Raw genomic sequence first — 144,179 nt, forward strand, 5'->3', positions numbered from 1 at the left:
TAACTCTGTTACTGATAGACTTCGTGGCTGTAGCAACACTATCTATGTTTCAGTGATCTTTTGCACTCTAGTGTCATACCCGACTTTGGTTTGCTATAGTTTAATTCTCCTTGAAGGAAAAAGAATTTCCAATTAATCCAAGGAGGATTGAGCTATAGTAAATTGTGATTTGCAAATATGGGCTGATTTAATTTGAGCAGCTGATACAGCTATCACCTTCCAGCTTCCTTCCTTGCTCCTTTCCTGGAGGTTGGGTCCCTGCCACAGGACAGCTGAATTTGGCATGTGGAGCTGCTCGGGAGCACCAGAGTTCACTGCCTTGCATACTGGATTAGATGGATGCTCATGTAGGGTTGCCTGAAGACACAGAGTTCAAAACTTCTGTGGCTTGAAAGTGGATTCCTGTGCTGTTCACCTGCCTACAAAGTCAGAGGTGGCCACCTCCAGGAATGGGATGGAGAAGTAGGAGCAGGAGAAGTAACTTTCTTCTATCTAACTGAGCAGGCTGGCTCACCAACAGGCAATCCCTTCTAAACTGAAATGCTTTGGCATTTTGTGTACTCTAACCAACTCATCTTCAAATAATATGCATCTCCTCCTGCTCAATTTTTACAGTGGAATACTTCGTAGATCTGAGGAGCTGACAAGTGTCTTCACTATGAGAGTGATCTATTGAGCATGTCAGAGGTGGCTAGTGCACTAGAACTTTGACACCCTGCTTCCCCTGGGATAATGTCATTGTTGCAGCTTCCCATCATGTCTTAGAACTGTCAGTTCTCTTTTTTGTGTAGGTCAGCCTGTCACTGAGAAGATGGGGAACAGCAGGGGCAGCTAAATATATCCAGGAGATGGCAAACATCTCCTTAAGATTTAGAAACTTCTGTTTGTGATTTGTGGAAGAAAAGAATGAGGTCATGAACATGGCAAAAGAGAGGAAGAAAAATGTTTAAGAAAAGAACGGAAGAAAGAATAGACTTAGAGAAGGCAGAAATGCAAAGAGGGTAGAGGAACACTTAAGAGGTAAAGCTCATGCTCACACTAGGCAAAACATCTATAGTGTCCCAAAGATGTAGTATTTCTGGAAACATGCTGTAGTTGGGCAGTGCTTTCATATGACTTTACTTCATATAAAACTGTTAAAGTGTCCTAGATTCACAAAATTCATGGATGCTGCCAGAACCACAGATAGCTACGTCAGTCTCATTTTTCCCCTGCTATCTTTATGCATGCTGTATCTGAAGACAGAATTTTGCTCTTTGGGCACTGCCTGACCGTGTCAACAGCAGGTTTTGTTTAGTTTTTTGGTGAATGTGCCTGACTGAACATGATTCACATGTTTTCTTAGTGACAGTATGGGCTGCAAGGGACATGGCCGTTTTTCCAAACTTGCTGTGATTCAGTGGAATTCAGGCATTTTCATATTGAACATCTGTTGGGGATCTGACTTGGGGAGGATCCATGTGTTTTCTCAATGAATATGAACTAAGCTGGCAAGGGTCTCTGCATTTCCTTCTTGCTTCTATGCTTGTAATTATCACAGTGTATAAATATACAGAGACTTTCTCAGAATGTGCCTAAGAGGATCTGACAAGACCTAAGCTTTGCTCTGCCCCGTTTCTCTGTGTAAGCAGGCAAGTCAGATACAGTGGATGTGATCTCATGTGTTCCCCTTCCTGTCCATGCAACTACACATATGGAGTAGGACTTCTAAACTTTCTTTAGAACCTAGTTCTCTCTCTTAACCCAGATATGTGGTATTATGTAGGTTTCAAAAATGTTGGGAAAAAATCCTCTTCATCTTCTCCTCACTTGCAGTGAGTTTGCTCCCTCCTTAGAGTGCTCTGGCAGTGCACTTGGGTAGTTCTTCCATAACTTGGAAAAGAGGCAAATAGTAGAACAGCTGCCCTGTCAAGTGCCCCTTCATAGAAGAGGACTAAGCTACAGTAAGTCCTGCTACTCACTGTCTTTGCCCTGATTTTACTTGTGTGTCCTGGTATGAATTTACTTTTCTCTAAACAGCTGTTAAATCTTGCCTGAAAGCTAAAGTTAAGTTTGTAAAGGATCAGTGGGAACAGCAAGAGACGAGTAACCACTAAAGTATTGTACTTGGCTTTCATGGATAGATGGATGGCTGGTACTTAGCATTTATATGACACTGTGTATTCTTGGTGTAATTGAAAAACACTTATTCTTAGACCATTCTGAGATAGATACTGGAGTCAGGAATAGTGGTAAAGGAAAGAAGTTCCAGTCTTGCTGAAACTGATAGAAGTTTCTACTTAAAGCTTTACTTCTGGTAAATGCTTCCCTGCCATGCTGAGTTGCTATTTACTGACCCAGTGCAAGGATAACAAGCAAGCCTTTTAATGGAAAATGAGGACCAGAATATTAAGGCAAGACAAATCCTTGCTGAATTGTGCAAACTCGTTTATCCTCGCAGATTTCTGTTTCATTTAAATTCCTGTCCTTCACGAGCCATGCCTCTGCATCTAGAGGCAGCCCGTGCGCTAGTCATGCTTTGTCCCACCAGCAGGAAGCCAGCTGATTCCCCGAGTAATCAATTTCGGCGAAGGCTTCTCCGGATCCTGGCCGGCACCGGAGCAGCGCCACACCGTCCCGACCCATCCCGACACGTCCGTGCGCGGGGGACACGGCCGCCCCCCCCGGGCTCTGGGTGGGTGGGCGGGCGGCGGCCCCCGGGGCTGCGGGGGCGCGGCGGGGCGGGGACTGCGCGGGGCGGCGGTGGCGGGAGCCGCTCTCCCGCCTCCTCGCACACGCTCGTCCTTCCCATCCCCGGCGGCGGCGTTCCGAGTCGCTCCCGCGGCGGCGAGGCGGAGGCACCTGCGTGTGGCGAGCAGCAGGGCGCGGGCTGCCCGCGATGCCGGCTTAGCGGCCAAGCATGGCGCGGCGGCTGCGGGCGGGCAGGTGCCGGGCCGGGCAGGGCGGCGCTCCCCCGACGGGACGGGCGCTGGCGCTGCTGCTGCCGCTGTGGCTGTGCGCGGCGGGCGGCGGCGCGGCGCCGGTGTATAACCTCAGCCTGGCAGTGGACGAGGGGCTGCCGGCCGAGACGCTGGTGGGTGACATCCGCGCGGGACTGCCGCCGGGCTCGGACCCTCCCGGGGGCTTCCTGCTGTCGGAGGGGAGCGGCGAGTCGGCGGTGCTGGCGGACTTCCACGTCCAGCCGGAGACGGGCATCATCCGCACGGCGCGGCGGCTGGACCGGGAGCGGCGGGCGCGCTACAGCTTCGCGGCGGCCACGCTGCGCGGCGAGGTGGTGCAGGTGGAGATCGCTGTCACCGACGTGAACGACCACCCGCCGCGCTTCCCGAAGGACAGTCTGCAGCTCAACATCTCCGAGCTCAGCCCGCCCGGCATCGCTTTCCGCCTGCCGGCTGCCCGCGACCCCGACGCGGGCGGCTTCGGCACGCAGGGCTACGCGCTGCTGGAGGAGGGCGGCGCGGCGGGGGAGCCGCCGCTGTTCCAGCTGCGCTATGTGCGGCCGGAGCCGCTGGAGCTGGTGCTGCTGCGGCGGCTGGACCGCGAACGGGCGGACGTCCACCGGCTGGTGGTGGAGGCGTGGGACGGCGGCAGCCCGCGGCGACGCGGCCGCCTGCGGGTGTCGGTGCGGGTGCTGGACGAGAACGACAACGCGCCCGCCTTCAGCCGCGGCGAGTACCGGGCGCGGCTGCGGGAGGACGCGCCGCCGGGCACCGCCGTCTGCCGCCTGCGGGCCACCGACCCCGACCTGGGTGCCAACGGCGAGGTGCGGTACGCCATCAATCGCCGGCAGAGCGACCCCGACGGCTACTTTGCGGTGGAGGAGCGCAGCGGCGTCCTGCGCCTCCGCCGCCCGCTGGACCGCGAGGCGCGGGCCCTGCACCGCCTGGTCGTGGAGGCGCGGGACGGCGGCGCCCAGCCCGAGGTCTCCAGCGTCCTCGTCTCCGTGGCCGTGCTGGACGTGAACGACAACCGGCCCTCCATCCGTCTGCTCTACCTCACCGAGACCGGCGGCCCGCGGGTCTCCGAAGGGGCGCGGCCCGGCGACTACGTGGCCCGAGTCTCCGTCTCGGACGCCGACGAGGGCGGCGACGAGGAGGGCGCGGAGGGCGACGGCGGCGGCATCGTGCTGGCCCTGCTGGGCGGCGACGGCGCCTTCGCCTTGCGGACGGCCGGGGCCGGCGTCTTCTTCCTCTGCGTGGCGGGGCCGCTGGACCGCGAGAGCCGCGACCTGTACGAGCTGCGGCTGGTGGCCACGGACGGCGGCACGCCGCCGCTCTCCGCGGAGGCGCCGCTGCTGCTGCGCGTCGCCGACCTCAACGACGAGACGCCCGCGTTCCCGCAGCCCCACTACCGCGCCGCCGTCTCGGAGGCCGCCTCCCCCGGCACCGCCGTGCTCCGCCTCAGCGCCTCGGACGCCGACGAGCCGGGCTCGCCCAACGCCGAGGTGCGGTACGCGCTGGAGGGCGACGCGGCCGCCCTGGCCCTGCTGCGCATCGACGCGCGGAGCGGCGCCGTCAGCACCCGCGCGCGCCTGGACCGGGAGCGGCAGGCGGCGCTGGAGCTGCGCGTGGTGGCGCGGGACGGCGGCGTCCCGCCGCGCGCCGCCGCGTGCCGCCTCAGCGTGCGCGTGGAGGACGCCAACGACAACGAGCCGCGCTTCGAGCGCGCCGTGTACCGAGCGCGCATGCCCGAGCACGCCGCGCGCGGCCGCCGCCTCCTCCAGGTGAGCCCCGCACGGCCCCGCTCGGCCCGGCACGGCCCGGCCCCACACGGCCCCGCTCGGCCCGGCACGGCCCGGCCTCTGGGGCCGCTGCCCTGGAACGCCGCCGCGCTCCAGCACTTCCGCGGGAAGCAGGGAGCGCGGCAGGTGGAGCGCGGCTAATCAGCGCGGCCCTCGTACCGCCAGTGTCACAAGCGTTCTGAGGAACGCGTTCCTTGTCCCGTAACACTTGCAGCGTGGGTAATGAGCACAGCTCAGGTCTTCAGAGGGAGTCAAGTGTCAGCTCTGGTTAAACCTCAGAGGGAGTTAAACCAGCTGGGATACTTCTGAGGACTTGAGATGGTGTTCAGAGAGCCGGTAGGACCCGTCCCGAAGGCAGCATGACCCAAACTGAGCCAGAGAGAAGGGCAGCCAGTGTAACACACGGTTAACATACACTTCAGGGTCTTTGTGATGGTTCCTGAGCTTTCTGATAACGATGTGAATCAACTCACCCTGCCTTTGAAGAAACTGATTAGTTCTAATAGAGAAAAAAGTTCTACTTGTTCATAAAAACCCCTTTTTAGTCTGTGCAGGTGAAGTTGAAGGGAGGCTTTGGAGAGCCAAAATTGACAGAGAGCCCTTTTGCTTTTAGCTTGGGAAAGCATTGCAGAATGTATACCTTTGAAATGAACAAAGCCTTTTCCATCAGAAGAAAATTCACAGCAGTTGGGCCTGTGAATGCTTCTGAGTTTGTGCAGAGCTTACATGAATTTGGGAAAAACCATTACTTAAAGAGGAAACCTAGGGAGAACTGCAATGTGTTTCCTCAGTACATTTGATGAAAAATCAATCTGTCTTTATCTTCAGGTTGTCTTTATCTTCAATCTGTCTTTATCTTCGGGTGGCCTACTAAATTATTTTTTTTTTTTTCAAGTCAGGAGTCATTGGTGATATTTTGAGTCCGACAATAGCTGATTGGAACAAAAGGCGTTTCCTTCTCTATATAATTTTTTCTCTTTTTTCCAAATTGTACTCGGAGCTCAAAAAGGGCACAGTTTTTACAGCCCTAATACAATTTAATCTATAAAACCTTGGGCAGGTTGAGCTTATGGAGCTTTTCATTTGGTATCCCAAGCCAGAAAGAAAATCCCATCACTGCCCTTTCTTTTTCTTTCAACACCATGGAGGAAAAAAAAAGATAAAAAACCCAAACCCTAAAAAGACCCCAGAACATCGTGCACCGCTGGTCCCAGAAAAGCCCAGGAGAAGAATAACGATATAATTTTAGGAGCTGGCGGTGTCCCGGTGCGGTGCGGGGCGTGCGGCAGCCCCGGCCCCGCCGCGGGCGTCCGTGGTGCTGAAAGGCGGCGGGGCCGCCGGGAGCGCTGCCGCAGCCCCACACCGGGCCCGGCTGGCGGACAGCGGCTGTTCGCTTCTGACTGGAGCGGGTAGAAGCCTCCCGAAGGGTTCCTGAGTGTTTCAAAGCGAATAACTTGTAATTGTGATTTTACTATTTTTTTTTTAATGTTTTGGTGCATTAATAGCGCAGATTTTCTAGGGCTGCACCTGTCATGCACTGTGATGTCATGGGCGTGGATATCACTCATGGTGCACTGAATTTCGCAAGTGTCACCATGCTGCCATAATCCTGTTTAGAGAGTAGAAAGAAATAGTCATGTCTTGGTGATGATTGAACCAGGAGTAATAAAGCCAAACATGAATGAGAAGGAGGCATGAGAGGCATGCACAGGAAGAATAGCAGGTGAGTATGCTATGGCCTGCCAGGAGAGGAAGCTGGTTCTACTTGCAGCTTAATCCAGGATCATTGTAGTGATGTCCAAGTTTAATTCTACATTGTGTAGTGGGCTTAAACTTTAAACATGTCCACCTTCTACAATAATCCTTGTACCTTTTCCCCCAGGAAAGGAAATCTTCTGCTCAAAGATTGTGAGCATGAAGCAGGCAGCTTCATTTATGTTGCTCCAGGAGTTGGAGTGAGTGATGAGAATGTAGAAAATAGTTTTTGGTTTGGCCAAAGCTGTTTTTCAGGGTCTGTGGTATGAGTCAGCTCCAGGTGGGCTCATGAACTTCAGAGCTAGCATGAGAAGGAGGTAACCATGGTAGTGTTATTGCTGCTCCTGGAGAATAGGAAAAAAACCAAGATATTGAAGGAGGCTACTCATGTCACATCTGCCTCTGTTCCACAGCCTGAGAGGTGGTGATGAACATTTGTTTTATATTTGAGTCACAATCATGATACCTGGAAGTCTTCTAAACCCTCTAGTCTTTTCCCTCTGCAAGCAGAGGGCATTACTGAAGTAGTCACGTTCATCAGTAATCAGTAATCAGTAGTCACGTTCATCAGTAACCTTTGTTTGGGGACCAGCTGGTGACAAAGCTCTGCCTCGTACACTGTTTGTCTAGAGCCTTCTGCCTTAGTGCTTTGCTGTGCCTCTGCCCAGCCATTAAATAGCTGCACAACTTGTTCCCATATGTTCTTGGCTGCATGTGGATAATGGGGGATTTCTTTCCTTCTGGGAAATCTTGAACTCCTATGGTGATCATTCAAGTTATCTCCATTTCCCCCCTACTCTCCACAGATGTAGCCCATAATAGGGGCTAGTCCTGTGAAAAGGATCAACTTGCATATAAGTCTGTATTAGTGGTTCCTCCTAGTCTGTAGGAATTTACCAATTAGAAGAATTAACCATCTACTTAAAAGACATATTTTTCAACCACTTCTGGAAGTACTGCTTTGTTCTGGGCATGTGTCTGGGCTTTTTCTTGTGAACAAAAGACTCAACCTTCCAATGCAGATTGACGAGTAAGGGAGAATCTGAATCCTGAAAAATAAATGGAATTTGTTGCCATTAATTAATATATTGCATATAAAATATCGCATCCTCAGGGTAGATAATGCAGGGTGAGATCAGAAATCTGAGCAGAGAAATGGGAAAATGTTAAATGAAGAAAAGGGAAAATCAGTGGGAAAATAGTGGGTTATCAGACTTTAGAAAGTAGAGCAGATGTATGCAGTGAAAGACCTAAGTAGAATTTTGAAGTCATTAACAGCATTTGTTTAACTTTGGCCTATTTTTGATACCGAATTTCTGGTTTGTTACCAGTTGTTATAGACACACCTTTGTTAAAATTTAAGCACTACTGGTGGCATGCCTAAAAAAAAGGTACAAGAAGGTAAAAGTGAACACAACCAGAAATAAATTGTAGATCAAGGCAATTTGCAGTAACTAAAAGGGAAGCAGCAGAAGCACTCTTTGTGTCTTGTGATGTCTGCAGACATTTTAGTAATGCTTTGATTTTTGCAGATATATCAACATCCTGGTTTCTTCATGTAGAGGTACTGCATGTTAATTTTGAGTGGCCACTGGCCTTAATCAGTTATTATGATGATCTTTCAGCATAATAAGAATCTATTTTCCTGAAGATCTTCAGCATGACCCAGAAATGGAATAAGATGGAGGAACGAGTGAGAACTCATTGGGCGCTCTCCTGTCTTTCTTACTGTACCTTCTCAAAGACCAGTGTGATCACAAATGTCCATCGACTGTTGAGTGATGGTGGTGATTATGTCCTATTTCTGCACTCTTTGGTGTGAGCTTGACAATTTTAGGTAGATTTAGCATCTGATGATGTGTAACTCTTTGATAACTGCACCTCTGTGGCCTAAGGGTAAGGGGGTGTGACAAAATGTCTCTCTTCTGAGCCATTTACTTATCCTGAATTAAGAAATAAAGCTTTGTCATAGACCTGCCTTGATAACAGAGGTTTAATTCTGGTTACACATTTTATTTTCAAGCTCTTTTTGGTGATTGCAATGCTTCTCAATACTCATTGTTAAGGTTCTCTTTAGCACAATGTATCTCGTAATTATATTGTATTGCCAGATTTGTCAGGATTTCCTGTCTTCTAGCTGAAGTAGAGTATTGAAAGGTAATATTCTTTCTTTCTCTTTCTGTCTCTGAGCAGGCTGCAACATTATCTGAATTAGGAGAAATCAGCACATCATGTTGGCATCAATTTGCCTGGTGTTTTTTACCTAGATGGGACAGAAACACCACATTCTCTTTCTTATCCTCCATGGACTCCTACATAAAAGAGTATTTCCCTTACTGGCTTCTGCAAAGCTTAACAGTTTGGTGATGCTGACAGCTGTCAGTTCAACTCAAATTTTGAACTTAATGAAGGTGTTTGTTTTGAGTTATATAGCACAGTACATTCTGTATATGTTTGGAGCTTGTAGGTTAAACTTGCTTCCACTGCCAGAGTGTGCTACAGCTTGTAGTGTATAAATGTGGGATGGTCATTCTCTTACAGTGCACGTGCATTCTTATGAAAAGTCTAACAAGTTATGTACCTGTAATTGCATATTGAAGAGAACATTGTCATGAATTAGTAACAGCCATGTCAGTAGCTTTTTAGTTAATTTATTTTCTTTTATGGTGTATTAGAAAATTCATGTTTATTGGCTTTAGAGTCATCGCTGAAAGAGCAGAGGAAGAGAAAAAACATATGTTATCTGGCAAATGATAGAGAATCACATGCATTCCAGTGTTATGAGAACTTGTACTTTTCTGATCCATTAAGGAGGCTGTTTCAACTTACTGGGTAGTTTCTCTATTCCTTTTATTTAAAAATAATAGATTTTCTGATGCTGAGATTGTGGGAGGTTTGTAAATACAATGACATCAAAGAAAGATTTTGTTTGAAGGTCTTAAAGCTAATCTAGGTATGCCAGGAATTATGGAATAATAAATCAGTGAGACTTTAGAAAATACTATTTAAAGGTATAATATATGTAAGAAGGATGCATGTGGTTTGAGGATTTTTAAGTGCTTAGTATATTTGAGAGTTGTTATTTGTACTTTCTTGAAATACACATTTCCAAGAGCTACTTGCAGAAAGAGAGAATTCTAAAAAGACAGTATAACATGCATCTTCTCTAATTTTTCTCTACCTTCTGCAAAATTAAAAAGAAAACTAAGAGGACAAAAAGGAATGGAGGATATGTCCCTGCTTTGAGGGATGGAGACTTAGAGATCGTAATCTGTCATTGAGACACTAAGCAGGTAGCACCAGCATTGGCTGCAGACCACATTTTTCTTCCTTTTCTTTCCCTGAATGTTGAAACAAGGAGCTAAAAGGGCAGTCCTTTCCCTCTTGGTTTTGGTTCTGGATCATTTAAGCCCCACTGCAATTACCAAAAGCAGAAATGAAGCCAGCAAAGAAGGTTCATGCAAATTCTAAAGAGTTATGAAATACAACTCATCCCTGTTAGAGGTAAGCCAGAAAGAAGCTAAAGATGTCATGCCATGAATTCCTCTGCTTCTTGAGTTCTCCAGGTCCTATTTTCACTGTATTCAATTTAAAGTCAGCTGCAAAAAAGACAGATTTTTTTTGTTGACTTGAAATGCTACTGTGTTTTAAGACTAATGCAGTGGACAACAGAGAGACCAAACCCCAGACTAAACTACAGCAACAGCAAAGAAATTTGTCATCTAATCTGTAACTATAACACGAAACTATTTACTTGTTCATCCAATTTCTATTCTTATACTGAATCTGAAAGCAGTTAACATGTCATTATTTATCGGTTAGATGTGTAATTTTGTAGCAATTATTTATTTCTAAATTCACAACAAGTATCCCTTTGCACTCTAGAAGCTGTTCAGTAGATTCTCAGTATAGTGTCATAGCTTTGTGGATATAAAATCGGTTTTTGTAGCTATGCACAGCTTTTTGTGATCTGTTAATATGTAGCTTTAGGAAGTGTGTGTGGTCTGGGCTCGAAGATAAATAGATGTTTCTTTGAATCTGTGCAGCGGTAGTAGATGGCCATGCTGAGTTGATTGCAGGAAGGAAGAAAAAAAAATCAACCCCCAAAATACATAATTTTAATCATTAGGTAACTTCAGGTGAATTGGAACTCTCCAAATACTTTTGCTTAAGAATTCTCTTATGGTGGCCTTTTAGCATTTTAAAAATAGAAAAACTGTTCCATTTAATAATTTGTAAGAATGAGACTCTGCTCCTTGATGCAATCCTTATCTGACATCGAATGGGTGCTTTGTAGATTTAAGAAGCTCTGGTCCTGGGAAATTGGTATTGGAAGCCTTTCACTTTGCTTCTCTTAGTTTGTGGTTACTCTTAAATGTGGCAAGTGTTAAATTTTCAGTGTCTAACACCTGCAAAAAAACAGTTCTCCAAAGGTAATTTCCCCCCATCTATGTAATAAATCTACAGCTGTTTGCTACTTTAATCCATGATTTTGAGAACATATGAAATATTGAAACATCAAAAACACATTGACACAGAAACATTTGGCTTTTATTTGAGAATTAAAAATTATGTTAAAGTTTAAGAACAAAAACTTCTAAAAAGTTGTGGCAGTAAATTACCTTTTTTTCCCAGTTCTCAGGAAAATCTTTTAATTGATGTCAGCAAACTGGGTCTGGAAAGAGGGAAGTTTTGAAAGTTTATGTAAGTCCAAAATTTTCTGCATACTTCAGTCTATAGCTGTGATAGAATGCGAGCATATCTAATATTCTTGTTGGATAAATTAGATGTGTCCCTAACTATGGAAAAGGAGTAATGATATTAAAAAGTCTTAATCATAGACTTTATATTGCAGAGAGCTGTGTATTAAAATACTAGCTAATAGCCTACTCAGAGCTCCCGTGGCAAAGACAGAGTTCTTGAATACCTTTGGCTGTTAAATTTTTAGATTTTTATGCAGCGTAATGAATAACATTTCTGTTAAGCGTCCAGCAAGAGTTCATTTATAGCCACTCACTTTCTGGAGTAATGGTCCTGAACTACTTTTTTAGATGGAAGTCATCCCAATTCAGAAATGGATGGATTTTGCTGGCGTTCACTTTTATACAAAGAATTGGCATCAGCAGTTGTCTTATAGTACACTAGAGCAAATTATTAAAAATCTGTAAATGGATGGATATGGTTGGTTCTGTCAATTTATCAAATATTAATGGCATTTTATCATCCTCACAGATTTTCATGAATTGCTGGGTGAGCAGAATGCTCAGTCTTTCCTGGAAGGCTTTAAAGCATTGGGAAACAGATGAGTTAGGAATCCCTAAATTCCACCTTACTATGCAAGCATATTGACATGCAGCAGGATGAGCCTTTTAATTTTACTTCATGGCTCATTTCATTCCTGAAAACAAACTTCTAGTTGCATGCTGAAAAAAAATCAATGATTTCCAGAGTCTGCATTTTTCTTTTAAATTTGTCTGAGCAATCTGTACTCCACATTGAGTGTCAAACTATTGTGAACACTTCTGTAGTGAGGAATGGGGCTCTCTGTCCAGCTGATTGTTCAAATCCTGCTGCAGGTGTGAACAGCATGGAAGCAGAGATATCAGCTAACAAAACTCTTGGGGTAAAATATCACACTGCTCATTTGGGGCAGGTGATATATGCAGCAGTCATTATATGTATTGTATCAGACCAAAAAATTTCCCATCTAGCCCCATATCCTTCTTGTTTTAGAAGCTAAAAGCATACACCCTGGATGAGTGCAAGAGCAGGGCAAACGTGACATTTTCCCTCATGGATTCTTGGTGTTTGACCATTTTCAGTCTCAGGACATCCCAGGCAAGGTAGTTTGTGCACATTTGTAACCCTGAATGGATTTTTTTCATTTTAATTTTAATGAAATTACCTAGTCCTCACGTCAGCATTTCCCAAGTATCATTGACCCTAACATGTGGTGGTGGTGGATGTGTCAATCAGCTGCCTACTCCAGGAGAAAGCACCTTTTGCTCTCAACCTAGAGACAAAGAGGATGTTGGTCCAGCTCCTTTTGATTTCACATCTGCTGTATCACCTCTCCATTCATTTCCAGTACTCCTTTGTGTTAGCTGAAAAAAATAAAAAGCATCTGGCCAGCAGCTACTCTTTAACACCAAATGCTGAAACGTGCCACTGGTGAAAATATAAAATTAAGTGTTGTTTATAAAGGAAATGTAGCAGAAGAAAGTTCACATGTTACAGAATTCATAGAAGATAGTGCCTTGCTCAGTCTATGAGAAAAGCATACTAATCTGGGTAAAAAGGCACTTCTTTCAGGAGGAGAAATGGATTTTTAAAATGATGCTCATAAATCACAGTTCATTCAATCAGTTCTAAGCTCTTTGAGACAAGTATATAAGAAGCTGTACAAAATCATTAATTTCATTGGCACTTAGGTGAAATAATTCTTCTCAGAATATTGAATTGCAAGGGATTTCTGTCATGCCTGAAGAGTGGTGATATATTTAGCATTGCGAAAGAAGATGTGCAGCAACTTCTCACCTCTTTGTACTGAGCTACTCTCCTATATAAACTTGTGTATATAATTTTATATTATATTTAAATAATCTGCAGGTGATTAAATAGCGGTATTCTTTCTATCACATGGTTGGCCAAATGTAGTAACTGTAAGGATTTACAGGAACTACTAGTGCACTCTAATGCAGAAGGGATCTTTGTAAGGACCTGTGTGCTGGCTGGATATGCTCGGATATAAAATCTCTGCTGACTCCTCTGAATACTTGTTAAGTGTTTTTAGGGTGGAGGCAGGAAATATGTACCAAAGTAGGTGAGTTACTGGTTGTGTTGTGTATGAAGTCAAATCATATTCCTCAGTTAATCCTATTTAAATGAAATAGGATAAAGAAAGGTTTAACTGGGCTTTCTTTAAGTGGGTGGACTTGACAGTACAACCTAAGCTTCATTGTAGCATCTGACAGGGAGAGTTAGCAGAACATTGTTTTAAGGGACGGACAATGCTTATGTTGCAATCCTTTTTTGTGCCTATTTCCTCACTTCCACAAGCTTCCCATTGATAACTTGGGTTACTCTGGATGGGTCAAATCTATGGACTTTGAAATGCTTTGAAGTGCTTTGTTTAGAAGTGGGTTTTCATTCTATTACTGAAAGTATGTTAGAGATGCAGCTCTAGGTTCTCTCTCTTCCTGTTCTCTGAACTAAATGAAAACAAGCATTACATTTATGCCAGACTTTATTAGTTCCATTTCCTGGGGAAACAATTTAAAATAAAAAATCAGGGTAGTTGTGCCTATGTAGTTATGCTCACAGGCTGCACTGCTTTCAGCATAAACTGTTGCAGTACTAACATTATTGGCTGTAATAAAAGCAAATGTACTAACTTCCAGCCCTGACAGATGTCTCAATCTCCTGCACTGACCTTGTGTAAAGTGTTTATGTCTCCCCTTCCCCCTCCTTGTCCCCAGCTACTTCCTTCGTGCAGCGAATTAGGTTGTCATGCCTATGTCTGCTCCACTTCCACTGACTTGTGCCTACATCTGGTACTAGGAAAGGGGCAACAGGAAGGGCAGTTTTTAGCTAATGTCTGGCTAAACAGATGTGAGACAAACAACTTGTGTATGCTCTTTTTTCAACAGTTATAAACAAACACATATGGTTTAATGCAGTGTCCAAGGAACTGGATGTATCTTACCAATCAAAGAAACTGTGGAGATGACTGCATTCTGCTTCTGGTGCATTACCTTCTACATGACCTTTTGTTTTCAGTTGCATAAACCCCCAATGAATAGAATTTTATCCTACACATTCAGTTTTTCCTGCTTTGAATTTTGAGCTCATGTCCAGACATACCAGAGAAATGATTTACAAAAGCCTTTTCTTCCATGTGTCCTTCTGTATTGTGGCATTAATATTAAACCTATCATTTGCATGAAACTGTTTTCTCATAGGCTGTCACAGATATATTGATAGCTTAATCTCTGCTTCTTTACACCAGTAAGGTCACATATTAAACACTGCATAGATACATAGACACCTAATTATTTTTACTTAAGGTTATTTCATTAATCATTGGATAGGCTATTGCATTTTTATTAATTAGGTAATTTTATAGATACATTTCAGTTTGGTACTTTGATCACTAAGATGCATAATTGACATTTCTGTAGGATTAATGTGTGTTTACATGGACATGGACTCAATAAAGCATGTCTGTTATTCTCTTCTGAAAAGATTGTCTTAGGATGCTCCCAAATGGAAGAGAATAATCTCTAGGAGAGAGGGATTATCCCTCTGTTAATATTTAAGCCATGCATGGGACCATAAGTGCATGTGGTATAGACAGGGTTTTTGGTGTACCACTGGAAAATACATTCATCTACATACATGTATCAATCAGGGTTTAGAATTTAGAATTTGCAGTTAAATTCAGGGGAAGGGAAGCAGTGACCTTAAAGCACCAACTCAGCACTTGCTCAGTATAGTACACAAAACACTCAAAACCTGTTTTGTGTACTGTACTGCTGCTGCTGCTCATGAAGACATGCAAGAGAACCTGATTTACAGCATTTTGAGAAAATAAATCACTTTGGATGTTTTGGAGCATACTGTGCTTACACTTGTGGCTATTCCAGTGAAGCTCTGGGGTAGCTGTTCAGCACCAGTAGTACCAAGGGTCACTTGGTGTTTGGAGCCCCATCAGGATCTAGTCTCCAGCTCATGGTGCAAAAGAAGGATGGGGCAAAAATTACTCGAATTGAACATGGTCTATTGAATCAGACCACAAGGTTTGGTAATGATGGGTTTTAAAATAGACAAAACATGGTGTTTCCTGCCTCTGGCTTGTGCTTGTGTAGGTCTATAGTAAGACTATACAACAACATCACTCCAGCTGGTGGCTGGACAAGTTGAGAGACAGTGGGGAGAACTGGGAGCATCTTTTCAAAAAACTTCAGTTGTTCAAACATACAGGGAGCTCAGGAACATATTCTGCAATGAAATCAGCCACAGCTTGTCCTTTGGGGGGATTTTCAGGTTTTCTGCATTTTTAAAATCCCAGTTAGTTTAATGTGTATCTGTGGGTTTCTGAGAGGAAGAGAATGCTGTGTGCATGCCCTGTAGGAGCAAGGGGATGAAACAAACTAATACTAAACAAACTAAATATGACCTGCTTTCCCAGAGCCCAGAACCCCTTCTTAATGTAACACATTTCAAAACAATGTGTTACTGTGTCTAGTAATAGTAGAATAATTATTTTCCCCAAAAGATTGCATTGAAAATGAAGTCACAAGTTAGAAAATTCTTTCTCTTTTAGTTTTAGATTTGTATAACTTTTAAAGGATCTAAGAGAGAGCATTTCATTCTGGTTTTCAAAAGAAAGACGAATGGCAACCTCCCAGGTATTTGGCTCTTGTTTGTTTGTTTGCTCTCTTTTGTTACTATGAAAGTAAAATTCCATATCCTGGAATTTGTTTCTTTTCCTTTTTTAGCTGTCTTTGAAGTTGGTGTCTTTAGCAATAATTTTGGCAGGGGTACGGCTTTATAATGATTTTGCTATGATACCAGACTGCTTTTGTGTTCACTTTCCATTGATAAAAAACAAACCCTAGGTCTCTTAGGTTTGTAATATTCAATCAAAGAAGTAATGTTTACATTTTCTCAAAACTAATCAAAATTTTGGTTGCGTTTTTAAAATTTTATTTTAATATCCACTTGTGCCTGTATCTGAGGATGGGGGAAAGACCTGACAGTTGAAACAGACTTTTTGAAAGGCTAACTGCTTTTAATTTTCAGAAATGTTTGTCTAAAAGGAAGACTCTAGCCAGTATTTGGGAGTTAGGCTAGACCATGTGTTAAATTTCCAGAACACTGTGGTTGTGGGACACAAGTTATCCCTCAGTTTCTAAATGTTGTTGAAATGCCATGTTCAGAAAGCGCCAGGAAGCACAAATGTTTTCTATGTCTATTACATCTTATTGGAGGCCATTTATCGTGCACTCTTTGAGATTTTGATTTCATGCTATGCCATCATTCTTGCTAATTGCTTCTAATGGAAACCATGTTTCAGGCCTATGAGCATGCACTAATCATGGTAATTTTTCCTTGAAAGTATGGATGAAAATTAGAAACATTGGTAGGGATTATCAGGTGCAAATCTCAGTACCCACCATCCCCAGAGGCTCCCAGTGACTAAACCTCCTCTTGCCTACCCCACATTTCTGGGAAACATATCAGAACTTCTGTGCCTTCTGAAATGCATGGTCAGACAGGTGTTTTCATTGGGTCACTGGCTCTAGTCAGACCACTGGACCTTGTGGATATTCTCAGTTCAGTCGAAGAAAGAACAGAGATGATTTCTCCCCAGGCTGAGCCTGGAAATTTTAGAGGAAAATAATCAAAACAATTATTATCTCTCTTTCTGTAACAATTGCTTATAGATATGGTTCTCCCCAGTGTGCTATTCATAGTCACCAACAGTGTGAGATGTTTCTACTTTGAGACCAATCCAGTATCACCTTAGCGAGTCACATTATAAAAGACCCGCTGCTTTCATTAAATGCCTTTGCCTTCTGATCCACCTGAAGACTTTCTTTTTTCTGGAGTCTTTCTTTCCCTCCCTGACTCAACAGCATCAGGACCTCTCTGCTCCAACATCTATATTCAGCGTTTTTTAAGTGGACAAGTTATTTGCAGAGGAAGGTTAGTACTTAAGGGGTAACATCTCACCTAAATCAGTTTGCATTTATCTTTTTTTAGGCTGGATCTCTTTAACTTATAGTCATCCATGTTTGGGGTTATTTTTTTCAGTTTTCAATGAATAAATTCCCAGGTCACAGCAAGAGATATTAGTTTGTTTGTTGGTATGTAATTTCATATATTGTCATCCTATATTTATTACTTCAGTCTTCTTGTTCTTCTGTATAAAGATCCTCTTGATCTCCTACACTGATAGTGCTTTCTAGTTTCAGGAATTAGCGAATGTTAATCGAGTTGCTTATGTTCTGTTTTGTTTTTCTGGTTAATTAATAGATTTAACAAGCTGGTTATCAATACAACATATTTGTTAATTCCCTTTTTCGAGACAACTTGTTTTGGTTCCTTCTTTACCTAGTTTTATAAAATATAACTCTTTGACTAAAAGTTGTGCTGTCTCTACTAAGTAGTATGTAAAGAAATGTGATTTCTATTGGTTGTTTTATTAAATACAAATCAGCTTTCTTCTGTGCCTAGAGAAAATCTGTTATTGGAAAGATACTGAAGTACTTGAGAAACGTTTTGTCTTCCTTTCTGTCTTTATTCCTTGAAAGTTGTTCTAATAGTCTGTTTAAGTCAGGCTGATAGGATTGTAGTTGCCACATTCAGTTTTTGTCCTTTTCTAGTAGTCCCTCCATTTGATTTTTTTTAGAGAGATTGTTTTGTTAAGATCTAGAATGGTTACAGCTGCAGGCTTGCAGTTTGATTTGTCTGTTTTATAATCATTTTATATTGGGTCCACTCTATTGGGTCCTCTATATTGGAATGCTGTTTGAATTTTATTTGTGAGGACCTGTTGTGTCCTCACTGTAGTTATGCTGATAGTAGAAGTGGGGAAGGTACTCCTTCCCCAATGGCCAATTAAAATGGCCAGTTTTAACAGCACACTCTCATTTCATCTTGAGACACACATTTCCCTTCATTTTCTTCTGTCCAGAAATACCTATATTTTTTAATATAAAAAAAATCACTTCAGTGATTAATTGAAGTGCTAGGCTTTTCTCATACCTCATACATTTCTCAAACCCTCCAGGATTTTTTGGTCTGTGTTAACTGCTCATTTGAGCATTATGTATTTATCACATAAACTTTGAGATACAGGCTAACTGTTGTTCATTCCTCCATTTAATTTAAACTTAAGTGGTAATTATATGGTCTGAAACATTCAAGTCCAATGGCTTGGCTGTTTTCATTGGCTTATGAGTCTCTGAGAAGTCTTTATAAAGAAATGATTCCTGGTGATATTCTTTCTCCAAGAGCATGGTAATTCTCTCTGTATATCTTCAAGTCTAGTCCTGGGGCCAAGGAGACCTAGAGCAGCTTTATTCCATGTGATGCTGAGGGAAAGAATCCACCAAACAGCAGAATACCCTCTGAAGCATTAGCTCAACGCTTTGCAGCTGTTAAAATCTCATCTTCTTGCTCTGAGGACTAACCATCTATGTTTCTCTTGGCTCATGGACTTGCACATGAATTCATTCTGTTTTTTTTTCTTTTTAATAACATACAGGTTAACTGGGGTTGCCGGTAGAGTTCCTTCTCTGGTGGGACATTTCACTGGCTTATGTGTTAGGGATTTATTTCATTAGGCCATTCATTCTTTGAGCCTCTGGAATCTGAACCTCTGTGGGGTCTCTAAGCACCTTCTGAAGATATCATAAATCTTTCATGTGACTATTGGGATTCAGCCCAGCTCCTCTTGGCTTCTGCACTTTCCAGCTTTTCTTCATAACAAAGCTTTTCTGACATTTTGTTCCCACGTGAACTTATGTGTCTCCAACTAAATAAGACCACCTTCTTTCTGCTCTCTGAAAATGTCTGAGATTGCCCCCTCTGCAGGCTTTTCTTTCAAAGCTTTTTAAGCTTATGTTTTATCTGCTCAGTGAATATTTCTTGCTTGGGTGTTCTCTGCTCTCTCCACTTCCTCCTTGTGGACAAGCAGGAGAAAACTCTTTACTGACTTAAATCAATCTCTCTCAATGAAGCTGTTGTTATTCTTAATGGCCAGTCATTCTGTCTGGTTCGAGTGGTATGATTGGAAATAGTGTGTATGAGAGTTAGTCAATTAAAAAAACAATATTTATTTAAAAATTTCCAAATGTCAGACAAAGTTAATGAATTGTTTGCAGGGAGGATTCATGAACTGTCACAGTGAGTGTGGATATTCTTATCATGCTGTACTAATATTGCTTTTCTTGAGTGGAATTGTTAATGAAGCCTTCACAGAGCCTCAAGAGACAGTCATCTGTCATATTCCTCACCCTGCTTTTAAAAATCCTCTAGAAAATTCAGGACCTCTGAATATTTAGAATATCTGTAATCCCTTTTCAAAATTAATATTCACTGAATTAAATAAGATACATCACTATAAACAAGAGATAGGATCTCTGACTTGGAAGAATAAAATTCACAGTTGTATTCCTCTTGAATCTGTGAAGTTCTTATGCGTAATGTAAGTGTGGTTATAATTCAGCCTAGTTTTGTTTATAGGTTTGCTGTTGCATGTATGGAATGGGAGAAAAGATTACACAGGTAATTTAAAGTCCTGATGGAAGGTTTTAAAAACAGTTTTAAGATAATAGGAAAGAGGCAGACTAACAAATACAGAGATCAGACTGGAATATTAAGCTGCCCTTCATAGCAGCTGGGAAAAAAGAGGCTTTGTGTCATTATCATGGCAGATAGCACCCTTTAATACCAAATAAATCTAGAATAATTATTTCTCTTCAGATATCTGAATGCTTTTTACCAAGTATACAGTACTAAGGCCATTCAATATTCTTGCCATATCCTTTTGTAGCAATAAAGTGGTACTGTTAATTCTTATCCTTTAAATGATAATAAAAATGGGATTCAATATAATACAGAACCATAAGTTGAGTCCTAATTATTTGGCTACTCTCATTTAAAATGTGAACTTTAAGAACAGTTTTTTTCCATAGAACTCCTCTAGAATCATTCATCTCACTGGATTAGTTCACATTCTCTTCATATGTACAGTCATTGCTGGCCTTGGAAACCATAATGTTTTAGATTCTGGAAACATTGTGTGTATTTGTGACAATTGCAGAGGGATTTTATATCTTCAGAGGGTTACTAAGCTATAAGTATATTGATCACATCTAGCTGCAGCATCAATGAATATGGATGATTTTTATGTGATATATTATTCAAAACCTTAAAATACTAACATTGATTTGGTGGAGCCGTCCTTAATTTGCTCTTCCAATCTGCGTTTTGGAGTATTTTGTCAATTTCCACTCACTCCAGTACCATTAGTCTGAAGTTCTTTTCAGTGGATTTTTTTGATGTTAATATGGTTTTGACATTTAGACCAGCAGCACAAAATAAGTAGTAGCAAGATTAGGCTGTTGTTATCTTCTGTGGTTCAAATCCCCAGAGATATGACTTATATTGGCTCTTTTATCACACTTACTCTGGTTCAGTGCTTTAGATCTTATCCTGCCTTTTCTGAGCTGAAAAATTAATACAGGCTTTCACTTAGAATGATCCTGAAACTTGTTTCACTGCTTTTTTTTCTATTTCCTATTAAATATGAACATATGAATTTAACAAGGTGCTGCAGGCTGAAAAAAATGTTGACATCCTTTGGAAATAAAGTATATTTTTGATCCTTAAGGAAGCAAAGAAGTTAGTAAAGTAAATGTTCTATCTCTTTTTCTCCCTTTTTTTTCCCCCCTCTGATAGCTCAGTTTTTAATTCACTCCTAAAGGGACAGAGGCAGAAATCAAGCTCCCATTTTCCTTTTTCTGAAAAGGGGTGTGTGATATGTATAGGTGAAGGCTTTTCTTGTTCATTAAAAGCAGAAAAAATTCCATATATGTTTTCCACAATCACAGCTGTAGACCTGTGCTTGGAAAGCATTTCTAGTCTTGAAGGTGCTCTTAATCGCTGTGATATAATCTGGTGAGATGCTGTAGCATGCCAGGATGTTTCCCAGGAAACTGATTATAATAAATCCAGGACATGAAATTCATTTTGTGGAAATAAGACTTAAGAGAAGAAAGTGGAAAGAGAAAGAAAAGTCCTGGACAGTAAAGCAAGGTCCTCTCTCATAAAGGAGAATTTACTGTGAAATTTCAGTTCTCTTTGTGCTCTTGACCTACCATTGCTGTTGGTTTATTTCCCCCAGAGGCCTCTTTAATACTGGAAGCCTGACTTCATTATCTTGAATTAATTAGTTCAATGTAAAGTGGAAAACACTGAATATCAGTGATTGACTTTTGAGGGACCTGCAGGGAAGTTGTAGAAATGGATATAAAAACGTGAAATTCTTCAGGAATGCTTCTGCAGGCTCAGCTGCAGGGAAAGGCAATGATTTACTTCCAAGCCTAATGGCTTTGTCCAGGTGTTAACAATCTGAAGGGGGACAGTTTCAGCTGTGATCCCTGTAGTGGGGATATAGCACTTCAGGCAGTTAATTGCCTAATAGATTTAATTTCTGCAGGAGAGATTACTCATGTAGTCATTCCCATTCCCTAGAAACTTCACCTGTTCAGCATTTAATGTACCCCTTGCCTTCACTCGCCACTTAGTGGACTATTCTATCACTGACCCGTTTCCTATGTGTTAGTCTGTCCCTGGTTATGTGTTGTGAACAGGAAAAATGGATTACTGGACACAGTAATTGCAACACAGAACCTCTGTGTTGCAATTAAAACCTCTGTAAGTGTAGACTGCATCCTGAATGTCCACTGGTCACAAAGTTTTCCATTTTGGTAGTTGTATGTTGGGAAAAATCTTTATTAATGTTAGGTGTTTGAAAGTCTCACAGACTGTGTTTTTCTTTGACAAATACAGCCTTTTTGTGAACTCTGCTTAACTAGAGTTTATGCTGTTGTTCCCTGCAATTAGAAATGGATGGGTTTAAGAAGTTACAGTAGATATCTTTGTTATCTTGTTGTCTTTATTAATTTTCCTAGTATCTGAAAGGTATTGTTAAGAAACTGAGATGTAGTAAGGGCATGCCCAATTTAAAACTCCCTGGCTGAAGATCATTAGGACAATGTGTTACAGTTATCCTGCTACCAGATGAAAGTAATCAACTATTCTGCCACCAACAAGCTTTATTATTTGATTGGAAAGGCTCCTTTACATATATATACCAGGTTGTGGTAAGCCTCCACAGCAAAAATTGGGGTTTTTTTAACACCTTAATGGAGGTAGTACTCATATTGCCTTTTAAAAGTCCAGCAGGTACTTTAAAAAAAGTCCTTAGTGAATTTTAGATATCAGAATTTTCTATCAGAGTTGTGCCAAACAGTGCACTAAATTTTCTTGGTGATGCTGATGTTTGTAATAAGGGGAGTTAAAAGTAATTAGCTACCTTTCCCTCTCTGGTCCAGCTCTAAACCATGTTTAGCCTTGTGTAAAGCTTTTTTCCTTTAAAGCCTCAGGTTACTGAGGCTCTACACCAGTTGTGCTTTCAGGTAAGACTATATTAATGAGCAGCTTGAATGATAGTGGTTAAATCAGAATAGGAGGGAGGGTACTTTTCTCCCACTCCTCTGCTTTAACTGCAGAACTTAGTCTTGTTTCTTCTGTATTTTTAGGGGTTTTTTTTACCAAGGTGTCTAGTATGTCAACCCTAGATTGTGTAACTAGTTTGTTTTTCTTATTTGATTTGTAACTGAAGCTGTTTCAACTTCTTACATGTGTCTTGTGTGATCTGTCTGGACAGCTACTTTCCTCCCAAATTCACTTGTATAAAACACATGAGTTTGCTGCCCTGTGCTTTATCCTGTGAAACTCTTCATGTTGTGAGCTGTAGCATAGACAAGTGAGACATAAAGACTGTGACGACTGACTGTGGTAGAAAAACTTGTCCAAGTATACAAAGAAACTTTATTTATTACATGGGGTTTCCAATTGCTTGTGTTAAGCTTTTGTGTTATAATATTCATCAGTGCAATAGAGCATTAGAAACTTTCATAGCATGAACCAGGATGGTGACTTGTTTTGTGTGCTAAAAAATTTCTCCTATAAAAAACATGCTTTTAATAATACAGCTGGCTTTTATGTTTGTCAGCAGTATTTGCATTTCCATGTTTTAGCAATCAGGAACACTTTAGTAATATCTATGTGGCAAATGCAGAACACTTAGTCCTCTCATGCTTTTTTTTGTGTTGGCAGGGTTTCTCTTTTTCTAATTAAGTCAACAGAAGATGCAGTTTTGGTTTCTTTCTTGTCTTTCTGTGTTGTGGTTGATAAATCTCAAATAGTCCTACCCAAGATAGTAGTCAGTCTGCTTCATTCCTGTAGAGAATTGCTGACACACATTAGCAAACTTTTCCAAGCTTCAAAGATTAGATTATTAACTGCCAAGCTTCTCTGGTTCTGTCAATGTTACTATTTTTTCTGTCAAAAGGTAAATTTTTCTCCTGTGTTTCTGGACATGATGGAAAAAAACCCTGTCTTCCAGCTTATTCCTGTCTTATGCCCATGAACATGTCCAGTAGCTAGGACTTTACTGGGACATTTAAGTACCTGTAATTAGGTGGTCACCTGGCTTGTAAATATAAAAAGGAAGACAAGATTTAACTTTCTCTGAGGTTTTGTCTGATGTTTTCTACATAATAATTTTTTGTATTGTGAATTTTTTCTCTATGTCTCTGTGATACTGTGAAGAGTATCACAACTTTGAACAAATTTTCTGATTCTCTGCAGTCCATCTTTAGATGTATCTATAAATGAAGAGCTGCTTGAAACCAGCTGAGTCCAGAGATGCTTGACATAAGAATCAAGGCTTGAATTCTTTGATAGCAGTGTATCAGCAGGAATTTAAAACTTTGAGATTATTTAGTTGACAGTGGTTGTCGAATTTCCAGGTGTCTTTATTGCAGAAAAATTCCACTCTAGCTATGTAGATAGCCTATGTATCTTTCAGATACAGTTTATCAACAACAGTCCTAAAACAAATTTAAAGCCATACATTTTATACCTTCAGGATGACCATGGGCAGTATTTTATTACAGATTGAAATTTGCTTTCTTCCGGAGCGGAGCAGCTGTAGTGTGTCCAACTACCTTCATCTGAGGAGCTCCAGAACCAACAGGTCAGCTCTATTGTGAAAAAGAATTCAGCCGCCCACTTCCCTTTGTAAAACAGGATACTGACTCCTCACGGTGAAATCAGGGCTCAAAGGAGAGTGACAAATTTAACAGCTGCTTTTAATTTCTCTTGAGAAGGCTCACATGCCTCCATGAGGCTTGTGGTCGTTTTCTTTAGGCAGCAAAAATCCCAACTGCTTGAAAATACTCTCATTCCTTCCATTGCCTGGATATTCTTCTTTGTGCTGGGGTGATAACTCTTTCCATGGCTGTTTATCCTCAGCTTTGACTGGATGAGTAGGTGTGAGTAGACTTGTTCTCACAAATAACTTTGTTCTGATGGCTGCATAACAAACACATGAAGGAAAGTCCACTGGGCAGAACTTGAAATAAACAGTAAAAAGTACTTTTTTTTTTTTCATGCTGGAACTATAAGCAGGGCAGATGCAGTTACAGTAAAGGAGTTGTATGCGTTATGTTCTGTGACAAAAGCAGGGACTGTAGATGCTGCTTCTTGGGAGTTGAGAGTTTATGGAACAGAGCTCTGGTGCTACCTCCTTATTCAGACCCTTGGATGGGAAGCTGAGCACTGCCAGATGATATATGCAAAGAATTCATTAAAGTGCAAAACGAGGCACTACTGTGTGACATTAATGACTGGAAAAGGAGCCCATTAAGTCTAATTTATAAAACTTGTTAATGCACTGGGGTTTGTTAGTGTGAGAAAAGAATTCTATTTTTCTTAAGCACATTGGATGATACTATAAAAATACTATTTTCATAAACCCTCCTTGGGTGGTTTTCATTTAGTAGTTACATAACTGCTTAGCCTGTTGAAATGGCCATATTGAAAAGGTGTGGTGAAGTATTACCTTAATAACTTTTAAGGTCTCCTCTTCAACTATGTTCATATGTTTTTTAAGTGAAAGGATTTTTATGTTTGTCGGCAAGAATATTTGAACTTAACAGATAGAATTGTATAAATAGGGTTGAAAATGTGAGAATGCTCTTCCACCTCCTCAACATTTTGTCAGATTTCCTTCCTGTAATGGATGTCAACAACATATTTTCTTTCAGCCCCAAATGATAGCAATTCTTTTACTGTAGTTTCCCTCCAGTGATTATGTCCTTTCATTTCCCTCTCCTTGTTTATGTGACTGTGTTATCACCAAGTGGCCTTCTGACTCTCCAGAATCTGCCAGTGCTTCTGAAAGCCTTCATTCCTGCACTGTGGGACCTGACTGAACCACAGCTGAACATTCTTCCCACTGAACAGCTGTGTCAGTGTTCATTGTGTTGTTGAGAAGGGAAGTTCTGTAATCATCTGGAACACTTTAATTTTGTTCAAGGGAAGGATTTTGTTCAAGGACACATCTTACTCATTCAGAATCTAGTGGTGCTTTTAGCCACGGTTCTTGCAAGCCTAATATTTGATCTGCTATTTAATGGGAGGGGAGTTAGTCAAAGGAACATAAATGTGCTGAGCGACTGTGACTGATGAGCAGCTGCTGTGCTGCCTTTCAGTCTGGTAGGAGCCCTTCCAGGATTTGAGGCTGTGGTCTGTTCAGTTATCTGCTCTGTTGCAGTCAAACTTGTGAGGCCTAAAGGTGGAAGAACTTGTGATCGTTGTGATGAAATCCAGCAGTGGAAGGAACGGACCCCACCCCCCAAATCCCCCCCCACCCCCATCTCCTCCCCCGCAGGTGTTCTGGCTTTCTGAGAGTTTGGGAAGGATGTTAAATTCAGATGAATACCAAAGCAGTTAATCTAATGTTCTCTAGGGAGATTACATTTGATGTGAAGGATACTTGAAAGGTGTTAGGGTTTTATAACAACTCTCCTTTTCCACTAGGGCAATCTTAGGATTGCTAGGGTTCAATCAGCTGTCCACTGCATATCCTACATCTTGGATACCTGTGAAATCATGCTCTTGTATATCATAGTGAAGAGGGATGTTGGCAGTACGTAAGCCATTATATTTCATTTTCCCCCTGTGGTTTTGAGGTGAGGAGGAGCAGGAGCACTTTTATTTTCTGAATAGAGCTCTAAAACCAGCTCACCACAAGCCCAGTGACCCCTGCGAGGTGTTTATGGCAGTAACATCCTCAGCTGGGAGGAATCTCACTTCTTGGCAGCTCCTGAATAGACTTGGAGGCAATTCTTGTCAAGTGTTTCACTTGGCTTCCTTGGGAACTAGGAGTTTACAGACAGTAAGTAAATAAGGGAGTTGAATAAATGGATAGCTAAATATTGTGAGCTTTTAAGGAGATCCTTCTCAAAATATTTTTAACAGGGAATAGGACACAACTGAAAAACAAGAGGGAAAAGTTAAATTTACCCTGATCTTAAAACCCCAAATTCTTAGGAGGAGCTTTGTAGCATGTAACAAATGAACAGTCTTACTTTTGTACAGTCTTATTCTTCATGAATGGGACTGGGTATCTTGGATTTTTTACTGCTGCTTCATTTGTTACACAACACACTGTGAAAGAAACTAGTCCTTCTGGCAGCCAAGTGAGAAACAAAACAGCCCAAAGCTGTACAGATAGTGACATCTCTGAACTAAAAGTGGGTTTCTTTGTGGTTGGTGCTGATATACTCCAACAGGAACTTCTCCTGTCAGAGTAGAGAAGGGCTTTTTTTTTGCCAGGGCTGCCTGCTTGGGACTTTTATGGGAACCAAATGCATGTTAAGGAAATATGTGAGAGTTTCCCACAAAATTAATAAAGTTTCATTAGCCTGTTGACATTAACATGTCCAAATGCAGTTGTTCACATGACATTATCTGGTTGCACACAAAATGACTGCTGTGTGACCTTTCAAATTTGATAAAAATAGTATGTGATTGTGGACAGGTTAACCCAATAGACAAAATAATAATAGTTACTTTACTGAGTGAATAAAGCTCAAAAAAGAGGGAGAGTAGATATGTTTAGCTATAACCCAGCCAAAGAAAATAAGGACCAAGACCTCAACAGTAGCTCAGATTTAGGGATTCTGACACTCGCTGAAAAAAGGGGCTAGTATCAACTATATACTAGCTTAAAATTAATGCAACATTTGCATTTATATTGTAACTGTATTGATGTTGCTAAGCATGTTAATGTGAGACAGCTGCTGCAGCTTCATACGGAGACTATGTCCACATAATGAGCTGCTTTTGCATGCACCAGAGAGGATCTAATACTATTCATACTTTAAAGTTATGTAGAAAAATCCTGTTTCACCTCAGAACTTTGTCTTGGCACTAAAAAAGCAGGTTTTTCTGATTCCCACTCATTCAAAGTTCAAAACTGTAAATCCTTGTTATCTGCAAAGCAGCAGAAGCAGCTTACTTTCCCAGCTGCTGCTGGTAACAGATGTGAAGATGAGAAGATTTTAAAAATTGTCAGTGTGTCTGTCAATGACCAGCAGGCCCACGGATGAAGCCAGATGATCTTTAGAGTTAGCATAATTCCTCAAAGAAAGCAGAGGAGCTGCGTATAAAGTAAAACAGACAGGCATAGTACATGCATGCTCACCACAGTATTTGTTAACTAAAGGGTGTGGCTTTCTACATTTGGTCTTTTGAGTTATGTCATTTTCGGAGATGTAGTTATTGATTTTTGCATTAATGAGTTTGATTTCTTGGTGAGATCTCTCTGAAAAACATGCTTATATGATAAGCAGGTATTAAGGATTTAAATATATTGTTAAGGACTGCTGTAATATTACTTGCTTGAAGAGACTGTTTCACTGTATTTTGCAGCAAGAGACATCCCTTCTGTCATGGAATTATCCCATTTACTAATAACATACCATCTTTGCTTTTGATTTCAGTTTCACAGTGGGAGACTTCATACTTAATGCATGAACAGTATAGTCTGTTTAATCCAGAAATGTATCTTTTTTTTCCTTGTGGAATTCAATATTTTGGCATTGGCAGCCTGAGCTGTGGGCAGGGCTCTTTGTAGTGTTACCATCTATAGGAACAGTCATGCTGGAAGCACTGGGCTGTCATGAAGTTGCAGTCCAAAAAACCTGATCAAACATTCAAGTCTTCCTATAATTTGTGTTTATCCTGTTTTTTGTTTTGCCAAACATCGGCAATATTTATCAGCAATTTATTTTTATTTTCTTTGGGTACATTATCTCAATGTGCAAGTGGCAGATAAATACATGCCAGCACGACTTTGCTCAGAGTTTGTCACTGGCACTACTTGCCACAGAGTGACATTATTTTCTATATTAGGTGTAAAACGAGCCTTAATAAAAGCACAAAGTCTTGATTGCCAAAGTGATAATGTTATAAGGCTGAAGGTAGTATTTCTGAAATTTCCCAGTCCATGGCTATCATGTTAAAAAGTAGTGGAATTCTTTGCAAGGGGAAATATTATTAAAGGAGGGTAAATATGCCATGACACAGTTTGGTTTGAATTAGGTATTAAATCTATTTTTATTAATTTCAGAATGAAGAAGAAATTGCATAAGATTTTATTTGTGAAAATTCTTAGTTTAACAATTTTAAATCAAACACTGAAGATGTATTTCTGTAACTAAAGGAGTCATCTACACTGGAGGGAAGCTAGAGCAAATAGTTATTTTTCATCAGATTGTAGATTGGATGGCAGTACAGAAAGGAGACACTTGCAGGTTAAAAAATGATGCTGAGAAAGATCTTTTTCTGCATGCTGGCCTGCAAAAAGGGCTTTTCTTTTCTCTGGAACCCACAGGTGTTGACAGCGGGGTTGGTTTCAGAATGTGTTGGATGCTGCCATGGTCAGTTCAAACCAGTCCCTCAGGAATTCATGCAGTAATAGAGAATACTGCCTGTGCTGGGAAATTGATTTTGACATACATTTTGCAAATGCCTTTGCATGCTAATGTGATAGTGTTATTAAAACCCTGAATTCCTTGTGCTGCAGAACAGTTCCAATTCACAGCAATATTGCCATTTAAAAGAAATCTTTGTAATAGAACCTGTAATTTTGTTTTGCCAATTTTATTTGTCTAGTATAACTTCATATTAATTTCACAGTGGAATTTCAGAACTACTTTCCTGCCTTTTCTTAAAATTGAGGAAAAAAGCCCCCAGCTGTAACTGCATTTTTCTCCTATTTTGTCTCATGGTTTTATGAAGTGTTTTATTTTTTTTCTTCAGATAGTTTCTACAGTTCTTTTTTTTCCTGTTCTTTAGTTGGTCTTATCCTCTCCTTCCTTTACCTTCTTTTATTTAGGAGATGTTTGCCTGTGGCTGTATGTTTACCAAATAAATATGAGCTGGAATTTGTTCTTGGTATTTTAATTTTGTGTGAAGCTGCACTTCTTGGAAAAGCTGTGACAAGCAAGAACGATGCATAATGCTGGTATCACTGTCTTTACATGAAAGCTTATTCTTCTTCCCTTTAGTTGTTTTACTTCTTTATACAACAACAAAATTTGAATGGAATTTGCCCTTTTATTTGTTTAATTTGCTCTAATTTTTAAAGGTATCTTTCTAATGTAATTAGATTAGGTTCCTAAACTTACTTTTTCTCTTGAACTTTTTTTTTTTTTTTAATTGGTGGTGGGCTGACATGGAGGAACAACAGTGACTTCAGAGAAAGTGGTTTTTGGCTCTGAAATTATCTTGAGAATTCATGTTCTTTGCTATGAATGGGAGAATTTCTCTAATTTGCTGGAAGTGAATCTTCAAGGAATCAGAAAGCAGACTTTTGCATTGTGGGCTGTGAAAAGTCAGATGCTGTAGCCAGTAGGGTGTTACTGTTGGGGGCAGCTTTAGCACAAAGGACTGTACAACCTGGTACTCATGATGTGCACCTGCTTCTTTCTCTTAAAGCTGGAAACTTGGATTTCTGTCATCATCTCACTTTCCAGGAGTTTTGTGCTGAGTTTGCCCTCTGCTCCTTTCCTGCTTCTGTAATTCAGTTTCACAGCACTGTATCATAGTACTCAGCCCATGAGTTGATATTGCCATAGCTTGTATTCATTATCACTAATTGTAGTAACGCAATCTTGGTCTGTCCTGCAAAGTATGACTAAGCAGCTCCTGGTTTTGAAGTTGTGCCTATGGAAGATGCCTATAGAATCAAGTGGAAATGAAGTAAGTACTTCTTCACAGAACAAAAACATGGTGAATGGCCACAGGATTTAGTACAGGATCAGTTTGTAGTTCCAGCTTTTTGAATTTACTGCAGAAGTAGACCAAATCCTGCAGCGGAGCAGGCTGCAGGAAATGACACCATGATGTTGGCCTTGGACAAGTGATAGAATCAGAGGATGATGGGAAGGATTTTAAGGATTAAATTATGCATAACTCATGAATCTATCTCCTTTGACTTCACTGAAATATATGTATATAAAATCAACTCCCACTCTCTGTAGTTGTGTGTTCCAAGCACAATAACATGCAAAAGACACTTCCTTGCCCTAATGGCATGTATTTCATATAATAGAGAAGTAGTAGTAGTGCATGTCTGCAGCAGTGCTTTATTTGCCTGATATTTTCTTCTGGTGATGACAATCTTTTGTGAGTAAAGAATACTACACTACTTCTGGGCAGTTTTCAGAGACAGTAAAGCCATTTTCAATTGCCATTAGTGAGAGTAAAACAAATGTAAATCTCACTGTTCCATCTTATGGTGCCTTTGGAAATTGCCTCTCTGGCAGCCGGAGAATGTATTGTAACTTCACAGAAAGCTTTGCCCCATAATGAGAATACAAAGTATCATCTCTGTTGTTTATTTTTTCTATAAATCTGTTTCCCTTGCTTACTTTTACTTGCTTATTTTTGAGCAAATTGCACAGCCTAGCAGATAACTATTATAATAAAGTAGTTGGCGAGAATCCCCTGCTTTGTAGTTCTGTTTAGCTCTGTTGCTGTCAAGAAGAAGCAGTTTTCTTCTTCAATGTAGGCTACTTGTGTGTTAATGGTAAAGTAGCTCTACCAGGAATTATTTAAGACATCTCACTGTTCATGAGCTTTGGTTGCTACTGTTATGGTCGCTGTATTCAATTATTTCTAGATATACTTTCAATCCATTCTGCATTTGCTTCAAAACATGCTCATTTTTATGTGAGCCCACCTGTGCTCCCTGTGCACGCTACATGCATGACATTACCAGATGTGTGTCCAGGCTGAGGCATTAGGTTACTGGTGTGAAAACAGCTCAAATGACAGAGTTGTGAATTGTGAGCATGGTGGCTATGTGGAGATCATGTTTCTGTTTCCTGTCTCAAAAAACTGCATCTGCATTTACAGTACCTGACTATTAAAGTGCTCAGGCTTCTTTAATTCTCCAAGTGTGCATGTGTAGAACTGGTGGGCCATAAGAGTATGCCTACTTTGTGATGGAGCAGTTGCTTTCCCACGAAGCTCCATCACTCTTGTCATAATTAATTCTTTCATAAACTTCTCAATTGTATTTTGTAACATCTTGTAGAAAAAAAATCGCATTTAAAAATAGTCTCTTGCATTTAGTTTTCCTGTGAAGACTACTTTTTTCACTTTTAGGTTTCACCACTTTGGAAAGTAGTTCTTTGATAGTAGCACATGTGTATATTCATGATTATTTGTTTTGGTTGGGTATTTTCCCCCTCTGTGGAACTGACTTTTTCAAAATGTCAAGGTTGTTTTTTTCCAACTTTTTCATTTAAGACAGTGGATGTCCTCCAAATGAATGACCCTTTCCCTGCCATTGCTTTTCTGCTGGAGTTAATTTGAGCTGCAGAGGTGCTGTGCTCACTTTAGACTGCATGAGTTGTTCTCTAATTCCATAATGTCAGTTTTTATTCTTTAGCCTTTCTATGAGTTGGTTTTCATCCTGCTCCATGCACCATTATTGCATCCTACCTTTCTCTTAGCACACTGGAGGCTTCAAGTGCTACAGTAAATGCTGTATAGCAATTAAGCAAGCTCTATACTTTGTGCTGAAGTGCATCTAAATGTCAGAAGTTGTTGTGGAGGTGTTCCATAGTGGTGCCTGTTGGTGCCAGATCCAATAGTGATAAAGGCAGACCAACCAATACCATCCTCCTTCTTGATGGAGGATTGGTGAATTATTCAGGGTCAACTTAGAGTAGCTCACTTAGTCAGAGCATGGTGCTGATGACACCAAGGCCATGGGTATAATCCCATTCATTTAAGAGTTGGACTCGATTCTTGTGGGTTCCTCCCAACTCAGAATATTCTGTGATGGGTTGAGGTCACTCCTTTAAGAGATCACTTTGTGACTTTTCAGCTTTCATTTAAGTGATCATTAGCAGTGATTATTTATTAGTCATTGCCAACATTCCCACAGGCAAAAGCGACCTTACTGCAATCCGTAGTAGATCATTATCTGTGGAAAAGGATCTTTACTGGTACTGTTCCATCATTTTTCTAGGACAATGCTGGCTCCACACTTGTTAAGGAGATGGAATTTTTAGTGCTTTTTGATAGGACTCTGCAGATACATTAGCCCAGCTTCCCAACACAAGCTGTGACTGATGTAAAGTGTTTCCTATTTCAGAAATGGGAAAGAGAAGAGAGAGACTGGTATTGTTTGTCTTGGCCAGAAAATGAGTAAAGAGACACTGAGTAATGGAATTATGAAATAATTGAATATTTCAGTGTAGATATTAGGAAATTTTCACTCATTGTCTAAAAATAGAAAATACTTCATTATATTGAAAAGGCATAAATTAAAAAATTATGAGAACATTCTTCCTGGGAAGAAGATTTGTAGCCATGAATTTTCTTGGCAAGGATTTTTTTATTGAGAAAAGTTGTTTATTTGTGGATTTAACACAAGTGAAGACAGTTCATTTAGAAGAGTTTAAAGAAATAATAAAAGCCTGACCTTTGGTTATTAGCCTGTTTAACTATTATATTTACATTGAACACTTCATGGTAGAGGGGAAGAGAGTAGTTTAGTTGACTGTGCAGTTCTTGCATCTTGCTCTTCAGACTCTGGCACTGGCCATTGTCCAGTAACCAGGTCCTGCACTAAAGGTTCTGCTGCTCTGCTCCAGTCTGGAACTTTTCTATCTTTATAATGTTCCTTCAAAAGCTGCAGCTTCACTTGGGGGGAAATGAGATCATAATGTGGTGAGACAAACTAGGAAATAAGCTCTGATTCTGTGTACTGGAATGAGATCTTGAGAATAGAATATGGTGGTATATTTACAAGCCAAGTGGAAACCAGTGGTGCAAAGTGGAAAGAGCACACAGAGCCCAGATATTCCCATCTCTCTTCTGTGCTCTCTCCAGGGTCCTTTGTGTGGATGAAATACAATAGTTCTGTTGTGAAACTTTAGTTGCTGTGATTCCCATTTCTGTTGTTTAGCAGGAGCCAGGTCTCAGCAAGAAACTGTTTAAAAAGTTAAATTAAAAGACTGTTGCTATGTGTCTGCTGTATAGCTGCTGGTGAGGGAGACCTGCCACTCTCTGAGGAGGTATGGCAAAGGACAGTAAAAGCAAGCCACTTTTTTTGGCCATATGGTGAAAAGTTCCAATAAAGGCAGCTGAGAATAACTAACATCGTGGACAGGTACCAATAATATGCAAGAAGGATGGAAGCAATTGAGAGCAGACTCTCATTATTCAGTAGTTTGCTATTCTAATGTCTTTTTAGCTTCTCCAGAAAATGGGGGAACATTACACAGCAATGGAAATTAAAGGGCTACAAATTTAGCACATAGATGTGACAAAACTGCAGGGATCCTTCTGTTTTAATCAGAATATCTGGTCTGTTTATACTTTAAATACCATGGTTCAAATAGTCTCATCCATTAGTTTGAGAAAATTTCTCAAAGTAATGAGGAAATAGGGAATGGGTTGTCTAAAAGCAGCACGTGATAAAGTGATTTAGTATTAGAGACATACTCTCTGAATATTCAGGGAGGCCTCAATCCTCCCAAAGATTATGGATGTATAAATTCTGTATATACCAAGTTGGACACTTCTTTTTGGAGTTGCTATGTTTCTAATTTTTGTTTCTGAAGAGCAAATACTGAAGAACTTCTCTATGTGCCAGTGCGATCTCACTCTTCTGATTGCTGAAGTTGAAATTCATTCCAGTTAGCCCTTTTGATAACTGAAGGGGCTAAATCCAAAATGCTCAGAACCAGTTCCCAGAACAGAGTATTTCATTTCCTAAGAGAAAACAAAAGACTTTGGAGAATTCTGAAGCTGAGCAAATGGACCTAACCATCTGATTTTCCTAATCTCCCACTTCAAAACAGCTGATTTGTGTGCAAGAAGTATAGGAACAGTATAGGGCTTCAGTGTCCCTGTTTGGAGGAGAATTCCTAGTCAAATGAAAGGGGTGCTTGTGTCTGTATCACTGATGCGGCCAATTTATACCATCAGCCTCTCTCATTTCCTTCCCAAACTTACTACATCTGCTGTTTTTTGCAAATTAAAAATTGCTGCTAGTACACAGTGTGCTTTCTTCAAATGTTACACTATGAAACTTAGTTACTTTCTGTGCTTGTCTATTTGATTGAACTATTCCCTCATATGATGTTCTGTAGTTCCTGTAGTAGCAGGGGTGTATTTTCTAAAGGTCTTAAGGTTTGTCAGGTACTGGATCATCCTATTCAACATGTTCCTTCTGAACTCATGAACAAAGGATTATTGTAGAAATTGGAGTATGTAATGCATCTGTTATAATGATGGCGGGAGGCGGGTTGTCTACTGGTGCTGGAGATTCATGATGCTTTCTCTTTGGCCCTGTTAGTTGGCTCAGGACTGTTCTGGCCTGGAAGCTTTTGTAACTTTGCATTTCTGTGTGGTGTGCGCAGCTCAGCGGGACAGTCTGCTCCTGGGTTTCCATCTGATGGATGTGCATCCCTTACAGTGACAAATGAAATATTTTTCACTCAGTGCACAGTCTGGATGTGTATCCTGACTTGTGCACATATAACATGCTGGTCTTGTGGCCACCATGTAGTTGGGTTTGTGTGTGGAGGCTGTATGAGCCGGGACTGAATGTAGAAGGAAAGGATGCATCTCGTGGTTTCATTCAGACATGCAGCCTGGTCTGAAAAGGGCAGAGTCATTCTGGCCCCATCATTCTGAATGACATAGATGTCACTATGTTCATTTGAAGATCTGTAGCTTGTGAAAGAGAGTGTACACTCAACTATTTTATTATTGATGTGCATGACTTAGTTGGCATGATAACGTGTTTCAGGTAAATTTTACTAGCCCTTCACCAAACAGAATTTCTGTTGTATGAGTAAGTGTAATTCTCATAATACTAATCAGGACTTCTAGTTTGGGAATGGGAACTATTTTATGGTAAGCTCAGTTTTAAGTATTGAGAGTATTTAAGAGTTTTAAGTATTTAGAGTGTTTAAAAGCTGTGTCTTGTGTTAAATTTAGAGTGGTGGTGAGTTTGTCATGCTTCTGCATATCATTCAAACATCATGGATCATAGGTGATGCCCTTTAACTCTTTGGGAGTGGCTCTGCCACCTCCACATATTCAAAGCTGGGCCATCTGAATCATGTTTGTAAAATGTACAGCTAACTTAAATTGAAGAACTTGCTGCTTTAGTTACGTTTATTGGGCACTCAGTGGGTTTTGTATTTCAAACCAAATAAATTACTAAAGGATTCTTTTTTTTTGTTAGACATTATCCCAGATTTTGCTTCATGTCATGCAATTGAGGTTAACATTTGCATGTTCTGACTTTTATTCTTTCTGGGGATTGTTTATAGTTACACCTTGTCTACTGCTAGCCCCTAAATTCTGTGAGTGAGGCCTTTGAAGAGCAAAAATAGCTAGAAATGTAGACAGGCAGTGTTGGAGAGAGAGAAAACAACATTGGTGTATGTTTATGAAAAAATTGATTTAGAAGGAAGGAGAAGGGAAATGTCTCAATACTTTGTGTCAGGCTTCATTTTTGCACCAATTTTTAGGAGATATATAAGATCCCTTGCTAATTTTTAGCCTACAATGAACAAAATATAAAAATATTTCTTCTCAAGTGCTGTGAATACAATATTCAAGCTGTGAGTTTGGCCATGTTTTAAATTTTCCATAAAAGTTTAAATGAACTAAGAGAGCCTCATCTGCTTACTTCCAAATATAAATTGGACATGATTTATAAGACTCCAGTTACACAAAATGTATGCTTTCCTTAGAAGAGAGTTTATTCTTCTTTTAACACTTAGGAACACAACATTTTGCAGGCAATAACTGAAAGTAGTGCAGGCCATATTTCTGAAAGCCAAGCTAGAATATGCTATTAATACTGTGATTTTGGACATAAGCACGTTAGCAGATACTCAGAAGGAGTCAGAACAGAAGAGGCCAGCTTTCTGAAGGGATTCTGGAAGGAATTTCATATTTGTTAATATTTGGCAGTCTGTTTAAATGAACATTCAGATTCTGAGCATTAGACATGCAAAGTGATAGAAGCCTTTGCCTTCATTTACTTATGTATTCTGCAAAGCCTGCCTTGAAGTGGTGTTGTTGAGCCTCACCACGGCAATCAAAATAAAATGGGACATGATGATGATGATATATTGCTGTTTATCTAATTTACATTAGTACACTTGCTGTAGTCATTAAATGTAGGGGGATACAGTGTGGGTAAATGAAGGTGGTATAGAATGTAATCTTGGCCCCCAATGAGTTGCAGCTGAACCAATTACTAAAGATTAGGAGCAGGCCTGATCTTAACAGGCCACACCAGTAGCCAATAAGAACAAGTGTTATAAAAGAGTGGATTGGTGGGCTCTGGAGTCAGATGATTACTGTGAGGACCAGGAATAGTCAGTGCTTAGAGGAGCTGCCTGTGAGAAACATCGAGGAGGTATGAAACTCTGTTGATATGGAATCCTTGTACTATAATGATAATACAACTCTTGATATATAAGACAAAAATTAAACCCTGATTTTTCATGGATGAACTAGAAATACCTGCTTTTCAAGTGTGTGTGGATGATTAGGTAAACAAGTCCATTGTTGTATAACTCATTGACTTGAGTAGCAGTCTGAAAGGTAAATAGAGATCTGTAAAAAAAGTGTGTGGGCAGTAGGAAGCCTACCACTATTTGAAGAAATAAACTGAAACAGCTGATGCCATGAGGAAAGCAAAAGAATTTGTCGAACTTTGATCAACTTGCTTTTTCTGAGGATTTTTATTTTTTAAAATGAGGACTTCTTCCTGATTTTTGGAAAGGTGGTGACCAGTCAGCTCACTGCTCTGGCAAACACCCACGTACTCTGCATGGAATACCCACACCTGTAATCCCGATGGGCTCTGGGTTGACCCTCTCTGACATCTTTGGACCTGAGCAAAACTGTACATTTTCTGAGTTAACCTTGTGCTAGGGCTTTTTGGACAGGTTTCTTCTCCAGTGACAGCAGGCCTCCTGCTGGCCTGCCGTACTACCCTTTCCCTGGTGTTAAACCACCAGATCTACCCAAGGAGTGCAGAAATTTACAAATCTACTTGTAAGTGGCAATTCAGGTAGCCTACATATAGTCTTTGCTTACTGTAAAGGTGCAATACAAATCTTTCAGGCTGACAGCAAAGTAAGTTTGAGCTTTTAATCTTGGCTGCTCACTGCTACTTGCTAGTGTGACTTGGAAAAGAACTAGGAAAAAAAATTATCAGTAATTTGACTATACACAAATAAAGGTTCTTGGGTTTCATTCTGTCTTCTTTTTCTTTAAATGGACCACTACTCTTAGTGATCATGTTTGCAACAAAGCTCCATAAATTGTTGTAGCAGTCCAGTCAGGAATGTTGGTTGGAGCATTGTGATTGGCAGGCAGGATTTAGCAGCTCATACTAGTTTTGGGGCTTGGAAAATGTTTACACAAATGTGTGTAATTGTTCAGATTTAGCCTCTCTTAAGACTATATTGCTGCTTAAAGAGAGTTCAGATTCTACCTGGACTGAACTTTTCCTACCACCTTCTTACCATTTGCCTCAGGTCGGTTGTATCAGGAACTGACTTGACTGAAATCAAATGTTGCGCCAATTACAAAGTTTTTATGATGACCTTTAATTGGATCATATTCTTGACCTGTCTCAAAATCCATTTGCATAAAACTGTGCCAAAAGGAATGCAGCTGGGTGCATGGTTTCTTTTCTACTTAGAGCTCTTTCTCTCCTTTGTAGCATCCTTCTGCAGTTTGTCTATCACAGTATGACTGTAATCAAAAGATTTTGTCATTAGTGTTGTAAGATCACGCACATATGCTGAGTTCAGGATATTCACTTCAATCAGTTAAATAATAGATCGCATTGCAGCTGTATAAGTATATACTTGTTACTATGAGTATAGTAATGAAGTTAATTGATCTTAGCAAAACAATGGAATTATTCTAACAATTTTTTAGTCATCCTATAATACATGCTACTAATAATAAGTTACACTATTGATTTGCTTTTTATTCTAAGTTGCCCTAAACAAGATGGCTAGTACCTTGACTTTTGCTTTCTAAAACAACTTACTAAATATAATTCTAAAATAATCCTGCCACTAAAAGTTAAAGCATGCTCCAGTGTACAATTATTAAAATAGCATGTTCAGTATGAATAGTTATTTTTGAGATAGATATTCTCAATTATAAAACCCATTGCTCCTTGCTTTATGCAATTAGCGCAGAATAAGGAAATTTTTGTGCTCTGCTGTTGCTTGACAGAGGTATTCAGTCTTGGGGCTCTGTAGCTTACTAATGAATAAAAATGAATTAGTACTTAAACCCTCAAGTGCACATAGCAAGGTTTTAGCATGTTATAAAATCTAAAATTATAGCAGAGTATGTGAATAGAATTAGCAAATGGATGGAGCTGCTCTCACTGAAAAGTAGGGGGTTTGACTTTAAATAAGGCGTTAGTCATGCAAATATTTGCTAGTTGCTGTTAATTTCTTTTTCTTTCCTCAGAAATACTTTCTTTTCACTTCTGTTCTTTCAGCTTACATTTACATTAATGATAAAATTAAGTTACTTTGTTTATGATTATATTTGCACAATAAGAAGGAAGGCAATGTAGACCAAACAGACTGACAGAGTAGATGGTGCTTTTAGCAGACATTTTCTGTGTTGGAACTCAGGCTTTGTACTCCCAAGAAGACATTTTTTTAACCCCTACTCTATCATGTAATAAGTAGGCATTTAGCAGTACAGCTGCTTGCTATGAATTCAGACATTAACAATGTATTTTGTAGCAATCGAATCCAACCAGGGTAAATAGAGTGATAAGGTCAGACATTCCAGGTTGGACCTGCCTCCCACACCTTTGGATCCTGGCTCACTTCAATGGGATCTAGCTGCCTGTGCTGTTTTGCACAAGGCATGGTAGCAAAACTTAAGGCATGTCAGGAATAGCTGCATTAAACTGGAGTGAATTCAGGCTCTGGCGAGTATCAAAGCAGGATTTACAGATTACAATACAGTCTGAAATGCCTAGTTCTTCCTGGATCTGGACTTCACTTGCTGAGTAGTGTCTGGTGTTCAGAATAAAAGAGTGATGGTGTAATGTACTTAGGCTGTTTTCTCCTCCAGTGATTTTAATTTTTCTTGCTTTCTGTAGACTAAGTGAAAGCAGTAAATCAAAGATCTGTCAATATTTTTTATTGGCAGGTTTGTTCACAGTCATCAGTTAGATACACAGAAGAGCAGAGAAGGCAAAAACTAAGATCTCATAATCGTTCATCATGTAAATTAAATTTCTTTTCATTTGTTTGTTGTGGGGTAGATGGAGAATGTTGTAAAAATGGTGTATTATAAAGAAGGTAAAAATTAGTGTGATTTTTTTTTTTTATGAGAGATTCATATGTGAAGCAGGGTTAGTTTTACTTTATTTTAAAACCATGTAGTTAGTTGGAATTTCTGTACAACTCATGGGGGCACAAGTGGAAAAAAAAACCCCAAACAGATGTAGCTGTTTGAAAAGTCAAAATCAATAGCCTTATAATTAAGAAATGTTATGTTTAGTTGAGGTTACAGTGAATACCACATTTCACATGCTGTCCTTGAGCAGAGAGTGTGCCTGGCCTGTGTCTCTGCATTTAGGCTTTTCTCTTTTCACTTGAAAGGCTATTGAGAATTATTGAGTGTTTTGATGGGACTTGCTTCTTATTAGCACCTTCATAAAACTGATGGCAGTTTCTAGACTGAATCAGAAATCAGCTGGAGGTATCAGCATCAGCTTTAGTACAGATTAGCAAGGTTGTGTCTGTGCAGTGCTTATTGTCAGTTGTGGTTATCTCCTTCCTAGAGCAGATCAAAGGAATGCAGAAAAATTGGCATTAGTCAAGTCCATTGACCTGACCAGCACAGTGAAAATTTTTTGTATCAGAGCAAGGATGAGGACTAAGGATTTTCTTGTTTGTTGGGGATTTTTTGAGTATCTGATACCGTGGTGGTTGACAAAGTAAGCATCAATGCCAGTTGAATTAGCAGCTTAAATTTCAGTTTTTATTTTGATTTGTGGCTTTCCAGATGCAGCCCAGTTTGAGAATGAAGAATGGGGCTTTTTCTGCTGTCAGTGCAATTGTCAAGGACCAGCTGTTAAGGCCTCAGGCAAAAAGTTCCTGTTCTTGATGTCAAGGCTCATGCTTTTAGGACTTCAAGTGGATCTGCAGCTTTATTCCCATTTCCATATGTTAAACCTGCTGCACTAGGGAGCAGGCTAATCGTGGGTGCTGAGGCAGATAGATAAAATTCCAAAGTAATGTATTTATTGCACTCTTTAGGTTTGGTGTCAGCATTATTGTCTGCACTGCCTGAGGCAGCTGTGAGGTAGAGATCATTGGTTTGTGTTTGATATGCTATTTTCTCACTAACCAGGGTTGTAAGTCAGAGCACTGGCTTGAAGACATTTGATGATGAGTGATTGTGGCAGCATGTGTGCTAATCTATCATGCAGATACACCCAAGTAACTTGAAAAATGTCTTCTACCAGTAACTTCACTGCTAATATTTCTATGGTCACGTGTTGCTGACAGCATGCCACCAACTCAGACTGCTCCTCTCCTTCCCTGTGGTCGTGGACAACATGAAGGTCTGGCAGAGCAGATGCTTCCACAAGTAGCTAACCATTCCGGTGGTGCTTGGGTTGCCTACATGAGGAATTAAAACACTTCTCTGGTGAGGGTTTGCCGTCAGGTATTGCTGTACTGCCTGGAACATGCCTGCTGTCCTTCAGGATGTCAAATGTGTCAAATGCAAGGATGCTGGATAGATCCATTTTACACCATTGGTCTAACTGAACCTTCTCAGCTCCCTGGTAATTTTGTCTTTTTTTTTTTTTTTTTTCTTTTTTGTAGTTTCTTAAGCTGTGAAGAATTGATTTAATATTTCTTAGTCTCATTTAATTGCTATTACAGATGACCATGGTGATGACTTGACTGAATGGCCTGGTCTTTCCAGTGGTCTGGTCTATCTGAAAGATGTAAAATTAATCCTGGCCACTCAAATGTGAAACTCGGCATTGCCAGTCAGTCATCTTTAAGACTGCATACTCTAAATCCTAAGAATTATTTTTTATAGGTTCTGAATCTTTGATCTAGAAGTAATAGGATTGTCTTTTTTGTTGTGGTTTTGTGAGTACAAGACGCTTTCCCCATTTTGCATATAATGTAAAATATTTAATTTGCTTTTCAAATTATGTTCATTTGTTAGGAAATAATATCTAGGAAGCAAAATAAAGAAAGGTAAGCGTAACCTCAGGGACTTTATTTTAATTTTTTGAGGATAAAAATGAGTGGAAATTTAAAAAAACAAAAAATATAATGGGAGATTTCTCTCAAAATGACTTTGTGTTTAAAGCAATGTAGAATTTAGTAGCAGATCTATTTCTCTATAATCTTGCTTACGATTAGTTTATGGGTTACACAGTTCAATGACTGTAAAATATGGAGGCATTGCCCATTGCTATGAGTTGTCATCAATCCACTGAAGTGAATGGAAGGAGTTGAAGATCTGCTAAATGTTTGCTTTCTGTAAGCTCTGAAGTCTTTTCTTTCTCAGCATAGTGCTAAAATAGTTTTGCTCCCTCTTATTTACATGTACTGCCAGCAATTTTTTTTCCATTTAAACCTGGAAATGTGTTACAGGGTTGAAGTGCACATGTGAGTGAGGAGATTAGGGTAGTTACCTCTAAAATGATGGATTCTTTGAGGTCATCCCCTCTTTCCATATGCAAATATAAGATGATTTCTGCACTTCCAACACTGTTGAATTTTATTTATCTTCTTACACTTTTTAGTATTTACCACTTCACACCATTTATTTTCCTCTTGCACTAGTCTGTCTGAACATCACACAGGTGGATCAGATTTTTTTATTTGTTCTGCACAACATTTCTCTAGGTCCCCCTCTTTTCTCTTCCTGAGACAATATCTGAAGTCTAATCACTTCATTGGTAGTGTCAACAGGACAGAACAAACTGTTATTTTTCTCTGACAGATTTTTAGTCTAGACATTGTACAAGCTGACCACAGGATGTAGGCTACAGGAAGCATGACTGACAGGAGAAGTCCAGCTGGGAGCTATGCACACATTGACTCTTATTGGCTTTAAAAATGTTTCTTGGGGAAATACTTTGTCCTGAACTTATTCCCAAGTTTGCACTCCTTAAAAACTTGGATGTTGAACTTACTGCATTGAAAACAAATTTAGTAAAAGGAGAAAGACCTTGGGGGCATAACTGTTCCTTTTCTTCCCCTTTATTTTTCCTCCAAGATTCCAATCTTGTATTAGGCTTGTCAGAGGTGTTACATATTTGGTACTCTCTTGCCTCCCACTTCTTCAAGGCACATAAATCCATTCAACTCTATCACCTTTGTGATATTGCTAACATACAACTCTCTTGATCAGTCCACTGTGAAAATTCCTTCTGCTGCCTTCATTTCCTCCGGTTTGGGCTGCTGTAACTCACAGCTCTTGGGCAGTTAACTGCTGCAATACTCTGTAGGATAGGTACTCACAGTAGGCTATCACAACCCAATGTTTTTTTGGACAGTGACCACTGTGTGCTTTAATTCCTGAAATCTTTAACAATGCAGTCACTTAATTGTGTCAAAAAACTTGAATTTGTTAGCATGTTTTCACTGAATTCCTCCTTCTAGATCAGCTCGCATTTAGTTGTTAATTTTAAGGATCGTTTTTCAGCCTCAATGATTCTATGATCATATAGTTAATAGCTTCCCTGACCTCAATTGTAGTGCCATTCTGTGTCAGATCTGTCTGCTACAGGAAATTTTTCATTCACTTTTAATTCCAGCTCTTCCCTCTTCAGATCAAAGATTCCATGGTGAGTGATTAAAAAAAGGACTACTAAGTGGGTAGAAATTGAATGGATGTGAGGTGCTTGAACAGGAAGAAAGATTATTTTTTTCTCAAAAAATGGATGCCACTTAGTTCTGCTGCCTGAAAGATGATTATAGTAATTTAAGTTGATCACAATTAGACCTTTAAATTTGCATAGCCTTGAACTGAAGCATTTTTATTTAAATTCATCACTCATTATGCCTTTACATGTACTGTTCAAAGTCTGAAGACTGCATAATTTACAACAAAGAAAACAAGTCACCGAACGTCATGAGCTAAACTTCTAACAATACCCTCAAATTTTACCTGCAATTAATCACTCATGCTCAGTTGCAGACAAAAATATTATCATTTACACATGTAACTGCATGTAGGCACAGTCAGACATAACCTTTCAGTACTGTCACCACTGTTGGATTTCAGGCAAAAGAAACAAATTGAAATACTTTTCTTATAAGGGCGAAGTGAATTATTGTTCCATAACATTAGGGTGGTAGATTACTAAGAGCTCACTAGATGTGTGTTCTGGTCTTTTTTTTATGACAGAAATAATAAAGTACGAGGCTGGAGAAATGTGCATGTTGTAGACTTGATTTGCATACAGCTGTAAAGCATTTTTAGGACTGGATCTTTGTTTAGCTGTGTGTGATTGTGATTTTTGCCTTTAAATTGCCCAGAACAAGTAGTTGGACCCAGGTCAGGAGTGGCCATGCGTTGCACACTGCTGCAGCTGTGGGGTGCAAACTTGCAAGGGTGTCAAAAGGGCATGAAGGGCTCTGCGAGCACAGGGCTCCCCTAAAGGAGCTTTTTTTTTTTTTGTGTAAACTCTGGTGTAATGGCCTTTGGCATTGCAGAAAACCTTCCTGTGGGAGGGAAAATGTTATGGAGCATGTGGTGCAGTCACAGTGATACTTCTGAAATACAAAAATCTTGCGCTTCCGTGAAGAAGTGGAAAAGTCTGAAAAGCAAGCAAAAACCAAACCACAACAAGCAAAAAAAAATAATAATTGAAATAACACATGTATCTTTTGGGCTGTCACTTTAAAATTCTGATTGATGTAACTTCTCTAGAGTAAGTTTTAGCTTTATGATTTGAATTGGCACTTTTTATGTGGTTTCCTTTTCCCCACTTCCATGCTTTCCAGGCTTCCCAAGACATGCTTTGTTCATTTGGTTTTAATTCAGTCCCAGCTAAGTATCTCAGTGCCAGAACAATTCCTGTGTGGGCAAAGAAGGGAGCTTGTGATGTAGGCACTCACTGGTCTTTATGGCCACATTTGTCCTGGTAGGAGCAGCAGCCAAAGGCTCTTCTGGGTCCTATGGCCAAATGACCTGGCACAGCTTGTGTCCATGCAACTAAATTAATTTATATCACCCTAACAGGGTGACCTAATTCAAACCTACTTCCAGGAATACTCCCTGGGCTGGACTGTTTATTTTGAAACTGTACCTAAAATTGTGCCAGATGGTTTTCTGTACAGGCAGGCACGTGCAGATCTCCACCTCTGACCTTGCTGTGGGTCTCATCAGCCTGTGTCAGGTGCAGGCACTGGCTGGCACGGGTCTCTCTGGGCTCCCACAAATTCTAACTCTTGGGCTTTGTGATACTAACGCTTCCAAAGCTCTATTAAGGTCTTCTCTGTTACATTGTGCTTGTACAGACAGGCTGATGGAAAACCCATGGAAATTACCATTTTCAAAGAAAAAGGGGAAAAGGAAACCAATTGCAAAGAAGAAATTCTTTATGTATCTCCAATAATGATAAGTTAGAGAACTGAAAATACTGGTTTTCTTAATACATGCATAGTTTTCACTTAAGTTTAGAAACATTTTGGTAGAAAATAATTTATAACAATATCACAATGGAGCGTGCCAGAGAAGAGCCAAACTCAGCACAAAACACTTGTTATCAAAGATCTTAGGGGAATAAAATTGAAGGAGCAATGTACAAAACTTCTGTGTTTATCAAATACCACCTGTGGGTCAAAAAGCATGAGTGCCACCAAGCCCTCTTTCAAGTGAAAACTAAATTAAGATCTGGGAAGTCTTTTATAGAATACATTAGGTAAGGATGTCCTGCAGCACTTTTCTGATCCACATGTGACATAAGAGCTTTCTGATTTTTTTGTAAGAGCTACCTCCACTGGTAAAACATAAAGGGAAAATAGTTTAGGTATGGCTTAAGAGCATGGCTTTTCCAGTCTTGGGAAATGAAGAGGATTGATATTTACACTGTCAGTAGTTGAGATATTTTATGAACTGCTGGCAACCAGCTTAGGTAGCAGAATTTATTCTGGGTACAAACAATTGCTTTTACAACACAAATGGGTTCAAAAATCCCAGACACTTTGTTTTAGTGAGTAATAGTTTCACTGGCTTCATTTTTATCTCTTGTCTCCTTGCAGGTGAAAGCAACAGATGCAGATGCTGACCAGTTTGCAGAAATTGAGTATTCTCTTTATGATGGATTTAATTTTTATGAAAAATCCAAAGCTTTCCAGATTGACCCACACACTGGTCAGATCTTTGTGTCTCAAGACATTGACAGAGAAGGAGATCCAACCACTTATGATCTCTTAGCAAAAGCTACAGATGGGGTAAGTTTCACCTTTCTACACTGCCAGATTTGTGAGTGCATTTGCAAATTTGGTTGTCTGATATACTTTTAAATGAGAATGTAGCAACTATGTTAAAAACTGCATGAATTTGAATAAAATGTCTTGTCTTTAAAGAGAGCAGAAAATTCTATTCATGAATTGTGAATTTCTACACAAACTAATACAATTGGCTGGGAAATACCCAATGACTCCTAAATAAAGTCTGGAAAAATGTTTCTAGGATGTTAGTCCTTGCTAATTTTCCTCCTCCTATTGGAACCAATGGACTCCAAGTTACTTCTGCTCCCTGCTTTCAAGATCACTGCAGCAGTAATAAGAGAGTACCATGGGCTAGAATTGCTTGGCTACTGTGGGTGACAGTGCCTTTTCTGGGGAAGTTCCTTGTCCTTTCTAGCTGTCTGGTGCCATTGCTGCTGCTGTGGCTGGGTGCAGCCTCCCTGCTGCTGCATGTCTGCAAGCTTTCCCACTTCTCAAGATCTGGTGCTTGGAAGTGAGCATTCATGGTACAGCAAGGGTGGGGTAGTTGTAGTGCCTGAAATAGTCCATTGCAGATCCTGGCAAGGAAGGTGAGGAGACATTTCTGTGGTGTGAACATATTAAGATGTCTGGGGATGGACCCCTTGCCCACCTGATGCCATGTAACAAAATATTTTGCTAGTAAGCTCCAAAAAATAATGGGAGAAAACTACTAATTATATTTTCATTATGAAATATTCATTTTGTGGTTTGTAGTCTGAGGTTGTTCCTTTGTAAGGCCCAGTTTGTACTTGCTTTTACTTTCTTCAGCTTAATGGTAAATCGTGAAGAAGCTGAAGAAGGTTCTTGGTTGCCTTCAAATGTTAAAATTAACATAAGGACACTTTTTGAAATGTTATTCAGGTCACATTTTGCAGTACAATTTGTCCTGAAAAACATTGAAATTCAATTATTTCAGACTAAGCAGTTTTTATTTCTTATTTTGAATATTAAATTTACATTTAAGATCATGTCCTAAATGTAGCTAATATAACTTTTAAAAAATGCAGTTGTCTTAGAAATGCTGTATTTTTCATTAAAATGCCTGTGGGGTTGTTTTATTGTACACTGAAGAAACTTAGTGAACTATGATTTCAATACCTATGAAGGTTCACTTAAGCAGCTGCAGTTGATGGTTGTATTAATTATTTCATTTTGAGAATGTAGCCATTGAGGGTATATCTGTTTTGTTGAATTCAGATATTTGTGTAATAGTTAAACAATGTTTTTTCTTTAGCTGTCCCAATTCAGTGGTCAATTCAGAGGCAGCAGAAATATTCTTTAATTAATATTGCCTTTAGCAGTGTGCTTTTTCTTCCTCATAGATTTCTTTAGAGCAGAAAAAAATTACATAAATATATTGGTATGTTTGTTTCCATACTCATCGGATTTTAGTGTCTAATAACTTGACCCTGCTTATTGCAGGGGCTTTGAAAGGTGTCTTTGAAAGATGACTTCCTTTGAAAGGTCTCTTCCTACTCAAACCATTCTAAGATTTTAATATAAGGATATAAGAATGGGTTTTTCCAGGACAGTGCCTGTAATGTCTATAGCAGGGGCAGTTCTTTCTGACCATTTTGGAATTTCACTTGTATGGGATTTCTGCCTTCAAAATTTATACTTGAATACATATATCCAAAAAAATTTTGAAGAGTAAAGCAGTCTGTATTGAAATGTATAACAGCATAAAATTAGGCATTCTCCTATACTTCATAATTTCATTTTTCCTATCATCCTGTCATTCACATGGTTTGGAGCTGTATAAATGTAAAGGACACATACACATGTCTGGAATATCAAGATGAATCATTAATAAAGGGTATGTGAGAGCTGAACAATAGCAGTGAAATTCTGAAAATTTTCTAAGATATTCAGTCAGCTACAGAAAATTAATTTGAAAACCTGAAAGAAAATATGTTTGTGTGAACGAAAACTTCATGCCTTAATTTTTTTAGTTAAATTACTGCTCTATTGATAAATCTTAACTTAAAGGAAAATAGCCAATGCATTGAAACAATAGGGTATTATTTTTTTAAATTGCTCTTGTCATTTATCTCCATTTATGGACCTTGTGTTTTCAGAAGTTCAGTAATGGGGAGAAAGGTTCAATTTTTTATTGCCTTGTTTGCGACAGGCAAGGCTTCATCTTTTTACTGGAAGTCAGCACTTTGTAGAAGTTTGCCTGTCTGAAACCTAAATACTAAAGCACCTAAATTCAATATCAGCTTTTCAAATTTTCAGTGCATCTGAACTTATGTTGACCAACTTTCTACCCTTAAAGCAGAATTGTAGCAGGATATTTATCCTATTTCCTGACATTCTGCTGCTGATTTTGATGGATTAAAGATGTTAGGTATGGGGCTCAAAGTGAAAGCTGTGATCAGGGGAGAAATGTGCACAGAAAGAGAGAGAGGAAGGATGAAAGGTCACTTGTGATAAAGAAGGTTAGAGAGATGAAAAGGAAAGAAAATAACCCAGTTAATTAGAAATGAGAAGGAAAATAAAGTATTTTCCAGGTGGTGTGCAATTTATCTTACAGCTAAACTATCAGTTTCCTCCACCTGTTCCTGGCTACTCCATTACATGGCTTTAGAACTTGTCAGTCATGTCTTAAATGCATTGAGTAGAAAATGTAAGAAGTGAACTTGAATTGTACACAAGAGCCGATGGAGAGGCAGATGGGAAAGAGCTTCTGTTAAACTGGTTTTAAATAAACATCCTGTGAGAGCTTGTGGGAGCACTCTCACTGATTAAGCAAAGATGAAAAGAAGTATCCTTGTCTCTTTTATATGAAACTGTAGATCTTCAGTTTTTCACCTGCTTCATCATCACTGCAAAGGGTTCAGTACACCACCAGCAGGGATGTTAGTGACTCCCTTACTGCCTTTCTGCAGAGAGACACTTTTTCCCTTGCTTTTTGGTAATCCACCCTGACTATCCAATTTTATTTGTATTTTACATTGGAGCAATTAAAATCTAGATATAAACACTGGACATTCACAGGCAAAGCTTCTGAAGAACTTAAGGCTTTTGAAATAATTGCAGACATCTCTCCACTTTGACAGCATTACTTCAAGATGATATGTCCTTTAGGCTTACAAAGAAAAAGCCATTATGTCAGAGATTCTGTATCTAACAGTCCAGTTTGGAACAAAAATTTGATAGCATGGTTCACTGACAAAAACTTGGAAGGTTGTGATGAAAATCTTGATAGAGTTTTAAGCATTTTACAGCACCAAAATAAAGAAATACAGCTGATCAAAATAGCATAATTTTTACTTATTAAGACAGAGTTTCCCCTGCCCAAGGCAGGATTTTTTTTTAAGACTTGATAAAGAGGTCTACTAGCTTTAGCTATTTACATACATTTGATCCTTCTGAAGTAATGAAAACATTAATTGTTGTTCTTTTGACTTGATGGTAGTTTGTCCCCTTTTTCTTCCACGAGGGACACAACCCTCAGGACTCTGACAAGTGTTTGTAGAAGTGACTTTGTTGCACCAGAGAGTACAACAGTAGTGAAAAGTATTTGAATATTTAAGATAAGGGATTTTAAAATGAACAGCTGTGGCTTTCTGCTCCTTGTTAACATGTTTTGGCAAGTGTAATTTTCTGTCAGCAATAGGTCTTATATAAGTCAGCCTTCATGTTTTGGAAGATAAATGTTTTGCTTGCTTCTGAGCAGATGAAGTATATCCACATCATTAGAAATAGGAGTTTTAGTTCCTTCTCAATTGGAATGATGCTTTTTTTTCAGATGTCAGCACAAGAATTGGGCCATAACCAGTTAGTATCATTAAGTTATTAAGTAAATGTCATACTTGGCATGTGAAAGTACACACTGCTTCTTCAGGAAAGGAAGATTCTGTCTCCATCATTAAATTTGGTCAATTTTCTTAGAGAATAGAAATTTTCCTATATACTTACAGTTAATCAATTTCAAAAGACTTTTTAGTCTTTACATAACTCTGTAGCACAAATACAAATTGGCTGAAGAATGGGGTTTGGGGATTTTTCATGTCTGTTTAGCAATAATGAAGCTTGAAAGAAACAGCTTAACACAAGCTCTTGTGAGTTTGGTTTCATGCTGTTCCAACCATCTTTTTTAGATACTTTTTATTCTTGACTTCACTTCTTCCCTAGTCCTTTTCCCTTAAAATACTTCTGATTTCTGTTCTAAAGTACCTGAAAGCTGTCAACACACAGAGCATATTCTGACAGTGAGCTGAGCACATTCCCTCCCCTTCCCCTGCTTTCCTTTTTTAGCTCCTGTGCATCCCTCATCATGGAAATCAAGGTACTGGGGAAGGGGCTTGCCCTGAAGTGGAGGTCTTGGCATTAGGCTCACTGCCATTTCCATTTCTCCATATTGGCATGGGTTTCATGGCAGTCCCAGTAATTTGTAGGCTCATTGATTACTGTCCTTTAGAGTCCTGGTCTCCAGGCAAGAGTCCTGGCTGCTGGCTGCCTGTGCAGCAGCATGAGCCCTGGAAGCATGCCATGCCTTATTTTCTTCAGAAGCACACCAGGAGGATGTGGGATAGATCTCTTTGTTTGTGGGTGAAACGCAGACACATGATGCATAAGATCATCTTCATTTTCCACTTACTTGAGCTTTTATGGGAATGTCACCTTGCCCAATAGAGGTAACATTTACAGCACAGAAAAAAAAAGCCAAACCAGGCTAAACCAAAAAATCACTATGAAAATATGAAGGTAAATGCTGATAATGTTTGTTTTTATTAAAAAATAAGTCTGGACCTAAGGACACACTAAGCAAACACTCAAAAATAGTGTTGTGGGAGATTGTTATGTAGTAGGGTAAGTCTAAAAGAGTCATATCCAGTGTGAATCCTTGGATAGTTTAATGAAAGTCAGGTTTAAAAATAATTGATGTGAACAATTGGATTGCAGAATTATGCAACATAGTTGGTTTTGGGTTGGTGTGATTTTTCTCTGTATCACAGCTACTGTGACTGCAAAATGAAGTTTGCACTAACTCAGCATAGTTTGTGTGTGCATCTGATCTGTGTCAGCAGTTTCTCAAAGTGACTGCTACAAGCACAGCATGCTCAGTGGACTTTGAAGAGCTCAGGATTCTTCCACCATCTGTATTTTAATGTACCACATAAAGCACATGCAGACTGTACATGCTTGTGCTGTTTTGTGCCTCTGAGCATGCCAGTGCCCCAGAATTCACTGTTATCTCTGCCACAGTGGACCTGCTTTCTTTTAAAAATGCTTGTACTTCCTATGGCTACAAAATAGTCCTGGAAAAATGAACCCCTCCAAAGTAATGGGGGGAGTCCTCTGAGAAGTAAATTGCCACTAGTTTCACTCAGGTGCCTGTGGGGTCTATACTTCAGTACCAAGAGAATTGTCTTTTTTGCAGATTGTCAGAAAATTCAGCGCTTTGTCACAGCAAATCAGTATTTTTCTGTAGTATGGTGTTATAAGCCAGCTTGTAGTTGCTCCTTTCTTCTCTAGTTTCACTCCAGAGCAAGGCTAAATGTTGTTCCATGTGGTATTCTAGTGGGCTTTTGTAGGGCATCTGTCAGTAAATTGAGCATAGGTATTGCAGACAGCAGCCTGACAGGTCAGATTTTGCCTGTCCTGCTTTTAGTTTGTGTCCCTGGTTGAAAAAGCCTCATGTTCACCATTATGATAGTCATGCTTTTACATCTGAAAGTCTCATAGAGAGAAGTTATTCCTGCTTTGCTGGAGCACCACAGTCACCTGAGGGGCATGTCTTCCTGGAGCATAAAGCCCTGATTTTTATCTGTAAAGGAATAAGTGGAGCGTTGGAGTTGTCAGCAGAAGCATGTGAGGTTAGACTAGCAAAGTTTTTGATGTGTGTTGCTCATTAGCATTAACTAAACTGACTTTTTGTGATCAGGCCTTGCTGTTGTAGAGAAGCTGAATTTCTTTATGCACTCCATCAGCCCTTGGTGTTGTGCTGAGCAACATAGCTTATCTCTGTGCAGTGTTTTGGGGTATTGCAGATACTGTAATTTGCTTTTAATGGACATTTTCATTGATCCATATTGTTGCAGCATGCTCCACTTCCTAATGACGGACTGAAGCCAGCTGTGTACCATCCTATTTTAAAAGTTCTTTTGTTTTTTGTTCTTTTATTTCTTATTTATCCAACAGGGTGGTCTGAGTGCCCAAGCTTTTGTTCGCATTGAAATAGAAGATATTAATGACAATCAGCCTGTGTTTGAACAAGACACCTATGTGACAAGTATCAGCAGTCACACACAGCCAGGAACAGAAATCATCAATGTTGCTGCCACAGACAGAGATTCGGGAATATTTGGCATTGTCACATATGAACTGGTCCCAGGAGAATTTTCTTCTTTTTTCACAGTGGATTCATCCACAGGTAGTGTATGTGTCTATGATTCAGAAAGGTTGTAATTATACAAGATAAATATTCTCCTTAATTTTGCTTTTTGTATTTGGAGTCATGTCACAGGGGTGAAACTTAGATTCTGATGGAAGATAATTCTAGAGGTAGATGGAGGATTTAGGTTTAATGTGAAACTTTTGCATTTACTGGAATAAGCAGAAAAATGGAAAGCACGGTACATGACAGCACAATGAAGGACAAGCAGCATGCCACATATCCACTATTTTCAGCCCTAAATCTATAGATCATTGTAAGAAATAATAAAATATTGCTTTTTTACAAAAATGTCTGCATTTCTAAAATTCTTAGGGCTTACTCTTGAAGAGCAATAAAGCACCCTTCACCATGTTCCTCCCTTCATTTCTTTTCTATTTCTATTCTAATCTTCCTCTGTACTGTGCTAGGATAAGTCCTCATTCTGCTCAGTCTTACAAGGCATATTTGCCTCCCTGTTTGATTCAATGTTTAGCTTTATAACTGTGCTTTTCAATAAGTTATTGACTAAACTGAAATTGCCATTTTTCTTGAGGGCCAGCCCTTGCATGTGAATATATCCTGATCAACAGATGGTCATGGCACAGATTATTTATATGTTTAAGATCTTTTTAGGCTCTGATACATTTGTGTATATATTAGGTCTTTGGCATTCAAAATCTTGCAAGGTTCTATTCTTTCTAATAGGTGTCTATTTTTACACAATTCCCAAAACATTCTGATGAACAGAAAAACTAATCTTCTTAGGAAGTTAGGCTGCTTGTCTTGGCTATTTCAGAATTTATTTAACTGTGGACTTTTAACTACCTGTCAAGTCAGGTTCTCAGGGGCATAACTGATGTCAAAAATACATAGGTCAGTCAATAATTAGGGAGCTGGATCTCCACAGGCGTTTAACTGGTCATTTTAAAACTGTCCCATCAGGCTTGTTGAAGAGAGCCCCTGTGGATCGCATTAGCAGCACTGGCTTTGCAGCAACCCTCTGCTGAAAGAAAGCCTTTTGAAAGGTTTCTTCCTTGGATTGTGACCTTTTGGCCTCTCTTTCCAGTTTGGCACTTTGTATAGGAAAAATGTCTTGCTTAATGATGAAGACTCTATAAGCTTGTAAGTTACTATTACCTCATGGATCTATCATGGTATTTTATCAAAGGCAGACCAAATTCAGGGTGAAGTTGCTTGAGGTTATTATTGCTGACATTTCATGATGAGAAAAGCTCTTAGGTCAGACACTATTCCCAGCATTATAGTGCTTGGAATCTGATTGCACTTAATCAGATCTCGTGGGTAATTCACAAGGTCAGTCTGTGTCTAATTTTAACTTATTAATATTAATGCTCTGGCTCTTTTTTTTCTGAATATATTTTTTCCATTTATATTCTTCCACACCTATTGAAAGTAAGGGCTTATGCTCAGTCACTGATGAGGCAAATGATTTTTAAACTATAAGAAAAAATAAACATTTTAAACAAAAAAAAGCCCCAACCCTCCCCCCCCCAAAAAAAATGCCCCCAAAAACCCCAAAACATTAAAATTGCCTATATGTCACACAGAAGTTTTGCCATCTTTAAGCTTGAAAACCTGTCCAGTATTCAGAGAGAGATGAAACAAGTGGCACACTGTTAGGGCACAGAGATTTTGAGCTCTTCCTCCTTACTTCTTGTTACAACAGAGACGTTTTCCAGTGTTCATTGTGCTAAAGCTGTCTTTATATGCTCTGATTTACAGCCTAGTTTAGCTGTGTGCCTCTCTGAAGGTTATGTGGGGGACTTCATCTAGTTAGCTGGGCAGCATTTTGTGGACAGAGGGCAACAGACAAGTATGTGAAGGAACAGGCATTCTCCAGGTGATGGGTGCTCAAACCAGAAAGCCAAATGAGATATTACAGCTTGGCCTCTGTTTTTCTGATTTTATGGATGTGCAGTCTGTTTCTGTTGTGTTCTTTATTTCTTCCACTTTATGTATGTATGGCATATTCTGTTTTATCTGCTCTTCTCATTATTAGAGGACCTGAACAGAAGGACAATGATGGTGTTGGAGAATTCTGTGGATTTGGCTGCCTAATAAGTTTTATTTTTTCAAATAATTTTTTCTCTCGCTGATATAGAATTTAGAAAGGAGAAATGAAAATCAGTGCATTAGTAATTTTGACTTACTATGTTCATTTTAGCCCTTAATATTTTATGTGGACAGAGATATTCCCAGTATTATGAGATTTAGAATAATTAGTGGCAAATGGTGTGTCACATTACACTGTGATACATTAACATAATATGCAAGATGATGCTGTTGTCCATGACGTATGTGATTTTTCCCTTTTTTTGCATTTTCCCTTTTTCTTGCCATGAAAATTTCTCACTGTAATTTTCTTCAGGGATGTTTGTTGAGTGCTGCACTTAGAATATTCACTAAAAATTGACTTTTGAATTTTTGGAAGATAAATGGATAAAACAGTAAAATAACAATTGAAAACCAAATTCTTCATTGCTATGTCTTGCTTCTGGCTCTTGTTTGTTAAAGCTCTTAGTTTTTCTGTGAGCTGTGTTCAAAATATCCTACCAGCTGGTCAACTCCTCACTATATACAAAATAACAATACTGCTTTTGATACATAGATATTATGAGGTTGAGGCACATCCAGGCTCTTTGAAGAGGCTCCATCTTTTGCTTCAAGCACTGGCACATGTGGATGTTGTAAATAGATAAATTCAGTTGGAGCGAGAAGGAACATCCTTTCATTGACCAGACTGACATTCCACTGAATTCTTTTTCAATTCTAAACAAGATTTTATTAGTTATATTTGTTTGCTATGTTAGCTTTTAGACACTGCATTTATTGTTTGTGATATGCTCTTGTCCTCATAAATAACATTTATTATGTTTCCATTTTTGAAAAAGTCGAAGTCTTTTTCATTTGATTGATGATAGGCTTTCCACAAGAAAAACCACTTTAAGAACTGTGTAACTAGAAAAATGTATGGATAGGAAACTGTAAACCAGCTCTTCTGCTGGTTCGTGACTCTTGCTATCGTTTGTTTCTAGTGTTGGTGTAAACAACATCTTGGCTTCATTATGTTGCCTTTTGTAGATATCTGATCCATGCATGATCTATGAACAGCACTCGTGAATTGATTAGAACAGGGCAAGTTGAAGAGCTCTTCTGGCTAAGAAACTGTTTGAGCTATGTTTGTTTATTTTCCCATTGTTACCTAAAAAGCTATCTGAAAGACAGTGTATTTATAGTTATGGCTGAGCTGGTAATTAAAAATGTAAGTCACAGGATGCAATCATAAGTGTGGCAGAAAACCTATGCAGTGCTTGACTTAAAGACTTTAGGATTAACAACTGAATCAGTAAACTTCCATTACAATAACTGCATTAATACCTACCTTCACCCAAGGGCATGTAATTAATTTTACCATTGATCTTAGTGATACCCTTTTCGAGAGACTGGTAGAAAGATGGTTATCATCATGATCATTGTTCTGGTTCAGAGAAGTTGTTTGAAACCAATGAAATTGTAATCCTTGAAAATTATTCTGGACTAGTGTGACTTCATGTGTCAATCTTCAGGTAAATAGATTGTTCCTAGATTTTAAAACAAATCCCCTAGCTAGTCCCTGTGTGCAGAGAAAATTTCCATGGATGCTAAGCAAAAGGCAGCAGCCATGGTTTGTCTTCAGATGAATGTATTTGTTATTTGAACCTAGCATGAAAACCATGTAGAGAAAGTATCATTCGCTCATTGGATGTTACAGCAGTATAAGCATTTAATTTAGCTTCTTTCAGTTCTATAAGATACTTGGGCTATATTTAGTTTCTTTCAGTTCTATAAGATACTTGGGCTCATGTTTCTGTGATTCCTACCTAAATTAGGTGCCTAGAACAAAGGCTATGACCTTTCTTTTGTGTATTTTATTGAGAATGTGTCTGTCAATATGGTTGATAGACCTGGGCTGGATGCCAGGTGCCCACCAAAGTCACTCTATTACTCCCCTCCTCAGTTGTGCAGGGAAAAAAAATGATGACAAAAGGCTTGTGGGTCAAGAAAAGTGCAGGGAGAAATCTCTCAGCAATTACTGTCACTGGCAAAAGAGACTCATTTTGAGGAAATGACTTTAATTTATTGCCAATCAAATCAGAGGAGGGTAATGAGAAATAAAAACTACATCATAAAAGACATTCCCCCCCATCCCTCCCTTTTCCTGCACTTAACTTCACTCCCAATTTTCTCTATGTCCTCTGGCCCCAGCAGCGCAGGAGGATGGGAAACGGGAACGGGGCAGTTCATCACAGGTTGTCTCTGCTGCTCCTTCGTCCTCACACTCGTCTTCTGCTCCAGCATAGGTCATTTCAGCAGGGTCCAATCCTTCAGGAACAGAATGATCCAGTGTGGGTTTCCTCGGGGGTCACAAGTCCTGCCAGCAAACCTGCACCAGTATGAGTTTCCCATGGGGTCACAGACTTCTTTGGGTGTCCATCTGCTCCAGTGAAGGGTCTTCCATGGGCTGAGGGTGGATCTCTGCTCCCCTGTGGACCTCCATAGACTGCAGAGGGACAGCTGCTGTAGTGCCACATGGCCAAAGTGCCACAGCCACTCCTGTAGTGCCCACATGGCCAAACCCTTGCCACATAAACACAGTGCACTGAGATACTTGGAGATCTTGCCATTGACTTGAAGATACTTGGACCGCCCTTCTGTTATAATACTTTCTGTTACTTATTTATGCCAAAAACCACATTGTGAGGAGAGCAGACAAGCCTTGTTGCAAGAGCTGGTTAGTAGTTGAACACTTAAAAAACAAAAATATAACATAAAAAAAATTCAGCACAGAAGGGCAACTCCTGCAAAATGAACATTTTCTTTTGTGGAAATTTCCAAAATTCCAAAATTTCCATTCTTTTGTGGAAATTTTGACTTTAAGATGCTCCCTTTAAGATGCACTCTGATTTCTTTTTAGCAAAGGGCATCATGTGACTAAAATGTCCTGTAAAAGATTTAGAGCAGTCTAGGAGCTTAGTCTGTTGGCAAAGAATAAAAGGATGAATACACCTAAAGATCATGCTAATTTTAGAATGTATGAAGTACCTCATCCAAAGGCCAAATTCAATTCCAGTGTCTCGTCACTTTAACAGTGCCTAGTAATGGCCACAAGAAGAGGAGTTGTGTAGAGTTTGTACAGAACAGTGCCTCACTGGTATATATTTCTTGTGGCATTGTGTATTTTAGTGCTGTACTACTTTAATTACTACACTATGGAATTGCACATGTGTAAATGCAATTTAATGGCAAACTAACTTATAATAACCTTTGATTTGGTTCAGAATAGATTCATTCCAATAAGGATGCTGAAAAAATTTGTTTTATTAAAAAATAGAACTGTTTCTTAACAGCGGCATCTTCAGAAATTTTAATTGCTTTATTTTTATTGCAATACAGGTTGAAAAGTAATGTTGAAATACCAACATTTATTTTTATGGGGGAAAAACCCCAAAACTTTGCTTAACTCCATGAATTATACACTGTTTAATATATAACAGATTGTATTAGGCATCAAAGTAAAATGGGGATGCACCCTTTCTAAAGCAAACAAGGCCCATGTTTATGATGATTGATGATGTTTTCGTATGGTATTGTAGGAAAAAAAATACTTTATTTTTAAACTACTTTTGGCATTTTCCTACAGCATGTAGTACATTTGCTAAACATATGAAGAGCTTCACATAAATAGATTTAAAATTAGGAGTGCTTTATTTTGGAACATTTTGAGGCCACTTCTTTTTTTAAACTGCAGTTTCTTCAATTACTGTCTTTTTGATCTGTCATATGATATTTGGAATGCTGCAAATCAGTGGAATATGTCTGAGACATTGGTTTAGCTCAGTAAGTTTTCACCTTTGAAGAATTTTGTTTGAGTTAAATCAAACAGGGAAAATTAGTGTTACTTGTGGGCATTTACCTTCACTGAGATCTTCCCTAATGAGAAATTTATCATAAAGAATGCAGAAAATAGTATGTTGTCTTAGAAGCACACGCTGTAGTAAGTGTAAGGGTGCAGATTTTGGCCCTGAAAGAATGGTGTGTACCAGAACAGCATGAAAAAATATCCATACTGCTAGCTCCTTATGTGTTTCTTTGTTTTTCTTTTATGTATAAAAGCCAATAGAATCCAATATCTACAAAGAGAAATATTCCTACAAGCTACATGCCAAAAACTCAACCATGCAATAGTGGAATGTACGTGAGATTATTTGTGCATGAAAGAATGCAAAGTATTGACAAAAATACTCTAGCCTGCCCTCCTATGTCCTGGTTAAGCCAATGCCAACAGAAGAACCCACCAGAAGAGGCAAAGAGTCAACTTTCTTGGCATTATACAAATGATGTGGGCTGATTAAAAAAAAAGTGGTGAAAAGGAAAAAATTATGCCCATTTCTGTGGAGGTGAATAGTGTGACATTTATTCACTAAAATTTAGATGATCAACCCTTTTCTTTGCTAGAGACTGCATGGGTCTCAGAGCACAGGATATATTTACTGTACTTTGTGTTCTCAGTTAACCTAAAGAAAAGAAGAAAGTGGCAGGTCACACCAAGGGAGCAGACAGCTGTGGTACAGTGTTAGAATGAACATAGCAGGGAAGTGTGTGCAGCAGAAAATCAGCCCATGTAAATAAAGAGCAGCATCTGGAATGTTTTGTAATGCTCTTAATACAAGAACAGTAAATATATCTTCTTTAGCTTATAGCAGGCTTCATTCTGTCTCTGTCCTGATGTTTTTTCTACAGTACCTTCAAAGAAAGGTTTTAACCATCTGTGGTTACCATGGCAGTTGTGTTACCAGGTTGTGCAGTGAGATTTTTTTTTGGATCTTGAGGCTGGCAGCTTGATTGAAAAGGTCCTTGACTGACAAGGTCCCTGACTAAATAGACATTTTTGAAAAACTTCGATAAGTAAGGGAGGAAAGGGAACCTGTTGAGAAGGTGTGGCAAGGCTGGAGCTGAGCAGATTATGGGGGGAGGTCTCTGCCTTTGTCTTTGAAAATACAGCAATTCACCAGGACAAAGTCCTGCCTGCTTACTGATCCAAGCTTTGATTTCTGGATGGACTCGTGCTTGTGTGAGAGTGTTTGCTTTGTACACAGTCAGACAGCAAACACACTCTGAGTTACTATTAGGTCAGGTGAAAGGAAATAAACCAGGGCAGAAACAAAGGAAATCTCCTTGTAACAGTGAATTCTATCTCTTCAGTTATCTGTTCTACTGAAAAAGTAGAATTTTCAGAAGGGGTTTTTGTGGTGTTGCTTGTTTGTTTGTGGTTTTTTAAAGGGAATAGTTTTTAAAATATGTAACAAAACAAAATAGAGTTAGGAAGCACCTGATCTTCTAAACTGGCAAACTGTGGTCTCTAGGGATGTAAAATTTTGCATCCCTAATTACAAGACTTTGTTTAAAAAGCACTTGTGTAAAAGAAAACAGCCTAGATGATACAAAACCATTCTAGTGCTAAACTCATGCTTTCTTTTACTTGATATTAGAGGCTGATGCTCAGGTGGGTGTTCTGTTTGTGACTAATGGAACTGCCGTAATTCGAAATTTGTATTTTATGTGTTGATGAATACTTCTTAGCTCACTAAAACTCTCTGTAACCTATAGTATTTGAAGCAGTAGCGTCATGCTTCTGGGGGAGCTGCAGTGTTAAAACTGCTTATGTTAGTTTATAGATCCAGGTACTGGATTGTTATGTGCATACTCCATGGCCAGACTTTCATGTGCTAAGCAAATTCTTGTGATTAAACACAGTATGTTTGTGTAGTATTGGTTGTAGACACTAAGTCCTTTTATAGCTATTTCTCTTTCTAAGAGGCAAACTATGAATTGAGCGCAAGAATTTTCTACAGAGGGGCTGGTGTTGAAAGCATCTGCAGTGCAGGGGTATGAGACCTGTAAAGTATAAATGTAGCTAGAAGATTGCTATAGGTTCAATTTACTTTTTATTTACTACAAAAATATTCAAACAATGAATATTTTCAAACTGAAGAAGTCCTCTTCTTTGCTGAAATGCAAACCAGCATTAGAACCATTAAGTTTTTAAAAGATTTTTCATGTGAGGTGAAGCTATGTGTATTACAGTAGATAGATTGTAAATAACAATTTAATTCCTTCCTTCCCCTGGCCATTGTTAAACCAGTTATTCAGTGTATTTGGCAGTGTTGCTATGGTTACTATCAAGAATGCAGCTTCACTAAAAAAGGTGCATTTTAAGTACAGGTGAAATGCTAAAGCTGGAATCTGTATGCAGTGCCAAGATGACAGCATAGGCAATGAGTGGAACAAATTTAAATAGAAATGTCAAGCAGAAACACTATCATAGTTCCTTTAAAAAATGCTAATTTTAATGTTAATGCAAAATGCACACCTCCTAACTGCATTGGTCTTCTGGAGGATCACCCTATCTGTGCTCATATTGGAGTTTTTTCTGACATTTAAAAAGCAAAGTTGTGCATGCACCCCTGCACTGGGAAGCTGCTGAGTTAGGGTGGGTGCTCTGAGCAGATCAGTGGGTCAGCTCTGACCTGCACAGTAGTGAACAGCAGGTACAGTGGCCAGCTTTGAAGGTGAACTGGGGTGAGGAACCGTTTGGACCTTTTGACCATCTGCTTGTTGTCTGAGCTGTGTCAGGTGATGCCAGCTGGCTCATCCTAGGTTATTTGCTGAAGAAATAGTGCCATCATTTCAAGTTTGTTAGGGTGTTTGGTTTCAAGGGCTTAGGTAAAATCACTGGTGACTGTTGATTTGATTCCTCTTGTCATGTTCTAAAGTTTTTTTTATTTCATGAACAATTATATAATATTAGAAGCTATTTAAGTATGCACGCTTATGCAATCCAGACTTTGTTGCTGAAGTTAGTGCGTCCTGATTTTTGTCTTTGCAGCACTTGACCAAATGTGGAAAACAGTTGGTTTACCTACAAATGCCTGTAAATGTAGGGCTGATTTTTGTTTTGTTTATGGGAGAACCCTGTGCAAAGCAGATTTTCAAAGTGCTCAGATGGAGATGTGTGTGGAAATCCTGTTGGGTTTACCTGTATGATATTTTCCCATACAAAAAGTTATTTTGGTGAGTGAGCCTACTTTGGTGCTGGATACTGTGGTTAGATTAGGACTGAACACAGGATCATGAATATAATAAAAAAAGTATTTTAAAAAATTATTACATGTGTGTTCCTGTCTCCTGCCTTCAAATGTTGAGAAATGGCAGTTAACCCCCTCATGGAATAGGATGCACCTCCACAAAAATAAGAACAATATAATCCCGTGAGAAATTTTGCCATTGCTAGAGGATGGGGGGTGGCAGAGTCCTGTCCTTCATTAGTGCATTTGCACTTTCTTGGCAAATAGGCACAAAGTGAAGAGCAAGACTTCCTGGAAGATCCTGCCCTACTATGTACAGTGAGTGAGGAAGCAGGTGAAAGAGCTGGCAGTCATGATTTTGCCTTCAATAGTACTGTTTCTCCCCATACATTCAGTGCTCCAAACCATGGTAACGATTTCTGCTAGCCCCTGAGCAGAGATTGCTCTGCAGCAAAACATCTGTGAATTCCAGCATGGCTGTGCTGACCTGCCTTGGAGCAGAGCTGTTCCCAGACCACAACCTGCAATGGCAGTTGCTGACATGCATCCAGCATTGCAGGTTCTGCCTGAAATCTGTATCCAGATCATATCCAGGCAGCAGGCAGTCTGTATGTCATGCTTTTGATTTATAAGGGTCGGGATCTGCAATCAGTTACGCTCATGTGGATCTAGTAAAAAAAATGAGATTGCCTAGGTGTGAATGAGGCTGGGTGTTAATGCTTCTTCCAGTGTGTAATTATAGGATTGTTCACCTGTGAAGCTGAATTGATTCCAGCTCTCTCTCATGCAGAATAAGGAATTAACTAGGGATAAAATCTTCAAAGCACTGCAGTGATATAAATAATAATTTGAAAAATTGAAATTAAATGTTTTTAAAGGCAGCAGATATTCATTTATATGGTGAGTCAAGCTGCAAGAAATGTGTCCCTTTTCTTGAAGTTGACCCACTCTTTGTGGTCCCCTGTTGGGAGCTTTGGTAAAACATTCATTGCAGAGGAGCTGTCTCATTACTCCCTTTTCATTGTCAATTTTTACAGAAACTATTTTTCATAATGGAAGAACGTATTCTGTACTGCAGCAACCTGATTGTCTTTCAAGTTCTCTGAAGCCTTGAATTACAGGCTGCAAATGATTGTGGCAATAACAATAACAAAATTCCAATCTTAATTACAAAATTGGGAAGAAAGGAAAACCATGGTTCATGTTCAGCCAGTTACTGAATGAGAGATGCCTCTGTTGAGTTTTGCACACTGAACCTGTGACTTTGACAGTTCCTGCTCCTTGAAATTTCTTCCATATTTCTGCCTTTGCAGTGTAGTACTCAGGCACCTCCTGTACCGTGCTGCAGCAGATGGAATGCACCCAGCCAGCCTGCTCTCAGGTGTGCTGGCAGCTGCTTTTGGCACAAGTGGTCCTGACTGTCCACTTCAGTCACAGTCTGCTGTTTTACCTATTCATACAGAAAGTGAAATCCCAGATGCTGCTTTCTTCTGCAGCTTCTTTCCCATCGTGTGGTGCCGTAATAGATCCTAATGAGGCATGCTCACCAACATATGGCTGAGCTATCTCAAATGTCTCTATAGATTATGTATCAGCAGATGCAAAGCTAATGCCCCGTCCTACAAATGCTGAAAGAAACAAAATGCACACAGTTAAAAGTCAAAATGGGTTATTAAATTTCTGCATACTAGAGTTTTTGAGGTTGGAGGGAACCATATGGAAAACACATACTTTTTACTTGGATTCTGCCCTTCTTCTCATGGTGTCCCTAGTCCTGCAAAAGAGAGCTGAATTGGCAAGACATACTTGCCTGTTCCCCTTTTTCCCTATGACACAGCAAAAGAATGAAGAAGGAAAACAAAATATTTTATTAATTTTCTTTTTGCTTTCTGTGACTGAACTGGCATGGAGTGTGCTGCAATGTGTCTAGCTCAGCAGAGAAGGAGCTTTGATTCTGAAATATTTCTGTTCAACAGGTCTTCAGAGCTCCTGGAGTGGAGCTCTGTTTGCTCCACCCTTTGCTAAAGGATGTTCTGGAGTCTTTAGTTTCTGCTCTGAGAGTAAGATTTTCAGTTTGATGCTTTTCTGTAGAAGTTTTCCTGTTCCCACATTACTCTTGAAGTATCTAAAATGAGAAGGACATATTTATATCCTTGTCAATAGAAAAATATCCGATTGGAAAATTGGTAACATGCAGCCCATTTGATTGATTTAAAGTAATTGGGCAGAAATTAAGTTAAAAATCCATGTGTACATGTTTATCCTCTGGAGAAATATAGTTAAACCCCTTTTTCCATCAAGCTATTATTGCTCAGATTACCTCAGGAAATACCAGAAGTCTATGTCCTTGAAGGACTACTTTGTTGAGCTGCTGAAGTAATCATAGAACTCAACCATCAGAAGAAAAAAAAATTTAAAAGCCAAAATAAGGTTGTTTCTTAGAATTGCATCAATTGCAATTCTAAGTTGCATCTGATTAGCAAAGAAGCTGAATCAGTACTGAACCCTGAATCTATCTGTATGTATCACTGCTGAGCTTTTAGTGTGATTTGTCACACTGGAATAAGCTTCCCTTTTGTTGGTGAAAAGTGTTTTCCCTTGATCCTGAAGACCCTTTTACTTTATTTTAAGCATGTCAAGACAGTTTATTATACTGTCCTGGCAGTATATTTGGAAAGTATACTGCATGCACATTTGAGTATTTATAAGAATTTTATTTCTTTTCCATTATTCTGCTTAAAAATGGATTGTAGAAAATTCACCCTAAATTCTGAGAAGATATATTCTTATTGAATCATCCATTGATTCTCCTAAGGCACTTTGAGCAAACTCTAGTTTTACCCTGTCTAACCACTAAATGGCCAACTTGAATGGCAGATATCATCCCTACTAAACTTGTCTTGACAGCCAGGAAATTATAAAGGTAGCCCAAAGTTTAAAGGTTTGGTTTTACTGAACTGCCAGACCTTCTGTGTCTTCACCAGCTTCTACAAAAAAAATGGGTGATTTCTTAAAAATATCTACAGGTATGAAAAAGGTTGTCCCTGTTAGTTGAATTACTTGAGTTTACTGCAATTTTACTACTTAACACACTGTGATTCTAGCATTTAGTGTATATTTAGTTAGACACACTCATTGCTAAGAAAAATTTTCTTGCATTTGGTAACCTTTTATCTTCATTTTCATGTTGAAAAATTTACTACACAAATAGATTATTCTGAGGAATGTACTTCCAAACTGCTGTATTTTGGGACTGGACATTGTATTTTCTTTTCAAATAATTACTTAATCAAGTTCATATAAAATGTAATTGTTAGCAGCTTGCAAATTCAATGGACCTTAGAATTCATTATTAAGGGGTATTTTGTCAGAAAATTGTGATCAGACTGCAGGTGATTTCTTTCCAGATACTTTCCACAGAGCCCCTGCTCCTAAGATGTATATTTTGGAACTTTGACTCCTTTTGTGTGTATGTTTTATTTCATGACTAACTTAAGTAGAATGTCTCTACAGCATGTTTGAAATAACATTAACTTTACCATTTGCAGAGATAAATTAATCTTCTGAAACAATACTTGTTTTCCACCCTGATGCATTTCCAAATTAGTATTGACTAGTAGTAGTAGTAAAATTTAGCACTGTTAAAGATTTAACTGAGTCTAAAATTAGATTTTCTAAAATGTTTCTAAATTACAATTATGGATACGGTGTTTTGAAACAGAACTTGCTGTCTTTCAGTGGCTCAGTGAACGGTAAAGATCACATAGTATGAAAAGAGCTTGGCTCTCAAAAGTTGAATTGGGAGTGCTGATTTTTTTCTACATGGTCTGACCTTCTCTTAGAGTAGCAATACATGTTGAAACTATTTTGACAACCTGCCTAATTTTATCTTACATCTCTCTTAAGTGCTATTTTATTTCTGTGTACTCTCAGGAATTATTTACCTGACCTCAGCTCTTGGCCACCTGGCACATTCTGCATTCTTCCTGACTGTTTCTGCACGGGATGGGGGTGGCCTTCCCTCTGCCAGCAATGCAGCTGTCACAGTAAATGTCCTTCAGACTGTTTTGGCCCCTGCCATATTTGAGAGATCCTGGTATAGCTTTTCTGTTCCAGAAGATGCACCTGAAGACAGCGTGATTGGCACTGTAAAGGCCAGAGAGCCTCCAAGTAAGTCACATTCTCAGTCAGAGATTATGTTGTATTTTTGTTGTGGCCATTAACTGGAAATAGCTGTAGATTATTTTTTTTTTCCCATAAACCTCTGTGTTATTCATTCAGTTTGTCAAGCATTAAATAGAATTTATCTTTGGTATTTACAGCAACTGGTGTAATGGCTGATTTATCGGGATACTCTTTAGAACAGTTGGAGATTTCTGGTACTCTCCTTGGTGGTCCACAGAGATTGGCAATGGCCTCCATTTTCTTCCTGATGGATTTCTATAACTGTAAATGATGAGATAGGAAGCATGCTGTGAAAGTTTAAGTAAGTGTGACGGACTTTAACTCAGGTTAAAGTGTTAGCCATGCAGGGCAAATTTCAGAGCAATACTTAAAATCAGAGAGTATTCAGGAGTTTTTGAGGATCTGCAAGAAGTGCTTCTGGCCACCCCTCAAAAAACCAAACCAGAACCAACCAACCAAACACAACCCCACATTGTCTCACATGAAGTGAAGAAGTCCAGATGAGTGTTTGCAGGACCTTTGGAAAATATATTTAATCCATCTGGTTTTGTTATCATTTCTAAATGGAAATGGATTAGCTCCTGACAGTCCTTGGTCATAAAGAGCCCTGTCCTGAGAGCTGTACATACTTGGTTCCTATGCAGAGCAGTGGGACTTGTGAGTCCACATAACAGCCTGATGATGCATCTCTAAATGTAAGGTGCTAGATGGCAAGGTTTCGTACAAGCTTCATTAGTTAGGTCCTCTCATTTCTTTCTTTTGGGAAGAACAGTCCTCAGAGTGGAGATAGCACCCACTGCGTGGCCTTGATAGAAAGCCTGAATCTTTAGACAGCTTGTTCTTAAGGTAGCATCTGATGGTCACCCATGAACAGCAAGTTTATTAAAATACTTTTTTTTTCAGGGAACTGCCACCTGTTTCGTTCCTTGCTGTAATGAATGCCTGTGTGTAGTGAAATTGCTCCCACAAGACTAATTTATAGGTGTGTTTTTTCTGTATTTTAGATCAGGGAGAAACAAGAGGCTATTATGTGATTTTTCTCTATAGAGTTTTATAATACCAGTGTGATGAAAATCAAAGAGTGCAGAAGTGGACAAACTGTGTGGATTCATATTTTACTGAAGGGCTCCAGGGATGGGAAGAAGGAAGCATAAAAAGCCCAAGAATGTCAAACATCTGTGTAGCTTACATTTATTCCATTGAATTTAACAGCATGCATTCTCCCCAGATGTTCTTGCCAATGTTTATGTTATCACTTCCATTTTTTTTTTTTGTTACACTTTTTGTTGCTGTTTCCATTTCTAGATTCTCTAGAAGTGGTTTCTTACAGAATTTGCTCCGGTGATCCGCATGGGAAGTTCTCTATCGACCCCCAGTTTGGCATTATCCGCACCAAGAAACAGCTTGACCATGAAGCTCAGTCTGTTGTGGTGCTCACTGTTCAATCTCAGCTGGGTGACTCCCCCATCTACAGCAGCACTCAAGTCAACATATCTGTGACAGACATCAATGACAACCCCCCTGTGTTTCTTTCCAAATCTGATAAGGTAACCATCTCACATACCCAGCCTCCTGGCACTGCTGTCTACATTGCTCATGCAGAAGACAAAGACAGTGGCCTAAATGGGGCAATCAAATACAGTATTGCAAACAAGCAGTCAGATGCATTTAGCATTGATCCAAGTCTCGGAGTGGTAAACCTTACCAGGAGAGTGGTGGCGGAAAAGCAGCAGGAATATACTCTACACATAGTGGCCGAAGACAGCGGGAGTCCTCCTCTGACTTCCTTGCTGATGTTGACAGTGGTTATTGAAGAGCAGAAGATGGGCCCTATTTTGGTTTTCCAAAGCTTGGTATATCAAGTAGAAGTCAGTGAAGCTACATCTCCAGGTGCCCAAATCCTTCAGGTTCAAGCCCATTCCCTTGATACACACAGTGATACCTCCAATCTGACGTATTCCTTAGAGCCTAGCACTGATTCCGTTGCATTTGGAATCAGCTCTGATACTGGCTGGATTTATCTTCGGAAACACTTGAACTATGAATGTGCACAGATGCTGAGTTTTAGAGCCTTGGTCAGCACGTCTGAGGATGCAAACCTTAGGCAAAATGCAAGTACATCTATCATAGTTAATGTCCTGGATGAAAATGATCATTCTCCCATGTTTTTGCGTGAGAGCTACTTCTTTGAAATTGAAGAAAATCCGATTCCTAGTGGTGTGGTTGGCACCATTAGAGCTGTTGACAAAGACTCAGGAAGAAATGGACAGCTTTCCTATTTCCTCTTGTCTGATGGAAAGTATTTCAAGATGAATTCCAACACAGGTAGCATTTTATGATTTGTAATCTGCCTAATATTACTTTTGGAAAGCAGCCTTCCCTAAGGGTATGGAAGTAATGTATAAAGCTTCCAGAAACTGCTGTGGATCTTTTGGGTTGATATATGAATATTTTAACTCAGAGTGTCACAATTTGGGGAATGAAATAAACCCAATATATTTTCATGAAGAATGGACTGGCCCTTAGGAATTTTTTTTCGTGAATTTGTTCAGGTCACTTGGTCATAAGTTTTGGTGTTTGGCTGAAACAAATTAAAAGAAGTTTTAAGTTATAGCTTCAATAGTTCATATGAGAAAATTTTTTGCCTGTGATCAAGTAGAGTTGAAAAGTACAGATCAGCCATAAGTAACTATAAATGTACTTATGAAGTTAGACAAAGTGATTTAAAATACTTGTGAATGGTTCTGTAACTGACATCAAAACTGAGTTCATGTTGTACACGGCATCAGAGAAGTCAAATTGGCTAAGAGAAATTTTTCACAGCATAGGATGTACTCTGCAGTGAGTCCCAAATGCCTCAAGTAATAGGGGTTATGTCTACACAGTATAACACCAGAGACCAGAGCATGGAGAGCCTAAAGGAAGGGAATTCTTCAAGGAATACAGGCACCGTAAATAATCCAGTTCCGCAAAATGCTATGTAGGAAGCGATGATCTGCTGTTTAAAATTCCTATTTCCAGATGTCCAGTCCCCATGGGGAGTGAAAAGGCTTTTCCAGAATTTCTCTGTATGAACCTCAAAATAAAAACAGCTTTTGAGTACACTTATGGAACTTTACAGGCAAACAGAATACTAGGAGTTAACCAAGAACGTTTTTAAAAACCATGTGGTTACCTGTGTGATAAGCTTTGGTCAACCACAAATCTCTGGCTGTATTGGGTATGGCTAAGCAGACAGGGAGAATATTGGTCAGATTTATTTGCTGTGTTTACCAGAATGTATGGGAGACGTAAGTGTTTATGATTAATGCACATAATTAATAAAGGCCCCTTGTCAGCACTTAAACCCCTGTTCTCATGTATTATCTGTCCTGGAGTGTGGTGAAGGCCAGATGGATTTCTTTGGAAGGTCAGCACTTTGGTTCATACTGTTTGATGCCTTTGCTCTGGGGCACACAGTGTACAGTAAAATGTGTCAATAGGGCACTGAAGTGCATATGCAAAACTGTGATTGACAGAATGTTTCTGCAGGATGGGGTTTGGAAAGCTGAGGTTTTCATGTTGATGATCAGGTGTATCAGAGGACACTTATCATTATTTCATATTAAATCATAATTGGACACGCTAAGACAAGTGCTAGCACACAGTAAACACCTAACTGTATTTCTCCCCCCTTTTCTTTGGCCGTCAGGTGAAATAATAAACTGGGTGGCGCTGGACCACGAGGAGCAGGTGCACCACGAGCTGCGGGTGCTGGTGACGGACGCGGGGCGGCCCCAGCGCAGTGCCACGGCCACTGTGCACATCGCCGTGCGCGACCGCAATGACCACGCGCCGCGCTTCCCACAGGGGGCACTGCACCGACAGGTGGGGCGGGGCACAGCACCGCGCTTCCCGCAGGGGGCGCTGTGCTGACAGGTGGGGCAGAACGCTGTGCTTCCCGCAGGGGGCGCTGTGCTGGCAGGTGGGGCAGAACGCTGTGCTTCCTGCAGGGGGCGCTGTGCTGGCAGGTGGGACAGAACGCTGTGCTTCCCGCAGGGGGCGCTGTGCTGACAGGTGGGACAGAACGCTGTGCTTCCCGCAGGGGGCGCTGTGCTGGCAGGTGGGGCAGGGCACTGTGCAGCGCCACCCCGCGGCCACACTGCGCACTGCGGGTCCTCCCAAACCGGGGCGCTGCACACTGCCAGATCTAAAGGGTTGCATGAGCCTAACTCTGTTCACGTGTGCACTGGAATCCCTTTTGGTTTCTGATCTCTGAGTTTGCCATAGTAAAGATGTTCAAGTTAGTGTTCTATGCAGACTGTGACAGAGGGTTGCTGGAACTCTGTTGTTTAACTATCTCCTGAAATGCTCATTGCACACTCTAAATATTACTGAAATGGAAAGTAGTGCAGCAGCTAAACTCTTGTGTTATGGCAAGGGATTTGTTTTAAGATTACTTTATCCGTGTATAATTTCAAATAATATATGAACTGCTTGGTGACAGGTTTTGGAAGGGCAGCCATCGGGGACGCTTGTTGCCACCATCTTTGCAAAAGACTTTGATTCTGGAAACAACAGTGTTGTCTTATATTCAATAGAATCAGGTAAGAATTTCAAGGGTTAATTAATACAAAAAGGTACATTAAAATAACTAGCATTTTAGAAAAGCCATGTATCATACAAGATTTTATGTTTATTTTGTGTCAGGTAGAATAAAGCTGCCTTTGTAAATAGGAATCAGCACCACCATGTGTCTTACAAAGTATTTAAGGAAGTGTAAGCAGCTGCGTTTCCTCCCTTTGCTCTCTGCCCCATCTTTCATGTGGTTTGGTTGCTTCTGTGGTTGGCCAGAAAGTGTTCAAGCAGCTCTCAGAAAAGACTAGGACCGTGATCTTTTATTGTGCAGTTTAGTATTTCAGTCAGTTTAACATCTTAAAGGAAAAATGAACTCCCTTTTCCCATGACCATTTGAAAATTTTCCTGCTAAAATAACAGTTTGTGATGGTCTGAGACGGGGATCAGAGAGATCAGCAGATAATCTGGACAAACAATGAGGTTTGTGGTTTTTAGTTCGGGTTTCACCCTTTGTTCAACAGTGTGTTAACCTGACATAGCCTGGCCCCTTAAAAACACTTCCCTTTAGTTTTCCCCATAATTCCTGCATGTGATAGTTCACTTCTGGGGTAAGTGGTAGGATCCAGTTTTGTTTGCAGTGAAATTAATAACAGAGCAGTCCCAAGTTAGAACATGAGTGGGACTGGGACATTAATACTCTAGGAGACATAGATGTGATGTCTGGATTTGCTGCATACCACTTGCTATGCTTCCATAAATGTGAGAACTCCATCTATAACCAGGAAGGAAAACAGATCTGTTCCTCCTGCTTTCCTTCACTATTGCTTCAAAACAGTAAGAGTTCCCAGGAACAGGACTCTTTCTTTTTTGTTTGGTTTCTGTTCTATTCTACCAGTTTTAATGTGATCGATACTTTTTAAGCTTGGGATTCGTAATCTATGGTAATTTGCATGTAGATCTCACAGTTTCATCGGAGCAAGAAAACATCATTCCCTTAATTTGAATAGAAATGACTGCCTATTCCAGAGGGAATTGGATGGTATCTTAGACTTCTGCATAGTGAGTAAGAATATTTTGCACAGAAAAAGTTCCCCCTTGTGAAAAGGGGATGAGCAGTGTGCAACCCTTTGTTTGAAGAGTGATGGCCAGGCAATAGTAAGTGTTTTTCAGGGGTCTCTGCCTGTTCATGTATCTAACTATATCCCCTTCCTTCAAACAGCACAATGGATTTTCTTACTGGCTTCACTGTAGAGCCCCCAGAGGGGAGTAAGTAAGAGTTCAAATTATAAAAATTACTAGCAACATAAAGAATGACTGGTCTTGCAAAAGCTGTCTCTGGAAAGAACAAAAACATAAAAACAGCAGCAAACACACCCCATCTCCCCCCATTTCAAATGCAAAACACCACTAAAAATCCCTCCCAGCCTTGGAACTAGATATTTTTCTGATAAACAAATCCAGAAACAGCTGAGCTTCTCTGATACTAATTTTTGTTGTTGTTAGTTGGCTCACAACCTTTAACATCTGGTCTTCTGTTTCATGGTGAAGTTTTTGCCTGGTTTATATTTAAAATAGTATTTTCTTGTTCTGGGACACTGTTCAGCGCTTAAATACGAAGAAGAAACATGATCTGATTTACAGCCATGTTTGTTAAACAGAGAGACAGCAGGTTAATTGGAGAACTCCATGCAGACCAGTGCTCTCTTCTTCAGTCAAGGGGCTGACGCAACATGGAGAGCTGCGAGTGTCAGTGTCAGCTGTTAAGCTTGTACATGTTGCTGGGTAACTTTTAATGATCTTGAGATCTTAAAGAAATTTCAAGATAGGAGCAATATATATTGAGCTATGTAGAAATGTTAATGATAAATGCCAACAAAATACATGAGGGCAAATCTGTAAAAGAACTATGAGGTTTACGCACCAGTTAAATTTTAGGTTAGAGGGAAGTGTTTCCTTCAAAATGCCCCTTCCTCTTCCTAAAAAATCAAAGCAAACCATGCTTTAAAATGTATATATGTCAAAGTGGATGGTCATATGACCCTTCTTCCACTTCTGTGTTATCACTAACTTGGAGTTAATCCCAGCTGTGTGTATTCTTTATTCCTTAGTGATGCTGGCAGTCAGAAAGTTAGTTGCCTGGTCTTCTTTATGACTGTCAATAGGATATAGTATAGCATTTATAACAGAAATTAGTGTGTGTTTATAGGGCATCTGGAACTACTGCCTTGTGTGTTGAGTCTAGCATTGACAGAGGCTTCTACAGATATATTTGGAGCAATTATGTGGATGCAACATTAGCCCTTGACTATACAAGTGCCAAGAGAGGCCTAGTTACACTGCTAACATGCACAAATTGGCAAGTGCTGTCTATGTGTCTGTGAAGAAGTCCTTGTTCTCCAGAATGACTTGCAAGCAGCGTGCAGGGAGCATTCACAGACTTGCAGAGGGCTACATTTCTGCACAAGCCCTCATCATGTTCAGGTTCTTTGGGCGCCATGGCCTTGCCTTCCTCTTTTCTGTTAAAGGAAACAACTTGTCCATGATCTCAAAGGAGAAGGACATGGTCCGGGCACTAAGTATTTTAACGCCTAGGAAAGAAATAGTTGTTCAGGAAATTAGGTAAAAATACATATAGCTAACTATGACTGTGTGCTGAGGTCACTAATCTCTGAGAAATCTTTAGTGTTATTTTCTGTCTGCTTTCTGGGCCATTTTGCCTAAATGCCAGTTTCTGTAAGGCCTGAATGTTCAGCCAGCCAAAATTCACAGTAACGCATTGCTTGGTATTTCTCAGGGCACCATTGGTTTTTTCTTATTGGTTCTAAACTACAATTTCTCTGAACATCTTTGAGACCACAGAGCTGAAAGAGTGTCTGAGTTTTGGAGAACCTCATGTAAATGAAAATCTGGCCAACAGTTGGACAAGACAGAGGTGAAAAATTTAATTGTAAAAATATATATATTTATTGGCAGGTTACTAATGCAAGCTCAAGAAGAGGCTTGAGCCATTGGAGTCTAGTTTTTGAGAGAGTCAATTCTCTTCTGTTCCATGCTTCATCTGCTCTTTCCACTTTTCCTTATTTCTTATCCATTTCTCATATACTTCCTTCATTTTCCCCTCAGATGCAAAAGGACATATTTAGAGTGTTCGATATAAGCAGCAGTTGTCTAATTCAGGTAACTTATGGAGATGAGAGCTAAGGAAATATTTGTGGAAGTGCAGCAAGCATGAGCTTTTAGACCAATGACTGACATGCTGTGTAGGTGTTAAACTTTTTTCCCAGTGTAAAAGTTTTTTCTGAATTTCAATCAAATGGCACATGGAATATTAAATAAAAGTATTTTAAAAATATATTGATAAAAATACCAAAAAACCAGACATGGGGCATTTCAGTTTTGACTGTCTTTATAATGTGTAATCAGATAAAAAAATGAAAACATGAAACACTTAAAAAAATGGAAGTCCCAAGGGGTTTTTCTTCTATACAGTGTCTCTTTCCAATATTTTCAGACTTTTTACCACCAAAATATGCACAAAACTATTTCATGCAATATCTGATTTTTAGTGTAACTCTAAGTGTAGGTTTTAGCAAAATACTGAAAATATATGCATGCAATTCACATTGTGTTCTGTTTCTCATATCTCCTGACTTTTGCCTAGCTGGGATTTTGTGTCATTAAACATTATATGGAGCAAAGTAGCAGATCTATGACTGTAGACATCTTGTTGGGACCTACACCAGGAAAGTAAACCAAAAGCTATTTATGAAAAGAGTGATATAGCATTAATATTTTGAAACTACCATGAAAAATGAAAAATGCAAGACTGTCTCATTCAATATAATTGTCTTTATATATTGTTTCCTTTTCTTGGCAAATTCCGTGTTAATGTTCCAGCAAGACTCAACTTGGAAGGGACTGATGGAGAATTAGAAAGCTATATTCATGCAAAAATAGCAGAACAATGTTGAAAAAACTCCTATTTATTGGTTGTGAAAACCCAGTTTTCCAATTTGTTTGCTGAATGGTTTTTTTTCTTCAAATGTTACAGGTGCAAATATTTTACAGTTGCAGATGATATAATTGGATACAAAAGTGAACATCTATATGTGCAGTTAACTAATTTGAGTGTGCAGATTTGGAGAACGTAAACAGCTTCATGCTCACTTAGGTGTCTATGGAAATATAGCTATGCGTGTTTTGTGTGCTACATCTGCACTGAATTTATTTTTCCACAGTTGCTTACGTAGTAGTGGCTGTTATGCTGCAGGACTTTATTTAACCTGCTAGCGCACCTTACTGAAAATTCACATAACAGAAAGCTGTTTGGATAGTATTCTAAGAGAGAAGTACTTACAACAATTGTGATTTTCTCAGTTTCTGGTGATGTATACAGAGTAGTAGATATTTCCCACTAAAATTTGAAAGTAATTTGTATTCTATTTCTTGAACATGGGGGAGCTATGTATCAGTCTCTTTTCCCAAGGGAGGTTTAGATTGGAAAAATTTCTTTACTTAATTGTTTGCCAAGCATTGGAGCAGGCTTCCTAGGGAGGTAGTGAAGTCATCATCCCCAAAGGTATTTAAAATACATGTAGGCATGGTACTTAGGGACATGGTTTTGGGAATTTGGCAGTATTGGGTAAAAGGTTCCACTTGATGATCTTAAGGATTTTTTCTTCAACTTAAATGATTCTCTAATTCTAAGTCAAGAAGAGCTATTTATTAATCTGTGGTAAAATTATTCTTTGCAACTCTCAAATAAATGATGTGGCTGCAAGTAATAACTTCAATTAAAAGCCACTTATTATTAGAGTGTCACCAGTCCTCGGTGAAAGATATGAGCATAATTTCCAATATTCACATGTTGCTCTGCAACAGCTTGCTGTAAGATTGTGGCTATCCCCATCTGGCTGCTGGTACAGAGCACAGGGAGGGCAGGTGGCATGGCTGCAGTCACGGCGTATCATAGGGGTCAACAGTGCTCTTTGCTGGCCCTGTAATCTGTGAGTCACAGGAAATACTTTACCCTTTGTGCCAGTTTGGAGACTAAGACTTAATTCTTTCTCTGGCCCTGTCTGCCAAGATTAGAAATAGGAGGACCAGTCCTGGGCTGTCTGTCACCCTCCTGATGCACACACCACTGGCGTGAGTAAAGTTGGTACAAAACTGGGCAGTTGCTTTAGTACTCTGTGGAGTTTCTCTCCATATTTTTCTAAATCCATATTAAGTGGTTTGTAATAAGTACTCAATGAAGGAAGAGGAGGTGAACCAAAAAAGCCAGAGAGATCCAAATGAGTGCTGCAAGTTCCTATCCTCTGGGTCCTCCTCTTTTTCACTGTTCATTACAATGTTCAGTACTATGGAGGCAAGCTGTTACTGATTTTCAATAACACATGTCCATTTTTACCCCACAGAAGAGGATATAGGATACTTCCAGATTGATGCTGTCAGTGGAGAGTTAAGAACAACCCGGCCTCTGTCACATGCTGAGAGATCTGACTACAGAATGATGGTGATAGCCAAGGACCAGGGGATGCCTTCGCTTCAAGGCCATGCTGCTGTTTACATCCAGGTACTTATTTACCTTGTGCAGATAGAACAATTATGTTAAATGCTTAGTTTCTTTGAAGAAAAAAAAAATTGGAAGAAGGTTGGGAAATAGACAGAAAAAAGGAAGAAGCTCAAAATTGTAAGCACCTTGTCTCATGGTAATTTTCTTTAGCTGTTTTTCTGTTGAGGGAGTAAATGAGAGGGCACATCATTTTGATTTGTTAAGAATGCACAGCAGCATTCGGGATCATCTTGCAAATAGATGATGCTTGTGCTTTAGGACATCATTGGAAACACTGGGAAATAGGAGGAAAATATCCAGGTAGGCAGAGAGAAAAATATCAAGTGGGACTGAAAGTGGGGAAGAGAGTAGATTTGTTCCCTTCACTAAGTTGCTCTCTTTTCTAAATTCTGTCTCTAGAACCTTGTATAAGGCTATCTTATTTCTTTGTGGTGATTTATATGGGACAGGCTCCTCATGGGAGTGTGAAATGCAGCATGTGCTCATTCCATAGCCAGCCACCTGCTGTTCATTGAGCCACAGTGGGGCTGCTTTGTCCAGGCCGCCTGTGCACTCCTCTGTCAGAGGCTGAATGTTATTGAGGCTGCTATTTTCAAGTCACCCTAAAGATGGTTAATTTTGGATAGCTTGTAGCTTCAGTCTGGGCAAGGCAAATGCTTCAATTAAAGAGAGTTAAAAGACTCCTCTCCCTGAGCAACGGGAGAAACACCGGGTGATGAACTGATTGTAAACCCCGTTCCCTGTCTCCCTGCACCCCTGGAGGAGGAGGGAGGGATGGAGAGAAGGTGTATATTTTAAGCTCTTATTGTACTTTTCATCCTGCTCTGATTTTGTTAGCAATAAGTTTAGTTAATATCTCTATTTCTAGTCTGTTTTGGCTGTGATGGTATTTGCTGAGTGATGTCTCCTGGTCCTTATCTCTGCTCATGAACTTTCATTATGTTTCCTGTCCCCTGTCCAGTGGCAGAGAGGAGTGAAAAAGCAGCTTTGCTGGTACCTGGCATCCAGCCAGGGTCAGCCCACTACACATTACAATATTAATAATAACAGTGGGAAAATATTGCAATCCTTGTGTTTTGCTTGCAGGTGATCCCTCTTCCCAACGGGAGATCTGGCTTCTTTCAGAACTTCAAGCACTTTGTCGTACCTGAAAATTTTAAACCTGCACAAGTGTTGGATTCTCTGAAGGCATTGAGTAACCATCTAGCACTTAACAGGAAACTGCATTTCAGTATTGCTAAAGATGATAATGTTCATTTTGAAGTAGACAGCTTAACAGGAGACCTTTATCTTTCCAAGGAGCTCGACTATGAAACAGATTCACACTTTCTTTTGCAAGTTATTATAAAGGATTATAATAATCCTCCACAAAATAGCACAGTCTTCCTAAGTATTGATGTGGAAGATAAAAATGATCATTCTCCACATTTTCAAGATGACTTTGTAGTGATTGGCATAGAAGAAAATGTACCTGTTGGCACTCTAGTTTACACATTCAATGCAAAGGATGGAGATGGCGGTTTTCTGAACAGCAAAATAGAGTATTCCTTAGAAATAAGTAACACAGGTGAAAATCCATTTCTTATTCACCCTTTGTATGGCACCTTGACCACAGCTTCTCCACTGGACAGGGAGATTACTTGTTCTGTGATCTTGACGGTGTTTGCAGAAGATCAGGCAATAAACCTGACTGATCGTCGGCTGGATTCCCTGGCTGTCAAAATTGTTATTTTAGATATCAATGACAACAGTCCCAGTTTTACGTCTTCACCTCTTTCCTATGTCATGGAGGATGTGGAGGTGGGCTTCCTTGTACACCACATAGTTGCAAAGGATCCTGATGAGGGAACAAATGGACAGGTTACTTATCACATTCTTTCAGGCAATGAAAACAAAGCGTTTGTACTGGATAAAATCACAGGTACGTGACTTCTCTTCTCTGGGGTTCCTTGCGTTGTGATTCTCACAGTAACATTTGGGAGTCCATACCATACAATAGTGAAATACCACATTAGTGTGCCACTCTGCCCAGGTGACTTATTGTCCTCAGGGGTAATTGCCTTGAGCAGAGCAGTGCAGAGCACAGTTGTCAAGCACTGTGAGACTCAGCTCAAAAATTTTGGCATAACACTGTTACTGTCTTGTGTAGGTGTACTGGGGCATCTTCCAATGGTGTATTGAGGAAGGTGGGAAGAAAATGCAGCAGTGAAATACTTCGTTCTGATTTTGGCATGATGCATAGTTAAAGCATGTGCACACATGTATGTTACAATATATGCACATGCAGAAAGGCAAAGTTAAGATCAGAGAGTCTGCATTATACTGTGGATGGAATATATTCAGTGGAGGCTCAAAGTGCTGATGAATTTCATTCTTCAGCTCTCTGTAATTCTCTGCTTTCTAACTATTATACTATGCTCTCACAAATGCTAATATCACTTTAATTTTTGTAATATTTTCTGGTTCTCATTCTGATTTTGAATCTATTAGGTGATGCAGCTTGCACTGGTTTGTGGAGCTCCTAATTGCATAACTTATGTGCAAAAGAAGACAAATATTTAAGTTAAATATAGTTTAAAAGTTAAGCCCAAAGTTAAATAAAAAGCAATCTCTGAACTTATTGAATTTTCCATGAATCCCAATTTCCCTGGATATCAAAGGCAGTATTTCTGGGCCAATTAGCACTGTAGAGGGAATCAAAGGTAATGAATGACTGCAAGTCCAGAAGCCTTGCAGTAGTGGCATAGTGATGCTACATTGGAGCTGTGAGTGCTGGAACAGCTAGGATCCTAACCTGGAACAGGATACTTTTTTAAAACCTTTTCTTCTTTAAACTAGGACTCTTAACTACAGCCCAGTTTCTAGACCGCGAGGTTCAGGAGCGCTACAGTTTGACAGTCATGGCTCTTGATGACGGCAGCCCAGCTCTCTCTGCCACACAAGTTCTAACCATCATTGTTCTTGATGTGAATGATGAGGCCCCGGGATTCCTGGAGCAACTTTATGAGACTGCAGTTCCTGAAAACCGAGATCCAGGGGAGTTTGTCATAAGAGTGGAGGCTGTGGACCGAGATGCAGGTAATTTGTGTCCTCCTGCTTGTAATTTACAGACCAATCAAATCTTGATGCCTTGTGTGTCCAGCTGCTGTGCTTTTCCCAAGGTAATGTATGTCTTTTGAGTTTCCAAATATGAGTTTTGGTTCAGACTCTAAATCTTCAGTTAGAGCTTGGAGCTATTCTGACTTGCACTTTTGGGTAGCTTCAGCTCTGATGGATATATTAAATGTAAAATGTGTTCTTGTGTGACACAGCATATTGTAGATTTCACATGAAGAAAGACAATGTTCTCTGGTTATAAATCAGCAAACAGTATTCAACTCAAAGTTAATATCTGAACATTTTGTCGCTCTCAATCTGGGCATTTTGGATAGTTTTAAAGCAGTTAGTCTAGAGTCCTGGTTTTGTAACAGAGCCTGCAAATGTGCGCTTATCTTTTCTGACCAGAGAGGGGCACTGTCATCCAAGATTTTCAAGCTGCTTGAGCTGTGAAGGGATAGTGGAAACTGCTCCGGGTTTTAAAGAGTCTTCTTACATGCTATAGAGTGTTAATGCATTACATTTCAAAAGTACACAGAATGGAGAAATAAGATGTGGGGATGGTTCATCTCCTCAGTGAATCACATGTAAGGACTAAACCTGAGAGAGTCTGCTAAGCAACGAAAAATTCCCTCCAGTTCTTCAGCTACCTGCTCTTTTGAACTGTCTAAAATGCACAGCATATGATGTTAGTTAGTCCGTGTGCTGGAGCACTTATACAAGGTCTATTTGATAAATAATAAAATCTGGAAAGAGAGTTAAATATTACAATACTGCCATCTTTGCCCCAAAGGTAATCTCAGCTCTGTGAATGACCTAATTTTTACTGTGGGTTCACTTTCTGTACTTTCTTTAGAATTGTGTCAGATTGTGCTATCTTAAAAACAGATAATGGAACTTGTTAGCAAAATAATCTTATGTATTCAGTAAGATTGGTAATTTTAATGTAGAATACATATTGATTACAAAAGGCTGATGTAGGCTCAGTAGAGGTATTATATAAAAAAGGCATTTACCCACAAGTATGTAAAATATTTAGAAATTAGGAATGTGTAGGTATCCCTGTCTGTTATGATCTCCAAAACAGCTGAGCTGTACTGTAGTCTGTCTCTGTATCTCACTTTTCAAATATTTTCTTTCTTTTGTGTATCACAAAAAAGGTGATACTTGAAGAAAGATTCTAAGATAAAGGAGGCAACTGAGAATTTGCTTGAATTCTTCTCCCTCCTTCTCCATCCCTTGTATTTTTTTCACATCTTGTGGGAAATACAGCAGAAAGGAACTTTCCAGAGCAGTTAGTGGGAGGGAGTCAGGGTGGCTTGGCAGTGTGGAGAGGAAGGGCATTCCAAGTGTACTGGGTGGCACAGTGTGTGCCTGCCTGTGCAGACACTTTGGGCTGGAGCACTGTTGTGGCTGATTGTTCCTTCCTGCTAGTTTTTTGAAGTACATTTTCCAGTAACCACAGTCCTTCTGTTGGGTCTTTTTCTTACATTTGCATAATTTGGCCCCATGTCGTGGGTGTGTCATACTATTGTTTTGTTTCAAATTAATATTGAAGTGATGTTCCGAATGTAAGAAAATTTGATTCGTATAGGAGTCATATAAATATAATGCTACTCAATTTTCTTACATTTTTGGAACACAGTTTTGGAATAAAATGACTCCTGTCATGGTGTCCCTTTTTTTTGTTTTTCCATACTCTGAATTGCAGTTCACATCCCATTAATATTTGCATAGTCTCAGTGCAGAGCTTTCTCCCGTCACACTTTTTTGTTCTCTTTGTATGTTCCCTGAGTGACCACTGGGAGGAACCAGTCATTATCAACTTTTTTTCTTTTCCTTTCTTCTTCATTCTCTGTGACTGGAAGGGGGTCTTTTTTTGAGGAAATCACAAGTAAAACTTCTGACTTTGGAATGGTTTTCTTTCACATGAATATCCCTGAAAACTTTTGTTCAGCTACCTTCCCTCTGGACATTACAACACCTGCATTTGCTGCATTTCTATGTTGCCTTAATTTGGGAGCCTTTAGGGATCCTGCCATGCCCTCATCCCTACCCAGCTGACATCTGAACGCTCAACATCAGGAAATGGAAGTGCAAAAGATAATAACATTTGAAAATATGCATGTTGGAAAAATACACATGGCAAAGCAAAGATACCAGCAGCATATTTAAGATAGGTCAGGGTTTTTTCTTGAGGTAGGTCTTTGCAGAAGACTAAACTAGCAAACCAAACTAGCATTTGGCAAGGTCTCCTTTTAATCTGATGTGCACCTCTGTGGTTCAATAGTTATGTCTGGAGCCATAGGAAAAAAATCTTAAAAGGTTAATAGGAACCATTGACTTTGAGTTATGAGACAGGGCTTACTGCCATCCAATAGACATTATTGTAAAGTCCTATAAAGATGAAATCTGGATCTTGAATCTGGATTTGGGGCAGGGGGGACATTTTTTATTTCAATTTGCAATTTCATCTCCTAAAGTGTGACCAGTGCTACTGAATAATTAACCAGCAGGTTGGATTGAGTGCAAATGTGCTAGCTGCTGTGCTGTGTTCACATGTAGAGTCATCATGCTCCTCTCCTGGGCAGGGTGTGCAGCTTTTTCCTAATGCTACTTTACACTCCTAGCAGTTGGATATGGGAAAGGAGTCAGCAAATCTTTGGTAAATAAATGTAATCAAGATGTCACATATCTGTGTTTTTTAAGGGTTAAAAGTTTTGACTTCAGCATTGTGTGAACAGTCAACTTGGATGGCACCCATGTTTTTTCAGCCCTGGTTGTGAATAGTGTCCATTGTGGAATCTGTTGGAGAAGGAACTGGGTTGAAGCAGCTCAATTGCAGGAGGCAAGAAGCTAATATTATCAGGCTTGCAGCTTTGTGTCTGTTTTTTCATCTGTAGCATATTGGTGATAAAGGATAGATAAATGCCAGCAGAACTGTGAATAACTTTTAAAATTTAGTTGAATGTTATCTGATATGGGCAGATCAGGTAAATATATTTTAGTAACCTGAGACTTTGAAGACATTTACCTTGACTGTCCTCACTGATATGATTTTTCTTCCTTCTTCTGTAAAGCTGAAAGGATTTCTGTAAGTCATTTTTCCTCCTGCTGTGTATTGTATACATCCCTCCCTTGCCTTAGTTTAGGTGTTAATGCATTCTCTTAATCAAATTTCAGTAGCGCTGTCAACCACCTAACAAAGCTATTCAAAGGTAAATGAAGTTGAGTATGTTAAAACCTGTAGACTCTGTTTCTTCTCTCACATTGTATTTCTCCATCAGCTCCAGTGCAGATTGTCTTGTGCTTGACTGGAGCAGATGAGAACAGGCAGGCAGTGTTTTCAAATGACTAGAAGTGTCATGTGATTTTTCAGGTGTACCAACTGTCCCTGCCCTACTCAAGCACTAATTCTGTGTGGGAAAAACACAGAATGGTTGACTGGAATGTAAGAAAATTGCAAAAAAGAAAAAAATTAGGGTACAATAGTCAAATCCTTCAGGTATAATGTAGGATTAAACTAATTAAAGGCAATAATATAGGTGTGATGGAGATGACATTATACTTTCCTTGGGAGGATATTGAAATGAAAAGAAATATGAAATGAATTATCTTACAACCATAATAGGTAAGAAAGTTGAGTCTCATTTTCTGTTCAACTAAGGTGGGCAACTTTGAAAGAAAGGTTTCTAAAACGTTTAAAAGTTTTAACCTATTCCCTAGAGGAAGATGGGAAGGCTAATATCCCTGCACTATATGCAACTGGTAGGTCTGATCAGGAACTGTATAGAATTGTCATTCAGAAGAATCTTGAGGGGAAAGAAAGAGAGAAATAAGTATACCTGAATGTGAGGAGAGTTTCCATATTTTACTAAGATTTCTATTCTGTTTTAAAGGGCTGAATTCCTTGCTTCAGTATGAAATCTTACCAGGAGCTGGTTATGAGAAATTCAAGATGAACTCGGACAGTGGAGAGCTCGTAACAGCTGCATCATTGGACAGGGAAACCCAGGAGGTTTTCAGTATTAAAGGTAGCAGTGGGAAATATCTGTGAATGCCTCTAGAGTGGGAAGTGAGAGTGAGTGAGGTGTTACTATCAGCATTACTTTTTTTCATGCCTTCTGAATTCAATGCATGTGGTAGGATTTTCCAGTACAGAAGAGCATATGCTTTTTTGCATAGCACAAATAACTCTTCTACTCTGATATTATTAAAGAACATCTATTGTTACAACCACTGAATGAAAATTTCTTTCTTTTTATTGATCTTAGTTTTGGTTCGGGACAGTGGAACTCCGTTGCTGTCAAGCACAGTGACAGTAATCTGCACAGTGCTGGATGAAAATGATCACTCTCCCACATTTCTTCTTCCTCCCTCTGAGATATTTATTCCAGAGAACCAACAGCTTTCTGTTGTTTACATTATCCGGGCTGTAGATATGGATGCTGGCAATAATGGAGCTCTAAGATACAAAATAACTGGTAAGTTATATTCCATCATTTTGTTAGTATAAATCAGGGAAATATTTAAACAGCAGCATCCAAGTTTTAGGCTAGTCTTGACTTTACCAGGCCTCCTGAGCTCCCATGCTTCTTTTTAGTGGAAAAGAAAAGAGAAATCTTTCACCCTTTTGTCAACACTCATAAGCACTACCCAGGCATACTTTCATTCTGCGTTCTGGATTTGAAATAGTGCAGAACAGTGAAACAAAAAAAAATACCAAATGCTGGAATGAGGCATTAATCATGAAGGCATAATTTTTGTCCTTTTTGTTATAGTTGTAGAAGTCTGAATGTAAATATTCCCTTGAAAATATACCCAAGAATTAATTGAAATTTATTTATTTAATGCTATTTATTAAATTTTATTTTGTGAGAGCTTCTTTCACCCAGCAATTAATAATGTCATACTTGGCTTCCATCTTGCCAAACTCTCCCTGAGTCCACTATGCCAATGTAAGCTCCACAGCTGTTCAAAGCCTCCTGTAGTATCTTTGGATACTTTGCAGTGCTTAGTTTGCTAAGTTTGCTGTGCTTACTTTGGTTTGTGGCTCTCAGCAATAGCTCAAATGTAGGCAGAGAGCTACTGTGGTAAAAACCAACACATTTTTCTTTGAAGAAACAGTTATGAATTCCTTTTTTTCCTTGGTTTTGATGTTGTGATCTCTATGACATTTAATTTCGTTACCTTTGGTCTTTTTGCATGTTATAAAGTATGTAAGCCATTCACTGTTACTAAAATTGCTGACTTTTCAGTTGACTGCTTCATATTTATTCCCAGTGCTCCCGAATCGTGACCTTGCCCAACTCTTGAATTCCAAGAGATAGGTTTGTAGAAGAGAATTAGGAGCAAGCAATTACAATTGTCAGCAATGCTTCATAGGTTTGTGGAATTTGTAACTAAGGTTGGGAAGAGGTCACTTCATGGAGCAGCCTAGATGCATGACCTTTTATAAGGTGGTCTGGTTTGGGAAAAAAAGATATGCAGCTGGCCAAAAGGCCCGTCTGTAAATTGTTATGACTTTCTGCATTTGCTATCATTGCCTCTCACTGATTTAAATGAAATACAGGTTTTAATTTGTATGAGAAATATAATATGTGAAAGGCACATGAGCTCACCAGCTGTATGAGCATTGGACCTTGTTATTGCAATTAGTATAGAGCATTCACAAGGGGTTCTTTTTTAAAAGTAGTTGTTAGTGATAATTTCTTTTTTCATGTGTTTGAAAGGTGGAAATGTTGGAGAATACTTCACACTAAATAACACATCAGGCAAGCTGCTGGTCACTCGTAGCTTAGACAGAGAAGACATCAGCAATTTCACTCTTGTAATTGAGTGCCATGACCTAGGCAGTCCCTTGAGAAGCTCCACTGCACAGCTCTATCTAACAGTCTTGGATGAAAATGATCACAGCCCCTTGTTTGCAAAGACCCAGTATCAAATCTCTGTGACAGAAGACCTGGAGGAAGGCTCAGCCATCCTGGACCTGTCTGCTTCTGATGAAGACGCTGGCCTGAATGGTGAAGTTATGTACTCCCTTATTGATGACACCTATGGAGCATTTGCCATCAATAGTGCCACAGGATCCATTGTTACTACAAAGGCACTGGACAGGGAGACCAAGTCCCAGTACACTTTTAGGGCTGTGGCAAGTGACTGTAGCCCCCATTTTCCGAGGAGCACCACTGTCAGTGTTGTGGTGCATGTTAATGATGTCAATGACAACAATCCTGTCTTTTTGCAGAATCCTATCAGGGTCTTTGTGCCTGCTGAAACTGCTGTGAATGAGACAGTTGCCACTGTGAGAGCAGAGGATGTGGATCTGGGATCAAATGGAGCTGTTGTTTTTGATTTGATGATGGCAGAAACTGTATTTCAGGTCGATGTGAAGACAGGTGACATCATTCTTCGGGAGCCCTTGGCTTCCAAGGACTTCAGTACCCAGCTGCTAGTGACAGCTTCAGATCAAGGCATCACACCTCGAACAGCCACAGCTGTGGTCATTATCTTTACAGAAGAGCAAGAGGAGGTGATCTCATTCAGCCACAGCCTGTACGAAGCAAGTGTGCCTGAGAACAGTGCAGCAGGTGGGCATGAAATCCGTCTTCTTGTAGTCGCCAATCTCCCCTCTTTTTGGAATTGAAATTGTAATGAATAGTATAGGGAAACCTTTTTTTTATGTGCAGCAGCAGGGAAAAGTTAATGTGGATGTAGCCAATACCCGTTTGCCCCTTTCAAATGCACCAGCATGAAAAAGATGCAATGGAGGAGGCATTGTCTGATCATCAGTGGGTTCATTCATTTAGCAAAATTGCTTTAATGATGGGTGGACAGCATTTACTTGTTGTTTTGCTGGGCAGTGCACACAAGCTCAGAGGAGCTGGGTGTTGGGAACCAGTTGCAACCTGACATTTCTTGTTTTCACAAAACCCTTCACAAACTGTAGCTTTCATAAATACCTTGCTGAAGTTTTAGACTTTGCAGAAGAAGGAGAAAGGGGAGTCGGATGGGGTAGGGAAGGTCGGAGGCTATTGATACGTGGTCACTTGGACATGCTTCTACAGTGTCTCTCTAGGTAGAGACTGCACTATGGAATGCCACCTACAGACCAACCAGCTTCAGTCACAAGGTGCTTACAGATTTATTTGGATTTGTTCTGGATATTGATGACAATTACTGCGCTACTTTTTATCATTCAAAGAACATTGATAGTTATCCCTCCAGCCAATTAGATGTGGTATCTTCTCCTGCATCAGGGATTGGCTCTGTCCTGATGAGGGGCAGAAAGGAATGGCTTTTGCGTATTTCTGTCCACAAATCTCACTATATAATTGGCCAGATGTATTTAAAGATCTGACTTGCACGATATTCTCAATTAAAACAGCCCATGAGATTCACCTTGAACAAGTAATTTCTCTTTTATAATTCTAACTTCACTCAGTAAAACAAAAGCAGTATTCCCTTATATCCTAAGGGTTTTGTGAGACTAGTGAATTCCTAGATCTTGAGTAACAGCCTATATATTGGATTATGAATCAGTAAATAAGAAGTGTGTTAGTAATTTTGGAAAGCCTATCAATATTGTTGGATGATTACAAACAGAAGAGAGAGTGAAGGGTGAAAATGGCTTCATGCAACTGATGGTTGCAGTAATTACTGCTGTGATTATTCAGCCATTCCTTCCTCTGTGCTTGTTTGGGACTACAAGCCAAATTTTTTAATTGTTACATTTAATGAAAGAAAAGAAAGATCAGAGCTTTATGGCAATAGATAAACTGCTCTGATCCTAGATTTTTTTAAGTGTAGATATGTTCCTGGATCAGGCTAAAAAGCCAGCCTGAAATCAGAGAAATGCCCCAAGGAACTGTGGTATCAGAATGCCATTGTGTTCTCCCATTCAATCTATAGAAATATAATTAAGATTCAATTTAAGTTGTTTTGATTAAAGGAAGTTTAGCAAAGCTTCAGGGTAAACAGGCGGATTTGATCACAAAATGTTAGTTTGTGTTTAATAATACTCTTATTTGCTAAGAAGATCAAATTCTTCTAAGAATGTAAGAGATTTTACCAAATACTAGTACCGCTTGTCTTTGTTTATAGTATTTTCCTTTTTTCATAAGCATAAATAAATATCAAATATTTTACATTTCAGTGGGGAAGAAAAGTATGATTGTAATTAAAACTCTCATAGAAGTTAGCTTATAGGATAGATGTGATCCTGGGACCCCTACAAACGTGAATGGTACCAGTGTATTCAGTCCAGGGAAGATTTACATTACATACTGATTATTTGTAGAACTGGTATTAATAAATGTGGCTTCTCTTCATAATTTTATTTCTGCCTTAACTGATGGAGGGAAAAAATGCTACGTTTATTTTAAAAAGAATAAAAAATGTGAATAATATAAACAACAAAAAACCAAAGCCAAGGGTCCTTAGTTTTAATTTAGTCTAAACCCATCAAATGGGCAAGTGCCTCAGGAACTGGTCCTTGTTGGTCACATTTTCTTTAAGTGTTTAACTTCCGAGTTTAATGACCTTTAGAAAACCCCACTTTTCTAATTTTTTTTGTTTAATATTGAATATTTAATGTCTTTAAATACTATAAACTGTTCTACAGCAGGCACTTAGAAGCTAATCAATAAATAATCAAGTGACTGTGCTCTTCAGAGGGTAAAAAACCTTTATTATTTACCCAACTTTTAGTTGAATGGTTGTTTGCATAACACTTGGAGATGGATTCACCAGTAAAACTTCTTGACTCCTCTATTTTCTTTTTCTATTAGATATCAGATATGTATCCTCTCATTCTTTAAGTCAAAGAATCACAGAATGGCTGAGGTTGGGTTAGGGTTAGGGACCAAAAGGGTCATCTGGTGCCACCTCCCTGCTCAAGCAGGGTTATCACAGAGCACATGGCACAGGATTGTGTCCAGACGGTTCTTGAATTGTTATCTCCGTGCTCAGCTTTTCATTTCATGGCAATTAAGAGGTCTGAAGAAATAATGGCAAGGATGAACACAGGTTAGATGGCAGAGGACAGTGAAAAGAGACTGCTATAATGAGGACTGAAGAAAGTGCTACAGTGATACAGCAGCTCTGTGTGATGCTGGTGTTAGGACATATATATAAAAAAAGCCCTATATATAAAACATATATGTCCTAACAAAGAATTCAGCAAGTGTTTTGGAGCTGATTTGGCCAGGTAGGCAAATGCTGTTCACTCTGCCATGTTTTGGGTTTGAGTCTGCAGGCATAATGGTGGGATCTAGGCTGTATAAAACAGTTTGAGATACTTGCATATGCAGTCAGAAGGTATGCGGAAAAAAAACATTTAAAAAACCCTGAAAAAACCCTGGATTTTACATATTTTACATCACTCTTCATGTCTTTCAATATTTTTTACTAATTCAGAGGTCAATTGCCTAGCATTTCAGGCCAATCTGACTGCTTTTGCTTTGACCCTGATCTCCCTGCTACCTTGCTCTATCTTCAGTGCTGAATGTGTTTTGCAGAGAGAAAGCTCCCTTTCACTGATTTCTCTCTGTTAAGAGTTACATATGTGACCTCTGCTTGAGGCAATGTCTGAATTGGGTGTGATTGGAATGGCAGGTTCAACAGATGGACATTTTCTATTGCTCTTTATCTGTATAGGGCCTGTTTATGCCACAGCTGACCTCATACTTTGGTCATATTTTTCTGACAATGAACTGTAAAAATTCACTGTTGGGAGTAATTGTTTTCTGTGAAGGGTATCGGAACAAGAGATTTGTACTCTGCTAAAAAGAAGCTGTAAACAATTCTATCTATGTGAAAAATGTGGAGCATAAAGATTAGGATAGGAGGACTCAGACAAAGAGTTTATTAACCTAACCTCTGAAAAACAAGGATACAAGTAGAAATGCTGCTGCTTCCTTTGTTTCTGATAGTATTTATTCTTAAACACACAAACAAACAAAAAGATGCAGAGAGTGTTAAAGAGGGATATTCTTCAGACCTTGGGGTTTTTTATCTTTAACTCTGCTGTGAGGATGGTGTGAATGATTGTCCTTGCAGCTTTCTGTAGTAAACCCAAGTTGCTTGGCAATGAAAATTCAACCTACAGACCCTTTTTTTAGTTCCTAAAAAACTCTAGGTCAGCATTCATATATCTCTCTTTACATATTGAACAGATAGATGTTGATTCCAGGAGCTTTTCTAGTAAATATCTTACAAGTATATTGACAAATACAGAAAATCACATGTCAAAATTGGCATGCTTTTTCTTTTGGCAGACAGATTTTGAAAGCAAATAGTAAACCCTTAATAGAAAAATTCTGGTTTCTAAAACATAATATATAACTGCTGAAGTAAAAAAGGTATCAGATTATTGTAATAGCAAGGTTTCCTCTCATTTTTTATACTAAAGTCTTTTCCTGTGGCATCCCGAACACTGACTATGACCTTTGTGATACAATAAAATAACTAGTTACCTCTAATGCTGTTTGAAAGAGCTCATGATGCCTCATTCCATTACAGCTGCATGGAAACAATTACAATTTAATTAAATAATTAAAAACATTAAAATCAATGGCCATATATGCTAGACAATTTTTTAAATCACTTGAAAATAATAATTATTTGGAAGTTGTGATAATGCCATTTGAATTTACTGTATTTTTGTTAAATGTATTGGTTCTGAGCAGGATAATTTGAGTTCCACGTTTCCCCTATTATTTTACTCCAAACAGGATTTCTAAATCATGTCTCCTGCATTCTATGTTAAATTATTGGTCTTTTAATGGAATTTGGATTATCTGTGAATTGACACATAGCTACGCACATAGTTTCATCTTTTCTGTCTCTTGATCAAAAGGTGGCTAATTAAAATTCTGAAGGATATTTAATTTAAGGTACTGTTCAAAAAGCCAAATTGAATGCTGATAAATGGAGAAAAAAAACAAACTTTCTTGTCGTTTGTGGGTGACATGATGCACCACAAACCAAAAAAGAATTAGATATGACTTCAGGTAAGAGAGAAAATGATTCCTGTGAGTTTGCAATTAGGAAAAGTTAAATCTCATAATTTTATTTAGGCAGGTGAAGTTGTTATCAGATGTGTAATTTACTGAGGAAGAAGGTATAGACAGTGCTTTGTCTATGAATTTGTTATATAGGAAAAATAATGGAGACTTATTGTCTACTAAACTAATGAATGAGCACTTAACCTAGTACGAAGTTGTGTTTCTGCTATTTATATCAATACTATAATATTAGAACAAAACCTTCTAGGTTAACACTATGAAAATGTCTTATTGCTTCCATAGGTACATCACTTCTAACAGTAGAAGCCTATGAACACAAATTTACAGGAGAAGACATAAAATATAGCATCTTCAATGACCAGGAAATATTCTCCATACACCCTGTTACAGGTACATTTTATAATTTGTTTCGAGTGTCTGTGTGTATTTTGGAGCATTAGCAAGTTCCTACCACAAGAACAAGGGCTAGATATCGTAAGAGTACTCCCTAGTAATAATTCTGTAGCAATGAGCAGGTCATTAGTAAATCCAGGCACTATTGTAGACTTGAGGTAAAAAGGAATTGAGCACCAATATACCTGTTTGAAACACTCAGTTCTGATTTACTCTTGATCACCAAGTGTTGGTGATAAACTGCTACTTTGTCGTTCAAGCTGAGATTCTAACTTGTTTCTCATCATACAGTTTCCCAAAAACTCAATAAACAAAATCCTTCAAAACACTTCTAAAGTAGAAGCATTAGACTCTTGTTGATTTTAATTCTCTTTGTTTCAGGCAAACATCAACATGTTTTAAAGTCAAGCCTGTTTATTTTTTTTGTGATTGTACTTGTGTTCTGCAGCAGTTCCGCTTTCACTGCTCTTTTTTCAGGAATTCCAGGTGCAGGAGGGTGAGGAGTTCCCTGTGTGTATTTACATTTTTTCCTCTAATGCTCCTAAGAGAGCACAGCTACCCTGGTTACCTCTCAGCTCCTAAACATCTGCAATATGTTTGCCTTCTGAATAGCTGCAGGCTCTCTTTTTTGGATGGCATATAGACAGTGTAAGCTCTTTTCCTCAGAAACAGTGTAAATACTTGTACCCTTAATAAATAGCTTTATCCCTGAGATTCTGAAGACTTTACCTCTGATTATCATGATGTCTCCAGACAACAAATGGTGTACCACTAGAATAACTTTTTTAGATGAGGGGTGCTTGAAGTGCATACTTTTGATTTTCAAGTCCTTCTTATTTCACTGAAATAAAAGTAGAGAGATTGGCCTTAAAGAACATCTTAGACCCAGACAGGCTTTTTACTGAGGAAGTGGATCTTTTCCAATATCACCTCAAAAAAAAAGAAAATTCAAATGGTATTTTCTCTTTTTTTATCAAGCTGGGCTGAAAAATGGTTATGTGATGCTTTGAAAGGTCTCATAAGCACTGTCTTCACCAACAGGAGTGGAATTTCTATAGCAGTGAATGTCACAAGCCTTCTTTTGAGACCTTTGATCCATTGTGGTTTCTTCTGTTTCCTTTCCTCTGAAGCCTTTCTTGTGTTTCTTAGAAAAAATCAATTGAAGTTCAGCCTTTAAGGACTTTTGAAGAGCAGTGCTTGCATAACATAATTTTGACGCCAGTAATTCTCTACCTCTTGCTTCTACAGCAGAAGTATTATGAGCCGTAACAAAATTTTGCCCTGTCTGTAATTCATATTCTGAACAGCCAAAGATCTGCTCTTCTTGCCTTTTCTAGCACTGATGTTAATTAACCACACTTTGGAGAAGACTCTATACCATTTTCAAATTTTTTATTATGATGTAGAGTTGTAGAAAGTGTAGGAGATGACTCAAAGACATGAACTAGTCTGTCCCTTCAATGCAGGAGGGGAATCGATTGTGCCAAAATATGACAGAAATTTGTACTGTCCTTAAAAACCATCAGGGACAGTGATTCTGCAAACCCTCTCAAAAGTCTGCAAAAGTCTTGGCAATTGGAACGTTTTTATTCATATTTGTCTGAATGTTTGCTGAAATGTTTTAAACTTATTACTTCTTAATCTAGTACGAGTAGACCTAAGACAAAGGCAACCCCCTTTTATTTGCATATTTGAAGATTGTTACGCTGTTTTTTCTTCAAGTGCACTTCTGAAGAATGAGCAGCTCTGGTTCTTTCACATGTTCCTCCTAGGTGGTGTACCTCAAACTTGATAAACTGATTATTTGTTTCAGTCTTCACTAGAGCCTTTCAGTTTGTTCTCTGTCATCTGGAAATGTATTTCTTCTACCACTGTCTGTTTTCTTATCTCTGTAAACAGAATGTGATATTTTGAAGTGTTGTGCTGAAAATAAAACACCTTTGAAATCTTTATGTTCAAGACGCAGGTCTATAAACAATAGTTAATGTTTACTTATCCTAGAAAATAAAAACTAAAAAGCACTAGTTTGGGGAGCCACAGTTGATACATTCTTAAGATAGCCGAAGTTTGGGATAACAAGATTCATGACATCATTACTGAAAAGTCATGCAAAACTGAATTTGAATTCTAATTAAAATTAATATACAAATCAAGTATATTTTATGCTTAGATGTAATGGAGAATTATGAGTATGTTTCTAGAACATTGAAACTGTCTATGGATTTCCAAAAACATTTCATGTTTAATGTGGAGGTGGCCAGTTGTGCTTGTCATCTCAATAAATCTCATTCTTTGTTTATTTTTGATGGAGTAACAGCTCAGGGGTAGGAGGCTCACTGCCTCAGAAGGAGTGAGTGTTTTGCCTGTGTGTCAGTCAGATACAGAAATTGCTGCAGCTGTTGCCTGATGTGGATTTTGGTGGAGGACAAGATGTAGCCACTGTCAGATGAAGGACAAGAGTCTCTCCTGATGTGGCTGTCTCACTGTCGTGTGCTGAGGAGGAAGCATCATGCAGACACTTTGTCTCTATTCTTCTGCTAGCAAATTGGCTTAGTTTTTGGAAAATGCCATTGTAGCGGTGGTTGGTGAAAATTTAGCTATCCAAGATTTATTCAGTACCTAGGATGTTGGGGTGATAGTAGGTAGAAAAAGGACACAATGGCAAGCTTGCTGGAATTCTGTCCTGTGACCATGACCAAGTATGTTTGGACATAACTGCATTTGTACATGTTTTTTCCTGAATGAGTATGTCACATCTTGAGATTTTTTTCTTCTTATAATAAACCAGGCACAATCACAGTAAAAGACCCAAAGTACCTTGATTATGAAGATAAATGTAAAATACATCTTACAGTTGTGGCTGAAAATAGCTTCCATTCAGTGTTCTGTGGAGTGACAGTTTTGATTCAAGATGTGAATGACAATACACCTAAATTTGAGCAAAGCTATTACAAAGCATCAGTATGGGAAGGCCAGAGTCCTAAAACAGACATCATACAGGTAAGTGAAAGTATATCTTCCCAAGCACAGTGCTGTAGTTCAAAAGAAGTTTGGCTGATCTGTTAATCACTACAATCCTGTTAGCTCTGTCTTGGACCATTCTGTCTTAAAAACTGGGAGTAAGGATCTTGGTGTTGCTACTAGTCTGCTTGGATATCTAAAATGTTACATGATTCTTTCTTCTAGACCATATTTCAGATCAGATAATTCATTCAGGTCTGTTGAGCTGAAAGAGAATTCTGTATCTTCTGGGCAACTGTGCACCTGGAATTTAAATTCTCTTTTTAAAAAAATTCTGTTTCTATCTTCAAGCAATTGAAAAATACCATTCAAATCTGTGGTTCTGGTTACAATATAGGCTGGGTCTTGTATTAATGCCTCTACTGAAAGGACTATAGCAATAAAAAGAATACTTTCTACTCATCAGACTAGTAGAGTCAAACCCAAGTGTTCAATTTGAAATCTGCTGCCTAAAGAGCAGCTTGTCTTAATTTAAATGTGCAAACACTTCTTCCTCTGAATGGGTCCATTCTCCCAAAATGTTTCCAGCTGTCTGTGTTAGAGCAAAAGAAGACATCAGTTGGACTAGAAGAACATATAATTTCCTCAGTACGTGTTCTTGCATTGCAAGTCAGGTCACGGTGAGGGTCATGTTAGGTACTAAAGATATTCTCTCTCTAGAGAATAAATAAATGAAAAGCTACAAATGCCTCCAGGACAAAGTGATTAGAAACTGATGGACATTCTATTTAGAGAAACATGTGTCCAGGAATGGAGAAAAATCAAAAGGCAGTCAAGCCAGATGTGTAATCAAAATTTTATGACAGAATACATTCTATTATGTTTCTTTTATTCAATCTGACTTGTTGCCTCTGCTATGTTTTGGATCCCAGACTCATTATAATGCTTGTTCAGCAACAAAAAAATACAAAGATGACTCTTCAAAGAATAAGAGGACTCTTTGAGTAACCTGTTTACTGCTGCTGAATGTTCCTTATTCTGTTGGCAAATCTTTACAGATTGCCTCTGCCCTTTTTACATTTTCTGGTTGGTATTTTTAAGAGGTAATTATTGAACTATTCTATGAAATCTCTGAAAACATAGTAGTTTAATTATTTTATCCTGTGTCTGTTTGCATAGCAGCAATACTTTAAAGGTCAGTTCTGTACCACTGAGAAAAGTGCATTTTTATGTGCTCAACAGGGAGAGCATTCTAACAGCAACCTAATAGTAAAATGATTGCATTCAGCCCTAATGCTTTATGTAGCTGAATTTCAAATTATTCATGTGCAGCCCATTGCAGTTCACGAGCAGATTTTGTGACCTTACACAACACACAAACTGGGGACAAAGATGATTTATTTAAATACTTGCAGTTGAAAGGAAAGTAATCAGAAATATCTGACTGTAGTATAAGGGTTTTCCTTCTGAAATCATGTTCTACTGTTTTTAATTAAGCCTCAGGTTTGCTCACAAACAGGTATTTGCAACTGACCTTGACTGTGGGCTGAATGGAGAAACTGAATACTTAATTGTATCTGGTAATGAAAATGCGACATTTCTAATTGATTCAGCACGAGGAATTCTAGCAACTAATAAAGGCCTAGATTATGAAAACACTTCATCTTACAGGTTTGTATTTAAGGTTCCCATAAAAATGTATTCTTTTTGTCTAGTCTAACTTGAGAATATTAATGTTACATATTTCGTAGTTTCCTGTTGATATCCATTACCCACAGAACCTGGCTGAAAGCCAGACAGCACTGAGAACAGCTCTAAAGCTGCCTATTTGTACTATAGATTCTTGTGTAGTTACCAAATTTAGAGAACGAAATATAGTCTAGTTTAATCAATGGCAACACATATTGATATAAGTGTGATTATTCACTATAGGAACAATGACAGTTCCTGGATTTTAGTTTATTAATAACTGTACAACCATTCCCTCTCTGGAAATGTACTTTATAAAGACACATGAAAACACTCAAATCAAATCCAAGAAATTAGGGATATTTTCTCATTTTTATTTGATTGAGAGTTCAAAGTTTCTTTTCAATAATGTGATAAAGACTATTTTTAAACTATTTCTATCTATAACCTGTCCTGCACTAAGTATTAACTTTTTCCAGTTTTTCTGAAACTCTGAATAAATATGGCCAAGTGGACATGACAATTTTCCTTTATGGGTCATGCCATGGTTGGAATCAGAAAGCAAATAAATAATGCCTTGAAGATAAAATATTACTATGAAGATTCATTAACAGACTGATTTTAAGTACTGCAGTCTCCACAAAAAGTAGTATTTCTGTGTATATGTCAGTAAAAATTACTTTTTTTTCCCATCTGGTATCAGTTAAAATATTTGCATGTTTTCCTGTCCTGTGGGACCTCAAAGTTTTAAACTTCCAGTAAGAATTCTTATGAATGAGAATAACTTGCAGAAAACCACATTCAAGAATATTGATAGAGTATGTGGGTTTTTTTTTAGTAACAGGCTGATTTGATAATAATGTCCCCAAAATACTTTGTTTTAACTTAATACAAAGGACACTTAATTTGGAGGATTTTTTTCAGTTTCTCATTGAATCAAATACATCAAATCTGATTTTCATAAACTTAATATATTTTATTTGTAACTAATACTTTAAAAGAACACCTGGATTAAGTCCTTCAAATGAAGGATGTTTACTGTTGGTGAAATGTTCAACATGGGAGCATAATAATTCTCATATCTCACTTTAAGTGGGAGCTGATTTATTTCCCTATCTATGTTAAAATTCTAGACTTTCAGTTTGACAGTTTGTTCAGGGAATCTGTGGCTTCATATTCCTTCTCTCTAAAACAAGTTATTAATCTGGACATTGTTAGGTGAAAAGTGAATAGCAAAAGAAACTTTCAAAAGTCTTTCCTGTTTGATGTCAAAATGTTACTGTTTTTTTCCAATTTGCAAGGAGTTGTTTATATATCTGAATTGAACGTTTTCATCCCCAGAAGTTCTAAGTCCCTTACAACATGGTTTATAATGAAAGTGTTGACAGAACCTTAATTTTAATGCCTTGGCTAAAATGTTTTTATGAGAGGCTTTTTTTCCTGAAACCTTAGAAAGTGATTATTTTTAGTAAAATATTTCCATATGTATACCTACCAATTTTCATTCTAGAAAAAATACACTTTCTATATGGAATTATGCATGGTCACTGATTGAATACTAGCCTGCAATTTAAGTTATCTTCTGTTGGATCAGAAACCACAAGGATACCCAGAGTAGTGGTGGTGTGGTCAAGGAATGGAAATCCTGTAAGCCACAGCTTGAGTTACAGCCTTGGCATTCTGTATTGTCAAGTGAACATTTAGGAAGTAAAATATCTGTTTGACACTTTTTAACTGTTACTTAGAAGAAAGATGGAGAAATAAGATGTTCAGAAGATCTTTGCGGAGGCAAAAAAAAAAAAAAAAAAGTGGTGCAACATGAAAACAGTTGATAGTACATAAAACATTTAATTAAGATGCTTGACTTTGGCCTGTATATCCTTCAGCCTAACTCATTGTTTCCTTTTTTTCTTTTTAAGATCACCTCTTGAGTTAGATTTAATTTTGAATTCATTTCTGGAATCTCCCCCACTAGGAAGTGGTAAAGTCTTCCAAATAATCTCAGTTTACATTTGCTTTTTATTGTTCAGAAGCTGCTTTCCATAAAGAGTAAACACATTATCCATGTTTATCATGTTGCTGCTCACCATTTATTTGCTTCATTTTTTGTGGAAAGGTTTTTTACAGAATATACAACCCATCCTTATTTAGATGTGAAATGGAAGTTTAAAGTCAAAACTCTTCTAATCTGACAGCATAATTCTGGTCCCATTAAAATCAGTGGGAACTTTGCCATTGTCAAATGGTGCACGTATTCAGGGTTTTCACTTTATCACTTGCATTTATAATGTAATTGAAGGGCTACTCTGTGTCTGCAGGCATTCTGGCTGAATACCATTTTGGATGTTTTTGCATTTTCCAATTTCTACATCTCTTTTGCCCCTTTATAAGCAACAAAGAGAGTCAAGTTGTTGCAAATTATAAGTTAGTACTAAGGTTTTAATTCCTGCTCTGAATTACCAATGGAAGAACTGTGTCTTATTTGAAAGAGTTGCTCAGCCACTTACATTTGGTATGAAACTGGATTAAATTAGTACAGACAAACACTTCCTTTTCTTTGTATGATTTTATTATTCTTTTGCCATGTAGAATCTCCTGGACATTTTTCCTGCAAAACCAAAACGTCAAATGGTGCACAGTCAACCTTACAGAAAGAAATAAAGATGGAATTTAAGAGTTACAGTGAGGAACAGAAGTGACTATTCTGTTTGGGTTTAAAACTTCCCCTGCTTATAATAGTGGTGCATAATTCAGTGATTTCTGATCAAAAGTGACAATTAGTGCCTCCTTTAATTGTAGGTTGGTTGTACAAGCTGCTGATAAAGGAAATCCCAGACTCTCTGCTACAACTATTGTGAGGATACAAGTGTTAGATGTTAATGACAACGCTCCAGTTGTCCAACCACTAGGTGAAGTGGAGGTCCCAGAAAGTAAGTGTGAATGTACAGCTGTTTCCTTCCTAACTCCTATGGCTAGGAATTCTCAGATAGTGATTTAGTGCTTTTGGTCATTTGTGTAACCAAACAACTGCAGTAAAAATTATAATGGGTAGTATTAAAGCTGAAATATCAAAGCAAATTTTGATCTGCTTTTATTCTCAGAGTCATTATTTTTAATCTTTATATATTGTGGATAGTTTGGAATAAAACCATAGGCTATTTAAAAGGAGTGAAAAATCTGCAGAAATACAACTTGAATCTGTTAATTTTCATTATTGTATTCTTCATATGTCTTTGATTTCTGCTCTTCTCCAATAAAAATGTTTGGTGTTAAAACCAGCATTGCTAGAAATGTGACGTTTTGAACTTCATTGTGATGAAAAAATACTTCCTATAAATTTGAATGTAGTGTTACATAAACTCTATAGCTAAGTCCAATTGATGATCATTAAGAGAAGGACTCAGAACCTCCTGAGTTCTCAACCTAGCATGCATCTTGTGTGTTGTGTGACATTAGCTCAAATCTGCACAGCTTGAGTCCTGGGCCTGTAATTTTCAAATACAGGCATCTTACAAGTGAATACATTAAGATACACAGCAGAAAAATTATAAACACCAGTACTCCTCTTAACAAACGATATCAAGTTTGTCTTTTGTGATATATTTTAGTCTTTCCTAAGTTTACCTGCCAGTGGTAATGACAAGTACAGAATTCATAGATGCACAGCAGCTCTAAACTACAGGTTAAAACTACAGGTTACTTAATATTTTGTATTCCACTTAAGAACTTGCTTTAGGACATGGCACAGTATTTTTGAGGCTTCATGCCCAAGGCATGTAAATGAGAAATGGTTTTGCTTCTGTTAGTTCCAGGCTTTATGAAATGATCACTAATATGTTCAGTTTGCAATCTCTGGTACTGTCAAATTGGCCCATGACAAAAGCTGTCTGTATCCAGTTTCTCAATCTTGTAGGATTATACCTTGATCTCTTCATGTTTTTGTGCCATGTAGGTCTGTCTGAAGGCCTTGTTTCTCTCTAGTGGCCTTCTCTTCATTTGGAAAAGCTCCAGAATTGTATTTGCTGGTTCTACACAGATCAGTGTGTGTAATGCCTCAGTTAAATATTCTTGTGGCATTGTTCAGTAAATTCATGTCACGTAAATGCTTGTGAAAACCATCTAAGTTCCTGCTCCTGGTGAAGAAACTGTTATGACTACACTGGATCTGGGAAAGTCTAAAGAAAATCCAAATTAAAATTGGGATACAGTGCATACCTTTGAAGAAATACACTACTGTTTCCATGGCTTTTCTGGATACTGTGATTATTGTAATAAACAAAGTCGGAATATACCATAAGCTATACAGAAAAATTAAATATAGCCAAGATCCAATATTGAAATAGGCAAAATCTTCAGAAATGGTAACATTATCTTTTAACTCTGACTTATTCTCAAAATGATTGTTTCAGATGCCCTGCCTGGTTTTATAGTGACTCAAGTGTCAGCAAGTGATGCAGACTCCAGGCCAGCACTTCAGTTTGGTTTTATTTATGATAAGAGTCCTGAAATGAAATTTGCCATCGATCAGCATACTGGTGTCATCATAGTGGTGGAACCATTAGATTTTGAAGAAACTGCTGTGTATACGCTGCATATCATAGTTTCAGATTCTGTGCATCAAACAGAAGCAGAACTCACCATCCTTGTTTTGGACATCAATGATAACCCTCCAGTGTTTATTCAGGATTTTTATCAGGTGGGAACATGGCAAATGAACAATCTGCATGTGTTATCTTTCCATATAGGATGATAAATAGTAGGAGTGCTTGTTCATATTTGTCTTTGAATGCATGTGAGCACTGAGAATAAAGGTCTCTGCAAACTATTACTGAGCAGAAACAGAGCAGAGCTCTTTTAGGGACCTCCAGCCCCTTCCTAAGAATTCTGCTAAAAGCACTGAGGAGACTGCTCACTTTCAATGTTTGTGGTCTCTGTCTTCAGAAGGCAATTGGTGTGAATGCTAGCTCATAAACCATGCATTCATCACTAGGAGTTACTGGATACAACCCAATCCGGTTTGGGGAGCAGAGTCCAGTGTTCAGAACTTCTTTCTTCTGAGAGAATGCTAAACAATTTGGTACCTTTATACTGGCCCACTTACTATGGCATGAATTTCTTCATTTTCAGTTACACAGCTCCACAGGTGTAGTAATTGCCTTTGTGGTAGATGATGCATGTCAAGTTTGCAATGTGTAATGCTGTCTTATGGCTATGGCACTCACCTAGGGAGTGAAGGATATGAGTTTTGACCTCCCCAACATGCCTTGAGACTGAGGAGGATACAGAGCTCTGCTTTTGGACTCCTGGACAATCATTTGAACTGGTACTGTTGTAGAAGTGAGACTGTACAACAGTGAAAGCAAATCTTTTTGTGACAATGGACGGCTGTGGGCCATAAAGAAAAGTGCAGATTAAAGAAAGTGGAGCATATATAAAATAGTTCGGGATGCATGGCATCTACAAACATTACCTAGTCCAAGTGCCTGACTGCTTCAGGGCTGACCAAAAGCTGAAGCATGCTGTTAAGGGCATTGGCCAAATGCCTCTTAAACAAGGACAAGCTTGAGGCATTGACCACCTCTTGAGGAAACCTGTTCCTGTGCTTGACCACCCTCTATGTAAAGAAATATTTCAGCCTCAGGAAGAGGAGGCTCAGTTTTACCAATCTGTTGAAATACCAGTGTGGGCAAGTAAAGATGGGCAAACTAAAGTCTTCTCTGTTGAAGGACAGGAGGCAGTGGGCACAAATGGATGCACAAGAAGTTCTGTTTAAACATCAGGAAACTTCTTTCTTTTTTTTTTTTCCTTCAAATTCTAACAGTGATTAAGCATTGGCACAGGTTGTCCAGAGAGGTTGGGGCATCTCTATCTCTGGAGAGATTCAAAACTCAGCAGTATGTAGTCGTGGGCACCCTGTTTCAGGTGACGATACTCTGACCAAGGATTACACCTTGCAGGTACCCAACAACCCCAGCCATTCTGGAACTGAGCTGTTTGACTTGGTGCTTTTTGTGTGTGGTAGATGTCCTCAGAGCCAAAAATATGAGGCACCACAGAAGACTTGGTTTTAATAATGCTCCATTTGTAAGTCTCAGACAGTTTGAGTAAAGAAACAAGTCTAAACATTTGGCCTAGTAAAGAATTTTCTACCTCTGAGCATTTGCAGGCACAGTAGTTTAGTCACTTCGATACCTCTGTGACAAATTGTAGACACCTGTGAAACTTTTGGGTGCCTGAGTGGACAGAATTTGTGTAAATTTTCCACTAAAAATCATAAATCCACATTCTGGAAAAAATGCATTATTACTTACTCAATGATATTTAGACTTTTATTTTCCTCAATCCTCATATGTGTCTGATTTTGGAGAGTAGTTTAGGCAAGTACTTGCTTGTGCAAGTGCCAGAATTATTTTTTTTTTTGTAGATTGGAGCAGACCTTGTAGGGAGCATTATTAATTGATTCAAAACTGTGTAGCTTTATTTACTATTTTAATGTAAACTGCTGAGCTTCTCTTTCCACAGTCCTGATATTTTGATGTGTTGCTTGGCAAGTAAGATACACTGCTTCTTTTTTGGTTGATGATGTGTGTAATTCCATATTCATCATCCTGTATTTTTACCCTTTTATTGTTCCTTCAAATGTTTTCATATTTATGCTCCTCCCATATAGCTTAATATATGTATGTGATTATTATATACATATAATCTCTCTGTTTAAATTAAACTAACTCTTTGAGTTATGACAGAGGTAGCTGCTATAGCATACTGTTAATTTGAAATTTGATTTATAAGGTGGAAGGAAACTTTGGTCACAAAAGTGCTCTATGAAACTTGAAACAATGAAAATTCTTAAAAAGGGAATGGATTTTCTTGGTTTCCTATAAGAAAACAAAGGAAGTATTTTGAAAAGTCAAATTCTAGAAATAATCCAGTGGTAATTAAGTGGTCTAGTGCTGGACTTTTCAGGGTGCACATATTGGCTTTTTTAGCATTCAGTCATATACTGCAGACTGTATTCCATATATGGAAATGAAGGGGGTTTTGAAAGCAAAGGGAAAAGTTTTTAGTTGCAGTCCGTAAGTGTACTCTTGAAAAAAGTGATTCATTTATTTTCTGAACTTGCTGTCATAATGAACTAGATGGATTTTACTACTGTTTAAAGCTTACTATGAATTTTGGCCATAATGAAGGCATAGTTTTCAATATCTCAACTCTTTCTGGTTTTGTCCCAGAAGAAAATGGGTAGGTAAAACTTCTTCCAAAGCTGGGAACTGTGTAGGTTTTACTGATAAGCTCAAATAAAGGCAAAATTTTTTAATATTTAAAATCTTCTATTAAGCTCTATTTTTGCTTTTTGTATCAGGTGAACTTGCCAGAGCTCATTTCTATGAATGCTACTGTTCTGACACTCTCTGCCATAGATAGGGATTCTGAACATAATGGAATGATTTCCTACAAAATCCTCTCTTCCTGTGAGGGATTTTCCATTGATCACAAGAATGGTGAGTCTGCATGGTATATTATTTCAGCTTTTTAAGTACAAATCAAAGAGTCCTATTCCTTTCTCACCTGTTGCCAGTGATTACTTGAGTTCTGGGAATTTGTGGTGGCCGAAGTCCATTGTGTTTTTGCTAAATCTGCCATTATCAGTGGGGGACTATTGCATCAAAGACTGGAGTTCTCAGTTTGTCCCCAAACCATGCATATTTTTTCTGGTCTAAATGCAGTATGTGTATTTGATACTGCATCATTGAGGAGAGATCTTGCCTTCACAGCATTATGATTTCTTAGAATCATCAAATAGTTTGGACATGATCTTTAATTGTCATCTAGTTCAACCCCCTACAATGAGCAGAGACATCTTCAAATAGGTCAGGTTGCTCAGTGTCCTGTCCAACCCGACCTTGAATGTTTCTGGGGATGAGGCATCTACCACCTTTCTGGGCAATCTGTTCCAGTGTTTCATCATCCTCATCAAAAAAAAAAAAAATGTTCCTCAGATCTGATGTGAATTTACCCTCTTTTGGTTGAAAACCATTATCTTTAGACCTATCATGAAAGGCCTTACTAAAATGTCTGTTCCCATCCTTACAAACCCCCTTTAGGGCCAAAATAAGGTGTCTCTGGAGCCTTCTCTGGGCCGAACTATCTCAGCCTTTTCTCAGGAGAGGAGCTCCAGTCCTCTGATCATTTTTATGGCTCTCCTCTGGACTCGCTCCAACAGGTCCATGTGTTTTGTTTGCTGAGAACTCCATAGCTGGATGGAGCACTCCAGCTGGACTTTAACAAGAGCAGAGGGATTGAATCATGTCCTCCTCCCTGCTGCCCACACTGCTTTTGGTACAGCCCAGGATACAATTGGCTTTCTGGGCTGTAAGTGCACATTGATGGGTCATGTCCAGTTTTCCACCTACTGGTACCTTCAAGTCCTTGTTCACATGCCTGCTCTCAATCCCTTCCTCCCCCACCCCCTGTCAATATCAAAAGTCAAATGTTGCCTTGATTCATGTGCAGGACCTTGCACTCATCTTTATTAAGCTTCATGGACCCACTTCCACAGCTTGTCCAGGTCCACCTGGATGGCATCCCATCCCTCAAGCATGTCAGCTGCAGCACTTACTTGGTGTAATCTGCAAACTTGCTGAGGGTGCACTCTATCCCCACTCTCTGTGTCACTGGTATTAAACAGTACTGGTCTCAGACCCCTGGGGTGTGCCACTTGTCACTGATGTTCATCCAGACATTGACCCACTACTCTCCAGATGCAAGAGAGTAATTTTGTTGTGTACAGCCATTACAGCCGGGGTCATTTTCAAATATGACTGTTTAGAATCAGCTTCTGGAATCTCATTTATTTGCCTGTGAAGTGTGGACTTTTGTTAATTCTGTTTTATTTTCAGGTTCACTGTTTTCCACGGAACTAATTATGCAGCTGAAAAATATTTCCATTATTCATCTCCTGATAGAGGCCACAGATGGTGGCAGTCCCCCTCTGAGTGCACTTACCTCCATAGAAGTGCAGATAGAAGATGTCAATAACTGTGCCCCTCGCTTCACAAAGGCTCTGTACAATCTCAGTGTGAGTGAGAATGCCTCAGTTGGAGAAAGTGTCCTCCTGTTCTCAGCCATCGACTGCGACTGGACACGTGACAACACCTTTGTTGAATATTCTATTATTGGTGGCAATGCTGAGAATTTATTCTCCGTAGAAACAAGTGTCATGGGGTCAGAAACATCCTACAAACTTGTCGGCAGTCTTGTTTTGAGCAGTGCTCTTGACAGGGAAACAGCTGCTTCTCACCAGTTGGTTCTCCTTGCCTCTGATCGTGGAACACCCTCCTTGAATTCAACTGCTACAGTGCTAATAACTGTGCTGGATATTAATGATAACCCTCCAGTATTTAGCAGCCCAGAGTATCATGTTCATGTCAAAGAAAGCATCCCCATAGGCAGTCATATCACGGAAGTTTCAGCAGAAGACTCTGATGCAGGCACTAATGCAGAAATCACTTATGCTATCATCTCTGGAAATGACAGAGGGCATTTTTACTTGGATGGTAGAACAGGATCTGTAAATTTGACAAAAACGCTGGATTATGAGGATACCATGAAATTCACTTTGGTTATCCAAGCCACAGATGGAGGAACTGATGTAAAAAATATGGCTTTTGCTGTCATTCTTGTTAGTGTCCTAGATGACAATGATTATGCCCCGCTTTTTTTGTTTCCCAGTCTGAGCTGCACTGTCAGTGAAAATCTGCCTACCTTTTCTTTTGTGTGTGCTGTTTGTGCATTGGATTTTGATAAAGGCTCCTATGGGCACCTTACCTACTCCATTCAGTCTTCATGTTTGACTCATCGTGAAGCTGCTGGAGACCATGACATGTTCTTCATTGATCCTTTAACAGGAGATATTCATACAAAGCAAATGTTTGACTATGAAAGTCAAAATACGTACTGTCTCATAATCCAAGCAAAAGACAAAGGTGATGCGCTGGCTACCACTACAGTTCAGGTAGATATTGAGGGGAGAGATGAATTTGATCCAGTGTGTACACAAGAACATTATTTCTTTAATCTTCCTGAGAAGAATGAAGCAGGCCAGTTGATCGGTAGAGTGACAGCATCAGACAGTGATGGTGGACTGGACGGAGTTGTTCATTACTCTCTTCTAAAACCTTCTCCATTCTTTTCTGTGAATCAAACCAGTGGCAATATTTATTTGACTCAGACTGTTCACAGAAGGAAAAATGGCATCAAAAGGAATGATGATACTCTGAAATTGTTGGTAAGAGCTCAAAGCCCTAAAATTGTGTCAAGGTTCACAGCATGCACTGTTTTTGTGAATGTTTCCAATTCTCCTGAGAGTGATCCCACAGTGTCAGCACACAGCCTGACAGTGAGTGTTTCCATCTCACTGATGGTGTTTCTGCTGCTTGCCATCACTCTTATCACGCTTACTCTGAGACTTAAGCAGAAAGATCTGATGAATGCTTGTGTGACAAGAAACCCAGTATCCTCCTCAGCTGCTGATGTGAATTCAATAAGAGAAGACGAGGACTGCCAGAAAATCCAAAGTACGGAGAGCAGTATGCTTCCCATGGGTGCTATAGCAAAATGGCTGAGCCTAGCAGGACTTGGAGAGGGGAAAGATGATGATGTCTCCTGCAGGCATTCAGACTCCAGTGGCCATGGTTCTGCTGAAGGAGAGACTGCAGAGGACGAGGAAATCAAACGGATCTATGAGTGTCCTTGCAGAAAAGGCATTGGCTCAGCACTGAGCAAGCACGGCTCGCAGATGCCAGATTCAGGGATCCCAAGGCAGTCTGATCAGTTCTCCTATCATTCTGGAGAAACAGATGTCACAGCAACCATGCAAAGCATGGAGAATGTGCAGACCATTAAAGGAGAAAGCAGAGAAGAAGCCTGTGACACAGCCTATGCACACAAAATCTTGTCTCAAAAACTTACGGAAATTGGAATAAAAGAGGAAGGCATGATGACAGACCTCACAAGAGACTGTGTCCTCATGCCAGATAGGAAAGACTCTGGGTATGATTTGCTTGCAACTGTTGGCACCTCAGATGAGGAGCTCAGAGGTGGTTATAACTGGGATTATGTGCTCAGCTGTGAACCCAGATTTCAACCTCTTGCCTCAGTGTTTAATGATATTGCAGAACTGAAAGATGAAAATGTTCATATTCACAGCTTCTTTCAGGAGAAGAAATCTCTTGTTTTCCCTCCTCCCTTGATAACATCAGTAGCACAGCCTGGCATAAGGACAGTGCCACCAAGAATGCCAAATATAACATCAGGGCAAGCTTTTAAGAAATGCCCTTATTCTCCCATTATCCATTATCATGGATACCCTCCACCAACCATGACCCCCAGGTTTTCTCCTACTCTCTCTTTACTTACCATGCAGACACCTTCTGCTTCTCCAGTAATGTCTGATGGGAAAATTATAGGAACATGTCTTATTGATCCAAGCTACGAACTTGCAACAGAAGAAGAAATTCAGGTCTAGGTTATTAACTGACAGTATTTCATGGTAAAAAATATGGCTTAAAATGTATTTTGTTACTTTTTAACAGCAAAATATGCCTGTCAGACCTTCACCACCAGTATTCTTTCTGTTTTCATGAGCCTAAAAAGTTAAAATATAAAGTAGTCAGAAATTTCGTAACTATACTTCTTGTTCTTCCCAGAATACACTGTGAGACCATGAGGCTTCTCTTTCAGTTCACAACTGTGGTTTCTATGTAAAACACACAGCCAAGTGCCTGATAACCAATTTGACCCATTTTACCATTTTTCTTATAAAATACATGAATAACAAACAAATGGAAGCAATTATTTATTGTGGAAAGCATTTGTTAGCATACTGGTGGGTTCTGACTGATTCTGTGGTGGTGTTAGAGGAGAGTACTGGAGGGATGTGCAAGTACAGTACAGGTGTGGGGGTGGAAAAAGGATAAAACTTGGGTTCCTACTGAGCTCTTTCTCTAGTGTTTACCCGGGTTTCCCACATTCCAGCCTATGGGTCCCAACGATGTGTTTGGTGTGGTGTGGCAATGGCTCCTCAGTGGGCTTTCTTAGCTATCTTTGTGGAACCCAGGTTCTGTGCATCTTTCGTTTATCTCCTGGTTTAATGCTGGCAAGTCACAATAATCTGAATAATGGATGACCTTTGGAAAATAGTAATAGAGAAGATGGTTGCTTTTATCTTTTCACTGATTATTCTATTTTGTTGCATTACAGGGGGTACCCTGGGGCTCAGGCAGCTCTAAGAACAGTGTTACAGTCCTGAAGGTTGGGTATGCCTCCACCCTGGTCTTGGTTCTGTGCTGGACCAAAGATCTCTGCAAGACCAGATAATCTGGCCTTGTTTGTTGTATGTATCATACACATGGCATTTTGTGTACGTATGTATATCCAGACACATACACGTGCTGTATATGCTTGTATATTGATCAATAAAATACACAGACAATACATCTAGAAAAACTCTGGTTTTTCTTCAATGTATGTTCCAAAGTCCTTTGCATCACACGTAGACGTGTGTAATTGGTACCTATAGGAGTCTGCTGCTACAAGCTGGATGTATACAGAGTTATATATTGTACAGGTCATAACAGGAGGAGGGAAAGCATGCAGTGTGGTTAGGCTGAGTGATTTTGTGGGATCAGTAGCATGTGCAGTGGCTGCTTTTCCTCAAGCATGCATGTCAACAATTGCAGCCTGTGGGCTCATAACCAGTCTTTGAATAAGATCCTATTTCTGAGGCTACACTGTCACTGTACATCTTGCACACGCAACAGGATCCATGATGCTATGTGTCTTTTAAAGCTGGCATTTATTCTTTGTACTGCCATGGAGTTGGAAATGAGCTTAGGAATTCATTAGGACAGACAAATTTTACTAAGAAAGAAGATGGGATGGTAAGTTTTGTAGTCAGACAAAAAACTGTGCTAGGGAGAAGAAAGAAAAAAAGAGGAATTCATTACCTGTTCATATCTAAACACAGAGATTCAATTAAAGGACATAATTTCAGAATGAATGTTGTTCTCTGCTGTCAACACTCTGCCTGTTGGCATTATGTTGTATACAGCCTGATTGGCTTTAACTTATATGTGTGAAGTTGTAAAGTAATTTCTAATATACTGAAAGGCGTCCTTTGGCTGTTGACTTCTGTGCAGTTAAAGTATCAGGAGGCACACAGAGCTACCTTTTCTGTGAAATCAACAACTTCACTAATTTGATTTTAGTTTCAGATGGTCATGGACAAGTGGCAGCTATTGCTCTGGTGAGCAATGAGCACGTGCCATTCTTAGAGAGGTCACCTTTTCAGCATGGGATCAGTGGAAGAATGAATGCTTTACACGGCAAAATTGTTTCATCCTTCACATTGGTGGATATGAAGCAGGTAACAAGGCCTTCATTTCATGTATACAGTCTAGGCTAATGGATGAGTAGCTTTTTCTTTGCTAATATGGCTCTTACAATTAGCATTAGAAATCATTAGAAAGCATCACTAATCATATTTAGGGGACAATATTTGGACCTCACCTTGCTAATGGGTGCCCACCTCCTAGAGTTCTTGAAAAACAAGAAAATTGTTTGTTTGTGCATTTTTAGCTCCTTCAAATTCAGCTTGTTTTTGATGCCTTTCTAAGAAGATTAGATATGATTTGCATCCTATTTATCAAGCGCATGATATAACCAATGAATACTTTGTGCTCCATTTAAGTGTTACAGCAATCTTTTCGTTGTTTCTTAAGAATGTATTGATTTTCTTTTTTATCGAATGGGAAACAATGCTTAGCTGATATATTGTTGTGTCATATATAGTCAAGCTCCAAAACTTGAACATTGAAACAAGTGCCTGCAATAAATCATGCACAGTTCTTTTAACCCTACTGTTTTTTTCCGTAAGTAAACAGTATAACTTTTATAATTTACCATGACTTTAATATTAGCTTGCCTTGAAGAGGCTGTGTTACTTTGCAATTCTGCACACCACTTTTAGCACTTTGGAGAAGGTACAGAACTTGTTAGTGGAAAATCATATTAAGCTCAAAAAGCATAAGCTATAAAATAAAAGACAGTTGTCTCTTCTGGAATTTTGGCTGCCTGCCTTCTGGATTTGCTTGTTGGCAGCCTTGAAAACACTGGTGTAAATCACTACCAAATGGATATAAAAATTCCATCTACCGGTAGTAATTGTTCTATAGACGTTCAAGCAGATTTCTGTGCAAAGGGAAAAAACCTTCATATTTTTGGGGAACCCATTATTTACAGATTATAACATTGTAGGCCTGTTTTCTAAAATGATACTAAAAACACCAGTTACCTACACAAGTCTGTATTTATTTTGTATTTTATCTTCAGCTGACGACAAATATTATTTCTAAAGCAGTTTTAGGTTAAAATAGTTGTGATAAAAATGAACCTTTGTTGCTAAGTCTATTGCACTGACAATAGTATCATTTACATTTGGTAGCCATCCATCCTCTGTGCTGCATGTCACTTCTTTTCTATAACTGACATGTAGCTTGCTGAAAACTATATTTAACTGTTCTCTTTGGGACATCTATAAACTGCAAACATGCTGTCCTGACCAAAAAAAAAAATTACTAGAACATCAGCTAGTACCAGACTCACAATTGTGCCCAATAATATATTATAGCTTTATACTTCTCCAGCACAAAGACCAGTTGGCAATCCAGTTGGCCACCATAGGCATGTGTGAGGCCAGTGGGATTAGACCTCCTCCAATGGCGATGCCTACATTGCTCCCTGAAAATCAGCCCTCTGGGGGTGAGCAACACAGAGGAATTGAATCCTTGCAGGAAGGGAATTGCACTGGTTGGCTGCAAATGGAAGGGGGTGTTCCCTAAAACCTTGTAAAAACACTAATTGGAATAGGAGGCAGTTGTGACTTTGTAATTGAATATACTGTGGTGGGAGGTTTATTTTTAGGATTTGGCTTGCTTGGCAAGTGAAATCACTTTGGAGCTTCTTGCTCTTAATGTCTGTCACAACAGAACCAACTCACCATGGCAATATGTGGCTCAGTTGCCTGTAGATGATCTGGTTGCAATAAATAAAGTGTTGCAGAATCAAATTGAGTATAGATTTGGGTGCCTCATAGTTGCTAGTTCTGTTAGCTGTTTGCTAGCACGTATGGAAAGCCTAATGTATATTCAGTCTGTGCATGGCTTTGTATGTTCAGAACTCATTCAAAAAGCTGCAGTCTGACACCAACATCCTCGTGGTGGCTTTGAAAATTCCTCCATAAATACATACAACATTTAAAAAACACTGGAAAAAATGTGGATGCCTAAGCAAAAGAAAAGGGGCCTTATAGAAGGGAAAAAAAGTAAGATCTAAAACTTTCTGGTCAAGACTTGCACTTTACATTGCTTCTAGGGCTATTCCTCATAAAAGATCAGATGCTTTTTTCTGTAATGTGTAAAACATAATAGAAGAGCATCTGTAAGGAATACCGAGGGGCAGCAGGGTACGCTAGAATTACAGAATTATTCTGTTTCTTGACACTTATGAGTTATTTGAACAATGAAGAAAGTACCAAATCCTTTAGCTCATGATAGTCACAAAAATCACAATTGCTGCCTTGTTACTATATAAATGTTTAACTGACCCTAGTAAGTCCTGTACTGGATGAAGCTTCAGGAGCCAAACCATATGCCTGAAAATGCAAATGTCCTAGTAAAGGGCTGAAGGAATCTATCATGGTTTTCAAAACTTCAAATGGAAATCTCATTACAATTAGAAAACTCAGATTTCTTGACTATCATGTTAAAACAAGGTATTTCTGCCCCAGAAACCACACTGAAAACTGTCAGTCACATCTGTGTACCCTTATCTTCTTGAAAATAGTCTTATGTTTTACACTTTTTTTGAAAGTTAGTATTTACATAATGTGGGTCACCTTCCCTAAAACTTCATGATGATTGCCTATGGAAAGCTCTCAGAAAACTCAGAAAATGGAAGTTAAGCTGTTGATTGTGAGAGCTGTTCAGCTGCCATTAACTGTTGCATAGAAGTGACATTTCAGAGTGGCTGGGGGTAGATGGTGCCTACTCACTAACTCGACCTGGGGGAATACCTGGCTGTTGCCTGTATCCACCTCCACCATTTTGTTGGAAACTTTTTGTGGGAAACTTTTAAATGGGAAACTCAATAGAGTTTCCAAAATGATGTTACTGGTGCCATAACCAAAAGAAAAGAGTAGCAAGTCAAACTTGTTTTGTTGACCTCTGAAAGTTCTGTCTCAAGCCCCATCTTGCTGGCTGCAGATTACTTTCCAGCATCTCCCTTTTAACAAACTGTAGATTCTATTTAATTTCAAAGAGGTTTTTTTTAAATACTGGGTTCTGATCCAACATCCCAAGACTTCTTCCACTGATTTAACTGGGACTTGAATAAAAAATGCACTTAGAAGAAATGAGCAACATATGTCTTGCTGATGCTCCTGCAAGAGTCAGTGGCATTGGAGAGCTGGCTCCCCAGTGTGCAGGGCTGTAAACCTTCAGGAGGGAGCATTGAGAGAAGAGAAATTGAGAGCCTAAAAAATAGTAGAACCAGCCATGGGGCAGGGGGCTGGGATTTGGAGGGGAGCTTCCTCTGTGCTTCCAGGTGATTGATGCAAACCTTGCTTTATATGCTTATTTTGGAGCAACTTTTAGAGAAATCTGGGAAGGTCTGTAAGGGAAAGGTCATTTACTGTTTCCCTATTCTTCTTTTATGTAAACTACGGTTGGCTGCTGGATTTGCTACTGATTTTACTGAATACACAAAATAATTACACCTTCAGACAAAGATTTCTCTACTTTTCTTCTCTACCTGTCTACTTGAGATCTAGTACAGGGTTGAATTAGTCTTCAAAATTATCCTAGTTACTGTTAAGGTAAACAGGAAGGATTTGGGAATTGTTGAGTGGTTGTTGGGGATTTATCTAGGTTTTTGGAGATTTTGTGGCATTGGTTTTTGATTGTGTTTTTTGAGACATGCACATGTTTTTTCAGTTTTAGGCTGAAATCTACAGCTTTTGAACTTTCAAATCTGTCTTCTGTCACACTAATGGAGCATCTCGTGCCATTGGCTGATCATATATTCACTGGGTAGAGATTGGTAAATTTCAGCAGACTACTCTTTTCTCTGGCAATAGAATTGCAGTAAACTGTATTTAATTTTGTTGCTGAATGTCATAAACTCTAGGCTTGATCGCTGATATGTTTGAACTCCCCACTTTTCCTTCAGATTTTTTCCATATGTAGCTAAAATGTTTCACTGTTCACCATTTTCAGCCCTCGCATACTTCTTTTAACTTAGTTTTAATAACTGAAAATTGAGCATTCTGATCCCTAAGCACTTAAGGTGTGGAGCCAAGTTGTGAATATTTCCTGTTAAAAGAATGTGGTGTGTTCTATCATTATAATTAGAGATAAATGCAGGTTTAGTAACACAAGCCTCCTCTTACCAATTGTTTTTGTGTGGGGTTTAATGAAGTCTTCTGTGATTTGCAGAGTTAAATTGTGAAGTTTATAGCCCGAAGACAAAAAGCAACAAGGAGGTTTGATTACTGCAACTAGTGCAAAGGTGAAATGACGAAGCAAGGAGGACATCTTGATAACCAAATTTTAAAATATGATAGTGAGTAAAAGGCCTATCCAGTTAACCCACATGCTTGTGACCTTGACTTCTTAGGACGATCTGGTGTTGATACTGCAAGGTAATCCTTTGAGGAGTGCAGGCCTGTTAGTTCTTTTGTTTTGTAGCAATGATAATTCTCACCTGTATAAACAAAAGTGCCTGATACTGTATCCCATGGCAGAATTAGTGATGCCTTATGGCAACAATGGGAACTGAACCAACGCCATCAAACCAGTCACTCACTGAGCTTCTTAGTTTACAAAAAAACCTGCCTAAAATAAATAATAAAAAGAGAGATTTTGGGGTCTATTTCCTAAGAAAGAAATTAATTATGAATCTGAGCAAAATCTTTCAAGAGACTGCTGATTAAATGCCTTTGAAATGTATATGTATTTGTTTACTGGGTGACTCTCCTCAGCAGAGAGGTTGTGAGTGTCAGCAATGGAGAGATGAAGGTTTACAATAGAGAAGATGGGATAAACTGGAGTTGAATGGAAGAGCAAAGATACATAACTGACATAGAGAAGATCTATGTTAGTGAGGACTCCCTACTAGAGAGAACTGAGTACTTGACAGCTCAGCTGTTTTGGAAATTAATGTTGTGCTCTGAGAAACCAAAAAGCTTCTTCACTCATTTGCAGTCTCCTGACAAATGACACTACCTGCTGGAGTCTGTCAAGGATAGTGATGAAAAGCTGGGGCCTCAGGACCTTGCAGTCTAGATGACTGTCCTGGTTCCAGCCAGGACAAGGTTAACTTTGACAGTAGCCAGGAGGAGCCAATATTGTCAATTGTCAGGTGGTTTTTTTCCATGTGAACAGTTTCTTTTCTTATGCCCTCCATTGCCAGTATTGTTACTGTTCCTTTTCTTATCCTATTGCTCTTTCCAGTAACTTGTTCTTATCCCAACCTTTGTTTTTTGCCTTTAGTTCCTTCAATTCTCCTCTCCATCCCAAAACAGAAGTGAGGGTGGAGAGGGGAGTGAGCAGCAGTGTGGGAGCACTAAACTGGAGAACACCATTCCTACAGCATGACAATGACCTTCAGCAGAGTTCTGCTGGTCAGCCAAGCAGAGGGAAAGAATAGGGGAGGACCGTGTGGAGAAGGTCACACATATGATTTCTCAAGCCTGGTCGAGTTAAATAGAAAAGTCAGGTGAGGAGGTGAGATGAGTTCCAATTGTAATTATTCCAGTTTAAAAAGTGCTCACTGTCCAGGTAGAGCACGTTTTGGTTGGTTACAGAGTCTGCTGTAGCCTCTAAGGTTGATTTAGGGACAGATATATATGGACACATAGGATTTTCTGTAACTGTACTGGTGGGGTATTTTCTGTAATAACATATATATGGCTGGTAAACAGATACTGCCAATTATATAGAGCTAACACACTTATTCACATAGTTATTGACAAAAGGTGATCTGTATTAATTTTTATTTTCATAAAAATTTGCATGCTATAGAAAACTTTACTGTGGAAAACAAACTTGTATCTGTAACCAAACGTTACTTTGGTTATAATAAAAAAAAAAAAAATTAAAAGCCTATTCCAAAGAAAGGAGGAAATAGGTCTGTGACTAGGAATTACTTCTATACAACATTAACTACTTAGCAAAGTGATTACTTCTGAATGGGCTAATTTGAATATCTGAAGCTGTTCTGCCACTTTCTTTGCTCCAGCTAACAGACTCAAAGTTCACTAGCTCAAGTGGAACATCACACTGACACAGCTACGCTACCCACGAAGGCTTTGATCATATTCCCTACTGTGTTGTATAAGCTAAATTCTAGGATTACTGACTTCAAAGAACAAGCTTTCATAAATATAGAGGTGAAGGCATTGGGACACAGCAGTCTGAATGCTCAAGAGGTTTAGAATTGTATCAAGCCAAAGATGTGAACATTAACTGGAACTATCTGGAAAGCAAAGATTATTCAGGGCAAAAAAACCCCATGGGGTATGGACTGTCCAGTAAGAAGTGCTTATGTTTAAAAGGGGACAAAGTGTAGGGATTGCAAAAATTCAGTGAATGGACTTGAGAATATTCCTGCAAACTGCCAAAAGCTTTTTGCTCATAAAAAGAAAGAAAAGAAGTAGGAACCCTGAAAATCAAGGTAAAGGTTAAAAATAAACTCCTCTAGCTAAAGTGAAGGCATTTTTAACCTTAATTTGCAGTGAAGCTACTGATAATGATGATCATGAGATTAATGACAGGACAAAGGTAATAATAAGGGCAGGGAAGGAAAAGAGACAACCCCTAAGGTGAAGACATTGTACTCAAATAGAAGGGAAATAATAGTTCTTGTCCTAAGGCTGAAGTAGAGTATGTGGGTGCAGAGCTAGCTTGCCCAACAGCATGGTATGGTAAGGCATGAAATGCTGTGGCTTTTCACCAAGGAAAGGATAAAAGTGTGCCTATGGAAGTCATGGTTGAGTCCCCTAGCAAAGAAGGGGAAAACAAAAGGATTCACCCAGCTCTTCAACAGTTACTTCCACTAGAATGGAATCAGCTTTGGGGAAAATTCAGGACACAGGGATGCAATAGTATTGTGCATGAATTTCAGGGTAGATCATGTGCCCAAACACTGCACTCCTTGAGAAGATGGCTAAATGCATAAATTCAATGGAATTCATGTATTTGAGTTTCAGAAAGATATTTGACACAGTGCCAAGTAAGAGTTAATTCTAGAACTGCAACATGATACATTTATTGCAGAGTATATTGGCAGGGAAAAATAGAGTTGGAGCGAGGTCATTGGTAGAGACAGATTTTTCTGGACTGTTTAATATTTTCCAATAGAGTCAGCAACAGAAACATGGCTGATTGAAACAGAGCTTGGTCAGTTTAAAAAAGGGAATTTGGAATAATTTCATATGTGAATTGGTCAAATTTCATCCACCAACTATTGGATCATATAATATCTTTTTCTGCTTTAGGTTAAAGAGCACCTGATATGATCGCTCATTGTAACTGTATCTATTTTAATCTTTATAACCTTTTCTACTGTCACACCATATGTCATTTTCTCTAATCCTTGAGAAATTTTTGTGGCTGTCATCAGAACCTACATTTTCAACACCTTGAAATATATTTAATTCAGTTGTTATTCCAGTATTCTTAAATACTGAAAATAATTGCAACTTTATATTTGTAGACCTGAAGTATTTGCAGTCAATTTTTATTTGATTGTTGTATGCAAAGTACTCCAGCTTCTGACTCAGCCATATTCATCCTGTTATGTGTTATCTGACCTTCATAATATCACCATTCCTTCACTTAGTAATGGACTGGACAATGATTATAATCCATAAATAATGTTGGAGGTTCTTTGCGGTCTTCCTTCAGAAGAACAAACCAGAAAGAAGTATTGAACACTTGGGAATTAACAGTGCTTCACACACACTTGTATTTGAAGAAAGAATTTACCTTTATTTGTGCAGGGAAAGAAAATACTATCATTTGAAAAGGTTGCATAAAACATGAATGCAAGTTCTAAAGAGAGAATGTGCATATTGGCATGGGCTTCAGTACTCTTCAGGGTACCATAACTCAAAGAGCTCTGTTTGATCCATTAGACTATCTAGAACTGCCATTTCTTGATGAGAGTTTGGGACCAATTGAGTTTTTTCAAAATTTGGGCAGAGATTCAAATATTTCAAAATATTTTGTTTGAATGCTTATCAAGGTATTTTGAAATGTAATGGAGATGTTCACATTTAATAAATAATGGATGAAAATCCAAAAGCAGGCACATTTTACTTAAGCTTCCAGTTACACAAATCTGCCTCTTTTTTTCTTTTTCTGTTTCCTTGCCTCTCTTTCTCCCCCCAACCCCCAATATCTCTTCCTGCCAAAAATTATTTTGGGAATTGAAGTCAAACCAGAGAGCTGTAGTCAGATTGCTGAAAGCGTATTTTGCTATCAAATGTTGCATTACTGAATCATCTCACTCCATTTTAGAGATGTGTAAGTACAGAAGATATGTGTTTGGGATAGATATAAAAATTGTAACATTTTTGGAATTTGGCCTGAGAAAGTTTTGCAGTGTGCATTTGGAAAGATTCAGTATTTCTGAGTGAAGATATTGTGGGTGAGTTATGTAGGTCATCTCCAAGAAGCCACGCATTTCACACCACAGCTCTGTAGATGCCTGATATTTTACAGCAGCTTATTCATAAAATATTTTAGTAACTTTAAAAGTTTTATTGTTTCTATTTCTGTCTCTGCCTGTAAAGCCAAGCTCCATTAATACTACAATTCTCGCTATAAAGAATTCTGTGAGAGGAAGGGAACTTATAAATAATGCATTTAGAAACCTCTAAAAAGGATCTTCAGAACTTTTGGCACTTGTTAAAGCAGAATATCTCATGATCAGTGACAGATTTTTTTTTTTAACCATAGACAGGTAGGAAGAGCTTCCTGTTTTCTTTAATCAAACTAAATATTTTTTTTTTGCAGCCTAGGCATGTTGTTAGGCTTATCAGTAGTTTTTATTCTGAGCAGGCTAATTCCATGGATGAGATTCATAGTTTATTTTGGCAAGAGAAGAGTCAGCTTGGGGAAGGCATCACCTTGCTCACAGGACTGGTGTCTGAGTCCTCTGTGCATCCACAACTACCACAGCTGGATCCCAAGTTCCTATCTGCTGATACTCTGCAGAGCATCATCTGTAGCTGAATCAATCTCTGCTTTTTATGTATTTCAGCCTATAATTGTATAATTTTATGTGGAAATCTTGGAGGAAATGCCCCAAGTTCAACAGTAGTACCTCCTCCCTAGGAACTTTCCCAGCAGGCTTTGTTGTTCTAAATGAATGGTTTAATCAGTTCTTTTTTCCTGTGGATGTTCCTCCTGGTCAGAGTGCTCAATTCAAACGCAATATGATGTCCTTTCTCGAATGGACTTCAGGGCAAGAGCCATTTTTTGTCAGGGGACACAGGAGAGAGAAGTCCCACTGCTTTCCTTCTCTCTAATGTCTTTTCCTCTTCTAGACATCAGCCACAAGGTTTCCCTCTTTTTAATACCTGCAAGTATCAGACTGTAACTTAGCCATTTGGGAATTATTCATTTGAATCCAATTCTTTCCCAAGGCATCAGTGGGAATTCTCAACCAGGACAGATCTCTTAGATATGTGGAAGAGTGCTCACAGCATGAAAAATCACATCATTTTATGCTTCCTTCTGCATTAAATCTAACACTTTTTGTCTTTCACAAAACTCACTACTCAGAAACCAAATTTAGGAGTCAGAAGCAACTTTAATAAATAGGCTGTAAAAGATGTAGAGTCCCAATAAGATAAGAGATAGTCTTTGTGTCAGAACAAAAATTTCCAGTGGTTGAAAAGTCTGTGGGAACATGTGCTTAAATCCTGTGCAGCTTCACATTTAGATCTAGAAGATGTAGCACAATGTAGCTTGAAGAATTTCAAGAATTCCTAGCTGGCTTTCACCAAAGGAAAAACAAATCTTTTGACTTCTTTTGTCTCCTTCTCTTTCTTTTATTGTAGACATTCTGAATGCTTTTTTACGTTTTTCATCTTGCATAGTTTTGAAGCATTTCAAATTCTTTTCTCTGTTGCATTCCCATAAATGTTAAACAGCTCCTGTCATTTGCACAAGGTATAGGCAAAACAGAATAAAATTCTAGGCAAAACAGAATAAAATTCAGTACAATATTCAAGAAATAACTTTGTTTGACAGTGGCTGCTGTCAACAAACCTGGTCATCTTGAAGGGGAAAGCTGGAGACTGGACAAACAGATAAAAAAGGAAGTGAACTGAACACTTTCCCAAATTCTGTGGTTGTTAGATGGCTTGGCATAAGTAAGAGGTTTCTTTTTTTGGTGAAGTTCCTGAATTGCAGCTCAAGAGTTTTAAGCCAGATCCTGCAATTTCTGTCTTTGGAATGTGCTTTGTTCTCTGGTGGGCTCCTGAGGTGATGCACCCACAGCTAGGATGGACTTAAAATTTGTAATCTGGTCTTTGTGGGATCAAAGGCAACCCATCGAAATGAAACTCTTGAGGATAATTTCCTTGTTCTGCATCTTGCCACTTGCACTCCTGCCCACTGTAAAACCATTTACATGATCAAAGTCTTTCCATGGCAAGTGACAATAATAGGGATTGAGAGCTATAAAAGAAAAGGTAATTTAGGGTTTTTAACAGAAACTACTTTATTATGTTGCCAAAGAATTTAAAAAATTACTCTTCTTGGGTCTGACTTGGTTCTTGCTTGCCTGTGCTGAGATGCTTCGGAGTATTCCAGTTGGTCCTTCACTGGTTATTAGAGGTTGATTAATGCAGCAGTAAAATATCTTTGATGTTTTGGAAAGAACTTATAAGTTGCTTATTTTGTATTAGATACCTTTCACACTTCAGTCTTGAATACTGCTAAAATTAGTACTGAAAGGAATTCTGTGTTTTCAAAGATATATGAATTGTCATGGATATTTTCTCTTTGATTTTATGTAGCAGGTTTTATTAAGTTATAGCTGCAACTTTGCAGATAGATTGAAGCTTGTAAAGCCGTGAAAACTTAAGGTTTTGCAGAATTGAAGACTTTTTCTTCATATCTGATTCTTCCCTGGTCACCTGTGATAGTGTTTTCAATATTGAAAGTGATTCTAGCATAATTTTTCTGCATAACTTTCTATGTGATTTTACCTGGCCAACCTTGTTTCTTCACTTCATTTTCTCAAAGGGCTCAGAGAAAGTTGTGTGCTTTGATGAATGACACAATAGATAAATATATTAAACTGATAAGCTCTTAACAAACAAACAAAAGAAGAATATACAAAAGGTGTAAATCATATAAATAACTCCTAGAGTTCTGTGTTTCAGTATTGCCTGGTGGATAATGGCATTTTCCAGTGGTGCATAAGTTCAAGGTAATAGTCTGTCATGTATCATCCAAATGGTTTAAAGATTTTAAAATCAGGTAAAAGACAACAGTAATTTTAAGATTAGTCAGAATGGTGTTATTTTCTTTATCCTTGCATTTATAAATTCTGTCAAGAGTTTGTGTTTTAATTTGTTGTCCAAGGAAATGATTCCCAGAAGAGGAATCTTATTTTAAAGTGCTAAAAATTGACATGGAGGAAATTGCTTAATAAGAATTTCTTTGAAGATTAATGCCAGAATTGAAACCTTTCTGACATTGTGGGAACCATTTATTCATGTAAACAGAGGTGCAGATGAGTGATGTGTAGGGATATTGAGATACTTCAGAAGAACTCTCAGAAAATGTGACTGGGTAAAGCTGAGGCTGATTTTTGTTTGTTTCTTTGCTGGCTGTGACCTTATAGGATTTTTTATATTGTTTCCAGCACAATGAAACTTTTAAAACAATCAGATGTGGCCACCATTGAAGGAAATATTCCCTCCAAAAGCAGAGTGGGAGATTCAAGTAGGCTAGCTTAGTCACTGGCTTATCAATTTCCTAAGCATTTGGTCTTGCCAAGGTTCTTGCCTATGTTGAATTATTTACTCAGTCAGTGAACTCCCTACTGAGGCAACAGGTGCCTCTGGAGATGTTCCCTGAGAAATCAGCTTTTAACTTTGTTGGCTTCCTAAAGAGTCACGCTCAGAAGATGACCTGGCTGTCATCACTGTCCCAATGAATGCACAGAATACAGTGGGAATCTCAGATTGCCTCTGTTGACCCTGATGTTCCATGGCTGCAAAGGAGTAAAAGCTCTCATCCAAGAACTAAGAGTTATGAGGTTAGACCTATCTTAAGGAGTTCTAACTACCAACATTTTTGTCTCAGGGACATCCCTGACTTCCTGGTGACCACTGGTTTTTCTGAGGGAGGACTCTCCCATCTTCAAAGCTGAGCTGATGCAAGGATTTTCTTAAAACAGGGAACAGTAAGAAGCAGATTTTTTTCAAACTTAGTAAAGCTCTTAGAAAAGATACCTGGTTTATTGATTCTTCCGATTTAGCTGTGCTACCCTATTCTCACACCTGAGCACATGGCCCTCACACGTGGTGGAGTTTGGAGGAAATTCAAGGGCTGGATTAGCTCAGATCTCCATACCTATAAAAGACAATTATTTCTTCTACAGGGTGACTTCAGTGAATGGCAGGCTCTGCAGCAACACAGAGATCTTGAAATCAGTGCATGTTCTCACTCACCCCTTCAGTAGGTCCACCTGTAGACAGCATCTTAGCCATGAGTACACAGCATGCTGTTTGTGAAAAGCAACAACTTTGCTAAATTAAAGCAAATTACTTTCAAAGCATGCAAGGGCACTAATTTTCATTGATTACTCACTCAGTCATGGCCAAGTTTCAAATTTCATCTGTTTTTACTGTAGTTCTTCTGGAAAAAATTTTTGTTAGAATCACTCTCCCATAACCTAAAAATGGTTGCAGGGATTTTGCTTTGACTTTAAGGGTTTAAGAAAACCTCTCTTTAGGCATGGAAAACTTCAGCCTGAACAATGAGTGATTCAGAAGACTGTGGTTGTGGGGAAAATGGACTTTTAATTGGATTCATTTTGCTTATGTAACTATTTGGCCCCTACTAAGCAGCTATTCTAACAATAACTTTGCTTACCAGTGATATGTAGTCTCTTCTGAACTAAGGTATCAATAGCAACAAAAATGTGCTGCTATAGGCCTATATATATAGGCTTGTATTTGTATGCAAAGTTTAAAAATGTCCAGCAAAAATTTGTGGAAGAAAACCCTTCCCAGAGACCTTCATAGAAAGACATTGTTCTGGCTCAGGAAATCCTCCAGCCACAAGTGGCTGGAACTTGGGAACATATTCTGAAAAAAACTAGATTTTCTGGGTTAGATGGAGCTTTGATCAAGTTCACTCAGACTTGGGTGAACAAAACAACAGTAGCGTGAAAAGAAGCTTCCTGTGAGAAGATTGAATGTTTACTGCTTTGTCCTAAGTTCCATGGAACAAAAACCCAGATTTCACCCTCCTGCTGTGGCTGCTGTCATTGCAAGCATCCCAAGAGCTTCTAGCACCCCACTTTGGAGTTAGACAGACATACTGAGTCTGTTCTTGGTGCTCCCCTGCACAGGATGGCTGGAGAAAGGTCTTGCCTTCTTGTGGCTTGGTGAAGATGAGGAGCTGGGAGTTGTTTTTTGGGTTTGCAGCTGGCTTTCCTTTTAAATGATTCAAACTGGTTGATCCAGCTGGGTCAGCCCCAGTGGATGAAGCTAAGCAGAAAAGCTTAGAGATGCAGTTCCTGTTAGGGAAATACTGGAGGTGACAGATAGAAGAGGCAAGCAAGGGATGCTCTTATTCTGGCTGGTCATGCAATGCTTTCCACTGACATAGTCAAACAGATTAACCCACAGGTCTCAATAAATAGCTTGTACAGAGCTGTGTGAGAAGGGACTGGTTTTTAGATGTGGCTGTCCCTCACACCATGGGAAGCTCATAAATGTAAATATTAAGTCAAGGTTGACATTGAGACAACTGGAGTCATTACTGTGGGCTTGTCAGCCTGGCTGAACAAAATGTTGGAAATGTGACTCAGGAGGGAATTAAACAGCAATAAAGTACCTAATGTCAGTTCACAAAGGTGAGGTAAGGGAAAAGATAGTTTACAATATCATTCAGTAGAAAATTTTTGTTCTGCATATATTGTATAATTTACAATATAATTCATGAAGTAAATTCACAACCTCCTCAAAACCTGTCATGAGCTTGTGAATTTACTTGCTAATGATTGCTGTAGTGATACAAGATGCCTGGTATTTTACTTGTTCTTCCTGACTGTTTTAGTTTTGACGTAAGAAGAGTGTAAGACCCCTATGATCTCTAGACAATGAAATTAACAGGATCAGATCTTGGATCTGTGCAGTTTCTTACCTTTCATCAATGGCCCGAAGAGTAGAGTTGCAGTTTAACCAAGAGACCAGTGAATGAAGAGCACCCAAGGGAAATGTTATGGCAAAACAGGGTCAATCAGATACTTTTGGTGTGGCACTCTGTCCTGGTGCAATGTCAGCCACATTTGTCATAGTATTCTGCAGTCTGAGGAGAGAGCTGGGAATCATGGTGACTAATGGATTAACTCAGGCTACCTGTTCAATTGTCTGAGTAAATGTGAGCTGACCTTCAGCCTTGCATCTGTGATCAAGGAGATCTTACATTGTGTGGGGACTTTCTCATGTTTGTACTTTGCAGAGAGACTCCTGTGCCAAGTCTGTCCTTTTCTAGCACATGTTATTCAAGAAAATGTTGATATTGGTTGGGTTTAGAGTTGAGGCATGACAATGATAACAATATTGATAAGTGACACGCATTTCCTTCTGCCGAACTTATCCTGCTGATAAGGATAACAAATCCAGATCCAGTCAAATGAGAAAGGCATCTAAACTGCTCACTGGGGCCTGTACCTTCCAAGGAACTGCTTATTGTAAAACACTGAAGCCTTAGGAGGAGGCAATAGCACAAGACCTTTTCACAGGGGAGAGGGTGCCTCTCCTGGCATGAGGAGTAGAGCCAAGAGGGCTTTAAGAGGAGTAACTTCTGTGTGCTACATTTAATGAAGTAAAAGCTCTAGATGCAACAGACAGTCCCATGTAGGTAAAAATAGACCCAGCTTTAGGAAAACTGTGATTGTGCACCCAGGTTTGGAGCATAGCGCCCATGCAGTGATCATAAACTCCCTGAGCATTTTGACCATTGCTATGAATATATGGTCAAAATAATTTTGACCATTGCCATTTCCCTATGAACTCTTTCCTTATGGATCCGAAGGGTTAGGGAGCATTAATGCTGTACAGCAGCAAGTCTCACTAGGAAGGCATTTCTAAATTTCAGCAAGCAGGACAAATGGTTGTCCCTGGCTGCCTGCATGGGAGAGGTGTTGAGACAGTAAGTTTTTGGGGTTGGTAGAAGTAGTGAATAAGGTTCAATGAATTATGTCCTTGTAAAATCATAACCACCACCAAAAATGGATTTAGTTGAAAGCTCAAATAAAAGCATTTGTGTTTTTTTTAAGTCCTTAGTAATCCAGGAGGCAAAACAGTTCAACTTAATGACAAATCAAAACATGTGGCTTCTGAATTGTTTGAAGGTCCAATTTTTTTGGCCAAAAAATATCAGTTAAATCACAAAGAATTTTGACTGATTTAAACAAACTTCTTTTAGAGAAAAGCATTTCTAAAAAAAGGTCATGCTTTTTTAGTCAACAGAGCACTATAAACAAGCCAAGTAAACTCATTAATATGTTATGCAAAACTGTGTAAAGACCCCATCAGAGAGTGATAGTCTCTTTTGAATATCTGTTCCATCTGTTTGAAAATGTGAGCAAGAGCTTAGGTATGATAATAAACTGAGGGATTTAAGGTCCCTCCCTTCCCTGCCCCACAAACATTATGAAGCTAGACAGTTTAATCCAAGTGGTCTAGTATCCAAGAGCTCAGAGCACATCTACTGATCTGCAAGATTTCTGCATTTTTGTCCTGGTTTTGTTTGTTGCCATGGAGTCCAGTAGGATATTTAGATGTGTGACCATTGGACAGGATGTTGGTGATTGCAGCACGTGGCTGCTTGCCTTCTCCATGTGGAGAGGAGGCTGGGCCTGCACTCCAGCCCTTCAGCTCTCTCTGGATTCTGGCTCAGGCCTTAGGTCCCAGTCTTCCACCATGTTGATCAGTGTAGTCCCAGCTACATTAGAAGGTTGAATTCCAGTTTGAGTGTCACCAGCAGAGCTGCAGCACTGCAGACCAGCACACCCAATTACTCTGTGTGATGTCTCAGTCACAAGAACCTGGCAGAGATCAGGCTAGCATTATTTTAAAAAGCAACAGGTTATTTCACAATAAAAATGTCATCTTTGGAAATATGTTTCCTTTTGATTATACATAGAGAAATAAAAATATGGCAGAGTCCCATATTTGACATTTCAAGCTGAAGGTATTTACATTAAGAAGGAAGAGGAAAAAGAAGTATTGCATCTCCAGTCTGCTGTTTCTTCAGATATGCCATCAGTTTAAGCACAGAGACATCTCTTGAGGAACTGTCACTTACATCAATGTCTGTAAAAATCAACAAAATGGAACTGTCAATTATTTAGAATTGCAGATGCAGCAGCTGGTGAGCAGTTTGCTGTGTGGCATTCCTCACAAAGAGAGGTGCCAGAAATTTACTGCCAAAACACTTCAGCTAAGTGATCTCAGATGAAAAAATGACAGCCTCTGCTAATGAACAGTCAGTGCTGTGAGCATAAACATTCATCATAGTCCCAGAGTGGCAGGACTGTGGTAGTATCTGGCTTTGCAAAACCTTTTATTTGCACCTTGTGTGTATTTAGCCCAGTTGTTACTCTGTGATGGTTCTGGAGCAGGAGTATGTACCATGAGAAGAAAGAGCAAAGGGCATCTGCTGCCAAGGACACAGCTCAAATGCCTTGGTGACCTCTTCTCAGAGTCTTAACTTTGCTCCAGAGGCAGCTGCAGGGAGGTTTGCTGTATCCACAGCTCCTAAGGAAGGCAGTGAAGATCACAGGAACCATCCCACATTCTGCCCCAGCCACAAGCAACTACAGATATCTGGGAGAAGAGTGCCACAACCAGAACAGTGTTGTCCACTGGGGGCCTGGCATCCACTGTGACACAAGGTAAGCTACAAGGTGTAGGGGCAAAACTACCTTCAAGAGACACTGCACTCCCCTGTTTCCTGTTAACTGCCTTAATCTCTTTTTTAATTCCTTTAAACTTCTGGTTTCCATATGGTAAGGACAATGTGTTTCACCATATCATCGTGCACTCCGGGAAAAGGCCTTCCTTTATCTTTGTGGCATTCAAAATGAGTTGTTTCAGGTGATGTGTATGTTTGGGAATTTTCCTCTCTGACTGCAAATGAATTATTAAGACTGATGCATCTACTTGATTTTAAACCGAAAGCATTAGATCAGAAGATTATGCACTGCAGACACCAACAAACACCTTAGAGTGTTCTATAGCAAATACCTTCTAAAGAAAGAAGACAGCTGTGGCTCTGGAGCTAAAGGTTTGTATTTGTGGGAAGCCCATGTTAACTGGCACAAGTAACATCTTGACAGTGCCAAAAGGGCCTTTGCAATGCCTTCCAGTCACCTCCAGGTGACAAACACACAGATGTCTAGAAAATTAATACAGGCCTTGAAGAGATTTGGTATCTGCAGAAGGATTTTCTACAGCATTTGAGAAATTGCACACATCATCTGGATGTGAGAAACCTTGCAAAAATATCCAGGCTCTGAGAGAGTACAGGCCATGGTGGGCAGTCATGCCTTGGGGTTTAGAGGCTTTAGAAAGTCACTGAGGCTGACAGGCCAGCTGGGACTACACTTCCCACCTGCCAGAATCAGATTTCCTTAGAATTCCTGATTGCCATGGAGGGAAGTATATCCAAAATTGTAAAATCAAGGAAAGACATTTCACTATTTCCTTAAAAGAATAGATGGAACCAATAAAGCTGATCACCCATGCCAGGGATATGAACCCTGGCAAATAAAAGAGTTAATGTTGATGGCCAAAAAAAAATCCCTGCTCCCTCAGAGGGGGCAGAGGTGAATGAAGCTTCTCTCAGTTTTGGTCTACTGCAAAAACTGTGTTCTCATTTTAAAGACGTTTTGTGAATCCACTGCTATAATCCCCCTGCCAGAGGGGAATATAGCTAAACAGAAATAGTTTGCATCTAATTTAGTCAGACATGACTCAACAATTTGTCTTTTATCATTAAACACTATCCATTTCATACCTAGCCTTTGGGACTTTATTGTACTCTTACAATTCTTTACTTGTCATTTTTAAGGAAGGAGGCATGATTTTAGTCAGTCTGCCACAAAATGCAGTTTTGGATAGGTAATCTTAGCCTGTTCTGTGCTCGATCCACTGCACATTGAAAAATGTTGGTAAATAATATAATGGCTCCTGAAGGGGACTGTCCATCCATCCATCCATCCATCCATCCATCCATCCATCCATCCATCCATCCATCCATCCATCCATCCATCCCATACAGAAATGTAAGGATCTAACATAGAATTTGTACTGCAGGGTAGTTTTCTTTCTAAATGTCCCTGTATGAAGTCACCAGGATGTGTTGTCCTTCCATGTGTCTCACTGTTGTTGCTTTGGTAAAAATAACACATTTTTGCAGTTTCATAAATAGCTATCAGGTGACGTAGTTATTAGCTCATCTTCTCTGTTGTAGAAATACGTAGCATACTGAGTATAGCTTGTTTCCTCTCTTTTTATCCAGACCAGGAATATTCTCCAGTTTTAGGGAGCTCAGACTTTCCCCTGATGTTCTCCATGCAATTCCGTCCTCTAACTCGAATGTCCCATGTGTGACATCTATAGTCATCCTCTCTGAGGAACTGAGAAATACCATTTTTTAGAAAGGTTTGGCAGAGAGTTCCCAATGGAACTGCCTGTGGCAGGCTTTTTCTCTGCAGCATTTGGGGAACTCTCAGCAAAATGACAGCCTGTGGATGTAGGCAAAAATCCACATCAAAACAAATACAGAACACGCCCCTCCAGATTCAGCAGTGCACCTGAAAAGTGAGTTTTCCTTGTGGGAACTCGGCTCATACACCTGCCAGTCAGGTGGGCACCATAAAATGCAGAGACTGGGGTTAATAAATAATGTTTTACCAGTCTTATAGGCTTTTTCCTCTGCTATAAAAATTCTTTATAATCTTTGCTATGTTTCTGGCTTTATTTATTCACTGCCATCTGCTCTTTGTCTCCTTTCACTTTTTCTGAGGCATGATAACCATCCTCCTGCTTGTTTGTGTTTTGGAGTATCCCCTTCTTGCTGCTTCTGCGCTCTTCCCAGTGGCCTCTTCTCCTCAGGCTTTGCTGAGCAGTGGCATTCTTTCCCATGCATGTTTTATGTCTGTGGGGATGTGTTAAGTTTTAAATATGGCCATTTCTAGCTAATAGGGCAGAAGGAGACAGTAGCCAATTTCCTTCACATCAATCACTTGCAAAATCGTGTTTTCAAAAGAAATGTGAAACACAAAAAGATTTATCTGAGCTGTCTGAGGTGATCCATTGCATCTTTTCTGTAGCTATCAATTAATAGCAAGGCAGTTATTTGCTGTCTCACATCTAAGTTATAAAATTAATTTACCATATTTACCACAGCTATCCCTGCTTATGAAATTTTTGGAAGAACCACTAGGAGGAAGTAAAATAACTTCTGAATTTTATCAAAAATTAATGTAGCTTTTTAGACAATGAGAACCTTTTATTCTCTAAGTTAAAACAGAATGTATGCAGCCTGTTTCTAATTCACATTTTCTGTAAAACAGAAGCAATGGATTCATCTTGACTTTCATGTTTGTTGTCTCAAGTAAAAAATGCTCTCCATCAATTGCCCATTATTTGCTAAAGTTGTTTACTGCTAAGTTTGTGTATGATTGCAAATTAAACAAGCAGCATTGTCTAACACATGGCCACTATTCATGTTTTTCTCATTGGAAAAGCAAGTCAGATATAGTATTTTTCTTGATATTAAAAAAGTTCTGTGTTTTAGATCTTCTGTTGGGCAAAAGTAGAGGAGATAAGCAGGTGGGTTAGTATAAAACAAATCTATTCTATGCCTAAAACAGTAACTAAAACTTGTTCTATGCAAGCAATTGAATATTAATATAATGAGGTGAGAAAATAAAGATCTCATATATGACTATATGTACAAATATTCCAACAGAATTTGATTGATTGATTAATTATTGCTACATTAAAATTATAGTGGAATGATTCCGAGTTTTTACAAAGACTTTTTAAAAGCAATGGATACCTATGTAAAATAGCATTTTTCCTATGTAAAATAACTATGTAACTATTTACCTATGTAAAATAACTTTTTTCTTGGATACCTATGTAAAGTAACTTTAGAAAGGATTCATTTTCAGAAGATTAATTCTTGATGCCTTCTGAAAACCAGACATTGTCAGAGCCTCTCATGTGAACACCTAAGATGCAATGCCCTCAGTGCCATTATTTTTTAAATTTTACCCACTTTCATTCAAAAACTAATGAAAAAAATATTTTTAAGTGAACAGATTTATCAGAGGAGAAAATCTTTTGTTCACCACCACTTCTCCTTGCTGAAGGATGACTACTAAGCACTGAGCCATACAAGAACACAAATACCAGGAGGATCTCTTCAAGGCTGAATTTTCAGAAGCCTCTGAGTCTGCAGGAGCTGCTCCTGGCAGCACAGATGGCTGGTGGTGGGCATTTGCTCTGCTGGCTGTGGCTACTTCATGTGGCTGGAAACACCTCCTGAAGGGGAACTACAGCTGCTTTACATTGCTGTGTGCTGTAGGAGAGCTCATTGGCTCTTTTTCTTTTCCTCACCTCCAACTGCTACAACCCATCTATCATGGTAATTGATTTCTCTTCCTGAAGACCTTCATCTGGTGTCTCCTGTTCAGAGCCTGATCTTACAGGAGACTGGGAAGCCACAGCCTACAGACATCTGTAACAGATAATGCAGTAAAAATAAAGAATGAGGCACTGCCACACTTGAGCACAGCCCTCCACCTGTCACACCTTTCTCTCTGATTTCTTTGTATTTCCTTTTCCCTGCTGCTGCTCTTGGAAGGGTGATGCCTTGCAGAGCTGGAGCCCAGCTGATATGAAGGCAGCTGTCAAATTGTTCCTGGCTAAGGACACGAGAAGCCGCAGCCTCAGGTTTGAAAATTACACAGCACCATTGCAATGTCAGTGTTGCTGCTCACCATAAATGCTGGATTTTCCTATTCCCAGTGGCCTACCAATGGGCTCCAGGATGGGGCAGTGGTTGGCTGCATCAGGGGCTGAATGGTGCTCAGTCCTCCCTGTGGCTGGCAGCTGTGAGCGAGGGGAATCACAGGAGGCAGGCAGGCTGCTGGGTAGATGAAAGCTGTGCAATCTGCACACAGTGTCTGACAAGCTGCTGGGGGAGAAAGGGCTGACAGCAAGACAGGGGGAGTAGCAAGTTTTATCTTCCACGTGGCAGCAGTCAGTGATAACATAGCAGTGGGATATGTGTCCCAGGATCCGACTTGTCCAAGGAGAAACACTTCATGGGACAAACAGCAGTGTCAACAGAGCATGTGTGTGGAATTTACATTTCTGCATAACCCAAGAATGCCAGCACAAGGTAACAGCTGACATCTAACCATGACTTCTTTAGGCCTCCACAGGTTTATCTTGATTTTATACCCTATGCAATTTACCCTTGAGCTTCCATCTGTAAATTTATCTTCTGTAAGACAATGTGACCTAGCCAAGGACACTGAAGAATGAGGTGACTCAACTGAGTTACATGGGAATTGAGATTGCTAAGCAGATCTGGAGGTCAGGCTGCAAGTTATATATAGCTCCTCAGAATTTTGCAATATCACATTTGGCATGGGTATGAGGCTTCTTAAGTTCTGTTGTTAAGGAAAAAAAAATTATACATTTTTCACACCGCAAGGAGAAGTCATATTTGGCAGTGGTGTCAGCTTTACAGGGGCATGTAGGTGCCTAAAGCTATTGGCAGGCTCCTTGTGAAACTGATAAATGGATGGAGCAACTGTCCTGGACCTCCCAGCGGCTCCAACTCCAGCAAGGACACACATCAGCCTGCAGGTGGTTTGCCACAACTTGGGCACAGTGCAGCACACTAAAACTGAATCCCTGGTGAAGGCAAGAGGAAAACTTTTCATCCTAAAGAGGACCTGTCCTCCACAAACTTAAAGTAGAAATTACAGTTAGTTCCAGTAATTATCTTATTTCCTAGTATGGTATGTTGGTAAAAAGATGGATATTGTAAATAACCATGTCAGTAATGGATATGAAATGTAACTTCAGAGAAAGCTCAAGAGGTATTTCTTGTCACTCTGAAGCATCCAGTCCTACAAAAAATTGTTTACTACATTTCTGCAAAATGTGATGCTTGCTATGTATCTTTCAAGCAGAGAGCAAAATGTGGTTTAATTCTTCATCTCCATTCCCCAGCTCTGGGTAAGTCTGTGGCTTGGGGTGGAGAGGAGAAAGGCTCCAGGCAGAGGAATGAGACAAAATGTTCTTGTGGTCATTCATGTGGCTTGTCGTCAGCTCCAGGGGAGGCAGGCACAGCTCTTGTGAAGGCTCTGGCAGCACTGAAACCAGCTGGGATTGCAGGAAAAGATGCACAGAAGGAACAGTGTTGTGAAGAACCTGTTTCTCACGTGGAGGGAGCCCATCACAATCTGTAAAGCCAACACTGCAGTGATGGAAAGTTGTGGAGGGCTCTGAGTGTATATGAGCATCAGGTCACTGGTGCTTAAATATGACACTTTCTGCAACCACACAGCACAGATGCACAAAGTCCCTGTTCCTAGAGGGATAGCTAGGAGACTTCTTTTTGCTTGGAGTGGTGCACAGGCAGTGAAAAGGGCAAGCACTTGCCATCATGAGCAGTGGGGAGAGCAGCTGCCCACCACTCCATGGATGCCTGCCTGCTCTGAGGCATCTGTCCTGCAGCCAAGGGTCACTTTGCCCACTGGAATATCAGCTCTGCACAATGCTTTTCCTGACGCAGACAGCAAATTATCCACACTTAAGCTCCACAGGGGAACTTTCCCAAGAGGAAGGAAAACCAGAGGGAAAAATGAAAATAACATCCTTCCTCTTCCAAAGAAAACAGTCCTTCTCCCAGATGCCTAATTAAAATGCAAAGGTTTAATAGACAAACCAGCAGAAGGCTTAATCACTGTGACTCAGCTCACAGAAAGACATCCAGCATTGAGCTGAACAGCAGCAGATTGTTGGCTTCCTTTGAGGAGAGACTACAGTTCATCATTCCCTGGAAAGTGCCGGATGGTTTGATTGCAGGGGATGTAAGCAATGGCCTGTCATCTCTCATTTGTAAGGGAGTGAGACTGGTGAAAGAAAGAGGTGAGGACAGTCAGGAGAGCAAGCCTGGAGTCGCAGGCTCACAGAGCTGTGGTGGAGGTGTGGGCTCATGAACCACCCAGATGTTCTTCCCTTTCATACTGGATCATCAGCTGAACCCAAACCTTTTCCAGCAGGCGCTTCCTGGGTCTGATCTTGAGTATCTCACTCCTGCACAGACAAGTTTGGGTGACATTTAAGTATGTCATAAAAGCCTTGATGCCTGAGCATCCCCAGGTGCAGGTCTGTCCCATTGATCCAGTACCACATGGGCACCATGAGCCTCAATTCTCCTTTCTCACTGCCCTTCTTCCAGCCAGAATTGTGCCCTCTACTCACCTTTACTGAGGTCCAGTTTTGTGCCACTCAGCTTAGGCATTATATATTTTCCAGTAAACTGTATTTTCAAGCTGGGCACCTCATAGCATGCATTATGTTTATATATACATTTATGTGTTTTTAGAAATACATGTGAACTTAGCACCAATATTTAGTTGTGTATGATCTGTATGATATAATATGAAGTTCATGACATGTTATGGAAAAGAAATTAAGATAACAGGCATATAATTTTTCTTGTGAATTCATAAAAAAACTCCATGAATGCTTCTGGTCAAGAAAAGACTCACAAAAACAAAACAAAAAAAAACATACTTTTTTTCAACATTTGTTAAGTAAATTTAAAAAAAATAGATTTTTAATAGCCTTTTACTTGGAAGTTAGTGTGTTCTAAAAGTTTTGAATCAGATGGAACATTTTAGTCCAGTGGAAGTAACGCTGAGAAGGGAAATATTCTGCAAACAAATGCAACTTGAAATTGGGATCAGAGGCTGAAACCATTTAGTTTTTGTCTCTCTCAGGTTGACTGGTGAATTGAGGAGATTAAGTGCATGGCTTCCGCTGTCCCTCCACACAGGAGTTCAGGAATCCTGCTACCCTGGATTTGTGACCACAGGAGCTTGTGAATCATGAAAGAACATTTAAGCAGAGGACTCTGACTACAAATAAAAATACATCTTTGCGGAAATTTAATGTGAAGATAATTCACAGGTATGTTTATTGGGAGGAAATCGTTGCATAAAATGTAGGGGTAAGGTAAAACATTGGTTAAAATACCACCCAGGTAAATCAGTTTCCCAGGCAATATATGGAGAGTGCTGCCATTTAACTGCTCTGAGGCAGCCAGCAAAATTCTAGAGCTGTCTGCCAAACAGCTAGATGTTGCTGATGGAAAAAATTAGCCTCAGTACATTGGCATCTGGAGTCTGTGACTGCCATCCAAAAAGAAAAGGGACTGGTGCTGTGGAATTGGGTAATTGCACTCCAGAAGCCTACCACAAGTCTGCTGTGGCTTTGTCATTAAAAAAAAAAAAAAAAAAAAAAAAAAAATTTTTAATTTTTAAAATGTTCTTAATTTAAAAATAAGAGTTTGAAAGTATAGAAAGTAAGATGTTAGGGGGAAACATACAGTTAACTGGATAAAAACAATCTCAGTTTCTGTGTGTGTCCGAGTACAAAACAGATATATATGCTTTTCTCTGCATGTGCTGGTTTGTGTTTCAGAGTACTTGTTTCTGTGTCAACTCTGTGTCCATTTCACAAGGAATTACACACTCCATTTACTTGAGATTCCAATGTATATTACTTGGGAAAAAAACCCAACAATTTCTGAGTACAACCTATGTTTTAACAATTATATTCCTTCCTCTCTTCCCTGCCCTCTCCCTGCTGTAAATAAATAAACTGGGGGGAGGGAAGCTGTCAGTTACCAGCTGTCACCCCCTGTTGTGATTCCCAGGGTGGGAGTGTAGCTGAAGTAACCACAGTGGAGCAGCAAGTAGAGATAAATTACCAGTTCTTAATCTGAAAGCATTCTTATTCATAGGAGAAATTTACAGGGATCATGAATTTTAGTTACCTGAATTGTCACAGTTTGCTTTACTGCTGATGTCCCAGAGATGACACTGAAATCACTCTGCTTACATTTCTGCATGGCACTTTCTTTTGAAGGCTTTAGTTGCAGGTGTTAGGAGTCCTTCTGTCCAAATGAACAATGACACATACTTCTCACATTTGAAACTTCGTGGAAAATCCACTTAGTAATTTTCCCATTGAATTAAAATTCACTGTATTTCTTGTACAAGACTGACTGAAAGATGGTGTAGGTTTAGAACCTCAGGCCCTGAGAACATCTAGTTCTCAGACAGGGATATGTTCAGTGCTAAGTTACCTGTTCATAAGAATTCAATGATTTAACAATGACAGGAAACTGCACAACGTGTGGATTTCAACATAAGATTGTAATTCAGACTTTGCTGGATGTCTTTTCTTCCTATAGTGTTATTTTTGTGTGTGTCTGTGACAGTTAATTAACCTCACTTCCTATGAGCAGAGCAACAGATAGGTAGTGGTTCATATGCCATGGTGGAATACCCATGGAATAAGACAGCACCTGTCTTGTTCTGCCTGTCACAGCCTTTCTATACTACAGCCAAATGTGAAGAAAAAGGGGAGGAGAAATCAATTACAGCTGAATTAATTGTTGGGTGAAAATATCTGACGTCAAGAGAGGAGTTCAGAGGTATTTTGTTGGAATACAAATTTGTTTGGGATGGTAGACATACTGAAGTCAGTGCTAATTTGTAGAGGCAGTTCTTGTGTGCTTTAATAATGGCAGATAAGAAGCATTAGTGAATAAATATTTGAAATTTTTTAGTCATTTCTGGAAAGCTATTTTTCTTAAAAATTAAATGAAGAAGAAACAGAATGCATTCACTAAGAAAAAGGCAAGACAAACGTTAGTACAGGGAGAAACCACATTGACTCAAGCACAGCAGCTTAGGCAGCAAAGCACTTAAGCAGGTACTTAAGGTAGGGCACATACCTATCTGTTTTTCTGAATCATTGCCATGATTACAGGGCGTTTCATTTGTTCTCTGTAGTGTCCTCTGTTCCAGAGATCTTTTTGCTTTCACAAAGAGATCGCGGTCATTAATCATAAGGCATTAACATTCCCACCACTGGGATTATGAATTACATTTCTGTAATAAATGTGAATGCCATTTCCCTCATCTCCTGTTCTTTCAAGAGCCCTAAAAGTTTTATTTCAACTTTCAGACTTGCACTGAGAGCTTTGGCTAGGAGTTCGTGCTTCTGGCTCGCTTGAGCTAATTTGGCAAGTAATTTTAAAACAACTTCTATTGTACATAGAGCTGCAGGGTTTGAAATATTGCTCAGTCAGCTCTTACTTCATGAACAGTTTGTTTGATTAGGTGCCCAGGTGAAACACAACCGGGGAACCTGGTGAGCTGTAAGCCTTCCACAGGGAGGAGGAAATGAAGTGGATTTGTTTGGTCCTTGGCAGAGCGTTCCAGCTGTTCGGCAGTTGTGCAAAGGTGTGTCGCCTCCCCCTGCCCACCTTTCAATAGCATTGCTGCTGGATTTTTTGAAAAGTTCTGTTCTGAAAACTCCTGTGAGGCATGTCCTTGGGCATCCAGTGGAGTGACCATCTAAGTGGGTCTTGTCTGTGGGCCTTGACTTGGCTTAAGCTTGACAAGCTACCAAGGCTTGGGCAACACCCAGTGTGGGCAGGAGAACCATGCTCAGCCCTTACCAAGGGGCCATCCAAGTCCTGGTGCTCCCAGAAGGGTCAGCTGCCTGTTGAGCATGGGCTGTCAGGACTCATATTTTGGATTTCAACTTCTAAACTTGAGTTTGATTTTATGGCTCTCAGGACTTTTTGTGGACTTTCATTTCTTAAAAGGTTCCAAAAGCTGCTTTGGCTGTGGTGGATTTTACAGCACCTATACAGTGATCAAGCTGAGCTTTTCACCAGGGCCCTGGTGTGATCTGGCTGTTCGGGGTCTCGGCTGTTTCCCACTGGCCATGGTGGGCCCCTATTGGAGACACAAGCCCACAGGCTTCAAGGTGGGTTTTGGGATGTGAAAAGTGAGGATGCAGGCAATGCACCCCATCGTTCTGGAGAGCCTGGCTCCCAAGGTCTGTGAGGAGGAATCCCAAAACTACTGACAGAAATCCCAGCAACAAAGAATTTACCTTCAGCAAGGAATTTATAGAAAGTATAAGCATGAGCTGTGGAGAGAAAGAAAAGCAAAGGAAACCAAAAAACCCCAGAGCATTTGTTTCCAAATTCTTCCTGAAGCAAGACATACTGTATCCCGAGGACAGAACAAGAAAATAGATTGAGTTTATATAAAGCTGCTTGTGGAAACCTCCCTAGTAACAAAATGAGCTAACAAAAACCAAATATCAATGAGAATCCAAATATTCATCTTTAAAATCACTGAGCAGTAAATTACACATCACAGACCTCCTCAGTCTTCTGGCAAAAGCTGCAGAAATGGAAACTCTTAAATGCAAATAAAAAATGTGTTTGTTTAATTCTGCACTAAGAGCAAGTCTCTGGACAAGCTGCATTTTCTAAGTAAGGCCTTTTTTGCCACCTGAGTGGAAGAATGCCTTATCCAACACAACCTACAAAGCATTTAATCAGTCCTGATGGCAAATTTAAATTGGCAAATTCCTTTCTGCCTTGCCCCAAAGTAAGGAGTTTGGTGCATTTCCTAGGACAACTTGAAAGAATTTTTCAGATATTCCTTACTATATTCTGCAATCTTAAAATTAATCCAAATGAACTGTGTGGGTTTGGTGACCACCCTCTGTCAGGGGCTTTTATGTGTTCTCAGCCAGGGGTTGGATCACATCATGGTGTCATGAGAGACTGCTCAGCCATGTGAAGACTGAACTTCTGCTGTCATCTCGTGAAGCCTGAGCAGGAGAAAGGAGGATCCTGCTGCTCCAGGAGGAGGAGAGGAACACACAGGCAAATGCTTTTCCTGTGTGGATAACACTGGGATACAGGTCTTTTATGTCACCTTTATCTCTGTCATGATGTGATGCCCATGGAGCTTCACCTCACAGGTGCTCTGCTTTTCTCAGTGTTTCATGTGCTGGTGATGGCAAAGCCTCCACTGTCTAAACCAGGCATGGACAAAATAGCAGTGCCTATCTGAGCAGCTACTCATAAGATATCAGAAGGACCTTTACATAACTCATTTTTTTTATTAACTGGGAATAAAGCAGTATGGTATCTGATATTTTATGAAGTAATACACAGTTACTCTTGACATAAGAAGAAGCAAAATGGAGTTGCAAAGCCCTCAAAAGCTATTTTAGTTGTTCTTTGCACCAAACTGGCATAAAAAGCTATACTGATGATTATTTGGCTCTTCTGCACTTTCCCCTTTGGTGAGCTGTGGTGAAACCATGTGAAAAGCCCATTTTTGGTAGCATTTAATTGTGGATGTCTGCACAAGACATTTTAAAGCTTCAGTGATAAATTATAAACTCTTTCTTTTATACATGCCATTACAATTTCCCATTATATTGTTGCAGTGGACTGAACATAGCAGCAAACCAAATCCTAAATCCATAAAGGCAGTAAATTAAATGTGGCTCCAGTGGTTTTGGAGCTTGACCAACAAGTTATCTTTATTAATGCATTCAGGGAAAAGGTCTCATTTTATTACATTATTTTCTTAATGATAAAGGCAGTAATGGAATCTCAGCAGAACACACCAAAGGAATCTTAGTTTGCTGGCATTTGGGTGAAATTTTTGTCAGTGTGTGCTTGGTACAGGGTTAAGACTTGGCAGTGTCCAACTCACTGACTTCTGTCTTGAAAAGCACAGTCTTTTGCTGCTTCTCTGTAGTTGCTAGTTGACATTTTCTTGGCTTTAAATGAAATTTTGACACATAAATCCCACATGTCAAATGATATTGTAAAACAAGCATCCAAGTGTCAGCACATAGCCCAATAGTCTGGGGAGTAGAGAATAGAATAAGGAACACCTTTATGCAGTCTTTCATCTGCATCCAGCCATCTGCAAGTAATTTGAAACCAGTTTCAAATGAAGCTAGGTTGTTTGGTCTGTTAAGGCACACAAAGCCAAAGCAGAAGTTTGGAGTCTTCATGGCTTTTATTGACTTGCTAATAAGTAGATAAAGCCTTTATTTTCCAAAGCCATACTTTTCTCAGATAGCCCATTCCAAAGAAAGCCTAATTGAAATTACAGAAGTCTCTTGCAGACTGCCACAAATTCCATTTTTAAATAGCCTGCTGATATTGAAAGACTTCATGATGAGTCTTTCACTTGCAAAGCAGGACTGGTGGGTTCCCCACTGATGAACTGTTTTGTTGGACTTGGGGAGACATTAATGGTACCAGGTTCCTACAAAACCACACCAACAAAGGAGTGTGGATTTACATGATGATGGGCTGGCTCCAAGATTCATCACTAAAATACTACAGCAAGCCTCATTTTGCTGCCAGCTGCAGTGTGTACTTTGCCATACATATTTCTTTTCTGTGTAGTACCATTGGAAAAACAGAATTCAGGTAAGCCATGATCTAACAGGGGTTGTTTGGTTTTTATTTTCAAGGGCCTTCAGCTGTGGCAAACTGGTATTTAGTAGAAGTAAACTGCACATTCAAATGGTATTTTAGATATGAAGACAGTTATGAATTTCAGATGACACAAAAAGACAGACCTTGAATACAATTATCTCTGTTGCCAAGACAAAGTTGGTTTAGTTGGTTTTCAGCATTTCAGCTCTGCCTGGTATTTCTTCACTTGCAAATGTGTCAGAACTGAATAGCCAGGGTGTGGGGGTAGCTAGGCCCTCCTCATGTAGTTGTTGGTACTTCAGGTGGGCCTTCCAATGGTTATTGGTACTTCAGCAAGTGCTGAGATGCCTTCAATTTGTGCTGATTGTTTTTAGAGAAAAAAAAAAGGCTACTCAAAGCCTACACATACAGAAGAACAAAACAAAATATTCCAATTTTGACAAGCAAACTCTGATGGCACAAGACTGGAGTGGAAGGAAACTCTTTTGTAAGCTACTCAAAATACTAAGGCTTGTAAAAACCTTAATCCTGTTTGGTCTGATTCTTGACTGTTTATGGTGCTGTCTTGGAGTCCCTTGTGGTTCAGTGTGTGTGTGAGCAAGCAGGGAATCAGGTGTTGCAGTCAGAGGTGGTTCCATCGTGTCCCTGCAGTCCTTGGCCTGGCACTGATGGCAGCAGCTGTGCCTCCCTTTGGCATCCTCTATATCCCTGCGAGGGTGACACCAGCACTGCCCCTGCCTGGGGGCTCTGAGGGGAGTGCAGTCCTGGGGTGTCATACAGCTGGTCAACTCATCTCAGAAACACAGGTCAAGGGAAATAGGCACCATCCACTCATCACTGCAGCATTTCTGTCTACTCATACAATACTCATACATTTCTGCACCTCATACAAGGCCACCAGGTGCTTTGAGGGAAGTGGACACAGCCTCAGTGCATAATGCTCCTTTTACAGTGAAACGTGCAGCTGTTGCTCCTCAGCACCTGCAAAACCTGCTGAAGGAAGCTGATAAGCACAGTGGGGCCAGAGGCAGGAGTGTTGGGTGCATTGACAAAAGCCAGCTCTCTGCCCTCTGTTCCAGAGAATTTCACTTCTCCAAAAAATATCCATGAGATGAAACTGCAGCAAATATGGGAGGAACCCCTAAAAAGACTCTCTTCTTCTGATCTCAGGCTCTTTTCCATCTTTCTTCATCAACCTATTTGTTGCAATGGCAGAGAGACTTTTTATATGAGCAGTTAGAGCAAGAAGCGCACCTTTAGAAGATGCACACTGGTAAATATGGGCGTGCCAAGACAATGTGGAGACAGAAATCTCTCTCCTCTATGTCCAGGAACTGTTTGAGACAACAGGCAGGGATGTTAAAACAGTAAATTCCCTGACACTGCTCGATTTACTTCTGTAGGTGTAACCTGGGGGAGCCTGGTCTGTTACCCCTGAGGAAATGTGGCCATTGTTGTTGGATTATATTCTAGTCATCATTTTTTATCAGATGCCTGGCTTTCTCAGGATCTGTTTTGCTATCTGGTTTGAGAAACATCAAAAGGTATTTAACTGACTCAAAATTACTAGTAGCTTTGCTTTCTCCATGCCTCGTACAGCCAATGCCTTGCTTTGCTGACATACGTTCCAGTACACGACACAATTTCCCTCTTTATTCAACTGTGCAGCACAAAAATACAATATAACAGACATTCATATGAGAACTCAGGAATAATAAGTTTTTAGTGATTTACTTTCCTTAGCATCTAATAGCTCACTACAAAAAAAAATTGTCCAAAAGTGTGCTCATTGTAACTTCTTTAAAATCCATGCAGCTCCTGTTAGGGAATATTTTTATTCACACATATTTACTTCAAGCTCCTGCAAGTGTTCTATTTTCTTGAATTATGAATTTAAGACACACAATTTTAGCATACTTGAAGCTGAGTTCACTGATGGACAGTGCTACTACAAAATCATGCAGAAAATTGACAGGACCATGTGTATGATTTGGAATTTGAGACATGTAGAGCTCAACCCATTTTGAGGATGACGTAATAGCACCAAAAATGAATGTGATCCATTTTATGTACTGATCTCATTCAACAGCTAGCAAATTTGAAAGTGTGTTTTCAGAGATAAACCCCACACTTTTCCAGTGAGCGTAAATGGATTTATTCCAACACACTCAGTTTCTCCAGTTCACCAGGCTACAGCAGAAACTGGGTTTATTTCATTCCTACGGGCAGCCAGCAAAGCATACTGACACACTTAAATAGTTTATTCATCTTGTCCATTAACAACAGCATCACAAATCCAGTGATGCAAATTACATTTTGTGGAGTTTAAAAATTCTATGGTTCCATGTTTTTGAGCAATACGCCTAAGTAAAAGGAGAAAAAGCTAGCAGAAAGGTATATTTTTGCAAGAACTGTAATTGTGTTAGGCCAACACAATCAACAGTTTTATGGAGTTTAACTAGCTTCACTCATTTTGTAATTAAAAGTTTCATCAGCACAGCAGACAGAGGGTGGCATTTGTGGCCTCCTTAGACTTTGGTTTGTTTTCATTACAGTGTTGATGCAGTCCAGAGAAAGAGGAAACTAGCACTATCCCAAGGCATAGGCTTATGTAACAAATTTTACATTCCGTGCTTTTTCGTACTCAGGGGTCAGCTGTGTAGCCTATATATTGGCAAGATGCAGATGATACAGGGTGATTGTTTCACACAAGTTCATCTTCTTTCACAGTATGGAAATGTGCAGCTAGCAGCCTGGTAAGCTTTCAAGAAATTATTAATACCCAGAGACTTTTCTTATTCAGAAAACATGTCCCTGAGTTGTGCACCATCACAATAAAGAAAGTTTCTCATAATGCCATCTTGACAATCACCGAGTTCAAACACATTCTGCCTGTATACACCAGCACATAATAGAGAAATTTGGAGAAGCTTCTGTACTTTGGAGAAAATTCCTACAATTTCCTCTTCTTAAATATGCCACTAGCATTGTGTACTGTGTATATATGTGTATAATTTACCAGGTGTATGAGCACATCAGCCACATGCAACATATTAATCTACCTCACCAGCTGGGTTAATCCAGCTCTACAGCATTCAGGACAGTTTCAGAGTCAACATTTTAAATAGCTTGTGGTTACAGCAATGTTTCTTCCCCAATTTTTTTCAATCACCACCACATGTGTTTTAAAATGCAGATTAAAATTTAATCCTCAACCAGGGACACATTTGAGGCGCACATGTGGTTCTGCATACAGGGTGGAATCCAAAGATGAAGTATGCATTTCTCTTCCAGACTTACACCCAAACAGGTGAGAGTGTGAGAGGCTGTCAGTAACAAGAAGGCAAGTTAGGAAGTCTTGATTTAAAGAGGCTTGAGAATTTGGCTATTTGTGGTGCCTGACTATAGGATTTTTCCTAGCTTGCTGCTCCGTGTCTTTCATAACTTTTTTTTCCTGTTATGCCTTTGCAGGAGAACAAAATACAAAATGTTGGATTTGTGTGTCTTGTGAGGAAATGCTTTCACTGATCTGCCACATCTACATAAAACATATATGCTATTCTCAGGATCCGCCTGAAATAATAAAGGAACTTTCTTTAATATCCCTGAAGGCCCTGTGCTGAAAAGCTATTTTTGCTGTTAACACCATGACTAAATAAACAAATAAAATATGAAAAGATAATAGCTTAATTGAAAACAGTTGCATATTAGCATGATTTCTATTAAGTGCACTGATTCTAGTGACAGAGGCTTGGAAACATTTGAAACTTAGTCTTTAATTCAGTCTGCTATCTTTCCTTAAAAATACGGGGTTTTCCCTTGTTTTCTCACTCCTCCCACATCTAGTTGTTCACCATGGGAATTCTCCGTTTTATGCAGATAAGGGTCTTTACTGTCCATTCTAACATGGCAAATTTTCTGTCTGCCTGTTGTAGTCTAAAACGGCCCCTGAGTTTTTTGAGACGTGTTTTGGTTATAAGGTTGAGAATGTGTAGAGGAATAATGCATAATAATACAGCTGGGCCCGAAAATGTTAGGACATTGAGCGTACTTAGACATTGGCCGAATCTTCATAAATATTACTCATGAGACTGTGGTAGGGAAAACCAAACTTCAGCTCCAAAGTGGGAGAAAAAATGTCTAAGATGCTGCAGTAGAATTTGATCCTAATTTCTGTCTAAATTTAAACCTGTAATTCTGAACATCCACTTTCATCTGCTTCCTAACTTCATCTGTAGTTTTCCCTGTTCTCCAGACATCCAAGATGTGCTTCTAAGAAGATAAATATGTTTCCTTCTGGGAAGTCTGCACCAGGGGTGCATGAGTTTGCACACAGGACACCAAGGCTGGAAGACACAGCTGGAAGAGGATTTCAAGATCCACCTCTGTGCATTGGGACAAGGTCAGTTACTCTTCCCTCCTTCCTGAGAAAAGCCTGACTTGGTCCTGGCCATAGAGACCCCACATGCAGCTTGCTGTAGTGCTCTAGTATCTGTCCTGTTGGAAGGTCTTCAAAGTGTCCAATCTGAACATTTTCCTGGCAAGCTGAGCTCTCTACACTTTGTCCTACTCCCAGAGACACAGAGAACGTGTTGCTTCTCCATGCTGCATGATAGGATAGATACTTTCCCCTTTCTTGGTGTTTGTATCTTCAAGTGCTCTGAGTGACCTCATGGGTCACTTTTTGGAGATCATTCTTGTTCATCTCTCCTTTGCAGTTTCTCGTGTGTGTGTGTTTTACCCAGTGACTATTAAATAGAAAATGTGGCCATGTAAAAAGTTTCTTTTGGCACCTGTGGAAGCTCCAAGTTGTGGAGACCTCCACAAGAGCCAGGATTTCTCCACAGCTGTTTGGGCCCTTCTCTCCTCCATGGAATGCCTGTGGCAAGAAATCCGTGCATGAACTGAGCTTGCACCAGCTAATGTGGGGAAAGGGAAAATATGTGAATGTCCTCTGACAGTTACAAAACCAGACACTTGAAAGGGTGTTTTACAGGGAGAACAGTTATGGTGATGTACCAGGAAAAAAAAAACCAACAAACAAACAAACCAAAAGAAACATATTTAATTCTCCTGGCAGTCAATCACCCTTGCAAAAATGTACTCCACTCTGTTCAGGGAAGGCCTGAGGCAAGGTCAGCAGTACTCAGAAAGCCAAAAATTATGTGTTTGAGAGTTGATGGCACTGCAATTTGCAGCTGTTTTTGTGGAGATATTTGCCTTTCCAGCAGTGGTGTCGAGATTGCCCCATGCCCACGCGCGGGGCACTGGGAGTGTGGGGGATGGAGTGTCAGCCCTGGAGCATGCTCCTGGCACTGTCACAGCCCCCTGGGCTCCTGCCACTCTTTGGTGAGGAGAAAGCCCACTCTCCTGCCCTTTCCTGCATCCCCCTTGGGCTGCCACCATGTCCTGTGCTCTGCAATAGTGTGGGCAAGGACCCCTGGCCACCGTGTCCTCTGGGTGCAATCAGCTGTGGCATCCAGGAATAACAGGGAGCAACCAAAAGCAAAAGCAGTCAGCAGAGAGGATGCCAGCAGATGGTGCTCCAGCCCATGCTGCCTCACTCTTCAGCTTGTCAAGGTTATTACTGAAAGTTATCATGTTGTTTGGAGGAGCAGCTTGCTTCTTCTGTCCCCTGGTGTGGAGTTATGTACACCACATGATTTAGAGGATGGAGTCAATTGGTGAGCACAGGATGAATTTTGGATACCAGCTATATCAAATGCTGTCAATGGTTAATGACCTGTCTGTAGAATAGAAGCAGATCTAGAAGGATTACGATAAATGTGAAGGACAAAACAACAATTTGAAGAAATCACAATGTTCTTGTGGCAGTACTGAGTGCAGACAAGAAACAAAATTAATTCTTAAAAAATAAATATACCCTGATTCATTCCAACTCGAAGGAGGCCTCAGGGAGTCCTGTGTGTTACTTCTTCTGCCTTTAAGCTG

At 39.4% G+C, this 144,179-nt stretch overlaps 1 protein-coding gene across 1 annotated transcript; it reads left to right on the forward strand.

Annotated features, from left to right (window-relative positions):
• The first annotated feature begins 2,899 nt into the window (after positions 1-2,899).
• Positions 2,900-107,421, forward strand: DCHS2 (dachsous cadherin-related 2). The gene is made up of 20 exons (XM_058024272.1): positions 2,900-4,723; positions 46,000-46,191; positions 52,381-52,612; positions 65,695-65,931; positions 67,252-68,271; positions 69,638-69,813; positions 70,433-70,532; positions 75,921-76,078; positions 77,165-77,999; positions 78,917-79,156; positions 83,074-83,208; positions 83,449-83,658; positions 84,907-85,764; positions 90,484-90,591; positions 93,383-93,594; positions 95,075-95,226; positions 98,044-98,174; positions 99,654-99,940; positions 102,608-102,746; positions 104,145-107,421. Exons 1-20 carry the CDS (start codon positions 2,900-2,902, stop codon positions 106,769-106,771), a joined length of 9,873 nt encoding a protein of 3,290 aa, XP_057880255.1. The 3' UTR covers positions 106,772-107,421.
• Positions 107,422-144,179: the final 36,758 nt, after the last annotated feature.

This window comes from Melospiza georgiana, chromosome 5 (assembly GCF_028018845.1).
Source record: "Melospiza georgiana isolate bMelGeo1 chromosome 5, bMelGeo1.pri, whole genome shotgun sequence".
Lineage (NCBI taxonomy): Eukaryota > Metazoa > Chordata > Aves > Passeriformes > Passerellidae > Melospiza > Melospiza georgiana.

Coding starts and splice junctions, on each gene's coding strand:
- DCHS2 (XM_058024272.1), top strand. CDS start 2,900: ATGGCGCGGCGGCTGCGGGCGGGCAGGTGCCGGGCCGGGCAGGGCGGC. Junction 4,724..45,999: donor GCGGCCGCCGCCTCCTCCAG/GTGAGCCCCGCA, acceptor GTCTCCTTGCAG/GTGAAAGCAACAGATGCAGA. Junction 95,227..98,043: donor GAAAACACTTCATCTTACAG/GTTTGTATTTAA, acceptor CTTTAATTGTAG/GTTGGTTGTACAAGCTGCTG.